This window comes from Aquila chrysaetos, chromosome 10 (genome assembly GCF_900496995.4).
Source record: "Aquila chrysaetos chrysaetos chromosome 10, bAquChr1.4, whole genome shotgun sequence".
In the NCBI taxonomy this organism is placed as follows: Eukaryota; Metazoa; Chordata; class Aves; order Accipitriformes; family Accipitridae; genus Aquila; species Aquila chrysaetos.
The window spans coordinates 5,850,111-5,972,006 of NC_044013.1; the positions used below are offsets into that span (position 1 = coordinate 5,850,111).

Here is a 121,896-nt window from a genome sequence, read left to right on the forward strand (position 1 = left end):
AGTCCAAGTAACTTCCAAGTAACTTAACTTGCATGGGGTTCAGAGGGCACTTGCATAAGAAAAAGCAAAAAAGAATTCACAGCCCAGCAGAAACAGGGACTGACTGACCCATGGTCTTAGTCAAGTCCCCCTGTCTCAGTTTCCCCATTTTGCAAAATGAGACCATTGTAAAGAAGTCTTCTGAAGCATAGTGGAAAGATCTGCATCAGCTAGCAACACAAATACTATCTACCTACTGAGTGCAATTACTAAATTCTGTAAATTGGGGGGGGGTGGAACCTTTCATTTTCTACCAGGCATTAAACTGTGCATTAAAGTGTCTGGTCCACTTTTAACTAATAAAGCAATCCCTCACTAATTCAGATCTTCATCCTGCTGGATTCATAGGATCTCTGTCAATCAGGTGCTTGTACTTCAGAAAGGCAGTGATTTCTGTTCAGGTGTGCATGGGTGGAAAGTAACCATTTAGAAAAGATAGGTCATGTACCGGTGCGATTTAAAATTGAGAACATTTTTGGAAATAAGGGATTATGCATGGCTGTCACTTTTCCTCCAGTTCTGCAAGGTGTGCAGAGGGAATACAGAGACTAGCCATGATCAGAGCTGAGACATGCTGTTCACCTGTGGTTTAATGGGGAGGGAAAAAAAGAACAAAAAAAACCCGCAACAAATTCATCGTTCAACACATGAGAAAACAGAGTAGAAGTTTGCACCATGGAAACACAAAGGACTCTGGCCCAATTCTATTTTCTGTACATATCTGAAGTGGTTTCCAGCACGTGGCCAGCAGCGCACCCCACCACCTGCAGCACACGCACCATCCCACCACACAACACAACCTTTCCAAGAGCGCCCTGCACCTCTCTTCTCACAATCAGTTAAGTTTTCCAGATGGAAATACTGTCCTGCTTGCTCCTCACTCCAACTTATCCCCGAAGAGCCTTGCTTGCACCTCCCTCTGCGGTGATGAGGGCACCTTGGAGCTGACCCACCACTCACATGAGCTATCAAGGGGGATGCTAACTGCTTCGTTCTGGTGATTACTACTTACCAAGTATTAGGAACAGGAAAAAATACCCCAAAGCTGGGCCTAAAACCAGGAATAAGCCCAGCATATATACGTAGCTCTTTTCTGCCATACCTTAGGGACTGTAAAGCACACCGGCAAAATCAGGCCCCGTTCCTGCAGCCCTTACTCACGTGGCAGCAGGACTACTTGTATGAGTTGCCAGCGACTTACACAGCCAAAGAGCTGCAGGATTGGGCCCTTAATTGCTTAAAAATACACTACCCACCAATAGTTACCTAATTTAGCAGAATATATTACCTCTCTGCTTCATAAATCTTAATTAAAGCTGTTAGTTTTCCTATTATATGATCAAGAAACGCCCCATTAAAGTTAAGCAGTTTCTCCAAGTAATTATATACATTATGTGGTGTGAGTGTAAGGATGCATATAGCATTCTACTTCCAGTTATTTTGCATACCCTGAAAAGCACTATCTATTAAATAAAAAACTTGCAGAATTTCATTAATGCACGATTTTTTTAATCTCCCAAAAGTCAAAGCTGTCCCACAGGAGCATATATACTCAGTGTTGGCTCCTTATAATACAATTTAATGCTCACAAACACAACTAAAGTATTTAAGCATTTACAGAGGTTGTCATAAGTGTTTTTCTTATTTTTGATCAAATTCAAGTCTACACTTAATCCAGTTAACTGTAGTTATTTAATTTCAAAACTCAAGAATCCAACCTCAAAAATTTATAACAATATAAATTTAGTTACATTGATATAGGATATGTATGCTACTGGGAAGCCATTTTTCAGTAAGAAGTGTAGAATTGTAAGATCTGAAAGGAGTTATTTTTTAAAGTAAGCATTATTTCAAATAAACCTTGTCAGATTTCAAATAATATTTTCCTATTCGTCTGCAAACTGATTTCATAATTTTTAGTGGTATCTTTCAAGCCAGTGCTAAATGCTACCAAAAACTAAATATTTTAATTATGCTTTCTCTTTTGATGAGAATTTCATGTAAATACAGAGCAAATACTAAACTGAGACACTGCAAATATCTTAAACGCATTATTAACCAAAGCACTTCATTTCCTAGCAACTGGCTAGAGAGAATGAAATTTGGAAAATTATTCTTAGTTCCCCTAAGACACTGAATTTATTGCCTGACCACATTAACAATTAAAAGGTATATGCAAGACGTTAGATGTTAAAGTATAATGGAAGGAGCTTAACATCTGCTCATATAAGGCAAGGAACCAACTTCTGCCCTTCAAAGTAACCTAATCAGGCTTGCAAGAATGTAATATTTTACTTTTAAGCAAAATATTATTCTCCAAAAACTGTAGAGAGTCGATCAGACACATAAAAAGGAGGAAAAAGAAAAGCACAGAAAGCAGCAGCCCCGGCTGATGCTGATAATCTTTGATCCAATACAGTTTCCTATCACCCCTCAGAGCTGACAGTACATTATTAATTGAAACATTGGGGCTGAACTATGTCCTCTTCTGTAGTAATCATAATATAATTATAACCCATAGGCAGAAATACTATTTCCACCTCTGCCCCTGAAAAAGTAATCTACAAACTGGCTTAAAAATGCGTGAAACAAAATAGTACACCACCACTCTATTTACGGTATCGGTACTTGGGGTCCATAAATCATTCATATTCTGAGGAAACAGATACATGAAAATATCAAATATGATTTTTATATAATACATTATGAAAGCATCTTGGATAACTTGATTTCAAACTATCTGGCTAGGTTTCTTTTTGTAATCTTTTTTTTTTCTCCTGTTTTTAATTTTTGCACAGATGTAGCTATATAAATAGCAGTATTTCCTGGAATCCCTGAAACGTCAAACCAAACATATTTTCCAATATTAAATGATTGCATTCCATTATATCATTACCACTTAGAATAGGCTATAAATTCATTGACTGAAGAGTTTAATAGCAATGCCTGATCTTTTATATACCATACTTTCACTAATAGAAAATCGGCCTCTTCTGAAACATTAGCACGTTACCCTTTCTAGTAAAGCATATCAAATCACATTAGTGAAAAAGTTGCCAAGTCAAATGGAAGTTTGGTGCCAGTTTTCTTCTTTTTTTTTTTTTTTCTTTCTTTCTTTCTCTCAAGAGGCAGAGAGAGAGAGCAAGAGAGGGGGGATTAAATTTCTTACTAAACTTGTGGCAGTGAACATAAAATATAATAATACTCCTTTAACATTCCTATCATGATTTTGGTCCTAGCACTTAAACCAGCTGAGGACCGAAGGAGTTAATGCTTTAAAATGTACAATAATTCAGAGAGATAGCTTGCATGATTTGCAACATACGTTTTTTTCTTTGCAAGACAGACTCCGGAGCAGACAGATCAACTTTGCAAAAAGAAGTAGGGTGGGGGAAAAAAAAAAAAAAAAAAAAAAAAAGGTGGGGGGGACTCTACAACCAATCAAACCAAATACCAGAGCAGAGGGCAAAGGGATATGGAAACTGAGAAGATAGACTTCCAAGTCCTTTCCTGAAAGTGCTTGGATTTTGAGGAGAGTCCAACATCGCCTGACAAAAGTGTCTTTGTGCGGCGACACTGGGGAGAAGGGAGGAGAGCTCGGGAAACCTAATGAAAACAGACCAAGCCTTGTACATTAGACCCCATGGAGAACTTTGAATCATACGAGCTGCAGACAAGCACCGAGTATGTAATGCCAAATTAAAGACCACCAAATATAGGGAGCATCAGAGCAGCACCGGGGTAGATGTGCTCACGGTGCAGGGCAGCGCATCTCTTGATGCTTCCCTCCATCCCTCATCCCGTCCCCTGCAGAGAGCTGAGCACCCCGGGGCAGCACAGCGTGCCTCCCCACAGGGACTTGTGGCTCATTTACACACTAAGGAAAATAAACTGCATCTTTTGAAACCTTTTTCTGCAATCTGGTTGACTATTAGCAGTGTTAACATGCTAGCAAAGAGAGTGCCAAAATGCAGATCCCATGGCAACATCCTGGTGTGGCTTTCCAGCAGCATTCCTTCTTTGTATTTTGTGATAGACGGTGTATTTATTCTTGCCTTTGGAGAAAAAAATCCAGCCTCATGCTACTGTTCATGGGACTTGTTAGCAAGGCGTAATCTTTGCAGCTCTCTCCCACCCAAAGCACGTGCCTCGTGATGCAAGCAGCAAGGCAAGAACAAGCCAATGAATAGGAAACTCCTTGTGCCCAACCACCAGGATGCTTCAGCATCAAGGTGTTCGCCGTCCACCTCCCACCCGCTCGTGCTTTCCCACCGGTAACATCGCAGAACAGCCTCTCCATCTTTCAAATCAGGCAGGGCTTGCTTTGCACAGCACCTGGTCCCAAACCTCACTGCCTGCCCTCCCAGGCTCCCCGCAGCACCCTTTCTGTACTATCCACTCATACAAAAAACATCCCGATCCCATTAGTTATTCTTACATTGCCGCCTGCTCCCTCCAGGGAAGAGCTGCTGAGGTCTCCATGGCCCTGCGTGGAGGAGATGGTACAAGACAATCTGCCTGAGCTGTGTTAAACTCATTATAACAGTGTTTAATAACATCACAGTGAATGCGATCCTGCTTTAATGCAAATCAGCAGAAAAAGCTGCAAGTAATTAGAATGAGAGCGGAGGAAGGCCTTGCACATGCTCTCACCTTTGAGAGCCAAGCCTATGCTCCTTGGCTCCTTCCCAGCTTTCCCAACCTCTGCTCCCACAACCCACCAAGGCTGGGTGAGCCCCAGGCAGGGGACAGGCGAGCAGGGGCAGCCATCCCCACCACCCCATGCTGCAACATCGGGACAGGCAGCCACCCATCCTCAATTATTTAGTCCTATGCAAAAATGAGTGAATTTTGCCCTAAAAACATTGGGAAAATCTGTTTTTAAATAACCCAAGTACTTTGCCCATTGCTCCTTTGCCAAAGAAAGCTCCTGGGTGAAGGGGGTGAGTTTTGCTCCCAGCAGTGCTGCTGGAAACTCTTCAGTCCAAAACTGTTTTTTAAAAATTTAATTGTTAAAAATTTGAAAATCTCTCCATTTTAAGAACAATGCAAAACAGGGATACCACCTAGCCCAGCAGTGAGGAAGGGTGAGAACCAGCAGAAAAGAAACCAAAACAGAAGAACCCACCATGCAGGTGGGGTGATCAAGGAGGCCATTTGTCCCCCCCTGTCACTGCTCTGTATTACATGAAATTTGAAAACACTGGGCCAAATTTCTTGACTGGTGTCAGCTGGCACTGCTCCTTAGTGGTTACAAAGCTAAACCTACTTGCGGGAGAGCACAGGATTTCTTTGTTAAATCCAAAAAGTTTGTAGAAAATGTAGAAGTGACTGGTTGGGGGTAAAGGAGAAAAAGGAGGGACAAGAAACAAACCCAAAAGCAACATTTTGGTGTAGCTAGAAAAGACGAGCCACTTTTTAGCTACTAATAACAAACATTAAAAGAAAATCCCTTGTATTTAAAGTAACACTTGAAAAAATGACCACTGTGTTTCCTCAACAGCAACTGAGCCAACTTCTCTCAATCACCTCCAGCATAAAGCAACACCAACCGCGGGGAGGTTGTGCTCATGTAAGCGACCTCCATTGGCCAAACCCAGGCATCTGTACCCAGCGGAAAGCTGGGGCAACCTCCAGCTTTGGTGGGATTGCCCTAGACTTGCACCAGTGTCGCTAGGAGAAACATTTGGCCCAATAATTCCTTAAAAACTCAAGGTGGTTGGTTTTTTTTTTTACCCCCACTGACTGTGAAATCTCAGTGAAGTCAGTGGTGTTGCATAGACTGTAGATCACTACAGGTTTTGGTCCTTTGTTTTCTGCTAGATATTTTCTGTTATTGTATGTTTCTGGCAAAAATTGCCCTTCATTTATGTAATGGCAAGCACACTGGATGCTCTCCCAATCCCTACCTGTGCAGGCTGGACCTACACAATCAGAAAACTCTGGGTTTTCCAAAGTCTTATAAGAATAGACCTTTTTATTACTACTACTACTATTTAAATTCAGTTACTTTCCCTTTCTTTGCCTCTTCCTTCGCTGCCTGTCTACCCTTCCGCCAGAGTGTGTGCTCCTTTCCACTATTCCAAAGTTCATTTTCTCTAACTTGGCCTAATAGTGACCCAGACTACTCCTCCTCACAGCTCAGAACTTCCTCTCTCTCTCTCAAGGTATTTTTTTCTTTCATTCCCCCATCATCACAACCCTCCCAGGCCTTTGTATCACATTGGATCCTTGCAATATGATCCTTTAACTGGGGACAGAAAAGGCTGTTCATCGCTCCTTCTTCCTTTCTCCTCCCAGTTCTCCTTGTTCTCCTGTCATTGCCCATATTTCCGTCCCGCTCTCCCATCTGTGGTGCCACCACATTTAAATGGTTCAATGCACCCACAACAGCCCTGCTCCTCTTCACCTTCAGTATGCAGCTAGTTAGATATATAGATCTATATGCAGTAAGAGGGTTCATATCTATTGATTTCAAGACAATTTAAAGTGTGCCTGCAAGATACTGTATGAAGACAGCCGTACTGGACCATTCTTCATCCCACTAAAGTTGATGGGACTGTTCAAGTCAACATCAGGAGCCAACACAGCCTTTTTTGGATCATAAACCAGAGACTTGCTTTCCCGTTGCCTTGAGTATTGCTTTTCAAGTAATCAAATTTACAATCAGTCTAGCCCCAACAAGCACATTTGATTATTAATAGTTACTATACCTATCGGGCCATCATAATATACTGAGTTTACCCATCAGAAGGGAATTTTTATCATGGATGGCCCTGTTCCAAATTTTACAGGAGGCTACTTTCACTAAAAAGGTAGTTATGGATATGGCAAGGAAACTTCTCTAATGTTATTTGTGCACAGTAATAAAAAAAAAATAATGAAAATAATCTCAATTCCCTACTGAACACTGATAGAGAGACTAGTTTGGAGCCAAAATCAGGCTCACCGTTCTGATGCCTGTGACAGTCTATACAGCTAGCATTTTATAAAGATCATTTTATCACTAGATACATTAACAGCATATCCCTAAAACTTCCCTTCCTACTATCTAGAGTTAAGTTAAAATAAATATTAGAGAGCACTGAATAAGAAAAAAAGACCATAATAATCCCAGACTCTGCAGAAGCCCAGATTTGTCTCAGAATCTAATTAATATTTCAGGGGTATCTGAATCCAGCATTTTGACTTGGGTCCTTTGCTACAATTTATAGGAAGGTTTTTTCCATCCCTAACGTGATGTCCATTCATTCCCACTGGCATTTACTAAAGACTGGACATACCTTGGGGCTAAACAAAGAGCAGAGACGACGGTGCAGGCGAGCTTTGCAGGCGAGCGGTGGGAGAGGGACCTCTTTGCCTGCACACCTAGCACCGCGAGGGCTTTCCGGCATTGTTATTAAATCAATACAAAACACCAACAGAGAGCGTGCATCTCATTTTTTAAAGCCGTATGTTTTCTGAGCTGCTTATTCAATCATTTTAACAATTCCTAAAACCGCGACTCGCACCGCACGTGTCCTTTCGGTGAGAACCATAGGTGATATGATCAAAGTTAGCCTACACCTAATCAGCACGCAAGAAATAATCAAGAATCTTTTTTTTAAGATGTGTTCAATTCAGCAAAGGGCAAAGACTATTAGTCTTTTCCTTATTTACTACAGTTTGGGTGAAATTCACATTATTTCCATTAATATTGTTCCCACCATATCAATTATTATAAGGTGCACTCAATAACGCGCCTACGTTATACCTCGAGCAAAGTATCTTTCAGTGCGGTTTCTCAAGCAAACAAGATTTACATCCTAATGCAAGATACACGGCTCTACCAAACTAATGCCATATGTCTCTTTTTTTCAGTCATTGCCCCAGTGACATAATCCACCGGGTAGATCCGACGTGGAAAAGAATGTTAGAAACTCCACAGAGGAAAACAAGCACCAAACAGAAAGTTGGATGGGATTGATTAAAGCACCACTTTTAAGTGTGTTGAAACAACAAATTTTTCCCTACTGTGGCAAAACAAATCTGTCACAGCAGATTTAGTCATAAATCATCCTATTGATACACGGAGAGGAGGAATCTCACATGGAAAGATTTGGTTATATATTGAACATCCCTAATCCACACCCATCGGGCGACCTAAACCAGCAGCAGTATGCGTGTATATCTCTATAAAATAGCATCTCTGCTTTCCCTTAATACGAAATTCCTGAACACCTGGATGCTCCCATGTCATGAAATAAATGCTTGTAGAATAAAAATTTACAGTCCTCCACATGCATTAAATTTGTTTAAACACTTTTTCAAAGCAAAGGCCTTTTTTTTTTCTTTTTCTTTTTTTTTTTCCTCCTTTTTTAAATGGCGAGCTGTATTTTATAATGGAGCGCCAGCTCTCCGGCGAGCCTCCATTCTTCCAGCCCTGACAGACTGTTTGTCAGCTAAACTCCCCTTGTCATGTATCCCCACCACTGCCAACTCATGCACGGAGACCTTCACTTTTACTGCTACCACTTGCACCCTGCGCAACCTTTGTCATTGATCACTGATCCAACCCAGTGCCCACATGTTCTTCAAGTGCCTACACAAGTAATGAGGTACTTGTGGTGTAAAATTAAACTGTCAACTGTCAGCGATTGATAACCACAGTGAGAGCTGACCTAGAACACCTGCACCCGTGGCCAAGACAGGTGTGACACGTTTGATCGCTGAGCCCTACTAGTCAGTGTGACCCGACAGTGTCCCTCCATGGATTTCGCCCCTGACAGAGACGCCGTATTTCAGCCCCAGGTTTCCAGCGCCGGCACGGGAGCAGCCCCCTCCCCGACCGTCGCAGACCCTCTCCTCCATCTCCTCATTGCGGTGGCTGCAATGCAAGCGATGCCAGATATTGGTGGCGACAGATATTTATGGCCATGGAGCGTCCTTCTACCTCCCCATCTCCTCGTTCCCCCTTCTGATTCCTCTTCACCCCCAGCTTGGCAGCAGCCCCCACATTTATCAGCACTGTCACCCCCTTTATGGAGGTTTTTTGTGAGCTCCCCAGGGCTCAGTCAGGATCTTCGTTCACATATGTGAGTTGATTTAGGAACAACACTGAGTAGCATTTATGGCTATTTTTGTAGCATAAAGCCTTGGGTTCTGCTTCTGCGTTACTCTGCATAGCAGGAGCACAGAGCTGAATGTTGCTTTGGCATCGTTTAAGCAAACTCGGTCTGATGCTGTTGGGAGCACTGCATAGGAAATCTCCTTTCCCCCTTCTCGTCTATTCCATCACTGCCGTGGAGGAACACATCCCTCTTCACCCAGCTGTAATTAGTTTTAGCTGTGGTTACTACACAACATTTAGCCTTCAGTTCCTATTTGAATATTTTTAGTGTTATTGTTGAACTATTGATTTTCACTTTAAGCAAAAAGGGGATTTTAAGGCACACACTGTCTTTTAAAAGCCCCTGAAACACGTCAGAAAATAATGGCAGGAAGGTTTCTCCCCTCCCCTCCAACAGTTGCACTATATTAAGTTCATGTGATGAGAAGATAAAAATCTATTAACTTGCTGCTGACCTTATCGACACAAGGATCTCTGCAGACATTACAGGAACCATATCTCTTCTGACTTTTACATCCAGAACCTCATGCACCAGCGTCCCAAACCAAATATAAAATCTTCATGATGAGTGAAACAGTGACACATACTCCGACTCCGGTCCTGCCGGCTGGCAGGAGACACGGGGTCCTCCGGGGCCCGGGTCCAGCCTCTACTTTCAATTTGACTTCAGGGGCGGTTTTTTCACCATATGCTGCTGGGGGCTCTGAATCAAAACACTTTCCATAGGACCATATGCTATGAGGCAAATGTGCTGGATACAGAAAGGCTTTCTGCTCCCCCATATCACCATGATGTATTGCAAACATAATTAAAGGCGAGTAACGCGGGCGCTCCTGTTTGGGTTAATCATTCCTTTTTGCAACTGATGCTGGTATAAAACAAACCAATTTTCAAATTAGACCAAAAGTCCATCTAAATACATATTGCTTGCACACACTTACACCTCCCACATTTCCACATATGCACCAGGCTCCTCCTCTGTGCAGACAGTAGCTCTGGAAAGGCAAAGGATTTAGGTTTTTTATTTTTATTATTAAATAAGAGCTGGTTTGTGCAGAGCAAGGACTCATGCCTGTCTCCGATGCTTCTCCCATTTCAGCAGTCAGTGAGACAAGGGACCATCACAAGCACCATCGTGCTCCAGGTGCTAGAAGGCAGGGATCAGGCAATCACACAGGGGTCTCCGAAAGGCAGCAAAAGGAGTTGGTGGCAGGCAGTAGGTGCCACTGGGAGGACAGCAGCAGCGTTTGCCAGGAGGCAGTGGATTCCCGTGCAGTTAGAAATAAGTCTGCGCAGGATGCCAGCATGGCTGCACCCCAAACAGCCCACGGTTGGGTTACACCAAATGAAACTGGAGTGTTGTAACACCATCAACCAGCATCCATGTGGTTTGCTAGTGTCACTGACACCTAAATTCCAGGGGAATTTGCTCAGTAGCGTAGTTAAGGGGATTTTGCTTGGACTGGGCCAACTCTCGGGGTAATTCGGATATCAGCTCAGCGGGTGAGGTGTCACGTGCCCCCACCGCACACCAGAGGCAGGGCTCTGCATCAGCAAAGCTCACCATCTCCCAGCCCACAAACATGGCCAACACTCCACCCAGCTGCTCCATGCTTCAATTAAAAGATAAACTCCAATGTCAACAAATCATGCAATAGCCAAATGTTTTCAGAAGGTAGCTGGAGCTCAAACTAGCTGCTCTCGAAGCTCTGCAAACACGTGGATGAGCCTGCAGAGCAGTTTCCCAGTGACCAGTCAGCGTGTGCAGTTACCACCTCCTCACCGGGGAGATTTTGGTGCCAAACACAGGAGAGTTTCTGGGACGTCCCATGACTCACAGCTCCTGCCCTTACACCCTGCTCCGGCCACCCACCGCAGGAGATGGGAGGCTGGGCTGGAGAGACCTGTGGTCCGACCCGGCACATCTGGTTTTACATTTGGGAACGTGCTCACGTAATTTTCTAGCAGTACCTGGAAAATCCTCAAGTGTGCTATTAATTTGAAAGGCCAGTGTCCCTCCAAAGCTCCTGGCATGCCAAGGCAAACCGCCTGAGGAGCTCCAAGCTGGAGCAGTGCCCGTGCCCCATCCCTCCCCACGGCTCCAACCCCTCGCACACGTTTCACTCCAGAGAGCTCAGAGGAGCTCGTGGTTAGGACGAGGACTGGCCAAACCACATGCTGTATCCCCATTTCAGCCCCCCGTGTTCCTCCAGGATCTCTAGGAAAGTGGTTTCATTCCCGTGCACCCCAGTTTACTCTTATTTTACAAGAGCTAGTAGCAACACCCATCCCACGGAGGTGTTGGGAAGTGAGTTGCAGTGGTTAAACATGCCTAAGCCACATTCATATCGTGAGTAATAAAAATATATTACAAATGCCTAACAATAAAGAAATAACATGGCTCAAGCCACTGCTGGTTGTGGTTGTGGTTTTGCGAAACAAAAAATCCTACTGATGGGGAAAATTGCTGATGATTTGCTTCACAGAAAGAAAAAATAAACAAGTACAATGTAACATGGAACAAAGTTACGGTTTGATCAATGATGCTTTTTATATTAGTAGCCGATGCAGGCTGAAAAATTTGGATGCCAATTCAAATGTTTTCAGGGCTCAGAGATGTAACATAGAGCTCTGCATGCTGAATGCGGTGAACCTGACGGGAGGATTGCAAACAGCTACTGTTCATCATCCAGTCTAGGCACTAACGTCTGATACTGAAACTACAGACTCACTGTACTTGCAAGCAAACCCTAGTATTTCTGTTGCACATACAGCTTTTCCGTTGCTTTACTGCAAACAGGTTCTGCAATTTGTATGCTAGAAGGACAGTAGATATGTTGCTTCTCATCGATGCTCCCTGCAAGACATGCTGAGATCAGAGACTGCAACCCAGCCCAAGGAGAGATCAGTATGTAAAGTATGTCTGGAGCACCACATACAGCTCACTCCAGCATGCGCCATCAAGGAGAAATTAATGATACGTGGAAAGCTCATTCCAGATGATCACAGTGACCAAAACTCTTGGACCTAGAGCCTCTTTTTTTTTTTTTTTCCCGCCTGCATCCAGAGAGAATCCCTCTTGTTTTTATTCTAATCACAGAGCTGACTGGAAAACCAGAACTTCCCCAACCACCCAAGTGGAAGCAAAAGAGCTGATTTCAGAGCAATAAGGACAAAACAGAGTCCAGATTATGCACCTCCTATCCCAGTGTTTTGAAATCAAGAACAGTGCACACCTTCTGGCATCAAAAAGAGATATGTAAAAGTAAAATTAAACAGCTAAACTCTTGGGCATTCCTTGGGACAAAAAAAGTCAGCAAGAAGTGACATCAAAGATAGGTTGTTTACATATTGGGGGACCTGTCTGCCTGTCTCTTCGCATTGATTTTTACGGTACAAAAATATTATTTCAGTGACAAGGATGTAAACCTTATTCAAAACAGGATTTAAACCATATCCTGCGAGTGAGGCATCTCTTCAGATAGCCTGCCTGCACTTACAGCATACCGAAGGCATGCTGATTTTCGTCTGCGGTGTTTGTTAAGAGGGTCACAATATCAGGAAGCAGGAGAAGGCTCATCAAAGCCTCGTTGCTCGCCTTCACCGCTCATCAGCTAGACAGTACCTTGTTTTTTAAAGCAGAGCGGAAATGCATCTCCAGTGACCCATTGTTAGAAACTTCCTTTTGTCTTTAAGTTTGCTGGAAGGAGTATGGGGGCCCCTTTTAACTCTTTTCCAATAGGTAATTTCCCTTAATTAGGGCTCTCATTACAAGTGAGAATTTATCAGATGTGATTAAAGAAGCATCTTGTCTCTTTCCTATCGCCTCAAAAGGGGCATATTTTGATCTCCCAGCATGTCTTGCAAACACAGATAAGCACAGGCACCGAGCTGAGAGATCACAGCAGAAATTTGGCCTGCCCAGAAAGTTCATGTTTGGATCTCGGCATCCTCAGAGCTTCCCTCTGAATTGCAGGGTGTCAAAGCTGCCACCGCCGGGGAGCGGTGGGGCTCCGGGGGCAGGCAGGAAGCCAGGCAGATGCAACCGCAGAGCTGAGCTCCAGGGCTTCAGGCAAGCCACAGTTCCTTAAAAACCCCGTGTGCACTGCGCAAATCACCTTCCTGAGTGTCCCTGGACTTTCTTCCTTCAGAGCATCCATTTCAAACAGACCGTGCCCTCAATATGAAAGGGCAACTCCTACCCATGACTGTGGGAGTTTCATGAAAAAAAGTGAATATAGCCCTTTTGGAACACCTCTAAATGCATTTCCCCATGCTGCAAGCACAAGAGATCCAATACAGAGCTTGCTGAACCAAAATCCTGCACTCACATAATGAATCTGTTCTACAGGTGCAGCCCTCTCTGCCATCAATACCCTAAACATTGGCCCTGCTCCTGATGCCTTCTCCTCTGTGTCCGAGCTTGCTTCAACAAGAGGGAAAAATCTCCCATTGACTTCAAAGGCAGCTGGATTGGGCCGGTATGTTAAAAATGCACTTGTGCTCTCAATAATATTGTTTATTTTTAATAAGCATGAGTGATAAACTCATTGGTAAGTGTACTATTTTATAGAGTAACTATAGAGATGCAAGTCATTTTTTATTACTGTGAACCAGCCAAAAACACCGAAACTCAGATTATAATAGCAAGAATATTAATTTGCACCCAAAAAAAAAATGCTTTCCCACCTGCAAATTATAGTATGCACTTACTCTCATTAATGATCTAGTATTTACACTCACATTGACCACAGAATGAGCATTAATCTGACAATAAAGAATCAATGAGGAATTTTCCAAACATGAAAAACATTCATAATCTGTGAATCACCTACAATCCAAGGTGTCACAAACATTCATCTCCCTATGTGTCACTCGCAAACATCTGTCCCCTCTTCCCCTCATACAAACACACATTCCATTCAACCACAGATACAATCAGGCTTTAATTTTATTTTTCTCACATAATGTTAATCAAGAGCTAAAAAGATAATTTCCTTCTACCACAAAGCAATTCCACTGTGGTGGAACAAACTGTTATCTTAAGTTTCACAGAGCAATTGTTCAATAATTCCTGTTTGTGGCTCTTTTCCAAATCCTTGAGAATAGCTCAGGCTGCCAGCCCTTCTTAAAAAAAAAAAAAAAAAAAAAAGAAAAAAGAAAAAAAGGAAAAAAAAAAAATCACAACAGAAGCCAAAAAGCACTTGCTGTCACTCAGGGGTTCAGTGGTGGCAGGCTCGGCCATTTCTCAGAAGAAACTCCAGTCCTGAGACTCCAACACACAGAAATGCACTGTCTGTTTGAAGACAATTGCCTGGAAAGATATAAGCTCCCAGACTGTAAATTTGTCGCAGCACTGGCCCTCCGAGATGGTGTTATCTTGGCTTGGTGGATTCAGTGAATTGGAAGCTCCAGGAGGAAAAAAAAATAAGGATACTTGGCGTTTCTGCAGTTTTCTACATGCAAAGTGCAGAATGAGCTTTAAACGATTAATGTTTGTCAAAGAAGAATGGGAGGTTGTTTTGTTGCATGAAAGGAAACTGATAACGTGGATTTCTTCAGTGAAAGTAATAAAATGTTCTGTTTCTATGGAAAAAAATTAGAAATAATAACAACAGAAAGCACCCTGCATTTCAAAATCACTATTAATTTTAGCCTGTGAGCTCACTGAGGAAGGGACAGTCATTTACTACAGCTTGTACAATGAGCAGCACAACAGGGCGCTGCCCTGCCCGTCGGTGGGAGTTACCATCAGACAAATATTAGAGCAATATTAATCGTCACAAGTGAAAGTGCAACATTAAGCTGCCATTTCAAAATCTCTGGGTCCGAGCTGAGTGAAGGAATAGGGCAGGGAGGGAGGTCCAGGGGCTCAGACCAGCCAGTACCGGGCACCACACGCACAGACCTGAGCTGCAGTCCGACCTCCTCCAAAGCATCCCAGTGTAACCCTACGGCATCCTGGCCGGGATTTCCCAAGGGGTTTGGCCGTGGCTTGCAGGAGGCAGTGCCTGCTTGCTCAGGGTAGACCCAGCTGCTGAGTAAGTCTGGTGTTACCACCACCACACTTACATCATGTTCAACGCCAATGCTAAAAGGGGGGGGGGGGGGGCAACAAGGTGTTTTTTATTCCAGAACATAGGTGTCTGCAGAGATAATCTGTGCAAGTGGATTAACCATAATTTTTTGCTTCATTTAAATGTTTCTTTACATTGCTTGCACTTTGGTGTAAATGCATGTATCCCAGTGAAGCTCTTCTCACTCTACAGCAGAATAAAATTGAAGAATAGAGCCCAGGCCCTCTTCTCCAGCCAAAAAAAAAAAAAAAAAAAAAAAAAAATAAAAAAAAAGCACCACCCTCTGGTTAGAGTAACACAGCAGGCTTTTCAGGGCTGGAATACATTATTTTACCCAGTCTCTAAAATTTTTGGACTCAGAGCACAACAGAGAACAACCTGACCATTCTGGAAAGATGCTCTCCAGGCAGAAGAGGGAAAATAAACAGATATAAATAACCACTTGCTGCAGAAGAGCTTGGCTGTATCCGTACCTGCACGCTGCACAAAGGCAGTAAGTTTTAGACAAGGTACAGCTAAGGTGAAAACACTGCTGTGGAGATAAGCAGGACAAGACATGGTTTCCCACCAGCCCAGTGTGCTGGGGCTATCCCATGCCCCTCTCCCCCACCAAAAAAAGCCCAAACATATTACCATGCGAAGATCGGCTTCACATTAGCCTTTTGACCTATTTGAGCTCACAAATCAGATCAGATGTATAGAACTGCCCCAACAGCGAGCATCAGCAGGAGCCCACTGCCACATGGTTAAAACCCCATGGAAGGCAAATCAGCTCGGCTTCCCTGCTGGGGGTGGACCAGGCTTCAGCCTGCATAGCTCACCATCTCTGCCATGGGACAAGAGGCTTCTCCTGTTGCCTGTCTGCTCAGGATGAAGCTCAAGAAAAGCAAAATCAATAAGGACAGGAAGAGGGGAGAAAACAGATCACAGAATATCTGCCAATACACAAATCATGGATTGTGTTTTGGACAATTCTGTGCTCAGCCATGGAGGTACCACTCTGAAGTAATTATCATGAATGAAGATATTTGTTAATTCATGTTCTCTCCCACAGCTTGCCAGGCAAGCAGTGTTTGTAAGACCAGGTTCTTTCCACAAATCCTCATGCATAAATCCCACTGAGATCAGCTGGGCTCCTGCACAAGCCTCCCAGACCATAACATGGACAGGAGACCACACTTCCCTTTCATCCTAAATCCAGGTCCCCACGTTCAGTAGTTTACCTATTACACCCCAACAAGCCCTCCTGAGTTAATGTCTCTGAGCTTACAGGGCCCTTCCCTTTAAGTTCCTTCTGACTCAGAGAAGCGGACAGGAGAACAGCCACCCTGGGCTAAAACACACATACACGCACATGACTTAACACCCTGATCCTCCAGGATAAGCTATGAGCCTGTAAATCACCACACTTCCAGAAAACAATAGCTACCTCTTGTTTAAATAAAACTGCACCTGCTATATTAACATACCACCAAACAATTGCTTTGTTTTTCACTAGGCATCCAGGCTGAAGCCATGCTGCTTCCTGACCCATATAGTGGAAGACTTATTCTTAGAAGGGTATAGGGGTTTCATGCCGCACAGCAGCATTTTGCAGTGATCACCTTCCTTCCTTCTTTTGTACTGGGGCGGTACATGGTTTTGTTTAGCTTTCAACAGGTTTATTTCCATCACAGCCCTCCAAGACCTTGCAGCCCTTCTTTGGCAAGTGTTCCCTCATTCTGTTTCCCATCTTGGGCTATTGCAAGCTCTGAACTGCTATTTGGGCCATTTCGAATCATTTTTCAGAAGTTCCTTCTCCCATTTGAGTTTGGGCAAAGCAGGCGCCAGCTGAAAATTTCTTTGCCAAATGTTCAATCATCGCTAAATCATTTTGCTCTCCCCCCAGCAGGTTAATTATGATGCCCATTTCAAGTTTATTTCTCTCTACTCGATGCTTGTTTATTGATTGCACTGGGACTCTTTTCTAATGGAGTTATTTTACTCAAATAAGGTGCTCAGCGATGATTGAAAAATGGACTGCTTCAGGAGGTTGGGTCACTGATGTAGGGAGCAGTAAGAGTTTTGTAGGAGAAGTGTGCAGTGGATACAAGAGCCAACTTCACCAAGAAATACAGTGTCTCCCCCAAAGAGCATGGATCGGTCATTGCTAAGCCAAAAAAATGTTTTATTCCTGAATCTGAGCCCAAAACAAACCCAAATCCAGCCCGGCCAGCACATTTCTGCTTAGATGTGCATCTTCTGTCCTGCAAGCTACCGTGCTCAAAACAAGCACCCTGCCTCCGCTCACCACCTCCGCCCGCAGCCAGGAGTGCTTCCTTGCAACCGGCTTTCCAGGAACGCGGTGCCCGCTCCTCCTCGCATCCTCTTCCTGGACGCCTGCCCCACGCCACGCTTCCTGCTCGTCCCACGCGGCTCTCGGCCGGATCCGGCACCTCCTGGTTCATGCAATCATTTCCATTCTCAGCTGCCTGAAGCCAATGAACTTTGTGGGGAGCTGTGCTCCATGGCCCCATTCAACAGTAACATCAAGGCTTCAGCCATTTAAAACTGCAGCTGAACTTATAAAAAAAAAAAACCAAACATCTGGATGCAGACCATCCTGAACAATTATTTTAGCAATTGTAAGAATATTTGTCCTGCTCCTGCAGGCACTACTAGTAGGTTACTCCTCTTCCTTTTAACCTAATTATGGCACTGCAGCCTGAGCAACAGGTGACTTTTTTTTAGTGCAGCAGCTCAGAATTAAAGAGAATGTTATCAAACTGCATTTCAAGGCACTATTCAGAGTTGCTGGTGAATCCTGGAAGCCAGGTTGCAAAGATGGTCAGTGTCAGTCAATTAATTGACTGACACTGACCATCAGGGCAAGTGGGATTTCCTCTTACACAAACCAGCAAACATACAAGCCCACACCAGCATCCTACCACATTAGTCTTTTATAAGAGCAACAATATCTGCACTCCTCATCTACAAAGTCTCCATCCAGTCCACTTTCATTATTGTTCCCTCCCAATCAATATATTAAATTACTTTTAAAAAGCTTCCACATGCAAGACGTGACATTTCTCAAAGTCCCTTATAGAGGAAGAAATTACCCTGAAAGCGAGGTTAACCTCCTGGTCTCTCTATCAGCAAGATGTGTAACCATATACCAGGGGAAACAGATGCCAGCTCTTCTGAAGACCTGCCTTGGCCAGCACCTGCCCTGCCACATCCTTCACCTCTGATGTGCCCCCATCGACAATTCTGCCCAATGTCTTGGCCAACACCTCCAGCAGCACCAGGTGATTTGGCTGCCTCCAGCCCAGAGAGCCCAAAGTGGGGTACAAAGCACCTGCTGTGCCTCGTGCCAGATCCAGCACCAAGACGACCGGTGAGAATCACCAGTGCCAGCAGAGCTGCACCTCTGCAAGCCTCATCAGTGCTGCAAGTCTTAGTGGTGACCACAGCTACCCACGTGGGTGCTGCCACCCTACCACAAGAGAAGCCCCATGTGGGACGGCCAGGTGCTGAGAAGCCTTTGCAGGCCAGCAGCAGCTTGGGGTCAGCAGAAACCAGTACGTCTTACAATGAAGGGAAGCTGAGCCAAGCTCTGGACCAGCCCCTCCCTGACACAAGGGCATTTGAAACGTGGATCAAGAACAAAGCTCTCCGTTAATAACAGCTTGTTTTGTGCAGTGAAAAATGTGCAATATTGGGTTCACAAGCTGAATTCCAAACTGCTTGGCCATTTTCCCTTCAGCTTCCCAAATTTATTGAAGTGCGAGAGCTTGGCTGTCTTTATAGTGTTTGAGTGACTGGCACATCACTCAGTTGTGGAGACTCGCATCCCTCATCACTGCTGTGTCCGAGGGCAGAGTCAGCTCTTGCGTTCGCACGCACTGGTCAAGTTCAACATCCACTTGTGCATCCGCCGGACAGCTAATTTCCACAGAGCCCTCACCAGCCTCCCTTTATTTTGCTGTGCTGGGTGCTTCCTTCCTATCTTGCTCCTTCCAAAAGCCAGACAGCTCCATCACCAACCCTCCCAAACACAGCGACTGATCCTACACGCATCTCTGGAATACAGATGTGGGGGAAGCCACCGCTCTCGGCATCTCCCAGACTCACAGCAGTCAGAGGCACAGGGGGAGGCCATTCCCATCACCATTGGAGGTGAGAGAGATACCTTCATCCTCATGACAGACAGCTGTCTGCTGACTGTACATACGTGCAACGTCTGCCAAGCAGAGGGACCAGCTTGTGTCCCAAAGGGGTAAAGAGAAAAGCAAAGGTGGGTCATTCAGCCTTGGAGCAAAGCCCAGGTGAAGCACCACTCCGCTCCCCACACAGATCTTTGGCCCCTACACCCTTCTCCTGCTCTAGCCACCAGAGAGCACTTCTTCCCTTCCCTTTTATCAGTCAGGCTCACAGATTGAATGTTATCAATTGACAGCTTTAAAGCTAAGGAATTGTATAAATTAAATACGGTCTGCAGCAAATATACTGAGGAGCTAGAATTTATATACACACTAGATATGGGAGCTCTTAGTTATTACCCACTTAAGGCTATGGCACTGATGAATGGTAAGGCCACCCTATCCCTGAAGGCACTTTTCATTACCCACAGTATAGGAATATTGAGAGAGTGTGTGTATGTATCCAGCACGACTGCTCATTTCCATAGTTCTCCATCAGGTTTGCATTCAGTTTATAAAATAAAAAATTACTCTGGGGACATATTTCACTCATTCCAGAACCCTTTCTCTCTCCTTCTCCCCCCCAGCCCATATCCTGGCTGCCTCTCTACTCCTCCCAGCCCTGATATGGTAACAATGCCTTTAAATCTGATGGAATTTATTAAATGAAACAACTTAATTACTATCAATATATAATGTTGTGTACTTCAGCCTCAACCGAGACGTCTGATCCCATTCTGCTCCTGACCTTTAATGGCCATCAAATCAAAGTAATTTTGGTCAGCTCAGTACAGCTCTGACACATGCCCAGGTCAGGAAGATGAAGGGACACTAATCTACCATGTTACCCTGCCCATTGTTTAATACCTTTTTCAACAGAATTTAATAACTGGAGAAATGCCAGTTTTCTGTCTAGTTTGGGTTAAAACCTCTTTCGTTGAAAATAAATAATTATGGAACATTCTGAATAGCCTAGGGTTTACATAATTGGTGCCTCTTAGACAGAGCAATATACTTGCCTTTGAAGTTTGCAAGGAGAGGAATTTAGGAATTCAAATCAACGGCAGTGCTCCTGAGTGCGCTCCGCTCTCCACCTTGGAGGGGCCAGTGCCAAAGGAGGCTTAATTAAGGGAAGTGAAAACCACTTTCGATTCACCAAGGTAACACAACAAGTGCATTGCTTCCTCTGAATTGAGGGGAAAATAGCAGGAATGCTTCCACTCAACAGCAGCTATTCTGCAGGCAGGGACACAAGTCCTTCGGGGAGGGAGAAAAAAAAAAAACCTGTCATAAAATAACCAGTAACACAGCACCCCATGCATAAGGACAACAGGAGTGTTTAGGTTCAAGCATACTATTTATACATATTGTTTTCCTAGTGCTAAACAAAACAAGTTTTCCCATGCGAAAGCAAGGGACACTGCCAGGAGAGCTAGACACCCTGTCTGGATCGGACAAATAGCTTGACTTATTGACAGGGCAGCTAGATGCAGCAATATTTTATAGTGGGTTCACTTTGCTAATGCACTTGCACCAGGCCACTTTCAAAGCAACCCCACACTTCAGAAAAAACTAACTGCAGCACAAAAATGTCACGTGAAGGCAGATACCGGTGACTCTCTGGAAAACCCTAGCTGCATCAAATGCAAGGGCAGGAAACTAGGGAATCATTCAGGGATTGCCAGGTTTCAGATCAGCCCTGCCTTTGCGTTTGTGAAAGAGGGAGGCTACAAATCATATCTGCCTGGCTTTTGAAAACACCAGTCACGGAAGCTGAGCAGAAAACACAGAAGGATGTTTTTGTTAATTACCCGTTTCTCCAATACCCATTCTTTACCTTAAGTCATTAGTCATGTAACATAGCAGGCAGGTAACAAAAACCAGCAACCGAGATTTATAGGGCATCTCTCAACCTGAGGGTCCCGCAGCAGCTTACAGGGTTGGGATTACATCATGCCAGAGCTCTTCAAAGGCCGAAGGGCCAAAACCGCCCTCGGTACAGGCTCCATCACACCGCAGGTGCTGCTACAGGTCACAAAGAGCTTTGCAGATCCATGGAGACAGGCTCCATCTGTCCCAGCTCCCATCCGAGGCTAGCAGAAGTGGGATGCAATGGGAACCGTACGGCTCAGCATCCCTGTGCTGCCCGTGCAAGGGAAACGGGGAGGAACTCCATCAGCTCTGGGGGAGTTATTCGGGTGTAACTTAGAGCAGGATTTGTAATCAATCCTCACCCAGACACTTACTTGAGAAGGAATTCAGGGTTTGGCTGTACGTACACCAGAATCACTTCACAACCACTGAATACATTTATGGTGTAATTGAATCCTTTAGTGATTTTTCTTAAAGGGAAACCTTATCCATTTAGGGTCGATTCTGCATCATTAAAGTTAATGGGAGTTTTGCCACTTACTTCAGTGACAGTAGAGCTGAGGAGGGGTCGGGGCAGGGCAGATCACTCTACGCAATGCATCAGCAGCATCTCTGGCTGTCAACCTCTGAGAGTCATGAAAGGAGTATTTTTCTTTTATTTTCTAGAAAAGTTTAAGAGTAAATGGGACAAATACTGAGCCTTGATCAGAGGTCTGTGACCAAGCTCTGCTCTCATCCAGGCTGAAGTAAAACCACAGGGAAGCTGCTGAAATCAATGGGGAGCTAGTCTCAGCCTCTGCAGCGGTCCGTGCTGGACACAGAGGGGTTTTAACACTGCTGTTAGGTGCTTCCCCCACACTGGCTTTGCAAGAAAATAGTATCTACTCTCCAGACGCACAAAGCTGAAGTGCAAAATATTCTTTTGATTCAGAAGTAAGCACACAAAAGCATTTTTCCTCATAAACTGCTATGCAAACCTTTTCCCTTTTCCCAGCCAGACGTTCTCTGCATCTGATCCCACATCTGGTTGCCCTAAGTGGAAAACACTGGTGAGTTTAAATGGCGTGAGTCAACTCCCATAACCAAGAAGGGCACAGCCTAGACCACCAAATCACAGCTTATGAGTCTTTCCTAGAGCATTCCGAGATAAAAGATCTTGGTTTTATTCAAACAGAGCCAAACCCTGCTGATACCTAATTTTGCTTCTATTACCTCATTAATAACCTACAGACATTCGCAGCTTACACTTCTTTCTGTCTGCATTGTGGTTGTCATACACAGGCACAAGGGTTATTTCTTGTTGTATTTGTTTTGGGTTTAATTCCCAATTCTAGTCTATGCCTCTGCCACCTTTGCAGGGCTGGGCTCAATTAACCCTTTTGTGTTCTCTTTGCAACGAGCTGCAGCAGTCGACAGGCAATACACAATCTTTTAACTAGTATTAACGTATTCATGTGAAAATATTCATTGACAGCTTTATGTAGCGTGGCAATCACTAGAAGTGGGATTTAAAGTACAAAAGTGGCATTTAGTAGTTAAGTGTAAAGGCACTTTCACATGTCACTTAATTGTAAACATGTTTAACGTCTATTTGCAGCTAAAAACAAACTTATATCTTTAACAAATATTTTTCATATTGGTCAGACTGGCAAAACTGAAAATCAGTTAAAGTAATTTAACCATGTCAGGTAACCTCTTTAAAAAAATGTTTTAAATGAGGGATAAAACTGTTTACAAGTTTTTAACTGTAAAATATTTCTTTTCTTCTTGTATCTTGCCAATATCAATAAAGAAACAACATGTATAAATATATATAAACAGACACTTGGCATAAGAACACATTTCATGAAATATGAGTAATAGAGCAGGAAAATTCAAAGTATATTTCTTTTTTACTGTATTGAATGGACAGGTTACCTTAAAGAATACATTCTGTGCAGATGGATGAAAATACAAAGTGCATGCAGGATACGTAGGATATGAACAGGGTGTTCATTTCCAGGTAGAAATACAAACATTTTGGTTCATTTCAGATCTCACTTACGCTGCACTATTTGGTGTAATTTCATTGACTCCCATGTATTTGGACTTCAGTCCAGCAAAGCACTTAAACACATGCTTAGCTTTAAGCGCACAATAGTCCCCTTGAAGTCAAATTAAGCACATATTTACGTGCTTTGCTGGATCGGGGCCATACTACAGATTTACACAGATGTAAGTGAGCTCAGATGAGCTCAAGCCACAATGTTTGTGTCCAGATTCAAATCCAATTGGCAAATGCTTTCAAAAGCCGGAGGTATTTGGATTAGGGGTTTTGGTCCAAGCCAATCTGTAACTTTAGTACCTGAACCCGCATTTCTTGTGCGCCCAAGACTCCCATCGGCATTAGTGGAAGCTTTGGAGGCACAAGAAGTACAAGAGCAAGACCTCTGGGACTAAAGAGCCAATTTACTTAAACCCAAATTATAACATTTTTTAACCTTTAGATTAAACCAAACTCCCACCAGAGTTCAGGCCTCACTCCATTACATTTCTCACCCAGCATTTGGATTTTTTGTTTATCATATTACTATTGCTTTTGGCTAGCATTTGCTTTATTATATAACATTAGCCTAGGAAAAACTAATGGGCACCATCAAATAGCTGTTAACATAAAGCACTTATAAACAAGTGCCATTAGTGAACTAGCAGAGAGCACAGGAACTCATTTACATTACATCTGTTAGTGTTGGATAAACACAGATTTACAATTTTAAATGGCAAATGATGCCTCAGCTTGGTCAGAAATTAATTTCCAGGTTTCTCACAGACTTCACCAGTCCAGCAAATGGACGCCACATGCTGAACCCCCAGCTACAGGTAAGCCAGCTAAGAGGTGCTAGAGACAAAGTGACACACACATTCACCCATGTGCATGCACCAGCCTTTAACATCACCTGCAGCATCAGACATGCAAGCCCCTTCCACAGTCACATGGGGAAAAAAAAAAAAGTCATCTTCAAATCATCAAGAACAGAAGTTATCACCTACCACTCTGCGGCTCCAGCGTGCTCAACATGGATCAACAGGTTCCTGCTTCTGGTATTGCTCAGACCAGAGGTGGCTGCTGGCTCTGCAAAGCCTGTGGTTCCCATAAATGTGGGAAACACTAGCACCGACATGGGAAATCCCCCCGGCCCAGCACCGAGAGCAGCACAAGAAGCTGGGGAGCCCTTTCAGCAATTCGTGCCTTCTCCAGAGGATGCTCCTCAACAGCAACAGCCTGCAATGCACACCTCACCCCCTCTGTGGTCAGCAAAGCCTCTGTGGGACAGCACAGCCAGTCTCTGCTGGTTTTATCAGACACTCTTATAGGATTAGCACATCTTTTCTTGCTTATTAACCAAAACCAGAGCAAGATGGTGCTATTTGATCACCTCCACTGCTGCAAATACAGCAGGCAAAGATCTCGCCATGCACAGCACGCTGTGAGCTTTCAAGAGACACTATCTCAGCATCCTCAAAGCCATCTCCCTTCTCACACACTACTGGCTGGGGCAGCACAAAACTAAAGAAACACACTGGCTTCTGCCGCTGACTGATGGCAATCTAAACCTGCAGCCAGAAATGAATGATTTTTTTCTTTTTTTTTTTAATGTATTTCTGTACATTGAGGGAAGTACACAAAATATGGCAGAATCATGGAAGAGGAAACAATGGAGGCACTGGCACTCAAAGCTGTAGCAGAAAGTAAAACAAGACATAGCATCCAATACCTATTCCCATAGCATTTTAGCTGTGGATAGGGAGATTGTCCTGGGAAAAGTGGTTCATCATTCCCCCAAGCTAATCTCCAACATCATCTGAAAAGTACGCGGGAGGAAGAAAAAGTCTTCCTCCTATTGCTTTCGGATTTTATAACCAACACTGAAAAAAAATCAGTGCCAGTAGACACAACACTAAGCAAAAACTCTGCAGAAAAAAAGAAAATTAGGTGTTTCTCAAGAAAACATCAGATTGTTTCTTTTAGCCACTGCCCAAATTCCAGGAGGAATAACACTTTGTTGATACCAATTCTGGGATGACCCCTTGAGACTGCTGTTATAGCATGTAATTACACCAAGGAGATGGAGACACCCCCAGCTTCAACTGCAGGCAGTACTAGGGGAAACTGAGGCAGCTTCACATTGTGCCAAAGCCCAAAAGGCAAATCACCCCCCCAGCCTCAACCCACCACCAGCTGAGCAGTACCTGAGATGATAGCTCCACAAACACACAATCCCACCCAGAGCAAGTTATAAAACACCAGCAACATTTTCCATGGTGTCCTACAGGATGGACAGCAAAATACTTGGCAGGGAGAAACATGTCTTCTGCCCAGCACAGAGCCAACCTTCAACATTCATTAATTAGCTTGCAAACAAGCCTGAAATAGAGGGTCCAATTTCACCATGATGTGGCACAGCTGAGCAGGTCCCTCCCTGCTGCATGGAGGTGAAGCTCAGGAGAGGCAGGATGCACCCTTGCAATCTCTCTTTTTCCTTTGTACTGAGTGATCTTCACTCCTGTATCTTCCACCACCCTTACATCCCATCGTATCTCAGGCCATCTGGCACATAAGGTGCACGAACATACCAGGCGAGCCTCTGAAAACCTGAGAAATCCTGATGCAACCACAGGAAGAAATCAGCTGGGCAGCCTGCATACTTGAAAGGCTGCAGAGGACATCAGGTGGTGCACAGTCCCAGCTCGTTAGTGCATAATTATAAAAGCAGATGTCCTGCTCTTCCACAGTGCTTTTTTTTTTTTTTTTGCCTTTTTTTTTTTTTTTTAATAGATTATACACAGTTAAAAAAAAACCCACAACTTAGTTAACAGCCTTTCCTCACTTGAATGCTCAGGAAGCCAGTAACGATATAACTTAAGTCTAATCTTTTGCTTCTCTTCAGCTGGTGTTGCACATCTCAACAGAGTTTTTTTAAAGACTTTATATAATTTTTTAAAAGCCACCAAGATCAGTGTAGCTGTAATACTGGAAAGATATCCTAAAGACTGATAATGGCACTGAGGGCTAGAAAACACAAGAGTGACTGATGGGTGGTCTTGATAATTCTTTATATCAGGAAGTGGAATGAGAGATGGATAGATAAAATAATGTTGTTATATAGCCATGGAAACAAGCCTATAAAGATATTCCCAGAAATTAAAGCCCAGGCTGTCTCACCATGATCCTATGCTCTGAAACAAATGACACTCAGGGAAGAACGCAATCCCCAGGAACGTCCAGAAATCCAAAAGGGAGAGAAAAATCCTTATTTTAAAGAACTCTAAGTATTTTCTGCTTCTAAGCATTAGAGGCTAGAGAAGACCTTGACAGAGTGAAGATTGCCCTGTATCTGCTTTCTCCCCACCCTGGATGGATCCCAGGGCGAACAGCCAGCAGAGCTGCATCGAGTCCATCCCCTGCCAAAGCAGGTTCTGCTCTCACACCAGTTTTACACCAGTTTAGCTCCGTGTGCTTTGGGGCTGTTACTTGAGCATGCTAAGAGGAAAAAACCCTCCGAGCCAATGCTATCTGTGTGGTTCCTGTGGCTGACAGGAGGTATGGCTGGGCAGGCCACATCTGATCGGCCAGGGAAAGGTCTGTCTGCTTCTGCTTCTCTGATAGTCGGGGGAAAGGTATCTTGGAGAAGAGAGGGATAAGAAGCTCCAAGAGCGAGACAGTTTGGCTGAAAACCCCACCAGTAAAACATACTTTTTCTTGCTAGCCTCCTGCAGAATATGTCTTCAAGCTATTGGCAGATTTGAAAGCACAGAAAATATCTTTTGCTAAAATATTTTCTGTATCGAGATGATCCAGAAAATTTCTGAAATTAAGTACCTTCTTCCAACTGAAAGTGTATTTGCCAGGTACTTCTATTAAGTCAGTCCAGTGTCAAAATACAGCAGCAGAGGTTAATATTTGGATGTAGCTGTTTTTCTAGCCATTTGTATCACTTTTATTTCCTTTCCTTTTTGTTCTTTCCTTAACCTCTTTTTTACTGCTGTTAAATTCCTTGCTTTCATTTTTGCAGAAGTTCAGCCTTCCAGCCCGCTCTCCGATGCTGTTAGACATCAGCTCAGGCTCAGACTTATTACTTCTGATATGTCACTCCGCAGGCAGGGAGCCTAAAGCAACACTGTTCCCTCCAGCCCTCGCAAGCTTCAGCTGGATCTTCACCGACCCACAGAGTACAGCTATTTCTGCAGAGAAGGAACTCGGAGGAAATATGTGGACCTGAAGAGTAAGCCCAGCACCTTAGTTCACATTGAGCCTCTGAAACAGGAGACGAAGCAGGAGGTCAGGATGCACAGAGGTGATTTAGCTATGTTAGCTTGCTGAGCTCATGCATGTATAGATATAGATATATAAAACTGGTATAGCACTGGGGAGAGGAAACCATGGAGAACAGCATATTTAGGGCCTATTTAGTGTTTGAAAAACACTGATCATCTCTTAAATCAGATGTCTTCAATTACTTTAATATTCCTGCACAGAAAGGTGCCAGCAGAGTTGATTTGTTTGCCTCCTTTTGCTCAGGGGTCTGACAGCAACGTGTCAGGCATGTCCCATCTCCCGGTTGTCTCCCCACCACCACCCCTGCCTACTGTCTGGTCACTTCCATCTCATTTCCAGTGCTACCTTTGCTGCTGACAGCGAGAGATAGCCCTTTCCTTCCAGTGAAATACAGAAGGCTGGCAGAAGGAGTTTGATGGTTACTGGCTGCCCTATGCACGAGGCGCATAAACAAAGTGGGTAAAAAGACATCAAATATTTTCTCATTCTCTCTGCTCTGTGGCACCAGGAGGAGCAACCTTTTGAAAAGGAAATACAGCCATCGGAATGAATACTCCTTTTTTCTCTAGTTTCTTCTCCTTTTTTTTCCTTTCCCACAGTGGTCTCTGCATTCCTTTTTCTCATTCAAGCTACATAAATAGTACTGAGCACTGATGAGGTCTAAATTCTGTTTAAAACCCCAGAAAGGGCTTTTAGGGTTATATCTGAGTCCTCAGACCAGTTATAACTGGAAGAAGAAATGTCTGTGATTTAGTGTCTAATAAACAAACCGCCAAGGTCAAGATGGCATCTTCTCCCATACCCATAATCACTTCCCTCAACATTTTGAGTTGTTGCATGTATCAGCAGTACTCCTTCTAATGCCCAGCCACATTTAATTTTCCTTCTATAAATGACTTCCCAAAGAGAAGTGGGTGTGAATTATTACATTGTAAAATAGATTTTTAAAAGATGAACCATGCCGAGTGTAAAATAACTATTCGTGTGAGGAGGAAACATAGCAGAGGTTTACCTTGTAAATCCCATCGAAGGAATTCTGGATCTAGATTTACACACAGACATATTTTGGCCAAAAGGCTGAGGGACAAGTGATTTTAATAGCCTCTGTTTTGGAAGATGAGCCTTGAGATCGTGATGATCACCTTGTGTGTAAAAATCAGGGCTCTCAAACATATTTCAAATTAGAAATGCTTCACCCCCCAAAAAGTAAGTGTGTGTTGCTCACCCCTGGACCTGGGTCAAACTATTTGGTTGGCTTTAAAAGGACTATTCCTTCCAAAGGCTACCCAGCCATGCTGTGCTCAATGTACAGCTTTTCACAGCAGAGCTGAGTGCTGCTGTCATGTCCTGCCCAGCGGTCTGATCCAAAAATCAAACATTTTGGGAACCAGGAGTGCGTGGCACAGCTTCCCACGGCAGGTCCGCATGCTGTGCACAAAGCCGTAGCACCTTGGCTTCTAACATTTCTCCCTATTTACAAAATATTATATCTAAAACTGTTGCACTGGTAACAAAATTGCAATCAGAAGTTAGGAAATTGCTTAATAAAGCCCATTTTACTGTCTAACTTCAAGGAAAGCCATAAAATTATCAGTCCTCTCTTTCCTCAATATATTTTCTTTGCAGTTTGTGATGCTCCATGGGGTATTTCTCTATGGGAACTCCATGACGGTTTGGCTCCAAATTATCCAAACATAAAAGTGAGCTTATGAAGCCTCACTCAGAGGTTGTGTGGACCCTTTTTATTGGCACAGACTTAAAAAAGAACCTTAATAAACCTTATAGGCTTGGGGGACTTTTTGGTTGCTGACACTTGCCAGCCACACTGCTTGCATCCCTCTTGCAGCACCCGAGTGGAAAGCAGGCTGGAACCACAACCCGGGGATTTTATGGGGCTGGATTATCTGCCGGTATTGCCCTCTTCCTTCCCAGTGTATCTCAGAGCTATTTTCTTTGAAAGCAAGTGGGTGATGCTGCAAGGATACTCAAAGCTTAATGCGGCTTGATCACCCAAGGTTACGGACATAGCCAAAAATAATAGGGTCGTCTAAAATGGAGCCAGGGGGGCCATTTGCTGGCAGAGGGAGAGGTCTGATGGGATTAAAGCTGAAGCACATCAATCCATGTGCAAGCGGAAAGCCTAGCACTCCGCAGTCCCGATTCTGTGGATTTTCCTCAAAGCATCCATTTCTCCTCGGGATTTTATTACTGCCTCCAACGATGCTGTAATTGCATACGTAGGGCAGCAGGCCCGAAGTTTAATCTGCATTTCTTAGGGCCTAAACTCTGTGCAGGCTGCCTGTGTTTGCACAGAGCTCAGCACAACAGGCATCCAGTCCTGGCTGGGTTCTGCGGTCGCTGCTTTAATTCAAGTCATAATAAATAATAATGTCAGGTTGGAAATAAATCTTCTGGGTTTGGTCCATGGCTGATCCTTCAGCATGGTCCGTGCATGCGTGGTGAAAGCACCAGGTGGGAAGGTTTGCTGCATCCCATCCTAGGTCTAACTCTGTGCCATCCCTTCTGGCTCAGTCTCGGTTCGGTTTTCACTTGGGGCATTGGTTCAGTACAGATAATTTCACCTTTTCTCTCATTCTGAGCCAGGTCACTGATGTTAAAGACAACGCATGGTTTTATTCCCTCAGATCTCTCTGATCTGCATCGTCTGGAGTGACCTAGTGCAACATTTCTTCATTTCTCAGTTACCTTGGCTTTATCTGGTATCTTCCATCGCACCATGTACCACAAACTCCTGGATAGTAATTATTCAGGCAGAGCATAAATACTTAATAGCACTTAACACGGGCAGTCAGTGACTACTGAGATATTGCTTACTATATGAACTGAAACAGTGAGGACAAATATATAATACTGTTTACCTTTTACAATTAACAAGTCTTCATTATTGCTGTGAATTATCATTATCATTATACAGTAACAATAAAACAGCAAAAGTATAAAGCAGTGTTGTTAACTCAGATACAGCTGATATCCTTTTGCTTTTCAATGTTGTGTATTCTTAGACCAATACTCCATGCCAGTCCCTGCAGCCAAAAATACATCAAGAGCCTAAAAAAAGTAAAATAGAAACATCACTTCAGAATTCTTTCAAACAACATGTTTCCTTTCCTCCCTTTATACGGAGCCACAAAGAGAATGGGAAAGATTAAAACTCACAAAAAGCATTGCTTAATTCCTCACCAAGGTGCAAGTAAATAAAATGTGCCACGGTAAGTTCAAATCGCAAAGAGTTTTCAAGAGGGAGAGGTTAATCATTTCTGTCAAATGTTGGAAATGTTAAATGATTTTTAAACCAAAAATATAAGCACCACCAGTGACTCAAGCCATGTTTTAGACATGTTTGGGGTGATTTTTTTCCAGCGATCAGTGCTTGTCTCTCACATACCTTCTGTTTTTCTGAGGTGAAATTGGGAGGCATGAAACAGAGCGCTTACTAGAGGCACCAGGTACTTTCAGCAGCAGAGCTATTTGTTTAGAAGGTACAAATTCAGGCTACTTGGACAACCACAGTCCTTGGGATGCAGAGCCCGGCAGCACAAGCCAGGGGTGCTGGATCCCTTCCGCACCCCCCAAGCGCCCGCCGCAGTCCCCAGCGGTCCTCGACCCATGGCAGAGATGGAGAACACAAGGAATGGATGGGGCACGGTGGGAAACAAGTATGCGAAGTCACCACAGTCCCCCTCATCAGCGGCGTTCATATTTCATCGTAATGGCTAAAATGACTCTTAAATGAGGCCAGATTATAGGGGCAACCTAATTCACTTACACTGATGTAAATCCAGGTATCTGTTACAACATTGCATGTTGGGGCTCACCACAGAACAAAAGTTGCTGATAAACCCCCCCTGAGGACAAAGGGAAGCAGATTCCTCCCGGCCAGACCCGATCCAAAGCCCGTTGAAGTCGGTACAAGCTCCTTCAGCTCCAGTGGGTTTGGGATAAGGCCCGCGGCAAGCTCTGAGCCAGCTCTGCTGCCAAAATGCAAAATCCTTTTCCATTGGCTTTGCCAGTTTGGTGTTAATACATGTGTGAAGGAGCTTGGGGAGGGGGGGAGGCTTTTGAGGGTTTTTTTTTTTTAAACTGAGGAATGATTTCACCCTTGCCAGCATGTGGACTTTGTGCAAAAGAACAGGAGAGGGGGCAGGAGATGTTTTTCTGAAGCCATCAGGTCCCTATCACAGCATGTCAGCGGAGGGTGGATGTGTCCATCACAGGGACCCCTAGGTCCCTTGGGCGAGGTAAGTCCCCGCTCTCTGCTGCAGAAGGGCAAATGTGGAGTCACGGGTGGGTGTGAGTACAGAGCCCCGCTCGACAAACCTGGCTGAAATTAGAGGAGGCTTGATAAAACGTGGAATGCGGGAGGCAAAACATCCGTCAGACACAGGTGAGCCCCCCTTCCCAGTATAACAGAACCTGCTGGGAGCTGGTATCATTTTAATCCCATTTTCCCTAGTAAACAATGTTGCCCTGAACCATCCTCCAGTTTTCTCTACCATTCAGCTCTTCCCCCACTGCCAAGTTTTTTTATTGCATACGTCCCATACAAGATGCTGTTGCCCCTTTGGCTCTCCAGGGGAAGGGCTGTGTCTTCCTATGGCTTTCGGACCGTGTAGCCCAGCCGGTCTCAGAATTAGACTGGGGCCTTTGCAGGCTACCGCAGTATAAACAGTTTCAGTAGGGCACATGTTATACAGTAAGATCATCCGAAACCAAACATTTTCCCACTGCACACAATAAGCATCCATAATAAATTGCATTATACAAAATATATTTATGGCTAATTTTTTAATTTAAACCACCTGGGAAATTTTTGTTAGATTGGTTGATAGGAAGGTCTCAGTATTCTGGTAATCTAATGATATCTAATAGACAAAATAGTATGATGTTACAACAGTCTCAAAGCTTTCATTTTCTGTAGCCCTCTCAGAGATCAAACTGGCAGAACTCATATTTTTTGAAATTTTATACATAATTGGTGATGCAATTGCCAAAAATAACCTATTCATAGAAGTCTTGCTCTTCTGGTTTCTAACTTACTGTAATCACGAAACAGAGCAGCGCACTGCTTTGCAATGGAATATGGGTTTGGGTCAGGGAGCAAGGGCTACGGTTGTGTGGCAGTTTCCATTCTGCAGATTATTTTACAGGCAATTTAAATTTAGTTTAAACAGGGCTAAAAAGTAGTGCACCCATTCAGACATATGAGCAATTCTTCAGAAAAGGAATAAAGCTGTAACTTGGGTATATCTCTTTTCTGAACAAAAATTTTGCTCCAATATAAGATTTTCTAAACAAAAGCTGTTGGTGCCGAAGGGGACAAAGTGTTTCTATTGCATAAATTAAGCCCAGACCTGCAATCCTTCCACCATAAAACCCTCATGCTCATCACAGATCAGCCAAGATTTCCAAAAAGGCTCGAGATCATCCCAGATCTTGTTGAGCCAGCCTCTCTCTAGTCAATACAAATCTCAGCTCGAACCGTGCTGTGTATCTGCAATGAGCGCTGGCCGCTTGGTAGTTGCTGGACTCGTTTTAAAGTGCAGCCCATACCTTTAGCTACTTCCTTGCCTCCTGTTGTTCCTGGGACTTGGAGGCCATGTGGTACATTTCAGCCTTAACTTTGAATTTCCTTTATTTTGTAGATCAAACTTTCACATTCCCTTAAGGTAGTGGGGTTTTATGTTGTTGCATATATCCTAGTTTAAAAGATAATGCTTCACTGAAACAGGCCACAATATTAAACCCTGAAATAAAATGAATTGTATTTCACTTCCCAACTCCTATTGCTGGATTAGCTCACATTTTTTTCCCTTTGTTACATATTTAGCACCAAGTACAATATTCATTGCAGGCTAGCTTCCCTCCTCCCACACGGCTCTGTGGCTGCCTTTTCTTCCAGCAGCACTGGAGAAGGCAATACCTCGCTATAGCCTGGAAATGCAAACAAAAGGGAGGGAACATAAAGTCAATGATCAGGCAGGGTTACTTTATACCCTGAGCATTTTAATTTTTTTTATTTAAAAATGGCAATGCAAAGAGACAGAGTCCTGCGGATAACAACATCCACTTCTCCTTAGCTTCTCCATCCCCTTCCCCACCTTGCTCTTTCTTAGCTGAGTTTATCTGCCAGAAAACACCTCCCTCCAGCAGCAAAGGGGCGTGGAGGTGCTTTCTGATGCTTAGTGGTCCATATCATGATCTATACTGGTCTTGTCTGGTTCCTGGTCTGGGTGTTAAGAACTGCAGCAGTAACTAATTGCACATTAACATGGCAGGAGCCCACTGGAAAGCTGTTACAAAGCAGTAATCAAACCTCTGTGACCCCAGACCCCCCTCTCTGTATCCTAACCCCAGCGTGTACACCCTGTTCCTCCTCATCATCTTTGCAAAACCCATCTTTGCCTTTGCCCTTAAACGCAAGGACAGGTCACCCCTGAGTCCAGCACGGCTCCAGGGACGCCTGCGATACAGGTAAGCAGTGGTAAGGATGGCAAAGGCTTTGAGCCAGACATGGGTTCTGCATTGTCTGAGTTGAACCCAGGATTTTTAATGGCCATTTAGTTTTTAAGTGCATTCCTGTGATCCCAGCCTTGAGCTTATGTCTTCTATGAAATGGCACTGCTTTAACTAGGTGCATAGATTATAAAACCAGGAAGAGTGGTCTGGTCTGGTCTGCCCCTCTGTATAACACAGGCTACAGGAATTCCCTAAATTAATTCCTGTTTGGATTAGCTCATATCTTTTTAGAAAAACAGCCAACCTTAATTAAGACAAAGGAATTCCAGTGATGTTGAAACCCACCCAGCTCTCAGTAAATTGTTTTACTGGTTAAATACCTTCACTACTTAAAATATAAACTGTATTTCTAATCTGAATTTGTCCAGCTCTAGCTCTGTCTACTGGATAATATGACACTTGTATCTGCTAGTTCGAAAACCATATGGGATTAAACCTCTTTCTGCTCTTCATAAGCCACTCCTTGCCTAACTAAACTGAGACAATGTAAAACTGATTGTATTAAATTATGGCAAAAGAGCACTGAGTTTCTCCAAAACTGACAGCAAACCTAGTTAAATTTTAAATAAATTAATATCGTAAATTCTTGGTCAGAAACCTAAGTATCCGAACAACCCCTTCCAAAGTTAAAGTACATCTGTTTAGAAAGTGGTTTACTGCAAAGCAAGGCAATTTCTGTGGACAAGGCTTCATTAGCTGAGATTTATAAAACTCCATCTGCTTCCCCACTGCCCTTTCCTCATCCACCCTGGGCTGGAGCAACCACCGATGCTTTCCTTTATCCTCCCACACCACGTACCTGTCCTGGCAGAAAATTCATTCCACTTTCTTCTTCAGCAACTTAGACAGCTTTATCGGGGAGCTGTGCTCCCCAGGACAGCCAGAAATACCTTCTCTGTCCAGGCACCTTTACTTACATGTGAAGTCAATCAATATTTTACAACAAATACTCCCACCACAGAAGTACACAATTAGTGCCTTTGGGAAGCATCCCAGGGAAAGCCATACAGGCTCCTGTATATCAACTCTGTCCATGTTCCCTATACACACCCACAATGTTTCAGAGCCTGTGTGGATGTACAGACATAGGTGCACAGCCTGCAAGTACCCCAGGAGCCTACGCATACCACAAACCCTCTCTAAACCAGTACATGCATTAATCGCAATTGCAGATATCAAATGTATTTACCTGCTTTTCTCTCTGTATGTGCACATACATATATATAGGTATTTTATACATATATACACACACATATATATATCTCCATGGCACAAACAGAAAGGTATGTTATGAACGCACATGTATGCACACGTATACAGTAAGCACAGACACATAGACACTTAGGTGCACTTAAATAACTGAGTGAATAGGTGAATATGAACACTAATAGCCATTTATGGCAACAACAATGAAAGCTGTCCCTGGAGCCTGCCTATGGTACAGCAGCCAAAATGATTGAGTATGTACAGGACACTGCTGCAGCTATGGCACTCACATGGGCCTCCTTTTAGAAATGATTAATATTTAACCGACTTGGTGAACCTGGCTTTGGTTTTAGTTATGATTAGATAGCAGGGTGCACAGAGCCACTAAGGACGTCGTGGGATGTCCGAGCAACTTCCACTCACGCTTCACAAGAAGACAGACAGAAAGTGAGAAGGGGAGAGAGGGAGAGATATGAGGCACTAAAAAAAAAACCCTGTGCTCAGCTCCATTTGTGTTTGTTTGGAAAGAAAAGGGGGAAAAGCAGCCTGAGAGGCTGGTGTAATAAGATGCTGTAGCTTTCATGAAAGAGGTGAAATAATTTTAAACACAGACACACAATGAGTTTATTTATTTAGAAAGTTGTTAAATAGAGTCTGGGAATTCAAATATTCAATGTTGACATTGTACAGAGCTGGCAGGGAGCCAGCCCCGGCTCTCCGGAGGGACCCAATGGCCACGGCGCCCAGGCCCTCGCCCCTCCCAGCCCACTAACTAGGTAAAAGCCATTAGTTATACCCACAAGCAATATCTGAATCCGAGTCAAATAATGTTGCCTCAGCCAGCCAACTTCAAAGGCGTGTAAGTGTGTTTGGCTTTTTAGTGCTGGAACTGCAGCAATATGTCACACTTTTGAAAGAGTTTTGTAAACAGTTCCTTCCCCTTTGTAGAAACATTTCTTAAGTTTCTTGTACCCCATGTAAACAGCGTTAATTAACAAGGGTTACATTTTTCATTTACAAGCAGGGCTGTATTAATAACGAGCTCGCCTTTCGGACCATCCTTTTCCTTTGTGTCCTTTCTCTGCCCTGCACTGCAGCCGGCCCAGTGTGGCCGGGGAGCAGCCGGGAGGCACCGCAGAGCTCGGCCATGGGCTCAGCTCCGGGCGGCATCGACTACCGCAGCACCACAAATTTGGTCCCAAATTCAGTGGTGACTCTTGGCCCTGGGTAAGAGACGGTGGGAGAGAGAGAAAGGGAGAAAGAAAGAGAGAAAGAGAGAGAGCGAAGAAGAGGAAGAAGAAAGAGTGGAAAGAAAGAAAAGGGAAGAAAGAGAAGAAAAGGAAGAAAAGGAAGAGAGGAAGGAAAAGAAAAGGAGGAGAGAAAAGAAAAGAAAAGAAAAGAAAAGAAAAGAAAAGAAAAGAAAAGAAAAGAAAAGAAAAGAAAAGAAGAAAGATGGAAGGAAGAAGGACAGACAGAAAGAAAAGAAAGAAAAGAATAAAGAGGAAGAAAGAGCGAGGGGGAGAGAGAGAACAGGAGAAAGAAAGAAAGAGAACGAGAAAAAGAGAGAAGGAAAGAGAAAGAAAGAGAAAGAAAAAGAAAGCGAGAAAGAGAGAAAGAGAGAGAAAGGAAGAGAGGAAGGAAGGAAGGAAGAGAGGAAGGCAGGAAGGAAGGGAGGAAGGAAAAAAGAAAAGGCAGAAAGAGGGAGCGAAAAGCCGCACGCACGCTCTCCACCCTGACAAGGGTTAATGAAGTGCCTGCTGAAAATGTGCCCGGCACATAATGGGACCGTCTCGCCCGTCCCCGCAGCCTCCCCTGCCCGCACCCGCCGCGCAGAAGCTATCCGGGGCTGCCGCCGGGCCGGGCCGGGCCGGGCCGTGCCCAGGGCCGGCGCTCGGTGCCCCGGTGCCGGGGCGGTGGCGGGTGCCCCGGGCGGTGCGGAGCCGCCGGCAGCAGCAGCGGCGGGACCGGGCCGGGCCGGGCCGGGTGCGTGTGCGCGGGTGCCGCCGGCCGCCCGCGCTGCCTCCCCCCGGCAGGGCTGGGCCGGGGGGGGGGGGATTGACACAAAGCGCCAGCGGCAGTAAAGGCGGACTAAGGCAGAGGTAATGGTAAAGCGACGGCAAATAAACAGCCTCGCTGAAAGGGCCGGGAGCCTGGACATGGCAAACATTTCCCTGCTCGAAAACAAATTCCCGGACAGAGTCTTAAACAGGCAAATAAACTTGCCAGCTCTGTTTTTCAATCAAGCCTTTTAAGTACTAGACTGAGGCAAATTACAGGCGCAGGAAAACCTGCTGAAACTTAGGAAAGTGTTATTTTACTATCTCAGATGGTTAGAGGGATCTGGATCTACCTTGGCTGCACTAAATTGCCTGTAAAAAAGTGGTGATAAAGTGTAAAAGTAACAAGTGCCTCCTTATTCACGTGTGTTCGCCTAATCTGATCACCTTCTGTCTCTTTATGAGGCTACTGGGTGGCTGGGGGCTACCCCGGACCGGCTGCAGGGCTGCGGCAGCCCGGGCTGGGGCAGGGGGTTATTCGGGGATACGGTTTCTCCAGGCGGGCACAAACCCACCCGAGTGGAAAAGCAGCTGCCCCGGGGGCCGGGGGCCTGTCCCGGCGTTGCGCGGAGTGGGGATGCCCGCGCAGGTGCAGCGCGGCCGCGGGCGGCCGGGCCCGCACACTCCCCCCCCGGTTCCCGCACCCCGCACCCCCCTCCTCACCAGCTGCCTCCCAAAAGCGTGGCGGGGAGAAAGACCTCAGGGTGTCTTTTCCCTTATTTGTACAGCTGGACATTTAAAAAATTCACTAGCTATTCCCCGCGTGGCTCTTCTTCTTGCTTCTGAATTTTTTTTTTCTTTTTACTTTTTTATTGGGGGGGGGGGGCGAAGCCTCAAAATTATTTTTTAGCGATTTTTCACCGAGGTTAACAAAATGCGCGCTTCGGGTATTCTCCCTTAATTAAGAGGGAAAAGCCTTCCTGGGTACGAGCGACACTCATGCAATCGGGGCGATTTGTCTTTCACGCACGAAGCAGTAAAAGTGAAATAATAAAAGACGGGCGCTTGATCCCGATCTATACCCTTTTCCGTGTAAGAGGGTGAAGGCTACAAAATATTTTCTATTCTCAACCCAGCCAGAAAGAACTGAAAAGCTAAAAACTTTTCCTCTCGAACGACTAAATTACAGAGGTCGCCTCCAACCCTCCTTCCACTTGTCATGAAACCGAGACGCTCTTCGGGGGGGGGGAAGAAACAGCTTTTCGAAACACACACACACACACACACCAAAAAATAAAAGCCCAGCGTTTTAAATATGATTTCCTTTATGAGGGGATTGTAACCGAAGGATTATTTAATGCAACGCATCTGTCGGGGGAGAGAGGTGGGTGAAAGTGTTGCTGCTGCTGCAGCGAAAGCCAAGACTCGCAGCCCGGAGCAGAAACTTTGCAGACGATCGGATCTCGCCCACGGAGCAGGAGCAGGAGCAGCCCTGCATCGCTGCGCAGCGAGAAAAGCAAGGGAAAGGCAAAGAAACTTGACGGATTTGGTCGGGGACGTGAGATTTTTTTCCATAATTAGCTCCAAAGTAGGGATGGCAACCTGGAGATTTAACAATATATTTGTTTTCAAATTGTGGCGGCTGGATTATCCACTTTCAAATCACCTAATCAAATGCAGGTTGCTGCTGTTATTGTTAAGGTTCACAGAAAAGCTGATGATGATCCGGAGAGATCTTTCGCTTCCCCTTTTCCACGCTCCTCTATTTTTTTTTTTCCCCTTCACAAATAAAGAGTAAATAAGCATCTGCTTTTTACGTCACGCAACTTATGCAACATTTCATCTGACTTTTTTTTTTTTTCGCCTGCCCTTTTTTTTTTTTTTTTTCACTCGGGAATGTGAGTTGCCATCGCTATGGATATCAAATGAAACTTGCCCAGATGTGTCAGAGAAAATAAAGTCATCAACTGCTTTAAAAATAGGACGCGAAAGCTGGCGAAGTTTTGTTGTTGATTCCCTCTTTTTTTTAAAAAAAAAAAAAAAAAGAAAAAAAAGAAAGCCCCAACACTGCAGCAGCTAAAAGCAAAGATCCCTATCATAAAGGAGAAACAGATGGGGTGAGAGTAAGACAAATAATTAAATAAGTCGGGCTTTGCGTGTGGACGGCCGAGCCCTCGCCTCGCGGAACAGAGACCTTCGGGCGGCCAAACTGTATAAAAAGTGCTGGAAAAGCGCCTGAAATTACAACATTTACATCAACTTTTAGCGGGTGACTCCAGCAGGCTGGGAGCCGCTCCGCGCTGCCCTGCCTACCCCCCTACGCCCCCCCCCCCCCCCCGCGGGGTATCCCGACCACGCGGGGCGGCTCCCGCCGCCCCACCCGCACCGCGCTGCGCTCCGCGGCCCCACGCACGCCCCGCTCCCACGCGCGATTTGGTGGGATGGGGGGGGGGTGTTTTTTGCGAGCGGGGCAGGGCCGGGGAGGGGGGTAGTAGGGGTGGGGGGTGTCCCCGGTAGCTCCGCACCGGCTACCTGCGCCCGGGGCTCGCCGCCTCCCCCGCAGAGCTGCCGCTGCCCCTCCGTGCACACGCACACACACACACACTTACACTCACACACACACCCCCGCGGCCCCCAGCCCTGCCGACAGCCGACAGCGCCCACTATAGGGCCTGGAGCCTCTCGCACCCCCCCCGCCTTCCCCGACCCCCCCCCCCCAACCTCCAGCCCCCGGCAGCAGCAGCAACTTCCAGCGCTCGCCACTGAACTTTTACTCAACTCCTTGCCCACCTCCCGCCGGCCGCCCGTAGCCCCCCAAACCGACTCCGGTCGCCGCACCACCCCCCCACCCCACGCACCCCCGGTCCCCGCGGCCGCCCCCCGAGCCGAGCCGAGCCGGGCTGAGCTGAGCCGGGCCGGGTGGCGGGAGAAGGAGGGTTTTTTCGGGGGGGGGGGGGGAGAGATGCTGCAGGTTGCCTGCGAGCTCCGCGCCGCATCAGACACGTCTATGCAACATGGCAGAGAGGGAGGGTGAAAAGCCAAGAGAAAGGGGTATTGCACCTACTTGCGGCCAGCTTCCTCGCCCTGCCTTTGGATCGCATGCTGCCAGTCCCGCGGCCGATGCTGGCGTGGGGTTGGGGTGGGGGGGGGCGCTTTTTTTTTTTTTTTCCTCCCGGAGCTTTTCCTCCTTTTTCGCTCCCCCTCTCCCTCTCTCCTCTCTCCCTCTCCCGCACACACACTCTCCCTTTCTCTCAATCCCGGCTCGCTATCTCTCCAGCATTGTCAGTTTGGACACCTTCGCACATGCGCACGGGCGGCTCCCCCCCGCTCTTCAACATTTCAGCGCCGCCAAAAAAAAGTTTGCAGCGATCCATCACCGCCGGTGGGGACCCTGACAGCCGGCACCGGGGCCGGGACGGGCCGGGACGAGGCGGGCAGCCGCCGCGGCCGCCGCCGGGCTGCGCGACCGCGGCCGCGGAGCAGCCGCTCCGCTGCCTGCGCAGGCGGGAGGGGTTATAGCGGGGGAGATCCGCGCTCCCGCCGGGGCAGGAGCCGGGGGGGTGGAAGAAATGACACCTTTTTTCTGCCTTTTTCTGTTTTGTTTTTTTTTTTTTTATATGGGATATTAATGGTGTTCTGGAGTCTTTGCAACATTTAAATAGTTTATTCTCACCCGACCGCAATTATCGTAGATCTCTGCGTATATATAGACAGAGAGATATAATTTGATTATATGTTTTATTATGTATGCGTACCATTAAATTGCACACTTTCCCAGCGCGCACACTTTTGCCCACCTTGAACTCGGCTCAGCCACCACCAGTTGGGCAGAAAAAAGCGCTTTTAAAACAGTAACACCGACCGCTCTAATCTGTTTTAATTACAGGGTTTGCCAATCAAAGAGGGAGAGAGCAGAAATTGGGAACTCCTTTAGGGGATGGCTGTGTCCGAGGTATGAATCAATCCAAACTACATATAGATTTTTCTCTGGTACAACCTCCTTGCATTAAACAGTTTTGTTCAATACCTTCCATGCGCTATTTATGTTCCCATTAATATCTGTTGCAAATCCTGCCAGACACCATAAAAGAAAATTACAATCTTTCAGACTCGGGGCTGCGCCAGTACATACACGCTGCTCAACTTTTTGTTTTAATAAAATCCTCAGCATCGCCCCTTCCCCCTTCAACCCCCCCCCCTCCCTCCGCCCCGGCTGCCGGTGCTGCGGATCGGGGCCGCCCGCGGAGCCCCCCCGCCGGCCCGCCCCCCCCGCACCCCACCGGTGACAACCCCTCTCGCCCGGGCCGTGGGGCGGGGGCACCGCGTATCCCACGCTGCTCCCCCAAACGCCCGGCAGACAGGCGCAAGCACTTGAACCCGCTCTGCGGAGCCGTCCTTGATCCCCGTCGCTATTTTTAATTTGCAAATTGGATTTTTTTTTTTTTCAGGGCCACGCAGCTGCTCTGTGCCCACCCCCTCCACCCACCCACCCTGCAGCCGGGCAGGGGTGCACCTAACCACCCCCCCCCCGAGCAGGAGGGGCAGCAGTGGCAGAAGGGCAGGGCGCTGCGCGGCCGCGCACCCGCACCGGGCTCAGGCTCCCCTGGCCACAGACCCCCCCGCACCCCTCGGGGTGCCCAGCCCGGGCTGTCCCGGGCGGAGCTGGGCCCCTCCGCCCCGGCGGAGGCAGGGCCGGAGCTGCCGGGGAGCGGCCCCCCGGCTGCTCGGCGGATGCGCGGGGAATGCGCGGGAGATGCGCGGGGCCGCCCTCGGGGGGACGGGCACTGCCCAACCCCAGACCTCGCTCGCAGGCAGCGCCCTTTCCTTGCGGGGCTGCCCCAGGGTGTCCTCAAATCATCCCCCCGCACCGACCGGCGGCGCCGGTTCACTTGGAGAACTGCAAACGCCCGGGAACTTTGCAAAACCCCCCCCCCCCCCCCCCCCCCCCCCCCCCAGTTTAACCGGAGACCCCGGCAAAGCCGCCGCCCGGGCAGAGGTGCGCGTCCTTCCCCCTGCCCGGGGAACCCCCTCCCACCCGTGCGGCCGAGCCCGGCGCCGCGGGGATCACGCGTGGGAGCCCCGTGGCCGGGCCGGGCGCGCAGATGCGGGTTTCCCGGGCGGGCAGCCCTGACCCCGGCCGCGCCCGCCTGTCACCGCCACCTGCCCGCCGTCCCAGCGGCCCCGGGAGCCCGGCAGGTGCCGCGCCGCCCGCCCGGGGCACCCGGCCTCCGTCCCGGGCCGCCTCCCGGCCGCCCCCCGCCGCCCGCCCGCCCGCCCAGCGGCCCCCGGCATCGCCCGCCGCAGCCCCGGCAGGTTGGCCCCCCTCCCCGAAAGGTCCCGGCCAGCCCTCCGGGAAATCCGTTTCGTTCGTGCGGGGAGGCTCCTCTGCGCCGTCAGCCTCCGCTCCCTCCCGGGTGGGCAAGCGGCGGGCGGCGGGGCTGCGGGGCTCTTTTTCAGCAGATCCACCGCCAGAAAGAAATATTGAAATTTGTTGGGGGGGTTGTTTGGTTTTGTTTTGTTGTTTCTCTGGATGGAGGGGTGGAATTAAATCTATTTCTAATAAAGGCTGGGAGACCGAACGCACCCCCTCACACGCAGGTTTCAGTGCATTCCCCGTAACAGGAAATTTTCTCTTCCTTAAATTATAATTGAACAAGCCCCGCAGCCTACTTGGAGAAAAGTTGGAATTCTTCATCGAGGTATTTGTTGTGCCATTGTCTTTGTGCAGTGAACTTTACATCGTGTTATTCAATCTCAATCTATATTCTCCTAGCTACCAGTAAGATTAATTTAATCATTGTAATGCAATTATTAATACTGTTTACCCAACGCTTGATTTCAGGTTTGCTGTTAAGAAATTAAGCTTCTTGCTGGGTGACCGAAAAGCTATGCAGGGATTTCCAGTCCACATCGAAATGAAACAGTCCTCTTTATTTAGTCTCAGAACTCCAGCTTTCAGCCACGGGCTCAATTAGCCAAAATGGAAACAATTTTCATTCATTGCAATAACTCACTGTTCTGCTGATCACTTTCAAAATATACACTTTATTATTATATGCTGACCTCGGTGCCGCGAAGTGGCAAGGCTAGAAAGAGGCAGAGGGATCTCTCCAGCCCCCTTGGGCTGTAATTATTAGAAATTAATTGGGTTCAGGACCCTGGGTAGCATGGGTAAATTAATAGCTTGTCTGGTTGTTTAAATCCGAATTCTCAGTCCACAGGAGAGCAGGGGAGGGAGGCTCTGCCTCCCCAAACCCGCCCCGGGAGAGCGCGGCGAGGGCTGGGGCAGCGCGGACCCGCCGGCTGATTTCCCTCCTTCTTTTCACCAACGCATTGTTTTCGGGGAGCAGTTTAGGGGTTAAAAATCAAAAATAAAGATCCTGTATACTTGGAGCTGTCGTGCGGGAGTAAAAGTGAAAAGGGAGCCTTAGGCAAAAGGAAATTACTGCAAGCCCGCGTGACCTTTCCGAGAGGTAATCAATCAAGTGATCAACAGGGATATTTATCATTGCTAGATGGGGCTACTTTACAAATGCACAGAAGGGGGGGGGGGGGGAGAATACACAGACACACACAAAAGTTTGGATAAACCCGATAAGTCTGAAGACAAATACGGAGACTTTAATCACTGGGAAGATTGCACATTTTCTTTTTCTGAGCTCTCAGAAGGAAAGGCAAGGAGAAAACCACTCCAAAGTTTCCCAGTAGAAAATGCCTCCTGTACTAGGTGGTCACATGGAAGCTGTCCACTTTGCTTTGCAGTCCTGGGAAAGGCTGGGAACGACAGATGTGATTAAAAAAAAAAAAAAAAAAAGCACCAAATACAAGGGAAAATAATAGAGAGAGATTGAGGCTTTGATAACCGAGCTCGGTGTTTGTTTGTATGTAATGTGTTTCTATTTGCTGGCTCGGAACTCGGAGGCTGCGGAGCCCAGTCCTGCCTGCCTCTAGTCCCCGAAACGGTTAACTCCGAAAACAAAACAAAACAAAACAAAACAAAAAAAACACCCCATGCCCCCTACTATATGAAATCAGCGATCTGGTTCAATTAAACTTGCTCTCCGTAGCATAAAGCATCCACCACAATACAGGCAATGAAAACCAACAATAAAAGCCCATGCATTTTCTGCACAGTTTCCTTCTCCCTTGTAAAACATGCCGTCGTGTAAGCACCAGACATTTAATTTTGCTTCCTATAACTTACCGGATTCCTTAACAAACCTACTATGACCACTTTTTTTTTTTTTTTCCCCCTTTTCTTTTTTCCCTCTTTTGCACGGTGCTTCACGCACACGCCTGTACAAAGCCTCCCTGTTTGCGCCCAGTGCTGGTGCCTTTAAGCGACTTGGGGCGGGGGAGCGGGGAGCAAACCCCGGCGCCCCCGCCGCCCCCCGGCAACGCTCCTCGACCCGTCTTTGGGGAGAAATCCGCGGCTAACGACTGCGCGCCCGCGGAGCCCGGCGCTGCGCTGCTAGCTGCGCGCAGGAACAGCCGCGGTGCCCTGCGGAGCTGCGCGGTTGCCGCCGCCGCTGCTGGGGCTCGCCCCGGCTCCTGCGCGCCGCTGCGCGCCCCTGCGCCGCGCTGCGCGGCGCCCCGCGGTCTGCGGCGCCCCCTGGCGGCCGCGGCGCGGCACTGCAGGGTGCTGGCACCGGCGGCCGGGCGCGGCGGGCCGGATCCGGGTGAGAGCGCGGGTGACCACCCCGCGCTGACAACTGTCAGGAGCAAGGAAGAAAATAAGCCGACAGCGGGTTTTAATGGGACGCAGGTTTACAGTCTGGTATAGACGCCTGCCAGGAAGCGAAGCTTGCTCTGAATTTCCAACAGGCCTGGAATTATCCTGTCCCTGGTAAAAGTGCCACAGAAAACACTGGGGTTGGGAAGAATGAAATGCATTCATAGGTCGAGAGACAAGTACAGAATACCGGTAAGCCGTGCAAAATACTCCCCTAGAAATATTTCCCCATGAAAATGGTACAGGACGCCAGCTATGAAGTAGATCTTGTTTCTGCCTGTAGGAAGGACTTGGATTTCCACAACATTGAGACTGAAAGAAAAACAGAGGAAAATTAACAGGCTAGGAGCTAGATTGAAAGACTGGTGTGGAGGTCAGCGTGGTAAACGGGGACACCAGAGAACTGAGTCTCATTTTCTACTTCATCGCAGATTTGCTGGGTTAGTTTGCATTGGCCCCTTAGTCTCAGTGTTCCTCCATCCCTCACCTGAAATGGAGAGAAGCTTCACCGAACCCAAGAGCTGGAGGTCTCTGTGTTAAGGTGCCCCAGCAGGGTTGGCTTCACTCTGCCCCCAGTCCCACTAGAAGGTGGCAACGCAGGACCATCCCCAAACATGCAACAGGGCTCACGTATTAACTGACCGCAAGCAAAAAACTCATTTACCAGTGTACCGAAGAGAGGTGCAATCAATATCCTCAGCCCAAGCTCTTTTCCAAGACTTAAAGCACTTTCTGGCCAAAAAAGTCATATCCTCATATCCTCAAGAGGTTACCCCCAGTGCGTCTTGCTCTTAAAGCAGCATCAGTGGAGCCGTAATTGGAAAAATTAAAGAGGAGGAGGGGGAAAGTAATTACAGGCCACTAGAGAAAAACAAACATGTTCTGAATGTAGACAAAACATTGAACAGAGGGGAATTAATAGTACTACAAATCAAAAGGGAAAAATGTCAGCAGAGATCAGCAGAAAGTGAACATCCTATTAAAAGCAAAAATAGAAATAATCAAAATCATGGAGAAACACAGAAGGGGGAAGGAATTTGAAAAGCAACCTGAAATAAAAATAAAGGAATGGAGTAAATGTTACTCGGTACTCAGCAATAGTTAAAGCTGATGTATGAAGGTTTGAAAAAACTGAAGCCCCAATGCACAGGTGGGTCAGCAGGTGAGAGAAAACCTCAGCTGATTAGACACAAGACTTTTGTGACTTATACCAACTGGGCCAGGCTGGGTCCCATTACACAAAGTGAACTGGGCAAGGCTAGCAAATCCCTGCAGAAGATGAAAGGGGGTTTTCTGGTATCTCCCATGACCTTCCCCTTCCTCCCTGGCCTCCCCCAGTGGCTTCCCAGAAGGAAGGAGCTGGGGACTGGTGAGATCTGGGCTTTGAGGAGCTGTTGTCCCCTTCAGGCAACACAATGGGGATGGTGCAACAAGAAATGCTCAGCTCTCACATGTCAGTCAAACACTCCCGTGAAGGACATTTTCTTTTGCTGAAGCCACATTCTGAAACAGGCCTGTCCAATGCCATGAAGGCTGGGGAAGCTTTGGTTATTAAGCTGTTTAAAGAAGATAATATGACAAAATATAAGGGGGGAAAATGTAATGGGGTGATTGCAGAAAGGCTTCCAGCTAGTAATGCTGAAATAAATGCAATTTTGAAATAAAAAATGAAATAATCTGTTTGTGTCATGAGAGCAGTATCATGACCAAGGACTCTCATCACAAACATGGAGTTTCCGTTTGTTGGTGCCTTATCTGCTTTCATTCACAGTGTTACTACCAGGCAAAGAGTGGGCTTCTTTCTGCTTGTCTTCAAAGGAACCACAAAGGCAGGTTAACACATCAGCCTTTATAAAATCCACAAACCCATTTTTCCCTTTAAAGCATAAGGAACACATTCATATTTCACTCCCATTTCTCTCCAGTACAAAAGCACAGGGTCGGAATTAATGAGTAAAGTATTTGTGTGACGTTTTATATTGTATTGGCATTTATATAGTGCTTTTCACAGGCTTCATGTCAAAACCCTTTACAGGGCAATAAATCATATACCTTTCCTGATGAAATTGTATGTAGGCAATTGGGCACCTATCCTGCCCTCAGCAATGTCCCACGTGCAAGACACGGGAAGTGTGATGAAACCTGCAGAAGTGGGTCTGAAAAAAATGGATGTAGGTCAAACCTTCCCCCCTTAATATCCTGCAACATGTTAAAAAGTCTTTAGAGCCCACTTGAACAGCCACAGGAAAGACCTAACCTTAACATGACAAAGCTGCTATTACAGTCTGCATTACTCAACATGCAAATTGAATTGTGAGTCTTACACTTAACCCCAGGTTTTTTTCCTCTGAATTTAAACAAGATGTCCATTTACTTGGAAAATAAGGGGTTTTTTTCAATTGAGTTCATTTCTAAAAATAGTGTTCATTCACAAGACTGAACCCGAATACCAAATTTTGGGTCCTAGACTTTCTGTTAGCATTCACAAATATCTCTCCTTACAAGAAATTTGCAATGTGACAATGCATCTCTGCCCTGCCAGCATTTGCTTACTTATTTGCAGTTTTTCAGATAACGAAGAGTAATGAAGTTCTGAGAACTGTATGGCCGATTAGACTGACTCTTTTATGCGTTTATTTGCATTCCTGCCCTGTTTCCAAAGCCAGTCTGGGGTAAGAAAAAATGGAAAGTCATTTGAAGTCTTTTTGGGGAGAGAGGGCTGGGGTTGGTAAGCAGGAGCCAGAGCTCTGCTCCATTGTCCGTCCACGAGAATCACAGCACTTTGCCCAGTTGAGAGCTTTTTAGGTTCCATGGGTGTCAAAGGAAGCTTTGCAGAGCGTCCCTCCTGGCACACCATACCCCCTACCGCTTAAATGCAATCGCCCCGAGATTGCACGAAGACAATGGCTGAGAAGCAAATGGAAAATCTTTGCAGTAGCTCAACACCGTTTTAAAACCACTTTTCCACCTCCCCTATCTGTAACACATGAAAACCGATAACATTCTGCACATACTGGCTGATAGTTGAAATGCGTTAGAAACCAACTTAGTTATGATTTATTAGCCGGAAGAGCTGTTAGAATAATTTCTAAGTGTGAAAGAATACAAAAAAATACTGTTCTCCACCAAACAGACATTTAGATTACTTAATCTAAAACCAAAGTAATTCAGAAGTAAAACAAAAGTAAACAGGTAAAAACACATCGCCTGGTTCCATTAACTGCCATGGGCTACGTTAGAAGTGGAGGGTTCTTGCATCTTTCCGGAGGTGATTAATGTCCTGTGAGATCTGAGCATTAGCTGTGCAGATGCACTGCCATGTAACAAACTAACGCTGCCTTTGCTTTCTTCTGAGTATTGTATCACAAACTCTTAGCTAACAAGAACTCAAACTCACACACTGTTGTTGTGCTCTGATGGCAACATAGCGTCATTTTCTCTCTCGTTCCCGTCTCAGTATACAACTTATTTAGTAGTTTAAAGAATGATCTGCAAATAATACACATGCATAGACTTCACTGAGATGGATGGCAATGATAATTAAAATGGTCTTTTCAGTGGGAGACACTATCAGCATCAATAGTTAAAGCAGAATTTTAAGAGTAACCAACACATTAGAGCCTGTAAATTCTATTCTTTCTGGCAGTAATACATTCAAAGATTAAATTAGACTAAATGTTTGTTACAACAAACGGATTTATGTTAGCATTCAGGATTATGCTCCCAGTCAATGTTTATTATGCTTTTGGTCATATTTATTCTAAAGGTCTCATTTTCCTACTTCCACAATTTTTTGATCAGTTTTGTTTAAACTGGAAGCCTTTTACTTTTCACTTTAAAAATTACTGTTTTTTCTTGAAACTTCTAGCAGGTTATGGTATCTGGAATGACTACTAAGAAAAAGGAAACAAGCTAAAATAAATTACTATCTAATCTAACCCATCTGACTATTTCTAAGGTACCTATTATTGTGGTATCAAAGTACTGGATCTCTGATAACATGTGATCTTTGATCTTAAATTGGACCTCCGATAACATTTTTAATTAAACATCTTATTTGATGCCTGCTGTAGCTAAGATGCAAATAGCATCACATAAAGAACAGAAGTTATGAGAGCAGGGAACAGAAAATGATGTCTAGTTATGGCCTGTTTATTGTACCAAAACAAAGAACCCCATCATCTAGTCCCTGCTGAATTAAAATGATCAGGTTCCAAGTTCAAAGACTGAGTAAAAACTACCTAGAAATGAAAAATGCTTTCAATTTATTAAAAGTGAAATAAACAGTTTGTCAGAAGCAAATCTGAGGTACTCACAAAAATAATTCAGAAAAACTGTGATCTTTTTGCCTTCCTTTGCCCTCCAGTGCCCAGCAAATATTCCATTCTGTTGCAATCCTTCACTGGGAATTTTGTTTAAGACTTCCATACTGGCTGAGACAAACCATGTTTGTTCTCTTTGAAAGGTGTTTTCAAAATACTTTTTGCATAGGACTCATTAGTACTAAAGCATGAATGCACTGACAAACTTCATACAACTGTATTCATAGTTGATTTGATAGCTATTTCTAAGAGACGTTAAGACGGAAGATATCATTAGAGCACTGCTATTTCCATTTGTTGAGGCTTATATGAAAGCACACATCGACCAACACATTATATCAATACAAGGCATATACAGACAGCACTTACAGCTGACAGAAGTTGAGTGTATTCAATTCCTTTCACATCAGATAGGAATTACTCCCTTGTATGTTATATGCTGCTACTTCTGCTTAGGACATAAGTACAGATACCATTGCTCAGACCTTTCCGCTAGATATGGAATCCCAAAAGATTTCAATCACACTTAAGCCCAACATATAGTGAAGCCCCACTGTTCTTGATGAGAGTCGTCAAGTGCAGTGTCATGATACTTTGACTACCAAGTAGTCCTTTTTCAAAACGTCTTTGGAAAATTTTCTAAAATATTCCCATTTACTTTTCCATATTGTTTCTTTCATTCTACACTCATCACCATAATATGAGCACACTCTAATAGCACACTAAACAGCTGTTCAACCCTTTTTTTCCCCAGCATCTTCCCAGAGGGGGATGCGTATACTGTGTAGTGATTTGTAAGATTTAAATTTTTCACTTTGATACAACCCCAGTAAAGATATCACCATGAGTTCTTCTGCAGCCTAGAGGAGCAGCCTCTTGGTATCTGCTGCCTGGAAGAAGGCAGAGTATAAACAGTAGTCATCTCACACTTATCTGAGGTGAAAATTCAGCCCTTTCCTTACAACTGCCACACAGATAAAGACAAAAAAACTGTAGCCACAACTACAGCAAGCAGTAAAAAACAATAGACGTCAGGTTCCAGAAAGAACAACAGATGAAATTTCCATTTGTTTATTTCACAATGTAGTTGGCATTTCTAACTGCAGTAACCAAAGAAGCCCATAAAGGTGAAGAGCCAAGTCCATTTGTGGCTTCCCTTAGACGGAGCAGCAGGGGCAGCGTTCATGAAGGGATCAGTTACAGCAGAGCCATCAGAGCATTGCCTGCCAGTCCCTAGAGATGCTGCAACCCAGCGCCAGCTCAGAACCCCAGGAGACCTTCCCTGATAATATAGCAATGCTCTATCCACATCTCATGTTTGAGCAAGAGCAGCCAGTGTCTGCAGTAAGAGAATCTGGCTGAAAAATCGATGACAAAACCCTGTAGAAGAGGTAGGAGAGCAAAGATCTCATTTTTCTCCTTCCTCACATTTCCTAAGGTAACTGTGGTTTAGCCTTTTGGTTGTCATTTTTCAGGAAAGTCCTTAAGCCTAGTTCACAGCAGTCCTTACGGCTGAGAGCTCATTCATCAAGAGCAAAATCTCAGATGCAAAGTTCATGACGGAGTGCTGAGGTGCAAAGTTGAAAAATAATTTTTCCCATCTCAGAAATCATTTCAAAATTTCAGAAGCATTCCCAATTGCAACAAGATTAACTTAGAAGTGGGATTTGTTTGTTGTTTAGTTTTTTTGTTTGTTTGTTTTTACAAAGGCACAGGAAAAGAGGACTCTAACATCATAACCCAGAACTAGGCATCTCCTGGAATGTGAAGACTTTGGGGGTTAAATCCTTCTTCCCAGACAGGCAGATCAGGGTTAGAGCACACTCCCTCTAGATTCTAGCCTGAAAACAAACTTTTTATTACAGAAGTTTCACTGAAACTGGCATGTTCCCACAAAATGTTTCAGTGGTGAGAAATAAAGAGTTCCCGAGTGTAAAGCACTGCCAAAAAATTCCCGGTTGTTTCTAGCCAGTGAGCAAGCAAATGTGTTATTTTGCCATCAGTGGAGAAGGATCTCTGTGTCCCAGTGGTGCAGTAAGGTCATGCTTCAGCTTATCCCCAGCAACTTGTTTGTGCATCCACACTGCTAGGTACCTAAAATAATGTAGGGTCATTTTCAAATGCATTTGAGCAGTTTGTATTGTAAATGCTTGTATAAAAGCAATGAGCATGGCTGATGAACACAGACAGAAAGCTACCGTGACCTCTTTTCTATCCTTTTACAGCAATCTCTATTCCCTGCATATGCACATACACACCCATTCACGATGTGTGAAGAGATTTTGGAAATAAATCCTTCACAAATATTTACTCTTCAAACCTATATGCTTTTAAGAGAGGTGGGATCCAGCTTTCACCTGTGGCACTTAGCACTTGCCTCTTGTTCACATGTTGGGAAAGGCCGGAAAAGAGAAGCTGTTATGCTGCCTGAAATTGAGTGCAAGGTGGTAACTCCCTGATTTGTCACAACTCAGTCTTTCTGGAGGCGAAATCCTGAAAAGGAGCTGGCTAACATAGCACAACTGCAGTCATGAATCTCATGGAAGTTTTGGTGGACACCAAAGCAAAGGATAATGTGAGGCCCCCTATCAGCTGAGCGCAGCTGGATGTTTTGGAGAGGGTGCACTTTTCTTAACCAAACTTAGAGGAGTGGCTGCTTCAGAAGCCAGCAGTGCTGAGTCAGCACTTCCACAGACCACTCTTGTCTTTATCACTTGTGAATACTGGATGCAGTTAAGCATTTCATATTAACATCCCCATGCTAAGTTTACACATAGTACTCCTTATTATACTCAATCCATAATAATGGCAATGCTTTGCAGTTAGAATGCTAGTCAACCCACGCTAACTCCATCTTTTTCCAAATTCCTTTGCTATCCCCAAACAGGCAACACAACACCTGCTATTATCCCCAAAAAAGCAAGTACTACCAGAGAGGAAAAGCATCTCTACGTTACAGGCAAATGAACACATCTATTGGCTGCTCTCAAAGAAAATCCAGCTGAGTAAAAGAAATCCTGCTTTCTCTCTGAAGATGACCTTGTGTGCTCAAAACAAACTTGAAAGAACTCAAATACTTGATATAATTTTTAATTAATTCTATCTAGACACACAGCAGTCTGAGAAGCTGTAGTGTTATATATATAACCTCCTTATGTTTCACTATTTACATTGTGTTACTCTCTGGCTATTTCCCAACCTTATTCATTCACCCTAGAGATCAATTTATGCACCAAAATAAAGTATGATCTTATCTTTGCACTGCACAGAAAACCGAAACAAAATTTCTCACGGGAGGCAGGGGTTAAGACACTGGACTGGGTGTCAGAGAAGTGGTGTTCTATTCTTGGCTCTACCACTCACTTGCTGTGGGAGCTTGTAGAGCAAGATATAGAGCAGGAATGGAGACGCTAGCCAATAAATTCCTCCTCTGTAACTTTTCCTCTTTCATTATGCATGAGAGCGAGTTTTTCCAGTGTTCAAGCATACATCTGAAAGCTGGGGAAACGCGACTCAACCAAAATACAGAACCACCAGAGAAAGAAAATGAGTGGAAAACATCAGTTACAAAATTTTCTTGGGTGCCTCTGAAGTACTGAAACAGAATCTCTGCTCACATGGTGAAGATAAAGGACCAAATTCAGCCCCAGTTTCAGTAGGCATACCTCCAACTATTGCACTGGACCTGCACGAGGGCTGACTTTGGCCCGCTGTACTACTACTCCTTGATCCATTTTCTATTTCAGGCAAGTTTTCTGAGACAGCAAACAATAAAGACTCGGGCCGGGGGGGGAGAGGTTTTGTTTTGTTTTTAAAAAAATAGGAACCTACGCTTTGGGTTTTAAATAAGCAATCTGAGTTTTAAAAAGTAAAAATAGAATTTATTAGAGCAACTTTTGAATCAAAAGCCATAGTGAAGACTACATCCTGATCTGGAGTAGCTAACAAACTGCCTAAATTAAGAATGGCAAACCCTCAGTTAACTGCTACTGGAAGCAGTATTTCCATGCCCTTGAACAGGAACAGACCAGACAGTACTTCTTGTTTTAGGTAATAGCTGTGATCTAATGCACAAAGTTGCAACATTTCTTATCAGTTTGGGAGAACTGAAGAAAAAGTAAGCATGTAGGTCCTCATTTAGGCATGGTTGGGGCTAGGCTGTTGTACTGCTGTGGCGGCTAATGGTTGAAGAGCTAGATTTTTGCAACTACGGTGTTCTGTGTGTAAGATACATTGTCATGAAACTGATTTATCTTGGCTTTATTTATTTTTAATCATTTTACCACCTACTCAGAGACTCTGCACCACATTCTGCTTTGAGCCATGTTCTAGATGTTCGGTGCAGACTCAACTCATTTGCTGACAGCTTTACAGCCAGGTCTTGGACCCTTTAGGCTCACAGAAACAGAATACTAATCTAGTTGTAGAATACTGTTCAATACTAACTTTTTTCTAACTTTTGTATATGATATATGGGAATAGTATATACCTTGTTTTAAAATTTTAAGAGTTGTATGAAATCAAAGACTGCCCAATAACTTCACAGAAGCAGCTGCTGTACGGTGTCAGTTCTCAAACACCGGTAACCCTGGTTCTACTACATGACAAAATACACTATCTTGGCCAAGACAGAAAAAAAAATTCTTATTCTGACAATCCCTTAAAATGCCAACTTTTCAGAAACTTTTGGACTGAAAGTCAGCCCTGCTAGGGCTCCTTTAAGGTGACCAAATATAGGATACAACCAGTCATAAGTGATTTATTAAAAATGTTAGCGGTGAACATTGGTCTCCTTACATACAAAGTGTTTGTTCCCTCCTCCTTTTTTCATGTCAAATCTCTAGCATTTATTTTTCAGGGCCTGTAATAAACTGTCCCAGCCATTTGCTCAGGAAGGAGAGCTAGCTTCTTGATATGTGAAAACAATCCTTGCAATTTCATACTTTCTAAATTTTTCTATATTTTAATTGCTGAATTATTAGGTAACTGCAGTCTTTAATCTTTAATTAAAGTACCACGTACACTTGATATATAACAATCATTTCTTAATAAAATACAATTATAAAAAATTCAAGGCAGTCTCAGAGAATGTGCAACTGAAACTATTAATATACCTGGGGGATTATTTCCATGCTTATGTATATTAGGCATTATATAAAACATAGGATTTCTTAGGACATTATCAACAAAGGAGAATTTTTTTTTTAAAACCTGCTTTTTACTGATTGCATTATCGAATTCAATTTTATTAGCTTGAATCTTCTGGGAAGGATATGATTTTAATAATGCATAAAAGGTTTGCCTAGTAGTTGGCTGTTGGCTTTTACTTGATACTTAATGTAATCTGTAATTACTATAGCAGCTCATATGTTGGCTAGTGCGTTAAGGTCACTGGAAAGCTATACTGTGTTGTACTTGGTGTACAAGAACATCCTTCTGGTGATTGATGGCTACACCCTATGGAAATGTTTTAATTTTGTCCTTGAAGCATGCCTTTAAGAAATGCTGTCAATATGTATTCTTCCTTGTCAAGCAGTACATGGTCCTTAGGAATATGTAGACAGCCCAAGATCTGTCTTTCTACCAATGAGCATTCAATAACATCTCCTTTCAATTTCAAATTCAGTTCCCAAGTCTTCAACCAATGAACTTACAAACCTCTTATTTATTAGAAAGGGTGAATTTAAAAGGCCCATTTTACCTTGCACAAGCATTAAGACAGAAAATACTTGAAGCCCTCACTATACTTAAAAAATAAAATAAAAAAAGTGTTGCAGGACTCGGCTTCAAGAAGACAGACTTTCACCTTTTTAAGCATTGCTCCTTCTTGCGATCATTTTTCTTTAAATTGTATTCCTGAACTATCTGAAACACTTGGCCAGAACTTACAGTTGAGAAATACACTTAAAACATGATTTGAACTGGCTTATATTACAAGACTAAACTGTACTTTAAAGAAGTTTAACATTACCATGCTGTAGCCAACCCCTGTGACACAGCAGGCTTGCAAGCCAGCAAGTCACCTGCGGCTTCATGTGTCATCTGCTTCAGTGGTACTACCAAGATAAACTTGAAAATAGAAGCAAAGTGCTGGAAATATTCCAGAACTGCAGTATCCCCGAGCTCATTGAACTCGGACTTTATACTCACAAGATTTCCATGAAGTAGATTGACAAGCAAAACAATGGTTAGTATTAATCACAGAATCAGCAATTTAACTATTAGTCCACATGTGTTTATGATCCTCACTGGATGTAAACCAACTTTTTGTCCTGGTGATACAAGTTTGCTACATTAAAAATGGCATTCCCGAGGGAAAAATCAGTATGGAAAGTCCTCTGACTGCGGAATGAAAAATCAACTTGGTAGAAAAATGGGTAACTTGGAAAAGCGGATTAATGGGTAATTTTTTTCTGTACTTCACAAGAATTTCTGTACTAGGTAACATGACCTTTACATTCTATAAGTTTATTTCAGACAGATTGTTCACCAAAAGGTTCATGTGCTTTCACAAGGAAAATCAGGAGCAAGACTCCACTTGTCATTTACCAGTATTTGCCATGTGTTTTCATAGTTTCAGATTCATGGTTGCTGCTCCCTCTGAAAGCAATTAGAACACTGATTTACAAGCCATAGGAATAGAAATTTGTAAAATACTTCATCAGTAATATTTGGTGTAAAAAAACACCAAATAAAGAATGATTATCTTCACCTCCAATAAAACAAACAAACAAAAGGCTCCCTGAGATGGGTTGTAAAGATTTTTTTTCAGTCTAGATCTTCATGTTTTAGCTTGTTGGTTGTCTGTTTTCTCAGTGAAATTATTTCATTTCATGTTCATTAAATGACCTGCCATTCTGTGTAGATGGGTGTCTTCATCTCCAGTTCCAGCCAAGAGTGACTATGTTTTTTCTGTATCTCCTAGCTCTCGTTGACAATGATGTAGATTCTTCTCGGGACCAGATGCATTTAAGCTGTAGACAAGAGTCAGGAGGATTTTTTATAATACCAATTCATCTTAGCTCTTACTGCAAGTTTAAACCTGCTGCAAGATCAACACAGATGGAAACTAAACATTGTCATTCATGTCTAATGAAAGAATAGGGAGCTTTTAAATATTGCTCTCTGTAACTGCTAAATGACTAGTAAGTACAGACAAATAAACCTCTGCCTTTGAACAAGTCTTGTGATTGTCTCCACTGAAAATTAATTTTGTACTCATCAGCTGCATTGCATCGTTCTTGTCATCAGAAAAAAAAAACCCCAAACAAACACAAGAAACTGAGTAACAAAACACCTAATATTTCTATATCCTGCATGACCAAGTCTGTGGATATACTTTTTTGCTATAAATAAAACCAATTTAAAATCAACATTAATACAGAAGAAAACTGCTATTCAACACATCAGTGAGAATCCCCGTTACCTGTAAGGCCACTACTGTAATCCCTGATAATTTCTTGGGAGCAGAATCAAAGAACTACAGCATGCAAATTCAATAAAAAAATCCAGCCAGAATAAATAGAGAAAACATGAAAACAGTGATTTTCTGGCACTCTGTTTGAAAGGAAGAGTTAAATTAATACATGAAAAGATCCTATCAGCCCTGACTTGTCTGAGTTATTAATTGAACACCTTCTTGGAAACATGTAGATAAAGACGTGTACCTTAGAGAATACAAGATAAGAGTGAAAGGAAAGGGAGAGAAATTAGCAGTTTTGCCAGTTCACTCCCTTAATTGTCAGGCTAAGGTTGTTCAAAGCCGCCTGGAGGAGCGTAATATAAAATGGTAACTAAAGTGCAGGCTGATGATGCAGAAGATAAAAACTTCAGGATTATACTTAAACATACTTATCTTTAGACACAGAAGAGGCTGTAAAGCCAGCTGAACGATATAAAGCTGTTCTAAAACAAGACAAATGTATACTCCATGTGTTATAAGCAGTTCAAGCTGCTTCCTGTGATGAAAAACATGGACTGTACGGTAGACATACTACAGCTAAGTACAATAGATCCCATGATACAGTTGTTTAAAGGAATATTAGAGTGATGAAAGAAGTGATGGAATTCTGCTCTTTAGGAGGCTCAGAGGCTGAACCAGAGAGAAAAGGTTTAAGCGTGCAGACTTGGTAAATTTTCCTGATCCTGAAAGTTTGTGACCTAGAAGACAGTTTTATGCACGAAGAGCCTGGCCTCTCAGGAAACAATACAGCTCTATGGGTCTATTGCCCCGGGCAAAAGGAGAAAGGATAGTACTGCTTAGCACTTCTCATCCATAGCCGCAAAAAGAGGTCAGTATCGTTGTCACCATTTTATAGATGAAGCATCTAAGAAGCTCAGAAGGGCACATCTGGAGTCAGAAGCAGTCTTGGGACCAAACCCCCTTCTTCACTTTGTTTCAGTCAGTTTCTATCCTTTCTGCCTTACTTTGTCCCCCCCACAGAGCACAGTGAAGCGTCCAACTGTACAATTCAGATAATACCAATACAGTAATAAGAAACAACCTTATTAAAATACTAATTGCAGCACTAAAATGTTTTCTATGAAATTATCATAGCTGCCAATATTCCATCATTAATGTACAAAAGTCTGATTATCTTTTCAATAAAAACAGAGAAATGCTAGCCTTTAAACTCGTTATCGTTGCAAAACAGAATGCTGTGATAACGCATGAGAACTTTGGTTTGCAGCTGTAAAATTCCCAAAAGTCTTGTGACTCGGTTATAACTTTGTTATAGATTATTACCTTCCTCACACACATACCTCCCACGTTTGCTTTTGGGAAACAAAGTATATATTCCACAAAAGCAAACAGTAAATTTATTTAAATAAATGAGAAATGGGGAGGGCAATTTATCCTACAACATATTGCTGTACACTGGAAAGGCTAACATTTGCACAGCTAGTTTCAAATTATACAATGCATTTTTAGAGGCAAAAGTAAAATCAAAGATCTCTGACACTATTTTCAATGGGGTCAAGGTGTCAAACTAATTTGTCAAGGTGAATCCTAAAGTTTATAGATGGGAAATTAAATTCTTTAATTTGTGTAAAGATATGTATTAATTAGTTTCTCAGCCAAACAAACTGAAAATTACTACCCTTTTGAGTGAGCTTGAAAAGGAGCTAGTGTTAACCAGCATTTCTTAATCACTTGAGTTTATCTAGAACGTACATTGAAAAATGCATTTTTAAATACCATTTTACATAGGAACGACAATTCATTATAGTACCTTCCTGTGAAGCTTAAATAGTATCTTTCAAAATTCTTGCTTTGAAGTGGATTCTATAAAAAATTTATTTAAATTGCAAAGGTTTCTATTTAATGGCAGTTTACCTGTACTTGAAAAAAGAAAATGTTGTTACATATAGTTTCACTTAAATTCCTACCCAGGAATGATCCTCCTTGCACATTAAATTCTGTAATGCACTGAGTTCTACTCTCATGTTTTACAAATGAATGGCTATTGCCATCTACTGTTGGAAAAAATATGATGAACAGCAAGAGCACATCCAGCAGACCTTCATAGCACAGATAAGATGTAGAAAACAAAGACTTCACAAGCCACAGGGGAACAGCTTACCCTATTGAATTCTTTGAACTACAACATTCAACTAGACAAAGAGTGGTAGAAAAAAGCCTCTTCTATTCCCAAACCATTATCATTTTTAGGTCTGATATAAGTAGGAACTATACATGAATCCAGACATTGACAACTGTTCTTTTTGTGCGGATTTGAGGGTTTGTAAGACTCCCCCAATGACTGCAGCTAGAGTTGAATACACACAAATTAAAAGATTAACTGATAAAGCTTAATTTTAAGATACTATTAGGCCCAAGTTACAATCATGCCTCTGCAAACTGAAAACTATAAATGCAGAAGGTAAAAGCCATCCCCCAGGTCTCTGTGCAAAGGCCATGCAATACAGAACTCTTGCTTGAAGACGGACCAGATCTGACCCATCATGCAGGTCAAAGTCCCCGAGCATGGGACAAAGATCCAGAGCTGTTCTCCCAGGCTCTCGTGTCAGAGGTTTAGCATTGCCTGGGGATGTTTTTTCCAAACTTCTTTTGGATAAAACAACTTCCCTGCTTGGGTGTGTTAAGCTGAATACAGAGAACTGGGCAAAGAAATGCACAGAAAGTTATTATATGCTTAAACTATCTTTAGTCTGTATTTTTAGCGTTTACAAAGACTTGATTGCATGACTTCATTTTACCATTAAATTACTTATTTAAAAATGATTGAGATGTATGCTTCTTCCATTCCCTTTGCTGATAAATATCCTTAGATACGACATCCAACCACGTTTTGAAAGTACCCCTTGTTGAGGCAATCTACAAACAGAATTAGGGTAGGGTTCTATTAATGTTTGCCAGACCTGTCGGACGTTAAACAGCCTTTGAATTAAACCATTCTTTACTCTTTGATAATTATTATTTCTCCTTAAGACGCTTTTTGTTGTCTCATAAGCAAGGTCAACTTGAACTGTTTTGTCAGACTCAATATCTTGGTTCAACGTTAACTCTACTTGCACTGTTCTTACAAAGCCTCCATGCACTGTCACCTCTGCAAACAACTTTTGGAAGTATTTAGCAGAATTTTCAGTAAGTGAAAAAACTCCAGCTTTTCTGTTGGTCATTTCAAGTACACAGCAAAGCGTACTTTAAATTTACACACAGAGTCATACCAACATGTGAATCTATACTAATTTAAGTTTGTTCATCTTTGCAGGTAAATCCCCTGAACTGATGTAAATCTTCCTTGTTGTGCACTGGCACATCACATACAACCCAAACAATCATGACTGTTTTTAAATTAATGCAAGAAAGCTAAAACGCAAACTGGAAATGGCTTGATGAAGATAAAATACTGCTGCTTTCATATACAGCAAGTTCTTCCCAGAGTGGAAAAGTGTTCTTGTTGAGATCGGGAAGGGTAACGACATTGAGAGGTGACTGAAGGCAGAGTACAAGATAGAGCCAGGAGTGGAAGGCAGCTCGAGACCCCTGCATGCCACACACTGCTACAGGCAGAATAACCCACAGCTGAGATCTCATACTTCAAAATGTGCACTTGAAAATGTAGTAATGGGGGAGGTATGCTCACACTCCCCCCCCAGGGTCCCCAAACCTGTCAGTTCTTGAAACACCCTCAGAACAGGGCTATTTGCACAAGCATGGTAATATTACACCTCCTGCTATCCCGTCAATTCTAGGGGATCTCCCAAGGGTTTTCATCTACATTGTGCTGATTTTTTTCTAGGTTCTCCAAAGAAAGGGAGTGATTTCCCACAGGGACAGAAAACTCTAGGGTGTTTTGAAATAGCGCACTAGGAAGATAACGATGCAAAAGGAAGGCAACCCCATACACATATTAGTAGAGTGCAGTGAGGCCATTTCGTACTGCTAGGGTAATCGACAGTGCTTTATCACCTTTGGCCAAAGCACTTTCCATGTACCCAACCTGACATGACAAATGTTGTAGGACTGATCTCAAACAGTGAAAACACCCACCCTAAGCAGATGCGAGCAAGATGTCCTTCAAAGTTCATCACCTAAACATTTGTTACAGAACCTCCTGACGAGTTGGTGTTAATTTCCAAGCATCTGGCACTTGATAACAAGTCACACAGGACGCTCAACCCTAATTCCCAAACCATCTAAATGGCAGCCCAGAGTATGAACCTCAGTAACATGCTTTCATAAATTTACTGATCACAAGTGCTCCTCTTCTCCCAAATGCCATCACCTCCCTCTGTATCACTTTGCGTCACAGCTAGCATCGATGATAAATTTCTCAGTGACCACAAGCTTCAAACGAACGATTAGATTTTTAAAAACAAACAAATCTGGAGATACTAACAAGAGCACTTACGCTCTGCAGGGAAGAAAATCCACTTAATGCCAAGTGATTCAAGCATGGCACTGAGGTGGACCTGCTCCCCCGAGCTGCTGACTCTCGCAGGTAACTACTACTCACTGCCAGTTGAGTGCTGCTTAGAGGAGAGCCATCGAACATGATTTCTTTGACACACCGTGGCGGCTGCCACTTGCAAATGGTTTTAAGCTCTTCAAGAGAGAAATTGCCGACAGCTTCTGTTGTGATTCTTAAAAAGCCACAGTAGCACCTTTTTGGGACTGTTTTGCTGGGGCGGGGAAGGCAGCTGCAGGCTGTTCAGAAACAGTAGCAAGCTGTAGCAACAACAGCTACGTTTGTTGTAGTGTCCACAACAATACCATATTGCACGAAGTTTTCCTTGCTACCATAAATAAATAGAAACAAAAGTAGACGAAGTTTGCAGTTTCTAAACATTTTTTCTCTGACACATGGCTCTGCAGAGCATACACTTTCTCATGCGTACAGAAACTTGGCAGTTTAAGTTTGTCACATCTTTCAGAAGTGACAGCGAAAAAGAAAATCTTTGTAAATGCCACAAAACCAGATATTTTTAGGAAACAAGACTTTTCTCGGGGAAACAGGACACTTGTAAGACAAGGAGAGTTTCGTTTGAAAAAATAATGTACCAAGCATGTGAAATATCTTGGCTTTGCCTGTTTTGTTGGAAGTCTGAAATGAAGTATTTGATGCCAAGTGAAAGCTGTTGCTCAGAAACAAGATAAAACAATGAAAACACATAAGTTACTTTGAAACAAGAAAGAATATTACCGGTGCCAGAGCCAGTGCTAGTTTTAGCTAGGTCAGGTTTATTAAGCACCATTCAGATTCCACTACCAGAAAGGACCTATACGTCTTCAAGTGTGCAATGTCAGACTCTCCCACTTCCACTTATTCTGGCAACAGAAGGTTTTCTTCAAACAGAAACAAACAAAGTACCCAAATTCATCCCCATGATCTGTGCAAAGAAAAAAAAGAAGGCCACAAGATGGCACTGGTCAAACGCTCAGGGAATTACTGAAGGGTTGGTAAAATGTGAGCACTGAGTCATGCCTAAGCCCAGTTTCTAGGGCCATGTCTGTTCCCCAGCGATGCGAGACCTGTGGTGGGGCAGCGGTGCACACTTGGCTTCCATCGCACACGGCACGCACACGTGCCTGCATTTCTGGTAAATTTTCTGTAAGCGGTTGATACTGGCTATAGAAGGATGGAAAAGGTTTGGCCTATGGTAAGACCTACCAGCAGAGGTAACCGAACAGCCCGTTTCGACGATGGCGAGCGGCACAGGATGGGCTCTCTGCACTACTCCTTCAGGGAGACGGTGCTGCTGCTTGGCGTGCGACAGGTAGGCTTGCTGCACGGTGGAGCCAAAGCCTCCACGCAGAGAGGCACGGCTGGGGACAAGCCCCGACACTTTCCCCCTCACAATCCACCTCAGCGAAATATTTGTCGCCAGCTCCCCATACTCGGAGGCTCGCGTGTTTTTGCAAATTGAGCTCCGTGCTTCTACAAGTCGATGAGTAAAATTCAACGTTTCTTAAAGTCGGTGAGTAAAATTCAACGTTTCTAAGTTTCCATCACCGCAGGGCTCTCCCAGATAAAGATCACAGCAGCGAGCCCAGCCCTCCCATCGCCCGTCCTCTGGCGGGGAGGGCATACACAACAAATCTCGGCAGGGACTGAGATTTTGGGGCCTCCGGCCGTCTCGGCTTACCCCCCCCCCGCCTTCTGGGGGGGGGTTCCCGCTCCCCCGGCCGTTCCCAGCCGCGGCGGCGCAGACCCCGGCCCGCCTCACAGCGCTGAGGCGGCGGGGTGTGTGTGTGAGGGGAAGGAAGGGGGGGGGGGGGGGGGAGATGAAAGGGGAGCAGCCCCAACGGTCGGGCGCGAGGGGGGTCGCGCGCTGCCTGCCCCCCCCACCACCACCACCACCACGACTGGCGGGAAGCCGCCGCGCGTGTCGGAGCGGCGCCGGCCGCGCGCCCCACGGCTGAGGGAAGCGCGGCGGTTGACCCGGGGGCACCGCTCCCGTTTTGCTCTGCTGGGGCCCCCCCGGCGCGGGGGTAGAGGGGGAGCGGGTGGGTGGGAGAGGAGGAGGAGGAGGAGGGGGGGGGGGGTCGCCCCTTCGCTCCCGGCCGCCGCCGAGGCTGACAGAGACGAGCTCTTCGCGGCGGCAGTGGCGGGAGCCGGCCGACCGCGGCCTCTGCGGGAAGAGGGTGGTGGGATAGCGGCGGCGGGAACCTCCGCGGCGGGCCCCCGGCTGCGGGGCGGGGGACGGGGCACAGGGACCCCAGGGCGGGCCGGGGTGAGGAGACCCCTCGCTGACGTTTTTTTTTTTTTTTGGTGGCGGACCCCCTTCCCCCCCCCGCTCCCTCTCACCACCCCCTACCCCTACCCAGGCTACTCCCCTCGTCCGCTGAAAGTCAGCGAGTAAAACAGCGGACGGGCGCGGGGGAGCGCGGCAGCAGCCATTAGGGTTAGTCACACCAGGGCCTCCCCACCCGCCACGCGACGCGGGGGCGCCCCCGCGGGGCTTTTTAAAAGCCTCCGCCGCCACGCCCGCCGCGCCTCCATTGGTCGGAAGGGCACCCCCCTCCTCCGCCACCATTGGCTGCGGCGGGGAGAGGGGGAGGGAGGGAGAGAGTGGCGGGAGTTTGGAACGCTCGGGCCATTCGTCCCCCCGCCGCACCACGTGCTCCCGGGCGCGCGCCTGGCCGTGCCCTCCCCTCTCCTCTCCGCCCCCCCTCCCGCCCCTTCCCTGGGGCCGGGGCCTGGACGTGGGGCCTGGGCCTGGAGCCGGGCCTGGGGCTTGGAGGTCGGATTTGGGGACCGGCGCCTGGGGCTTAGGGCCGGCACTTCGGGCCTGGGGGCCCAATTTAGGGCCCGGGCCCGCGTTCCGGCCCTGCCCGCCTCAGTCGAGGACCCCCCCGGGTGAGGGACCGGGCCCAGAAACTTCTCCCCCCCCCCGCCGTTCCCCCGAAGCAGGGCTGCGCCAGCCCCCTGTGCTCTCCTGGAAGAGGGTATTTATCGCTTCCATGATGTCTCTCTGCGCAAGGCATATTCTCCCCGCGCGATACCCGCTCCCTGGAGCGCTCGCCTCGGACGCCGGCTGTCTCGCCTGTGCTGCATCACGTTCCTCAGCATGGTTTTTTGTGCGTTTGCTTTTTGACCCTGAGACTTCTGCGGAAAAGCAAGGCGTTTCAAGGCTGCGCAGTTTTGCAGGTACAACGGAGTATGAAGCAATGGCGTAGAGCTCTCAGTCTTTCTAACTTTAGTCGTACATATACTGTACAGCATTGTTCTGGTAGAGAACCTCTTTAAAAACATATTTTACACCTATTCAGAAAGACGCGTTCCTGGACTTAGAAGGAAGTAACTCTGCCAGACGTTATGATTTTTATTGGACTTTCAAAAGGCAAGCTACAGACACAGACTTCCTCCTAGACGCTAGCTTCCAAGCCGCGGGAATCTCAGGTTCTTTTCCATGAAGTGTCAAGTAAAATCTGTTATAAAATCACGTGTATTTTAGAAACATTTTCTGTGCACCATGTTAGGCTCAGCCCCCCTGTACTCTGTCACGGTAATCTGCATCGGCTGGAAGGCGCTCAGGGAAGCGAGGAGCCTTCTCTCCAAACTGAAAACTTCCTATTAGGAGGAGGACTGACTTTCACCTTAACACGACCTGGGACCATGCAGATGATCTCCTTGTTTAAGCATTCAGCTTAATTCCAGCGAAGAGGCTGAAACCACCAGAAAGGACTGGAGCGGAAGTAAGTCCTTATGCCAACATCCTGATGATGAGTCATTCATGATAGAATTGGAGCACAGCTTGTCAATCCCTGGTGACTCTATGCCAACATTAGGAAGATGAAAGAGGGTTTCAGGACGACAAAACCTTTGATTCTGAACCATAATTTCATGGCCACCAGGAAGGTGGTAAATTTTTTTCCACCTCACTAGGATTCTTAGTCATCTCTTCCTCGAGGCTTAGGCACATGTACAAGCAGCTCCTCAGCTGTGGTGACTTGTGAAGTGCTGCTTTCTTTCAGAATCCATGTTAGGTGCCCTGTAAGATCACAGCTGTTCAGGTCAAGCTGGAGAATACCATGGGGCAAGCAGTAGCCTTCAAAGATTGGAACACTGTGGGTGACACCGTAACCAGAGTCCATCACACAGCCTGTGCTGAGACCTGAAACACAGAGTGTGAGCACAGCCTGGACAGACACGGAGAGCTAGTACCTCAGCATGCTCAGGGAAGAGCTCTGCCGTTTTTTCTCTGTTAACCAGTGGGTTCAGCAGTGCCTCAGTCAGAATCACTGTCTGCTCACTACTTTTCATCTTCAGGTCATTGTCATAGACATTCTTCCCCACAGCCTCCCTATCTCCCCAGGATGTGACAATCCCGTGCTCTTTTGGGTACCTACAGGAGTCAGACAAAATACAGTGGCACTGGATGAGTACTTTTCCACCCCGGTCACCATGGCAACACCAGCATCTCCCCTTGGTGAAGGTAGTCTGTTTGGGGATGTCCCAGGTAAAGGACATTAGGAAAAAGCACTTCATATACTTTTAAGTTATGTGTGTTGTTTTGAAAAAATACTGGAAAGATACTTGGCCCTTTCACGGGCCAGGCAAATAAATTCAGCAGCTGTGAGAGCTGAGACAGTTCAGCTCCTCAGAGAAGGTTATAACACGTTACCTAAACAGGACCTTCCTTCTTGTCCTGGTTTCAGCCGGGATAGAGCTAATTTGCTAATTTTCTTTCTAGTAGCTGATATAGTGTTATGTTTTGGGTTCAGTATGAGAAGAATGCTGATAACATGCTGATGTTTTCAGTTGTTGCTGAGGAGTGTTTAGACTAAAGTCAAGGATTTTTCAGCTTCTCATGCCCAGCCAGCAGGAAGGCTGGAGGGGCACAAGGAGCTGGGATGGGGCACAGCCAGGGCAGCTGACCCAAACTGGCCAACGGGGTATTCCATACCATGTGACATCACATCCAGTATATAAACTGGGGGGAGTGGGGCTGGGGGAGATCGCTGCTCAGGAACTAACTGGGCATTGGTCGGGGAGTGGTGACCAATTGCTCTGTGCATCACTTGATTTGTATATTCCAATTATTTTATTATTATTATTGTCATTTTATTTTTATTGTTGTTATCATTATTATCATTATCATCATTATTATTATTTTCTTCCTTTCTGTCCTGTTAAACTGCCTTTATCTCAACCCACGAGTTTTACTTTTTTCCCCGGTTCTCTCCCCCATCCCACGGAGGGGGGGGGCAGAGAGTAAGTGAGCAGCTGCGGGTGCTTACTTGCCGGCCGGGGTTAAACCACGACACTTCTTTAACTGTGGTTGTCAAGCTATGACTGAAAATATTATTATATCAATAATAATACATATTCATTAGTTAAATTGTATTTTGTGTTTTATTAGTTTATTTACAATGATTAAAATTTAATTCTTGGGGACTGCTGAAGACCTTGCAGGAACAAAATGGGTGTTATGAATATTGGGGCAATACGCGATTGGGCAGAGGTGTGGCTGCAACGTCAACCTTTTCACAGTGGGTGCTACAGTTGCACAAAACAGATCTTGTGATCGTGGTGTGCCAGTAAGAACACAAGTGTATTCCCACAAGTGTTTTTCCACGTGGACCTGAGAGATGTTGCAAGCATGAAAAGAGCTAGTAAGGATGCTTGTTTTTCCCAAATGCTCTTTTGTGGCACCTCTTATACACACATCCTTGCAGCTGTTACAAACCTCTGCATGATGACAGCAGTAGTGTTAAGAAATCTTGCAGCTGCCACTGCCAAAATCAACAGAATATTGTCGCTGCTTGCTTCCAACGTTCTTCTGTTTCCCCTTTCCCTTCCCCGTCACTGCTTTCTTCTGGAGCCTTTCCTATTTCATTGCTCTTGGCTTTTCTTACTCCTCCCCCCACTGGCTGGGATTTGGCTTGCATTTCCCTTTGCAAAGGATGGCAAAGCTAAGGTCCCTTCTACAGCTCCTTCCAGGATCAGGTATTTCAGTGCCTGGTGCACTAGAAAATCCAGGCGGATTAGTCACTTCCCCATTTCCAAGCTCCAGCTGTAGCAAGAGGCCTGCAGAGGAGACACTGCCTGATGTAACGCACTCTCTGTTCAGCTCCAGGCTTGCCTGCCTGCTCTCGCCAGCTGCTTTATTATGGTCCTGCCCTGCAAGGCTAGCAGTGCCAAACAACTCCCTTCCTCCTCTTTGGCTGGGGCTGTCTCATTCCGATTTCTGATAAACACGGCCTGAAACTGCCCTGCTTTTTTCCTGCAGGAACCGCAGTGCTTTACATCTCCCCTTGGCAGCCCTGCCCAACTTGTCCTGCTCAGCCCGCCTGTATTTGCTGGCACCAGTGGGCAAACACCTCTGTCGTGCCCCGCTCCTCTCATTTCCCTGGGCTTTTCAGCTCCTTTTGTTGGCGTCTTTCTCCTTGTCCGCGCTTCGTTCCCAACAAAGTAGTCCTTCCAGCCTCTGTGTAACCACAGCAGGAGGTAGATTTGGCATTGTAAGCCGTGCCGGTTCAGAATGACGCTTCGATATGCAATGCTAACCGAAGGTTTGGCTTTTTATTTACAGATACGTTGAAAATCGATTAGAGTAATCGAGGGAAGACCACGATCTTGAAGTTTCTCGTTCACGCCAACGCTGTTATTCCCGGTGCGCGCGGCGGAAGGGCAGCAGTGACATCCCTGGGGCGGTGTGGAGCTGCCAGCGCGGCCGGGCCGTGCTTCGGTGGGGATGCAGGCCCGTGGGTGAGCCCGGTTTTTGGGCACCCGTGGGACACAGGGCTGAGGCAAGAAGGGTCGTCGCCGGGGTCCAGGCGGGGCGGGACGCCATTAGTGACGCCGCTGGGAAGCCCCGGCAGGCGGCGTTTCCGTAGTGTAGTGGTTATCACGTTCGCCTAACACGCGAAAGGTCCCCGGTTCGAAACCGGGCGGAAACACCAGCCGGGGTTGGCTTTTTTCTTCCTCACGTGTCATTCTGCTCCCGAAACTAATCACAACCGATCCCTGTCGGGCGGCAAACCGGCAGCAGCGCATCGCTAAACCTTTAAAAACACCTTTACCTGCCTTTTTTTTTTTTTTTTTTTTTTTCAGTTGGAAGCACAAGCACGGCGAGACGCCTCGGCGCTGCTGCATCAACAGTAACAACGACATTAAGCCCATTTGTTTTACCAATCCAGGGATGCAGGCCGAGGATCTACACCAGGGGAGCCGACCCGCGGGTAAGGCAGCGCAGCCACCGTCTCCCCGCCGCCGCGGACTCCGGGCTCGGGGACCGGCCGGCAGCGCTCCGCCGCCCCGGGAGCGACTACATCTCCCGGCATGCACAGCGCCTCGCCACGCTGACGGCGGGGCCCGCCGCGCCGCGCTGCATCATGGGAGTTGTAGTCCTCGCCTCCCCGACCCTCCCGGGAAGCCGTTCGCAGCCTCAGCCCTGCCCGCTCCCCTCAGCGGGACGGGTCGCGGCCCCGCTCCCGTTTCCCGCTTTGTCGCCGGTGCCACCGGTGCCCCTCAGCCCCCCCCCCCAATCCCCCGCAGCGGCCCTCGGGAGCGGGACACCGGAAGTCGCATCCCGGAAGCGGCGCGCGCGGCGTCATCGGAACATGGCGGCCTGAGGCGAAGGCCCCCACACACACTTTCCCTTCCCCTCCGCAGGTGCGTGGGGCTCCGCCGCCGCTTATTCCTGCCGGCCCGGCGACGGTCCCCGGGGGTACGGACGGCGCCCGGTTAGCCGTGCCCGGACGCGGGGGACACGGGGGTGGGTGGCGGGGCCCGGCCGCTGCGGGGGCCGCTGCGGGCTCCGGCCCGTCCAGCGGCGAGGCCGGGCCGAGGGTGAAGGCGGGGGGGGGGGCGGATTGTGGCTCGCCGGCACCCTCGACCCCTTGGCGTCGAGGCGGCCCTTCCACCCCCCTGGGCCCCGGTGACAGCTCCGGGGTCTGCCCGTCCCCGGTCGGGGAGCGGGGCTGTGTCCCGGGAAGCGGCTGCCCCCGCCGTCCGAGCGCGGTTTGGTGCGAGCCTCGGGTGGTTCGCTTCTGCTCAGTGCTCCTCGGAGCCCAGTTTTGAGATGCCAGCTCGTCAGCTTAGTCAGGGTAATCCTCTGATCTGGGTGGGGGAGCGTACAGGGCACTGCCCTCTCCCCCTCGTTCTGGCTCTGAAATTAGCAGCTCCCCAAGTTAAGAAGGATCCGCCTGTCTCGCTGTACCTCGTCCGAAAGCGCTGCCACACAAACCGCCCCGCCGTGATCGTGAGCGGATTCGAAAACTGACTCGTTTGTAATCATTAACTTACTCTGTTAAGGGTAAAACAAAGTTAACTCTTGCATGTCAATGAATTTTTTTTTTTGCTTTCCCAGGTCAGAACAAAGAGGCTGCAGCTCGTTATCAAAATGCAGTATTCCCATCACTGTGAGCACCTTTTAGAGAGACTGAACAAGCAGCGAGAAGCCGGCTTTCTTTGTGACTGCACTGTTGTTATCGGGGAATTCCAGTTCAAAGCACACAGAAATGTGCTTGCCTCTTTCAGCGAGTACTTCGGTGCATTTTACAGAGATGCGTCCGACAATAATGTTGTTTTGGATCAGACTCAAGTGAAAGCTGATGGATTCCAAAAACTCCTGGAATTTATTTATACGGGAAACTTAAACCTTGACAGGTAACATACGCTATTAAAGGGGTAAAGAGACTAGGGAAATAAAGTTTGTGTTAAGGCAGTACCGGATTTTTTGTTCTTTGTAGTAAGTTCTGGAGGAACAAATAGTAGTGGATATGATGCATATTAACAAGTTGAAGATCATCTGTTTGTATGTTTGAAAATACCACGTGACATGCGAGTGCCAAAACAGAGGTGTGTTGTCTGATATTTCACTGATTGATAGTTTTAGTCTCCTGGCCTTTCTGTCTGGATAGGGAGGGATTAAAGATCTTGCGTGATTACCAGCAGAGGGAAGGATAAGTGTATTCTTTCTGAAGTTGGATTATGAGAGTCTGTTTTTGCAGAGAACACACAAACTGTGTATGACGTAGAGACTAAAGTCTGAGGAATGGGTGAAGATAGGCACAATTTTTAAAAAATCATGTTTGTCAGAATTTGCATGATCTGTTACTTAAAATCTTAAATTACAGTGCCCAAAAGGAGTCAGAGAAAAAGCATTTCCCCCCCTTACTGCATGGATTTTGTGGCCATTGTGTTGCCTCACATACAGTGAGGATTCTTTGCAGTGCTTTTCTCTCGGCGAAAGAAAAAGATTATCCCTCATGAGGGAAGTGTGACTGCTTAGAAGTATGTAGTCCAGGATTTTTACTCCTTTCTCAATGACTGGTGTCAAATGCAGGTTTAAAAAAACTTTTGTTTCTGCTGAAGTCTGAAAGCTTGTACTCGATAATTTAAGTACACAGATGCAAGGTGGTGGTTTGTTTGGGTTTTTTTAAATTAGCTACAAGCATTAACAGCAATAGAGCAGCATATGCAGCTACGTGGTGAAGTTAGTGATTGATGCTTTGCAAATTATGTGTGAGCAGAAGTGTGCAGCATTCTTTATGTCTGTCTGGGACAGCAGCAGGAGAGTTTCTGAATCCATTCTGAGCAGTTGAGATCTCTGAAGGAAGAGGAAGGTGAAATTACCGTTCTCGCCCAGGGAGAACTATTTGACTAAAGGTGACATCTGCAGGTCTGCCCATGTGCAGCCGTCATCTTGTACTGTATCCCTTTAGGTGATTGCTGCAACTGTCTGCAAATTCTGTTGTCTTCTGTGCACGAGTGACACCAGGAGGGTGTACTTTGAACTCGGTGCTAGTATAATACAAGATACTAAAACAGTTGTATTCATCTACAGAGAGTAATTGTGGCTAGTTACTTGTTTAACTACATTTACTGTGTAATAGATTGTTAGAATGATGTTGTTTACCATTAATCTCTCTTGACAGTGCTGTAAATCCATAAATGCATTGATGGTACACGTTGCCACCTTTTCCAGATCAATTTTTTCTACACCATCAAGGCCTGCATTGCAGGAACTGCAAAATAGAGCACAGTAGTTTAAATGAGGACTTCCGTGGTGTTAATGTTGTCTGTGCGCAGCTGATACAGAATTAAGACTGTTTGCAAATCGTTTTATAAAACAAGATTAATACCTGCCTCACAGAAGTGCCGAGGTGAATGCGCCACTTGTGAATTACTTAAGGCTTTTGCCAGAAGGATTATAGAATGGTAATCTATGCATTTTATTCTCCAGTACTGTGATTTCTGAGCGTTTTGGACCAACAACCCCATGTCTAGCCTCACCACCTTACAATTGGACTTTTACCTTAAAATTCTACAAAAAGCATGTAACTGAAAATAAAATTCTCAGTTCTGTGGATCCACAGACCCCACTAGACATGGGCCGTCGGTTCGGGAGTAGTTGTCAGACTGGTGGTGTCTTGGGGCACTACAGCACTAAGAGATTAGATCTTGCTGTACGTGTTCACAAAGTTACATTTTCTGACAGTGTCACTTTTCTGTAGCTGCGCTGTCTGTATTTGATACGGTTGGTACAGAACAAATGTTTGCTTTGCACAGAATATCCTTACCCAAGTCTTGTTTTCTTGCAGCTGGAATGTTAAAGAAATTCACCAGGCTGCTGACTATCTCAAAGTAGAAGAAGTGGTCACTAAGTGCAAAATCAAGATGGAAGACTTTGCGTTTATTGCTAATCCCTCTTCTACAGAGACATCTAGTATCACTGGAAACGTTGAAATGAATCAGCAGACTTGCCTTCTGACCCTCCGAGATTACAATAATCGGGAGAAGGCAGACGCTGCTTCTGCAGAGTTGGTTCAGCCACAGGCAAAGAAAGCAGCTTTAGAAAAGAAATCTCCTCAAACCAAAAAGCGAAAGAAGAATTTCAGCTCCCCCAAAAGCATACAGAATAAATCCGTACAATATCAGAATGATGTGACCGAGAACACATCCATTGAAATGTTTCTAGATGCAAATAAGCTGGCCACCCAGATCACAGAACAGGCTGCCCAAGGCAGTGATAACTCGGAACTACAGCTGGCATCTGTGGTGGAAAGCGAAACATTGGCAGCGCAGGATATCCTAGTTCAGACGATGGCAGCAAAACAGAAACGGGGAAAGCCTCAGCAAAGCTGTGCACTGAAGGAGCACTGTATGTCTAACATAGCCAGTGAAAAGAACACTTACCAGCTGGAGAGTTCGGGAGAAGAACTTGACCAGAAGTACTCCAAAGCTAAGCCGGTGTGTAACACCTGCGGGAAAGTCTTCTCAGAAGCCAGCAGCCTCCGTCGACACATGAGAATACACAAAGGAGTGAAACCGTATGTGTGTCAGCTTTGTGGGAAGGCATTCACCCAGTGCAATCAGTTGAAAACACATGTAAGAACTCACACAGGTAAGCTGCTGGCCTTGTCTTCATGGACTGTGGAGACCTGGAATCACAGCCTGTGAATGCAGGACTAAAAAGATCTCTGCGTTCTGACTTCTTCCTCTAGAAATTCTGTCTGCTGCTGGTACGCGTACGGGGATAGTACCTGTATCCTGGTAGCATGAAATGTTTCAGCATTTTTCAGTACAAAATCATAGTTTCTACCTTAAATAGCTAGAGAGGACTTTATTAGTCTGAGCATCTTGATTTCTGGAAAGACTCAGAAGAGCTAGCTACCCTTTAACTCTGCAGAGTGATAGAGTGCCAAAAACTATTGCCAGTAGAGCACGAAAAACTCGCTGTACTTGATACCAGAATTTCTGTTGCTTTTTTTGAAACTTCAAATCCTAATATATGTTTGATAACAAAAGCGGGAAAAAGTGCGGTCTTGCGACAAGTCGTTAACTTCTCCCATAGGGCCTTCAAAAAAGGCAGGGGAGGTGGCTGAATTACTACAGCATTTGGGATTTTATTTAGCAAAATGTGCAGTTGAAATGTGTGATGGTCTTATGATCTCTGCATTTGATAACATTACCAGAAGTTTGTGTTGTGTCAAGAGCTACTGAACAAAACATCAAAGAGAAATCAATTGTGAACACTTAAACGTTAAGACAACATGTCTGACTTAAAAAGATTATGAACAGCAAATTGTTGGGGCCTGGGAAGACATATGGGAGAAGTACCGGGCTTGTCTTTTCATACGTTCTTCCCTAGAGATGGAAGACTTGGTGCCGGGTTAGTTCATTCTTCAGGCTGATCTGGCATAGCTGTTCTTCTGCTGTTGCCTTTGCTGCTGTACTTAGCGCAGTGAGCAGCAGAGGGGCCTGGTTTATGTAGTTTTCTTCCTTTTGTGGCTGGCATTCAGAATGCTGAAGTAAGAGTCAATCGGATAAAAAGTTGTTTACTTTTGCTCTTTTTCCCCTTTGGAAATCTCTGAGCATTGGCCAGCAGTGGAGCTCTTTCCAGGAAGCTGTGAAGTAGGAGATGTTGAGGTACAGCTGCAGAACACCTTGCTCTTTCTGTAACCGAGGGGGAGAATTTCCAATATTGTCAGCCAGTGACTAACCAAAGATTCATATGTGAAATGGAGCTTGTGAGCAGTATTCAGGGACAGTTTGCTGGTAGGAGCGTCGGCTGCGCTTTCTACTTTTGAGGGTGTTGTACTGGGAATTTTTGCATGAGTAGGTAGGGAATTTCATGGTGTTGGTTGCTAGATGGATGGCAGGTTAGATGTCTAATGCTTTTATTTTTGAAGTTTTTTTGTACACAGTATACTTAAGAATTGTTGAGTTCTTGGTCTGGTTGTGCACTGCCATGGAAATGCAGACAGGCTCTTTTATACTGTCACCTAAGACTGCGGAGCTGCACCATCTATTACATGACCACAATTGACCACTAAGAGAACATGAATAGTCAGAAAAGTACCTGTAGCATTCTACAGCAGATGCTAATGAGAAATTAGTGAGCACTAGACTGTACGTTGAAGACCTGTTGCTGTTTGACAGGCAAGAAAAAGCAGATGATTTACTGGTCGTTCATCTTAAATGTTCAGAATCATGAATAGACAAAACCAGCTAAAAGTCTGAAAATGTAGTAGCATTCTTAAAATAGTATGGGGAGAATGGCACTGTTAAAAGTATTGTTACCTTTGTTTCCCAAAAGGTAGTGTGTTAAAAAATAGTCTGTTAACCGCTGTATTCCTGGCATGTTCCACTTCAGCGGACTGATTACGGGATGTTCCAAGATGTTATCTGTAAGAAGTATTAGAACGGACACCTGAGCTTTGGTCAGGTAATGGATTGGAAACCTTTCTTAGGTAAATGCAGAGAGCACAAGGGTTTTATTTTTCACTAGGGGAGAAGCCATACAAATGTGAGCTATGCGACAAAGGCTTTGCTCAGAAGTGCCAGTTAGTGTTCCACAGTCGGATGCATCACGGAGAAGAGAAACCATACAAATGTGATGTCTGCAACCTGCAGTTCGCAACTTCAAGCAATCTGAAGATTCATGCCAGGTAGGCAAAAGTGACATCCTGCAAATGCTTATCCATGTGTTTATTAAAACAGAATAATTTACTCCAGTGTGAGCAAGAGTTCCACATTCACAAAATTTGGTCATTTCTACTCCTTTTCTCGTGGGTCTTCTCTCACACTGTGTAACAGAGTAATTACATCTGTGGACTTGCTCGTGAGGGAAGCGATTTGTGATTTATGAATGTTGCAGCCTACGCGCTGGTGTCCTTAGGGCAACGATGTGGGTTTTGTTTTAAACTGCTTGTAGCACCAAAGAGGAGAGAGTTCCTTGCTGGGAAGTGAAACAGAACAGTTCTCACTGTTCACTGCTATCTGCATGGGGCTTTTTTAATTTTTGGCAGGAGCAGGAATTACATTCTCTTGTTAGGAATCATCATTTTATCTTTCAGTACACTGTAACGCAAAGCATGGCAAGTTCTCATGGTGCATGTTACACGTGCAGGGCCTGTAGTTCAGTTCAGCTGCCACTGAAATCACGGATGTGCTGATTCCCAGAGTCAACAGACAGTGAATTTCACTCCGTTGAGAAACTGCTAACTCAAAACCAAACTCACAGTTGTTATCTTTTTTTTTTTTTTTTTTTTTTCAGTTCACAGAACATTAGCACAAGGGACTTTGGGGATACAGTTCTAATTGAGGAAAGTTACTTAATCGTGTGTGTTGCTTTCCTTTCTGCCGGGAGATCGCTGATGTCTGTGTCTGTTCACAGGAAGCACAGCGGCGAGAAGCCCTACGTGTGTGATCGGTGCGGTCAGCGGTTTGCTCAGGCCAGCACGCTCACCTACCATGTGCGTCGCCACACGGGAGAGAAACCTTACGTGTGTGACAGTTGTGGAAAAGCCTTTGCCGTCTCCAGTTCTCTCATCACCCATTCCCGAAAACATACAGGTAAGGTGGGGCAGAGCACTGCGGTACCGGAACAGGCCTGGCAAGGGAGGACTGGCTGCCTGCAGAGGGGTTGGAGATGGGTAATGACCCGGAAATCTGTAGATTGGGAGTTAGTTACCTCTGGAGTAGTCGTCCAGCTTCTTTCTCATGTTTTTTCCCTTTGACTCCAGTTTAGGGAGCTCTTTCTCCCACTGGACATCACCTCTGTTTCATTTTGATTTGTTCTTTATGTGTATTCTGGTTTATATACTGAAATAACAAACTCCTTGTGTTTCCTTTAGGAGAGAAGCCATATATCTGTGGCATTTGTGAAAAGAGTTTTATTTCCTCTGGAGAGCTCAATAAACATTTTCGGTCCCATACAGGTCAGTTTCCAGACAGGCTGCTTCCTGCACTATAAATAATATTCTACCTTTACCCTTTTGCCTTTAAAATAAACTGTGTTGTGCTGTACTTGAAAGTAGCAGAGTTTCTTAATTTATGTATCTCTGTGTTAACATAATTTAAAGAAAATATTTGTGAATTTTTAGTTGCCTTTTTCAGACTAGTATCTGTGTAACAGTGTAGGTGGTGATGTATGATCATGGCTTTACTTCTAACGTTTGGGGGTTTTTGCTTTGTTTTAATCGATTATTCTGGAAACTATTTTATTCTGAATACAGACACAGAGACAAAATAACAGACTTACAAAGTTGTATTTTAAAATACAACATTGAAATCCATTATCCTACGTCTCTAACTGTGTTTTCTTTGAATTTCAAGATTGTTCTAACTGCCAGACAAATTTTTTTCAGGTGAAAGACCATTTATCTGTGAAATGTGTGGAAATTCTTACACAGATATAAAAAATCTTAAGAAGCACAAAACAAAAGTTCACACAGGTGAGTTCCTTGTGCAAAGAAAGGTTAAGAAGCTACATCAACTCTTTTGTCTTCAATGCTGAATAACATTTTTCTTGCTCATCTGTGCCTAAAATTAGAAAATAAAAGATTTTTGGATAGTAGCTCTCTTTAGAGCCAAAAACATCTGCTTTAGAGGTACCCAAACCTTTTAAAGCATAAAGTACACACTTTAAAGTAGATTCAAGACAAATTTTCAAGCATTTGCATTGCTGTAGCAAACACATGTTGAGCCACATAGAAGTGGATTGCTGCTGACAAGAATTTCTGTACGTGAATATTTACTTTCTTCTCCTAGTAACTTGTGAGAGCTTCCCCCATGAAGGCGTAGTCTGAGTTGTAGGAGATTTTTTACGTCTTTTGAATATGCTGAAGGAGTACGTCTGTACGGGGGTAGTAACTGAGGTGAACAAGGCATACTGGTTACAAGAATTACTTTGCATCTTGAAGGCACAAGTATTTTTAATGTGACAGTGAAAGGTTTTTTTTATATATGCAGTCAATGTTAATCCAAGTCTGAGCTGGATTAGCAAACACACGAGATCAGACAGCTGGCAAAATGTTCCCAGCTGCGAATACTGCTTTAAAAAGACTTTTCAAATACATTCAGTTCCTATTCTAGATACCAGATTTTGATTAGGAAGAAATTTGACATATATTACTTGCCTATGGTACAAAGCAGAGAGATGTTCAGATAGCCAGCCTCTTTCAACGCAGGCTCCATGCACCTCATTACCTGTCCGTCCTTAAGTGTATTAACCATAATTCCCTCGCCTCTGTCATACGGAAAAAGGAATAATAGGTGTCTGTGTACGTCTGGATTGGGAGGGAGAGGATGAGAAAACATGAGTCATATGCAGAGGCACCTTTCAATGTCAGAAGCCTGAGAAGCCCCGTTTAGGAAGGCCCCAGTGCAGCAGAAAGCCAGTGGAAGCAAGGGTGAGGCGAGAGCAGCAGCGAGTGTGGAGAGAGTGTGAGCTGGGAGAGAGAGCTGCCAAGGCAGGTCCGCTCTCGTGGAGAGGCAGAAGGCAGACAGGAGTGCTTCACCACTGAAATAACAGGCGTCGGAGCACGCTTTGATAGAGGAAGGGTCAAATATCTGATGTGGCTTAATCAGAAAGCCGTCCAAGAGCAGTGGCAGACTGCATTCAAACAGGAAGGCGGTGAGGAATCCGTTAACAGTGATTTCAGTTAAGAATAGCAAATCATTTCTCAAGTGACTGGATAAAAACTGTAATGGGTCTGGCTGGTATGGAGTTAAATGTTTCCTTCTGAAGAAAGTTATGGATAAGTGGTATATTGTACATTGCTATCTCAGATAAAAGAAGATGCTTGGATGTGGCTGTGATTCTTAGATTTTCAGGGGTGGAAAATCTCAAGGAAACCTTCATAATTACATTTTTTCCAAAGTTCCTTTGTTCACTGTCATGTTAAGGATTTGTTATCTTCTGTACCATGCCAAGTAGAGATCAAGTTGGAATGCATCATCTGTCTAGTTGTCATGCTACAAGCAGCAGAGGATGTGATTCTCAGTGCTTACGTTGTATTTACAGCTCATTTTGGCTTCGCGGCACATTGAAGCCACTGACAGCCCAGCTGCCCAGGCAGTCTTTGACACACCAAGTGTTTGTTCTGACAGTCATTTGAAAGGGAATTTGAAGAATTTGCGCAGGAGCTTTGAATGTTTCTTTCTTTTTTTTCCCCCCAGGATCTGAAACTCCCCCTGATTCTAATGCACTTGATAATTCTTTCAATGAACAAGAATCCATTCAGAGTCAGAAAAGTCCTTTATCGGAGTCCATAGATGTGAAACCCTCTGAGATGTCTTTAGCACTTCCTCTTCCCATTGGGACTGAAGACCATCAGATGCTGCTTCCCGTGACGGGTAGTCAGTCTCCTTCATCAGAAACATTACTAAGATCTGCTGTGACTGGATATTCAGAACCTCAGTTTATTTTCTTGCAGCAGTTATACTGACAGTGCGGTACACAGCCATCAAGGTAATTTGGTAGTGAACTTGCATACGTTTGGTAAGATGAACATAATCAAGCAAGCAGTCACACTTTTTGAATTGGACTTCTTTTTTTTTTCCTCTGTGTAAAGACACTTGTGAGGCATTTCCATTGTGCAGTGCTGTCTTTTGGTTTTTGTTGAATTGTGCTAATCTACAATCAAATTTCTATTTGCAATTAACACTGATTTCCAGGAGACCATTCCTCTCCAGCAACACCTGCCTTAAGAATTCTTTGTTAAATATGTTAATGTATTTTGGAGATCTCCTCCCATGCTCCTTCCAATCTGATGTGTCACATTGTCATCTGAGAGCAGACATTTTAAGCCATATTTGATAGTTTAATATTAACCCAGATGTGTAAGGGGAAAAACGTAATTTGAATGTACTAACAAGCTTGTACTCCTGCATTCCAGGGTGATACAATGGTACATGATGGAAGGTAGGCCAGTGCTCTGGTGAGGTGCTTGCAAAGAATTACTGCTGTCTGCCAGAAGTAGCCATCTTCAGTTTAATTCTGACCAGAGGGAAAGAAAGTTTTGTGTATATTTTCTGGGCAAGGCAAGTAAAGGAGGGTTAATTTTTTTCTGTAGCATGGTAGGTCAGAGGGTTCTAATGGCATAGATACTACCGGATATTCTTTCCAACAAATCACTTTTTTTGTTGTTTTTTTGTTTGTTTGTTTTAAGTGAATCCAGCATTGTTGTATCTTGCCCCAGATTTATTTTTCACGTCCCTAAAATGCCCTGGTTTTGGCACAAACAGCAACATTTGCTCAAAAGGAGAGCTGGAACATGCATGTTGTAGATGAGATGAAAAGATGCATTGACTTAATTGTGAGGCATGAATCATAGCTTCGTAATCCTTTTACAGTAGTGCTGCTTCCTGTGCTAGACAGTAGGTACAAAAGAGGAAGTAAATCCTGCCCTTCACTGTGAAAACAGTAAGTGAGCGCTATGTGAGGGGACATTAAGGAAGAATACAACAGAGCAGATTGATATTCTTACAGGGAAGGTTTTGTTAGAGTACGACTGATTTGTTTTAATTAAAGTATTTATGTATTGCTTTACCTCTCATGTCACTTGTCCACAGTCACTGCACAAAACTGGTATCTAGCAAGACCTGGGTAAAGGTAGGTTTTATTACTAGCAATGTACATTTTTAAAAAGCAACATTTTTAGTGTCTTGGTAGGGTCATTAGTTAAAGACTAGTTGACAATAGGAGTACTTTTATACTCCATTTTGCCAGTTTGTGCCATTAACATAATGTAAGCATTATTTAATTAATCATCAAATAGTAAGGAAACAGTCATAATACTGTACCAACAATGCATTTAAAGATATTATTTGTTGGTTATTTACTTGGTGCTAGCATTTTATTTCCACTGATGCCTTGTGTCCAGACACTGATAAATAGAAGAGCATAGGAGATACCTCTTAACTGATTCTGTTCTACATGGAGTAATAATTAATCTGCACCTTAATTAAACAGACTTGTGAAAAATTTCTCGGAGGATTTCATTTAAATATTCTGCAAATGGTCCCTTGACTCCTGAGTGTGACTACAGATTTTTTTTTTTTTGTTAAATTTCTCTTCCTACTTGTTTGTAATTGTAAAGTAATAGACTTTTTGCTTCTTTGTGTTAATCATCTTAGTATGTGGCACGTTTAAAACTCTGCTTCTTGATCATATTTTATGCTTTAATATATGGCAGATTTGCAGATAAAGTCTACTGTGGACAGCAAGGACTACAACCGTGTTCACCAGGAACATTCTTAACGCAGGCATCTCTAACTCTGTCCGCTGGAGCTAATTACTGCCATATCTGCCTGACCTTCGTTTTCTTTGCTTACCTGTACTACCACATTTATGAAGAGCTGATGTCCTTCATAATGCTGGCAAAGGACAATGGATTAACTTCTCTGATTTTTTTTGTTTCTGTTTGTTTGGCATTTCCCCTTTTCCTCCCCCCTTTTCTTTTTTAGCTTCTGTTGTTGATGTAGCACCTGAAGGATTCCTTAGCCTTGCCATTTAAGACTGAAGAACGACAAAGACCAGGATCTTGACTCTGTAAAAAAAGCAAACGCTGTGTAGCTTGTCCTAAGGTTCCTCTTTACTTTCTCTCTCTGAAAATAGAGCAGAAGTCTTGGGATAGACATAGGCTTAGTCATGGATACTGAAAAAGAACAATACCGTACAACCGATAAGTTTCATATTTAAACAGCTTTGGAAGATGAACTGATGATATGCTGCTGTTATCTGAGGAAAAGTATCTGAAGATTAACATATCCAAGATAAATGACCACAAGAGAGAACTAGCTCTGGAGAAAAAAAAATTTTTAAAAATTACATTCCTACATAGAAAATGCATTCCATAACAATGTTTGTTTGGACTGGTTTTATATTTCTAAAATTATAGCTTATTACTATTACTGAAATTCTTAGATTTCAGACTTTTTTAAAAAATACAGTGCTTAGATTTATACAGGATTTGTTTAGATACTTATAACAGTAACACTTGCTTTATTAGTCATTTAGTTTTCTTTATAGACAAGAAGATAATCATTATTTTTTACAAGACAACAATTTTAACCTTTCTTAATAGAATACACAGGCTTGTAGTTTTGTCTTGGAGCAATAATTTAGTGACCTGCACTCTTGAGTCCCCATCTGAGAGTCTTGATTTTTATCCTCATCTTTCATGAAGATATCTCAGCTGCTGAGGTATGATCTCTATGAACTGTATTCATTTACTAGAATATAGATTTTAAATATATATATATATATAAAAAAAAAAGTTTGTAGGTGTGTTCAGGCTGGGTGCTGTAGGACCTGAAGAAGCAGGTCCGTACTGTACCTTTTGCCAATAGATGCATGGAAATCAGCTGCACATCTAATTCCTCGGCTTAAGGATTCTGAGTTCATTTTGGAGGTACAAGGTTTATAACAGTATTGATAACTTCTGTAAGGGATTAATAAGGGAAAGCATGGAATCTTTTTAGGCAGACAACTTCTTGAGACCTACCTGCAGAAGGAAGGAGGGAATTTTAATAATTCCATTAACAGTAATGTAGAGAAAATGACATGATTTGTCACACCGTTGGCACTGAAGTCAGTGGAAGTTTTGCCTGAATAGGTTAGCTGTATCTCTGAATTGGCTGTTCAGAAATTCTTACGTGAGAATAGCTCCTTGTATGACACTAGCTTCCAAATTTTTGCCTATATGTGGGCACAAAGCATGACAACTTTTCTGAAATCATGCGTTCCAAAAAAAGTATGGACAAGGCCCATGGTAAGGGTTTCAGGGCTGTGATCTTGGAGAGGCTATTGATAAGCCTTGCAGAATTAAGTTCAGATAAGGACTAATAACTGATTTTTTTGGTTAAATTATTTTTAAAGTATCTTTTCATGTATATACAATTTTTCCTCTGTTATTTGTATATACCTCAACTCTCAATTTTATAATCCCCTGGGAAGGGAGGGAGTTGTACATATTTAGCCTGAAGTGTTTTATGTTAGACTTTAATAAACTTGTTTTGTAATTTTCCCTCACCTTGTGTCTCCTGTTTATAACTGTAAGGGGTAGCAACAAAAGAAGGAGGGAAGCAGTCTAACATAACCACCATCAAAGCACCCTGTCAGAACGATGCGCAGTAGCCCTTGGCGCAGCATAATAACACAGCAAGGATCACTACATTTTCTTTTTGGCAGTAAACACACCTGATTTTTCTTATAGAAGATATCTTGGGTCTGCTCAAACTAAATTAAACAAAAACTTTAAATACAATCTAGTATAATGACTCTTAGGTTAATTTTTTTCTACTTGTTTTGAGGTGTTGGGGGTGTGTTTGGGGGTTTTGTTGGTTTTTTACAGAGTGCTTTGAAGATGTATATTTTATGCTAAAGTAGATATTCAGTGAATTTCTTTGTCGGAATTTGTATCTTAATTTATTTTTACGAGATTGTTTAGTTTTGCAGAAGGCGGTATGGTGGCTAGAGCACACAGTAGGACTTAGGGAACCTGCACTGTGCCACTAGTCTGCTGGATCAGTCATTTTCCTTCCCTTTAAACTGGGGCAAAAATGCTGCCTTTCAGCAAGGTACTGCAAGTTCTGGAAGCTGAAACAATGGTTTACAGAGCAGGATTATGCTTGCTTCAGCTACTAGAATAACTTAGTCAGAAGAACATGGCAAAAAATTCTAGCCTGTGTAAATTCTCTCACTCCAGAGAACACAAGATACACCTTAAGAATCTCAAGGTTTCGTTTTCAGAGAAAGGAAAGCAATAAATGTCTCTGGCGTAAGACTCTTTAAGCAATACAAGTTTTTGCACAAATAATTATTTTAGTTTGCAGGAAGCTGTTTATACAAAATTCAGTAGGAATTACTCTGCAGACCTGTCTTACAATGGAATATCAAAGTAAACTAAAACAAGAGCTATTTTTATGGATATTGTCAATAATGCAGAGTGCTCTTATGGGCTGAGCATCTTGCTGTTAAGGGTTCAGACGGAGTACAAATATTTCAAAAACATATGCTAGCATTTTTGAAAGTAGATGCCATTTATCCTGTTACATTTTGTGTATGATATTGTTGCCATCTTACCACATCTACTAAAAATAAAATACAGCTGTTGGTAGAGCTGGGACTGAGTTGGTAGATTTTAGTCCCTGTTACCACAGCAGATTAACAAATGTCATTCATACAAGTAAATTAAGATGCAATTTGGGCAATGAAATTAGCCTGAACTTCATACACAGGACAAGGGAAAGAAAGATGTATGGAAAAAGTACACCTCGATCTGAATCCTGTAGCAGTCTTTCTGGCAAGAAATTCTATCCTCAGTGTCAGTACTGAGAGTACTCGCTTTAGAATATCACAGTATAACCTGCAATGCTCCAGAGCAGCAACGCTCAGAAAAATACCAACTTTGATAATACAGGCTTATCTAATTATTGAGAAACGTCAGAATTTTCATAGCATGCAGATTCTTAAACAATCACGTTCAGTGTATCCTCAACTTTTGTTCTCGTTGCTCTGTTCTTCCTGTTTAACAATAGTTAAAACAAGCTCCTCTGTAGCATAGGGTTTTCATAGTGTGATGTGTGGACTTTGTGCTTAACAAGATGACTAGAGGTTAAGATGGCCCTGTGCAGGTAAGTAGAACAAACATACCTGCTCTGTGGGCTTGCCTCTTAACTCCTCTAATGATACCAAGTGCTTTTTGGAGCAAGAGAGCCTGACTAATTTGTGTTGGGGGGGGCGGTGTGTGAAAAAAACCAAACAACAAAACCCTCCAGGTACAACAGCTATCAGTAGCACCTTGGTCATTTCAGCATGGTAAGGGGTATCCATACCTCTCCCTGTTCCTACACTACCACTGTGATAATACAGATCAGAACATCAGCAGTTACATCACTGCTGCTTAGGTATTATTGTTGAAATTACTTTATCTTTTTCTCCTCATACTTCAATCTCGTAGGTCTTTTGCCTGCATGCACATACATTCACAGGTTATTCTGTTACTTTATACTAATTTTCAACAGGCACATTTAGACATGGAGAAGAATGGACTAGTGAAAGTCTTTGAGCAAACCTCTGCTGTCCTATTTGGTGACTTTTTCTATTTAGGAGCATAGATCTAGTCACTTCTACAGGTATGAGCGGAGTGGGTGGAAAAAAGAAACAAGCTGAGTGATTCCCAAACTTCTACGAAGTCTGTATCCAAGCTATTAAACTATGTTTAACTACCATTACATGCATATGTTGTCTTATTCATGTGTAGGAGTTGCCACGTGGCTGTAATGATAGAAATCTTTTTAAACAGTTCTCAAGAGACAGGAAGAAATAATGACACCAAGTTTGGTGGTGGTTTTCAGTTGTACTACACGAAATATATACCTGCGGCAAGTTAATCAAAATACCGTTTATATCCCAGTAAACTAGGTTCACTAGCTTTAAAGTTCCAGCATTATAGTGGCTTAATGCTTAAGGTCACTTAACTTGGTTCAAAAAAAGGTCACTCTTGGAAAAAGGTCAAGAGCATGCAGTTACTAAGTAAAAGGAGAGAGTATGTAGAGCACAGCAGCAACAAATGGATTTACCCAAACCTCTCAGCTTCAGCAGGAATCTTGTTCTACAGCATATCTGATTTGCTCTCAAGCAAAGCTGCTGCCCAGCGGCAGTCCTGGGTGTAGGTTTTTGTCAGTTTGATCTGGCTGGCTGTACTCCAGCCTGCGCAGATGCAATACAAATACCTGTGGGCTCTCCCTGCTATGTGGAAACCTGAGTGCAGAGACCACAACAGCCCAGGAAGGGCAACGGCAGCTTTTCCTCTGCAGCAGCCCTGTGGAGGAGGACCCCGTGGTCATGATACTCCATCCATAGGCCCTGGTGCTGCTCTGATCCAGCCCCAGCATCTTTTTTTAAATAAGAAACACTTGATAAAAATCCTGATTTGAGAAGGTCTCCTAAATAGAGCAGAGTAGTTCAGCTGCTAGGAGTTCAGTTCATGCATTTGCACTGCTGCACTCTGAAGTCTTTGCATGCCTCTGGTCAGTGACTGTTTTACTCCCCATTACTGTGAAGAATACCTAGTGTCAGTCTTAGTGCACTATGCTGTGGTGAAAATGTTTTCCTCTGAGCATGTCATTTCACTAAATTTATCTATCACCTAGGAACCCTGGAACTACAGCTCATCACGGTAAGGCAAAGGAGATAGCGTGCAATAGAAATGACTGCAGCAAAATTAATGCATTTTCATATTAATAGGCTCTTAATCGATTGGGCATTATTTAACAACAAATTTTAAGGTCATTGGTTCAATATTTTATCTCTAATGCCATTTCAGGCAGTTTTAGATTCCTTCTAGACTAAAGACCCTGAAGAAACAGCATGCAGCAAGTCTGATCCTGATATAATCTATTTTACTAGAAACCAGGTAGGAAAAGCTCAAGCATATGGAGTGCATAAAGCTGCTACCTCACTCACAAGTATTCTGAAACCGCAGCAATAGCCAGCCTGGCATTAGCATCTTTGTTTGTCACCTCCCCACAGCTTGGTGTCCAGTAGTAATGCTTCTGAAGGCCATGGGAGAGCTCTGCAAGGTGAACGTGCCCATCCACTTCATATGGTTCCACGTCTGTACAATTAGGTTTCAGGCGGCCCATCTGAATTAATTCTGAAAATGCCTGAAATGAATAAAACCAAGAATAGTGTAATATTCCACTTCGACTGCTGTGAAGGCTCTAGAAGATAACACACAATAGGAGAGTACATTTCAGTATCCTGACGTCCAGTGAGTTTCTTTACAGCACCACCATATTATAACTAAAAAAAACCAACACATAGTCAATCAGGTATCTTGTTCACTAATTGCTGTAGTCTTCCCAGTGACAGAACAAACAAACAAACCCCGACCCCCTTAAAAGAGTTCAGAAGCAAACACTTACCATACAGGTGACTTCATCAAATTTGTTCCCCCAGATATAAATATAGGAAAGTTCCATGTTTGTTTTCATTGCATCTGAAAGAGCTACAAGTCCTTTGCCACTTATATTGTTGCTTACTACTGACAACCTAATAAACAGAGAAAATAGTTATGCAAATGTGTGCCAAACCACAGAATTGCCATCTCAGTTAAAACTAAGAGTTTAACTGATTTAATTTATATTGTATCACTATATATTATTATATATCATATATGTATATTGAAATTTTATATTTGTTGTTAATAATTATTTATTTGTATCAAGGCCAGTCCTACTATAAAATCTTTTTCAGGTTGCTAAAGGCAGTTTGGACCACAGACTTGCACTATTTCTCAAGGCAGTTCCATGACTCATGCAGCCAGGTTGTTCACTATTTAGTTCTTCAGTGTCAGTGACTTACTGCATGGTGGCCAGGTGTCATCTCTAGTCTGCTTTGAAGCCCAAGCCTTGGCATTTATCCAGGCTAAGCTTTGATCTTTGTGGAGTGGCAGTTATTTTTATATTAGTGAACCTGGAAGGCTTTCAGAGGCACCTAGCAGCCGCCACCTCCTCAGTCTGCTACTTAAAACTAGTGGCTTCAGGTAACACCTTTGATCAGCTTTTACATCCTGCCGGCGCGTGGTTTAATGCGGGCTACAAAATACACCCTGATGGAGAGATTACAGCTCTTCTGGGTTCACCCAGAAGCTAACTTAAACAGCGGATTTTCTTAAGTGTTGAAGATCAGAATCAACAAATATAGTGCCTTATCCCTGCATGGAATCTGATTATCTAAAAATTCTGAAGATGTACAGCTCTTGCTTGTTTTCGTTTGTGCACCACAGGGACCTGTGCTTTAAAGATGCAGAAAGAACTAAGAAGATCTAATTGCCTTCCCCCCACACACTCCCCTTAGAAGGACTGTAAAAGCTGTGAGTCACATGTAACATGAACCACTACAAAACTGATCTAAGCTTCAATCACAAAAAACCCTGAAATAGAAGGACAAGTGTATGTCAGGCCACACAGCAATAGATACGAGATGAAAAAAAGGAAGTACAAGGAAAAGGGGATAAAATGAGTTATGAGTACGCCTGGCAGTGCGGAAAGGTGAACACGAGGCATTAGCATGTGGGACTGAATGGCATGTCCTGGCCTAGTGTTTTACTCCCTTTTGCTCATGTGAAGCCACATGGGAGTTCATTTCCCCCCAGAAGGAAAAATGGACCAAAAAGTTTGGAACTTCCTGACTTTTCTATTTTGATCAACATCAAAGCACACAGTTTTGATGTCAGTTCAGCCACTGCAAAGTCCAAGTTTCTTATACTCTGAGTTGTTACACCTGCAGTCTATGGGGAAGTTGTGTAAATACTAACGCCTGAAGAGTCCTGTTGTACAAGGTCAAGGCTTCACTCAGGTAGAACGCTCCATCATCTTCTATTCGGTTTGCATTGAGATCTAGGATTTCCAGGGTTTGGTTCTGTTTTAGTAGTTCTCCCAGAAATTTTACACCATCACAGGTTATTTTATTACTGAAAAAGAGAGATGCACGCTTTTTTTAAAAAAAAGATGCTAAGAAAATGAGTTTCTAATGTTAATCAGGGCTGTGTCACGTAACTCTTACCAGCTAAGATCAAGGTATCTCAGGCTGGAGTTTTCATACAATGCCTCACACAGTCGCTCTACACCAAAGTTTTTCATTTCATGCTTGCCCAAGTGTAGTTCCACAAGAGAAGAGTTATTTTTCAACATCAGAGCTACATGAACTGTGGGCTCTTCCTAAAAACATACACTCAGTTTTATTAAGCTGTACTTTAAGGTAAGGTATCATCTTGCTTCGGTAAAGGGGAGATGCACAACTAACAACAAGATTTGGGCATCAGTAGTGTTCTATTTTGTATATTACAGCTTTGTATTAAAAATAACCAGAAAACCATATATTATGATAATGCTGAAAAAAAAAAAAAAACAGACGTATTTGCAGATTTACAGTACTATATACATCCCTGCAAATATCAGAAGCATCAGTGTTTGAATCATTATGTCTAATCAGTTTTCCTCCCAGTCATCATTGCTCTTAAAAAACTGAATGTTTGAGTCAGTCTTCGCTAACATTAAGAGAATTTTGCCATGATGTTAATCTATTATTTCTTAAAAAGAAACAGGATTGCTAGGGGAAAATATGTCTTGTCACTGTAAGACAAAGTAAGTTAATTTTGAAGTTGTCACATTTAGTTAAGAAAATACCCGAGTGAATTCGAGAGTCAAAAATAAGGCAACAACCCAGCGGCCTCAGAAAGTGATAGGTAGGAACGATGGCTAATAGAATGTCCCACAGATACAGACCAGGCCCTTAGTGGCCTATATTTTCAATAACAGTAGTTTAAATTGACTTCTGAAACCAAGTTTAGGCAGATCAAGCCCTGTCTTAGTAGAAAAGAAAGAACTAAAATGTGTTTCAACTGTTAAATACACCTTTGAGAATTTAGGAAGATCTGGCCTTCGTGACAGTTTAATTTTGTTATCCTGCCATCAGGAAAACACGGTACCTATCGCAGACACCTGACAACTGCTGCCAGTCTGGTGAAGGCTCCGCTGCAACCAGCTTGGTGGCCAAGACTTGCGCAGGACCAGCCATGCACAGAAGCTGCATGTCTGCAAGGAGAAGCCCCACAGCTCTGTGCACCTGTACAGATCCAGGGGCCTGTGGTGCTGGCCCAGCAAACGCTGCCTTCCAGATTCTCTTTTCAGTGCTCGATTGTTTTGGAAGGTTTGTGTCTTTGTTTTGGCTCACAAATGCGTCATAGGTTTTAAACTGATGAGGTTCATTCACTTGTTAAATTCATGCTTCAAGTTCACATAGTGAAACGACAAAACCACACAGCACCGTGAGTATGGCATATTGTTGAAGTGTGCCTTTCTTCTTTAGGCTGCGGCTCTGGCAATTGCCCATGTATCGCACTGCTCAGATAAACAGCAGTCTTTTGTTCTTCCCCTCATTTCCTGCTAAACAGCATTTACCCCTCAGTTTGCTGAATAATACATGAAACTCTCCATGCTGTAACAGCAGAAGGAATACTTGGTTCACCAATACCAAGCCAGCTCCATTAGCCCTTTATTTAACAAATGCATATCTACCAAGACAGAAATTTTTTAAAAATTAACCTTCTAGTTAAACAGGGGCAGCCTGTGACTGCACAAAACTTGGCACAGAAAAAGAATATTTCTGCAACCATTTACTTCACTTTGTAAGGAAACCCAGAGACCCGTGTAGTTCAGATGTCCATAATATTTACATCAGTACTGACTTGACTTCTGTCTTTGACTGAGCTGACATTACAGTCTACTTACATACCTCTTGGCTGTATAGTAAAGGACGATTTAGGTTTATTGCTTTGACTGATTTGTTCTCAGTCAGGGCTGTTGCTATTGCTATTAGACACTGCGTACCCTGGAAATGAAAATAAACTCTTTAGAGAAACCTGTTCAATGTATAGATCAAGCTACTAAATTACCATGACTTCTTAGAATTGTCAGAAGATCAAAAACATCAAATGAGGTCAGATTGGAAATACTATTATTTCTGCCTCCATGTACTCTGGAGACATGCAAGTGCAGTAAGCAAGTGCTTACAAACACAGTGTATTTTCTGATAATACCAATGCCAACTCCCTGTGGAATAATAGAGTGGAATTTGACCAAGAAGCACAAATGACCAGGAAAATTGGCAACTCAGTAAATAAAAAGCAACAATAATGCATCTCAAAGATACTTGTCCATTTAATTGATCCTGTATTTTGGTTTTCCTGATTTATGAATTAAAATCAGCTTATGTGTGTTCTCTAACGTCTTTGGTAAAAGTCTTAGGTAGCATTTATCCACTAGGTAAATTCATACTAAATGCGAACTAATGTGGTACAGAGTAGTGAGAGTCTAGAATACAGGCCAGTTCACATTTTTGCATTTCCTTCTTGTTTGCTCACTAATTTATATTTACGTTATTTTCCAATTAGGCTGGTCTACACCCAAAGCTATTTCATTTTAAATCAGTTTTCTGACAACTCCCTACCAAGCATAAGTATATTAAGCATTCAAATAGATCCTACGCTGGCTGCACTTTCCTTGTTTATATTTTTATAACACCCTTCACAATTTCTGAGAAGTTTTCAGCCCTCCAGTTTAGGAGCAAATTCTGTAATTCCAGGAAACAAATATAATAAAATTTTCATCGGACCCCAGCTCTCTCCCTGCCTCCAGGTGACAGTCATAACTGTTAGGTTACAGTCAGACTTACTCCTTCTGCCCAACATACACTTCATTATCTCCCAAAAAGATGAACACCCTTAACAGGGAGGCTAAGAGTGGCCCATCTTAAATTTTACTCCGAGCTCGGTTAGAGCATTCTCCTGGAGGGCAAGATACAGGACCAAATTCTCCCAGGCAGGGAGAAGATCCACTTCCACCTTCCAGCCCCGCTGATGTGATCATACAAGGACACACCATCAGCCAGGCGCTGGGACCTTGCACCAGAGGGAGGTTCACAGCTCCAATTGCTACCTCCTGCTGTACCCCACGGGTTTTTAAAAGCCATCCACAGGCTTTTACTGGCTGGAGCAGGAAGCACCCTGCATAGTGCATTGACCCATTTCCACACGCCCGACTTTCCCTGTCCGCTGTGTAAGAAGGCTCAGTGCCCAACTCTAGGAGATGGCAAGTTATCCAAGATCAAATTGGGTGCCTTTCTACTCAATTCAGCATTCTTGTGCCTATGTCCTTTATGGATCAAGCTCTGACAGGAGGAACAGAGCTATGGGACTAGGTGACTTTCAGGCATTATAGCACTGCACACTTCAGAAGGAAAAGAACCTCCAGGGAGTAAGAAGCCCTTTCTTCAACATGAATCACACAGGACTTAGCATAACAAAAATGAAGAGCAGAAACAAACCTTGGAAAATGTGAAAGCCAAGCACCTGAATTCCCAGGGACATAATGGCTCTAATATAATCAGTTATGACTTCAAAAGGTGTTTTATGCAACGTACCTTTCCAAGTACGCATTGCAATATTATATATTGTGTTACCTCCAGCTATAACAAAATGTAAAATCAATGACAATAGACGGCATTTTCCCTCAATTAAGCACTACAGGACCTTTGTAATACCCTTGAAAGACCTATGTCATTGCTGATAATTTTACTGAGTTACTCACCATATCAGTGTCTCCAAGATCCAGCTTCTCTAAGGTTGAATTAATTTGTAGCATTGAAGCAAAGAACATCCCACCTTTGTTTCCTATTTTGTTTCCAGTCATTCTCAAATACACAAGAGTTTCATTCCTCTAGACAAAATAATAATAATAATAATAATAAAATGAATTCCTTTCAAATGGCCTGAAAAACAACGCTGTCCTTTTTCCTGTGAATCCTGCTGGTTGTCTACACAAAGACAAAACATCCCTCCGGAAGATTTGTGTCTAAGTGATAACACTGACTAAGCAGCTGGCTCAGGCTCCCTTTAGTGGAATCAAGTGCATGAGAGTCTGGAAGCAAAACTCAAGTATTTGAAAACTTTTGTTTTTCCCAGGTTCACGAATTTCACTCTCATGAAAATAATCCAGGTAGATATTTATGCCTAAATTGGCAACTGAAATGCAAATTATATCAAAACTGATTTAAATCTGGTAAGCGTATTTTAAACAAGAATATAATTTGCTTTATTTTTCACAGTCTTTTAAATCACATGACCAGTCAAAGCTCAGTGAAGCCAGTCACCATTGGAAGGACTACTTGGTGCAGAGTGAAACCAGTGTGTAAGTCTTTGCTGGACTGGAGACTTCACTGGCAATATAAAGTTCTGATCAGAGGTCTAGAAAAGTCAGCATCTTTCCCCTCACCCTCCACAGAATTTCAACGGATATGAAATAACTATTCACTGTTAAAGCCCTAAATGCAATGCAGAGTAGTTTTGTGGTTTTAATTCCTCAGTACCACCATAATCACTCATTATCAGAGATTATGATTAAGTGATTACAAAAGTAGTTCTGTGAGCAGCAGAACTAATGTAGCCTGATTTCACAGAGCTTTTTTGTCTTCCACGTGCCCCAGTACCCGTTCCTCTGCTGCAGCACCTCGCTACAGCATCTCCTTCCCTCTGCCTCACTCAATAACACACCCCATTTACCCCCAGATCCCCCCATGCCTGGCCCAGCAGCGGGAGCCCACGCAGCCAAAGGGCTGGTGGTCAGGTCCTGCCACCCGCCCGCTCAGCAAACGCTGCCACGGAACTGCACAAATAGCTTTGGGGGTTGCTTGCAAGCCCAGTGTTGTACTATCTACTGTACAAGCTTAGCGTTTTGGAGGCCTCTCAAATTGAGTTGAAATCAGTTCAGAGTTCAAAGACTACGAAGGAGGAAGAAAGAGCTCACGTGAGTCTCATTTCACAAACACAATGATTCTTACACACAAGCCTCATTTCATTGGGAAACCACATTAAAAATAACAAACGTGTTTTTATGCTGCTGCTGTAAGGCAAAGTTTTGAAAACATGTCTCAGACATCTTGAATCAAGACAAATATTGACATCAAGGTACAGGCAAATTTAATACAATTTAAAAAAAAAAAGAGGAAAAAACTGATGGCATTATATATCCTATAGCATAGCATTTTTCACACAGAAAAATCCAGCTGTGATAGTTGTGATAATTAAGTGTTAATGGCAGCACAGAGAAACCTTCTCTTGTGTGAAATCTGATTTCTGAAGTCTGCCTTGGGAAAGCAAGCAATCCCTGTGATACAGAAAAATGCTGAACGGACTGAAGACAGAGGGCCCTTTCAGCCAGCTCTGATGTTGGCAGGACAGCTAGTACTGTTCGTCAAAAGCAAAAATATCAAACTAGATGCCATTGTCTAAATCTCCCAGACAAATACTCACATGGAGTGCTCTTGCTATCAGCTCTGCTCCGCTTGTGCCAATGTCATTAAACATCAGGTTAAGGTACCGCAGAGTGCAGTTTTCCTTAGGAACGAACAAAGCAGAAAGCAATGAGACTTTTTTCCAGAGCATGCCTGCATTTTTCAAAAAGATGCATCATACACATACTGACAACCTCTGTCCTTTCCTGCATTTCAGGCAGCCCCTGATTTGGAGAAGTAGTAAAAGAATGCCAAACTATGTCAGATAATGAGGGAAAGACAGAAAAACATGTAGCATGTAGGTCCTCATAGGGCTTACAGAAACCACCCAGGAACCCACGTGCTCAGCACGACCAAACGAGGCAGGTGGTCAAGCTCAGATGCAGATCTTCAGGCATTTTGTGAACTTAATGGCACTCCCTGAGCATTAGGAACACAGGCACTGAGTGGCAACTCACCATTTTCTGCCTGTATTCCAGTGCTTACAATGATAAAAAGGCAGTATTAAAGTTTCCCATGTTTAGGCCTACCAAAAGGCAAACAGAGATAATAAAGTATCTAAAACAAAGGCATTGGCACACTTGACAATACCATTACCCCCTTTGTTGAATTGAACTGTAAGCCTAAAAGCCCCACAGTTTATTCCACCGTTCTTTCTTCAGGAGATCCTAACCTAATGTCCAATGGTTTTCTACTAGAAATTAAAAATCTCCCCAGAGAATACAATCTGAGATTCTAGTACAATGGATTTGGACGTGAAAGTAAAAATTAATGGAATTTTGCCAAACCAATGCAGTCTTGTCTCCAATACACTACATATAAATATTATCACAGCCAAATAAATTACAAGTTGTTGAAAGATAAACATCACTTTGGCACCTGGAGGAACGTTGCCATGTTCTTTGCTCCAGCATCAGTCAATACATTATACCTAAGATCCAAACCTGAAAAAGATGAAGAATGTGACAAATGCGTATCTACAATTAATTGATCTCTAAACAAAAAGAAATAAAGATGAACTGAGGCTGAAACCAAGACTGCTTATGTTTTCTCATATTAGCACAGCATTATCAAACATACATAAAAAAAAATTTACCTGTGACGAACACAGTACTGCGTAAGACAGAGGCAAGAACTTGAAGATCATCATCTGTAACTCTCTGCACAGGCACTAGACGATTATTTCCAGCTATTTTTAATGTGATCCCTTTTGTCCCTCTGCTGTAACATAAAAACGTAAGCACATGGGGAAAAGTAAAAAGACACAGAAAAATGAATTCTCTCTCCAGATAAGGAGTGTATCCATGCTTGCCCTCACTGATGCATTTGCATGCAGTTAGCTGTTGCCACTACCTTTGGTAACACCATGACAGATGATGTGATTCAAGCTGTACCTCAGCACTGTCCTTTTTGATATCTGAAGACAGTGCACAGCCACAAGACCACGCTTAGCACACATGCACAGAAAGCAGGAAGAAGCAAGGTAAGGGAAAGGCAGGTGGAAGTAAAGACTATCCTGGAGGTTACCTCATCATCTCCTTTTTACTTGTTCTCTTTCCTTTATTTACTCTACCCTGCCCTCAGGATCAAAACCTAACACAAACCATTTCCCTACGCTGTATCTTCTCACGTTTTCTCTCCAAAGGACAGTTAACTTTGACCCCAGGAGCATCCATGAGAGGAAGCCTTACCTAGCCACAGAATGAGAGAGAGTTTGAGTGGTTAATACCTCGGCAGGATTCAGAGACAGTTCAGGGAAGCATTACCAGCTGGAAGCTAACTGGATGCAGCTGAGGCTTTTTAAACAGGAGGGAGACAAAAGGAAGGGAGTTAGGAAGACTAGACACGGGGTTTGGCTTCTCTAAGGGACACAAAGGCACCATCCTGTACGTTTTTCACTTTTTTTGATTTCACTGCTTGTAAAGCTGCCCAGAAGGGAAATATAGCACAAACTTCTGCCAAGATGATGTCAAGATGAGTCAAACCAGAACTTCAGCAGTCAATGCTAAATATGATTTGTGTTTAAGCCTGAAACTGCATGAACTTTCTCATCATTTAATTCCTTGTCCTGCTGTCGTGTTTAAGGCTTTCAGAAGCATCTGAAACATACTGTTTGTTATTTCCTTACCTTTTATCATTTTCATCGGCTTCTTGAAGTACGTGAGCAATGAAGGGGTTTTCAGGCTGGCCCACGTTTTGACAGGCCCGCACATAGTGCTGGCGAAGATCTGGACGAACTGCCATGACCTGCTGGAAAACAAAACAAAGTGTTACCGCATCGTTATGGCAGCCTAGCAACATCACCATGGACCCAAGCACTGCTGTGCCAGGTTCTGCATAACAATAAAAACGGGCTTGGTCTGAAAAGGGTTACAGCTCTTGGTATGCAACACAAGAATAAGAGATAGATACAGGCAGACAGGAAAAGCGCAAGGAAAAATAACCGTGGATTTGTGGACGTGCTTCTGATCCGCCATCGCATAGGATCTGAGCTAACAGAGAATTAATATTCACGCAGGCGAGTCCTTTTTTCCCCTGTAAAGCAGCTGGGCCCCCGTCCTCCGCAGACCTACCTGAGCAATCGACGCCCGCACCCTCCGTCCCGTGGCGTGGCCGGGCTGCGCTCCAAGGTTAACAGCGTTCCGTGGCCGAGAGCATCCCGGGCCCTTCCCCAAGAAGGAGCTGGCAATGGCAGCCGGGCGCTGGCAGGAGACCCCACGGCCGCCTCGCTCCGTGGGATGGCTCGCCCCCGGAGTATTTACTTAGCGGTCTGCCCACGGTCTCCGAGGAGCCTTTGCAAATATTTCCGTGGTTACGCGGATTAGCAGTTACTTCAAAGGTGGCCGTGCCGGTCGTTCCCACCAAATAAATCCTTCTAGCCACCTCGCTGCTGCCCCTGTACGCGGGAGGGGGTGGGCTGAGGTCGCACGGCTCTCCTGTCCCACAGCACGTGGGGCTCACACCCCGGTACCGGACTCCGAGCCAATAAAAAAAATAAAATACTCTCATGCAACATCTGAATTAGTCTGGGAAGCCCAGCACGGGTCTCTCCCCACGGTGGTCGCTCAGTTCCTCCTCCTTGTCCTGGCAGCACATGGAAACCACCCATCTCTGGAAACGTGATGTCCTCCCAGGGTGGTTGCAGCAGCAGAGAAAAGGGCATCGGGCGGGAGACGACTGACAGCTGCCTCTCGACCTCCACTTTCTTATCATTCCTTAAATGCCAGCTGAAAGGTTTCTTCCATCCAGACATCGCAGGCCAGTCAGGTAGTCACCCCTTCCCACCTCTCGGTCTTTCGCTATCAGCAACAGTACAACTTCGAGGGTTATCAGATTCACCGGCATGTCTCCGGCTCATCTTCTGGTTACAGAAGAAGCTGCCACCTTTTTACAACAGGACACTTCCAGTTTTACAGTGAGCATAGCTGAAGACAAACCTCAGCCAGTGTTTGTGAACATAGGCCTTCAAGGCTCAAGGAGGTTGCTTCGTCCAGCTCCCCTGACTTCACGTGGTCGCCCTCCGAATTTGGCTGTTGGGGCACCTCAGGATGCACTGGCATTCAAACCTATGGTCCTGCTGTATTTACTGCAGGATTCGACCTCAGTGAACCCAAGCAGCTTTTTGCAGGGGTACAACTGAGACTAGAACCTGTCCCTAAATGCTGAATTCTGCCAGTATTTGTTAAGCACAGGAAGGTCTTTGAGAACTGTCGATTTTTAATTATTTTTCTCTTCTGAAATTACAGATAAGGAGCAGAGGTGGCCGAGTCTCAGCAGAGCCAGGAGGCCAGCACAAGGGGCACTCATTGCCCCAAAGTTGACTCTGCTGGTTTTGAGGATGACCATGTTGAGACTGCACAAGATATACCAGTGAAAGAAGTGCCAGAGAATGAAGCTTTCTCCCACACGCGTCCCAGACAGGATATTTTTCAGGATATTGATTTAGCCAACAAGCAACTGTGAAACATCTTGCCAGAGGTCTCAAGTCTAGAATATCTGGAAGAGCTGCACATGGAAAAGAACCTGATTGTAAGCATCCCAAGACATCAATCACCTGAGGCACATGAAGATCCTCTACTTGGATCAGAATTACATGCAGGACATATGTGAAGAACTGGGGGAGCTGAAATGTCTTCTAAGCTTAAATCTAAGTAACAATCCCCTCTCCTGTAATTTGCTGCCAGTTATCAGCAAGTTGCAGCCCCTTTGTCAGCTCAGTCTATAAAACAAACTTGCACGAAATCCCAGTGCAGGTCTGTGAATATCTGCATCGTGTTGAACTGCTTGGCCTTTCTGACAATTATTTCAAGTGTTTGCCTAAAGAAATAGTGAACCTGACAAAAACTCAAGGAAATTTACCTCCAGAAAAATAGATTTGAAAGTTTTCCCAAGGAGCTTTGTCATACTGCTAATTTAGAAATAATAGATCTGGAACAAAATCTGATCAGTCTCATCCCAGAAGACAGAGGCTTTTTGACAAACTTAGTTAAGCTATTTTTAGCTTTTAATAACTTATCCTCCATTCCTCCTACACTGCAACACTGCCAGAAGCTGCCTGTGCTGGATCTGTCTCAATCTCCTGCACAAGCTTCCCCCAGGTTTGAAGAATCTCACTGAAATGAGAGTACTCAGACTGTCTGCTAACAGCCTGGAGAAGTTCCCAAACCAGATCCGCTGCTGGCCGTCCCTTTCCCGTGTTTATCTGAGGAACACCAGACTGCACACAGTACCCAGGTCCTTCATCATATTAACCAGTGTCAGGATACTAGATCTGAGTGAAAATTGCTTTGATGATATTCCTAAAGGAATATGCACTATGAAAAATCTGGAAGTATTGGCCCTGGATGACAGTCAGATACAGAAGGTATTTGTTCCTTTGTTTTAATTTTTATTTTATTGATACCTCCTTTTTGCAAAATCTAAGTTCTTCATTAAAACTGAGTGCCACCTTTCCCTACAACAGTGAGAAGGCATGTTCCACTTCGTATGCACCTGAGCCTAGGTAACTCATTATCACCGATACCTGAGTATTCAGGCAGGGAGACAATAGCAAGAACATGGAAACACTGACCTTTGTGTTGAATCGTAAAGACAACATACTGACTGGACGGATTGCTTCAGTCTTTTTGTGTCTTTTTTTTCTGTGTACTCTGGAAAATAAGAGCTGCATTTGCATAGAATCAATACATCACAAACTGAAACAGAACAGAGGGCAATTTAAAAATGGATGTCATTGTTAATGCCTTTAACACCATTAATATTTGCTGTTCATTTGATAATGAACAATTATGTACCCTAAAGCTGTGTTGTTATAAGCGTAATGGTATTCATGGGCATACTCATTTTAGGGCTCAGAATACACATTCCTTTTTATATAACGCAACTCTTCCAAGGAGATTTTCACTTGTGCAATTTTCTTCTTGAAGGTTACTTATACAGAAGTAGTAATTTATGCAAAAGAATCCCTTTCAGATTTCATTCATTTAAATTACTCTCCCCTGCACTGTGCATACAAAGGAAATGAAGCAGCAGACTAACGTTTCTGCTAAGAAATAAAATTAACCCCATAAGAAATCTTTCCAGCAGAGGAAACAACATGGATTTTTTTGCCAAAATTTCCACCATACTGTGAGGTATAATGTTATATTAATGAGCAGAATATTCTGTGTTCATCCATCAACAGTAAAGCGGCTCCACAGCATTTTCTTGGAGATTTTTCCCTAATAACAAAATCCCAAAGATTACTGTTTAATTGACATAATGTATCTTTTTAATGACTGTGTCTAGATACCTGCAGAGGTGAAAGAACTGACAAATTTGAAATGCCTTAGCCTGTCTGAAAACCAATTCAGTATCTTTCCAAAGCAAATCTTTCTCCTGGAATCATTAGAGAAATTATAGCTGGGACAAAATAAAGGAATTAAATTCACAAGTCTGCCAGAAGACATCAGCAAATTGCAGGTAGGAGCACTAGAAGGGAGAAGGTCTTGGTCTGCTACGGCATGGCACTTCTGTGGACTTCAGCTGCTCCCAAATACAGGACTGAAGGCTCTCCTAATCTCTTTAGGTACATGGTACAGCATCAGGCCAGGGCTGTCAGAATAGGAATAATATCAAAACTCAGTGCTTGAAACACATTTTCTCTCTTTGTGTTTAGTAGTCATCCCAATGGTATCTCAGGTTATAAACCTTGCTTCTGCACTTACTGATATTCTCTATACATTGATTATATATCAAGCTAAGGAAAAAGTCCTTTAATTATTAAAACTTCCACACACATCTTTTTCCAGAATCTGAAGGAACTGCATACAGACAATAATTGTCTGGAGTACCTGCCCACAGCCATCGGCTCATTGACCCACTTGAAAATATTTGACTGTCATAACAATCTCTTTAAACAGCTCCCAGACTCTGTATGCCAAATACAAGCTGAAATACAGTCTTTGTGTTTGTGGCCTTAAGGATGCAAGTACCAGTAAGCATTTTAGAAGAGGGAGGGAGAGAGAGAAGGAAAGGAAGGAATACAGTGCATCATTCAGGGCTCTTCCTGTAATTGTAAGGGAACCAAATAGGATAAAAGTTAGGAACTGGGAGGGTGAGGGAAGTACTGTACCCAAGCCAAGCAGACAGGAGGTCCTCATCCACAACCTACCTCAACCTCAGGGTCTGGGGAAAAAGATGTTTCCCAGAGCTCAGCTCAAAGCAGACCCCCTGATGTGAGAAGACCCACTGGGTCAGCACCAGTGACTCCAGAGCAGTGGCGTGGATCTGGCTCTCCAGGGGTGCTCCCCAGCCCAGTCTTTCCATCTTCCCTAGTTCTCCGTTGCATCTCTGTGTGGCTAAGTTCAGTAGCACTGTTGGAGGACCAATTGGCAGGCCTTTTGAGAGCTGAATTTAGCCACCTGGCTGCCAGGTGAATAGTCTTCACCTGCTGAAGCAAATGCTTTGCTAGGAGAGCCTGAGTTCCATCCTTCTATATATGTGAGCAGATACTTTGAATTTTAAATGCACTGGTGAGATGTTCAATACACACATTCATTACATGCACAGACTGAATTGTTTGTGCCTCATCGATGTGCTGTTTACGGGGAGCACGCAGGAATGCTCCACATCATTCCTGTTCCTTGTGCTGCAGCTGTTTGCTTTTGTGTGTTCAGGTTAGCAAAAACTGCTCATTCAGAACAATCACCTGTCCCGGCTGACTGAGGATTTGGACAGTCTTCAGCAGCTGGAGCTGGTCCTTGTGGATTCAACCCCCTGATTGAAGTGTGCTGTCAGGGGATATCTGCCATCTGGGAATACTTACAGGAAAAAGGCATAAAAAGGCCATGAACTTAAAGGTAGGGGTGTTAAGAAAGCCACCACAATATACATACAAAGCTGTGTTTTTAGTAACAGATACTTTGCAGAACAACTTACAGGACACTCTATGCAACATCAAAAACCGTCTTAAACCACTGTTTGCATCAGCTATGGCAGAGCAATACTTCTATGACTGATCAAGTTAAGGTAGGATATAGGGGCCAGGTCACAATCAGCAGGCACAGAACAGCCCTCACAACTGGCAAGGGAGCTTTCCTTAGTTCCTTGTCCAGTGGAAGGGAAATGGTTAGTGTGTCTAAAAACAAGGCAGATCCTCTAAGTCAAGGCATTGCTTAAAGATGAAACTAACTGCACGTGGCATCTTCACTCTTGCTGACTGTATTTTGACTGTAGAGAGTTGAAGATCCATTGGGCAAACACATTGAAAAAAACCACATTTTTCGTGTCTTGTTTTTTGTTGTTGTTGTTGTTTTTTTCAAAAGAACATCAGTCTGTATCACCAGTAGGCCATGGAATTAATTTGCTCAGAAAAAAAAACAGGGAAAGAAGGAAGGAAAGGCAAATTCTCAGTCTTTGATTCTTCTGAACCTAAATTATTCCCCTGTTTCTGTAATGTCTGTAATTTCTTCATGAACTACTGTGTTTCTCCCAAACTGTTCTTCTGAACTAAAAGGTGACATTTAAAGATGTGTAGACATAATCATTTACTACTCTAATCAAAGGGTCTGGAGGACTACAATGTTAGTCTCCTCCCTGGTAAGAAATTCCTCTTGGAAAAAAAAATAGCACAGAGTAAAAGAAAAGTCAGGTGGCTGGCAGTCTATCTTAGCTGAACACAATGTAGCCTAATACAGAATAAAAGTTTTTTTTGGAGACCGCGATGCGCCTGGCTTTTTGCATCAAGAATATACACTAGTAACACTGTTCCACGTGACTGTTTGCTTTTAGCCTATTCCTCCAGGTAACCAGATTGTTCTTCTCTCTTTTTCAGATCCAAGTGTTGTAGCATGGGTCGATGAATCAGAAGGGGATTGGACCTTTCTTGACACTTAAGAATCTAACGAAAAAAAAGAAAGAAGGAAAAGGAAAGGGAAAAGAGAAGCCTGTAAAAGCCTCAAAAGCAAAAAAAGTGATGTTTGGGCAGAAAAATGCACAGGGCTCTTTTCATTTACAAGAAGGTCAAATGTGAGCAGAGATAAGCGATTAGGAGAGAAGCAGTATTAAAGCATTCGAATCAGTGAGTGTTACAATGAAAATAGATGATTTTTTGAGGTTTGTTTTTGTGTTTTTGTCAACATTGACTCCAGCTGAATCAGGCAGATTCTGAAATATTCTTGAGATGTCTCATTCTGAATGCATGTTATCTGAAAGCATTAAGGCAGCTGATCAACTGCAAATTAGTCTAATCTGTAGGAATCTGGTGCAATGAAGTGTTCTTTGTTCTGAATCCCAAAGTATTTTACATGCAATTCTTAGAAATCTGTTTTCCAGTCAGTGAGGTAGAGCCATATCTAGAGTGAAACAATATTTGTGGCCCCACTTACTAGCAGTTATTTAATGAGTTTTACGTTCAGAAATGATCAGTACCTCGTTTGGAAATATGGAGGAGGATTCCAGGCAGTCAGAACACATGCACTTCTACCAGAACCTGTATTACCATCCTGTCTTACAGAGGTGTAAAAAGCTGTTTTGAAAGTATCATCTCCACACTTTTGCAAAACTGTTCACTGATGTTTTGACAATCTGTAGTTATAGTATTTTGAATGACTGCAAGCTGTCAAATCCTTAGTGTTATAGCTCATCTCTGAAATAGCTTGGTGACTGTAAAACAGACGTCTGTGTACAACAGGCTTATCTGAAAGCAGGGAGTCTGCAGAATGCAATATTCTGCAATGATTGTGGGTCCTGGCATGTCACAACACCTTTGTTATTCAAAAGAACCATGACAAACACTCCTTACGATAATTCTAGCATGCCAAATTTATATGCAACCATGTCCTTCCACAGCACTTTACAGAAAGCTGTTTGTCCTAGACAGCTGATGTCCTTGTCTAGTTTTTATTCTGTATTGCTCAGTTACTCCTTAAACTCCTCCAGAGTTTTATCTGCAGCACACATAAAGCACAGAGCTGGACTGCGACCGGCCACTGTGCAGATTCAAAGGGCACGAGTGGGTGGGAGCAAACCCTTTTATTTAGTTTAATTGGCTGGTCGGAGCTGCAGTCCTGCTCTCCCTCCCCTTGCCTGAGTTGCCTCGGAGAAGGTGGTGGCATCCTGAAGGAGGTGGTGAAGGCAGGGTCACTGAGACCCAGCTCTTCCTAGAGCTCCACCTCCAGGTAGTGTTCTCTGAATGCTGCGGCTACATCTGCACGCAGGGTATGGATCTTATTTCTGTTTGGCTCTTGAATCGATTGATACTGAAACCTCATTAATATGCTTGTTGGCAGGAGAGAGCTGGGAGTGCAGAAAAGTGGGATGGCTTGGGTTTGATTTTTCCATTTTAATAGGTGATTGATGCTGTTTTGGTTGTTTGGAGGTGTCTTACGAAATTTTTTCACCCTAAGTGAAGGCAAAGAGGAACAGAGAGAAGGATGATTCAGAGACTACCAAGGAGGAAATCATTGGAAGAGAGAGATCTCCGGGAAGACAGGACATTTAATAGAAGTGATTTAATAAAAGCTTTTTAGTGGCACAATAGGTATGACAGAATCATGAGAGGGCAAAGGACTCAGAAGGGGATCATGAACAGCAAGTGGAGAGGTTTCTAGCAGTAAGTCCATACTGTGCTCTGGAGCTGAGAATGAGGAGCCCAACTATGACAAAACAAGAAACCCCAACACTGAAGTCCAGTTCAGTCAGTAAGATTACAACAGACACCTGACATTAAACACTGACCAGCTGCTGTACTGAATTAGAGAGAGAGGTTCAAGTGGGAAAGGAGTGATTCAGAGAGATTCTCACAGAACAGATAAAGAATCAATTTCCCAGTTGGACCAAAGGCAGATCTGAGGAGGAAAGTCACAGGAAGGTGAGTGATTAAGAGAAGAGATTGGTGTGCTGCTGTTAAACAGAGATGATGGTACTTCCACATTAGAGTAACTCTCCTGGCTTAAGTCACTACTTGAAAGTCTCTCTTGTTAGCCTTGTATGAAACAGGGGCTCTTTGCTTCACTTCGGAGGTTGAGGATCTCTGTAGAAGATAACTAATCCCACACTGCAGCAATTCCCTGCTACCTCTGATCAAGACACTCCAGTTCACCTCACATTTCTCAGAGCTGGGGGAACCAAGTGCACTTTTCAAGTGGAACTGAAACTGGAACCAGGAAGTCCATGGAGACCTCACATGAAGTCATGGATTAAATGATCAAGGGGTATCAGCACAGCACGGTCAGCTGCTGGTTATAACCCTGACCAGCCAGAAGTTGATGTTGGAAGGGTCACCCAGACTGAAACCTAAATATTGATCTGCATCTGCACGGGAGAACTTGCTGAGAGGGGCCCTAGCAAGTTAGGAAATTGCCACTGAATGATCCTGTTGTACCTCTCCTCCAGGAGATTGCTGCAGCACGTAGATATACTCAGAGCTAATTGAGCAGTACTTTATCCCTCAAGCTGCCTCAGGATTTCTCTAAGACTCCTCACTCAGTGGGCAGATCTAATATCTTTACTTCCTAAAATACCTTACCAATGAATAATCCCACTGCAGTCTTTGAGCTCACGTGTGGGTTAACAAGCTCCATGACACGAGTGACTATGCCAGAATTTCGCTCTGTGTAAGCAAATACAATAAAATGCCAAATAAGAAATTATCAACTAAAAAAAGGAGGAGCCACTTACACATCCCAAGTTGGTGCTTTTTCTAACAAGTCTTGGGCACAAAGCAGCGTGCTGTGCTCTTAGCTAGAAGCTGCCCTGTGGCTTTGAATAATAGACTTTGCTTATTTCCCTCATCTTTAAGGTAAGGATAAGAACACCGCCCATGTCACAAGGTGTTGTGAAGGTTAATGGATTAATCCTGAATGCAGGAAGCATGAAGGCACTGCAGGGACTCCCACTGGCTTTCATATGCTTTAGATCAGACTCTTAGATCTGGAAGTTTGGTTTTGTGCTGCATGTCATAAAAGAGTCTGTACAGAAAGTGCAGTCTGGGTAAGGCCGAAACAGCTCAGGATGAGAAGGAGCATCCCTGAAGTATCCTGAAGTCTTTGTATAGCCTTATCCAGAATGCCTATGGATTGCTCTGTGTCCAAAATCCTTGCTAAGGTAGCAGGACATACCTCTGATTTAATCTACCACAGCATTTCCCTTGCCCCTGAGACCTGCCAAGATATCAATCAACTGTTTCTTACCTTGATTGTATGCTGATTCTGTACACAGCACTTATCTACACTATGAGATGGCATCAACGGCCAGAGCAGAGGCAGAACAGCCCCTTCCCTATTCTCCTTCCTGGACTAACATATAATCCTGAGCTGTTGGGATGCTTTGCAAATCTCACAATTATGTAGATTTAATGCATTCACAAAGAGGCAAAAGTCTGGGGAGAGAAGAAACTAAAATTTAAAACATAGAGGTTTCAAGTATTTTCACATTGGAGGCATCTTCCTTATATACAGGAGGCCACATTCACACTGCCCACCCACCTGCATTAGCACACACCCCGGCCACTTTCCTCCATTGGCAAACCTACAATGTGTCCATGTGAAATCATCATTGCTCTTTTGACAGTAGTCATTGGAGTATTCACAACACAAAGATTAAGCATATATAGTAGCGTAAGCATGGCCCAGAGAATCTGGAAGAATATGTTATTAAATGGAATGATCTATGCATGCAGAAGGTTAAATAACAGTTTTCTGTAATTGTGGAACTATTTCAAGAGCTCTCATGAGACGAGATTACTAAAAACTGGGCAGTCTTCTAAGTCAGAGACACGTAATACTTGGTTCATGTGCTGCTTGTGAAAGGCCTTCCAGAAACCTTCAACCTCCATCAACAGTCAAAACGAATGTTTCTTTTGTTGTCTTGATTAAAGCTTTCCAGTCGTTTTCGCTGTGATTCTGAAAGGACCCATCTTTGCATCCCCAGCTCTGTCAAGGCAGGCAGCTTTGTCAGGGCTGCTAACAACTCGCTGAACCACGTCCCACAGTCACGGCAGGACAATGGGCGAAGACTGACATCCAGCTCTGAGAGTTCTTTGAATACTGCTAAGCCTTGACAGAAAATGACCCACCCTTCATCAGAGATGCTGTTGTTATAACTCAAATCCAGCTTCCGTAATCTGGCTAGATGGCCATCCTCCGTCAGTAACGCTGCAAGAAACAACAGACACAAACACAACTAATACATCCCGGCAATTGCTTTAAAAGCTTATAAGTAAGAAGAGTACCATATTATTTAAGGGTTTTCAGCAGTCAAACAGCAAGATTCAACTCCTCAGCAACATAAAATCACTTGCGGTTGATCTCAGAAAGATTGTTTTATCACAGCTGAAGGAGTGTACAACATTTTAAACACAGGCAATTCAAAAGGAACAGGAGTAATGGGTTAAAACTGTATGGCAACCTGAAAACCTTTGAGTCAGTTGGAAGGAGGTTATAAGTGCCAATTAAAATAGGCAGAGAGGCTTTACACAGACATTTAGAAAGAGGAAAGCAAAACTAGATGAGGTTGCATGATTACAACAGCCACCTCTCACTGTGGGAGTGTAATGGGCCTAATATACCCTAAAGGGAACTGGGATCCTTAATGTATGATTGGCAAAGGAGACACCCATCAAGTGTGAAGTTTGTAAAGTCAAAAATACTCAGGCTTCATCTCACCAGCCTTCAGATTACAGGGCCTTAATAGCTGTCACACAGCTATTGCCAATCTCAGACACTCAAAACCCGTGAGTCAGGCCCACAGAATCACAAGGATGATTACAAAATAAACAGGTTTGTAAAAGGATCCTAGAATTTATTCCCTCATCAGGTTCCCATCTTCCAGTATTCCTCAGCAGCTGCTAAGAGGTGGGTGGAAATATTTCTGTTTTAGTTCTCCCACAATAGTTTGACTCCAGAAACACACCTAATGGACTGACAGCTGGTAGTGCCTGTATTACTGGCTGTCAGCACGTACATTTTCTATAAATTACTGAACCCCAAACCAGCAACTGAGCAAAATAAAACTTCTTACAGGCAGCTTTAAATATCTGATATAAAAAACAGATGCAAAACCTGTGTTTTCTAAGGGCTGCCTTTTTGTATTAATAGATAAAACTGCTAAAAGATTCTTTGCATTTTAGCCTTTTCAGTTTTTGCACTGTGCATGTACAGGACACGCAGTCTTCAGCAAAATTAAAACCCTTTCTGGAAAAAATACTGCTGTATTTTCCATCTTTTCATTTGATTTATGCAAAAACGTGCTCAGCCCATTGAACAAGTCCCTTCTGAATTGTGGTCTAAATGCCCTGGCTCTTTGACTGCTAGTAAATACCATGTTATACGTACTTAGAAGTGCCAAATCTTCAGCCACCAAGTTACAGCTGCTCAGTCTTAACACTTGAATCTCCGTTGCAAGCTTTAGTGCTCCCAAAAGCAGCTTTAGGTTCCCACCAACGCACTTATTCCAAGAAAGGTCTAATATCTCCAGTTCAGGAAGGTGAAGGGCAGCCTCAGCTGAAAAGATTAAGACCAGCAACTTCTGCTTACTAAGAGAAAACAACATGGCCTCAATAGACACCTCACCGGCAATTCACCTGTAAATAGGCTCCTAACAGGCTGCCTGCTTGTGCTTAGAATGACTTACTTTATCCTAATAAGTCAGACAAAAAATATCTCCTGTGCTCTTTAAAGAATACAAGAAGGGCCTGCCTACAGAATCTTTAAGGATACTGCGGAGGGGTTTCTTGTCTTTCTGTTCACGTTATTGGCTTAACCTTGTCCCACTGAAGTCAATTTAATTTAACAGCTTGTTTTTAAGCCATTTAATATCAATTCAAAGACAGCAATTTTTTGCTGTGAACTCACCACACAAGGTGAAATGCTCTGTACCTTTTGACAACACTGATTTCCATGATGTCACTCTTACATAATTGTAATGATATAAATATAGTACTCTTCCTGCAGGGACCTCAGACCAGTTTAGCTTGCTACTGTTTCTGCTGAAGGCAGTCAAGTTTCAATGCCACTAGTAAACAGTACAAAATATATTATAAATGCACAATACACAGTAACTAACAGATCCCTCTGTACTTAGATTTCATGTGCCATATGGAACACCTATCAAAGGGACAGTGTAGCCACTAATCCACTGAGATGTGCAATAAGTAGGCAAAAGAGGCTGAATTTACATATCCTCTGTTAGATTGGACTTTTCTTCATGGCTGTGCAATATCTTTTCCACTACTGCAGTCATTGCCTCAGTTCCTCCATTGCCCCATGCTTAACTCTATCCCAGAAAGTTTCTGCTGAACTTTCACCTGCAGTGAGGTGAAAAACCTTCAGTCAAAACTTTACCCCACTAAACTGCAAATGCAGTGTCATAACCAAATGATAATTACAGCATAATATGAAATCATGTTTTCCTTTCTCTTCCAAAATTAGGCAGTATATGAAAGCTCACTATCAGACAAAGGACTAAAAGGACTTCATCCAGTCAGGTATAATGGGGAAGGACATACAATGGCCTTCCCTTGCAATCAGGTCCCATGAAGCACTGGTTTCATCACAGGCTTTTTCACTCGGGACCTGTGGTATAATATAACCATGATCTTTGGAGTTCAGCCAAAGGAGAATGAAGTGCTTTGTCCCACAAGGATACACAGAGAATAGACATACTTTAAAAAAACATTCCTACCTAGTGATGAAAACGACTCTTCACCTAAACCACAATTGCTGATGACCACAGATTTCAGCTTTGGTAAAAACCTTAGCCTGCCCAGAAGAGGATCAGATGAGACTCCTACACTTTTATTTGAGGATAAATTCAGCTCTTGAAGACTGGAGAGCAAAGGTATCACCTGGGCTATGAAAACATGAAATATTTATTAGACAGTCACCAGCCAGAACAAATATGTAGTTGTATATTTGCTTGACATCATTTCTTTTCTTTATAAATCAATCCAAAAGTCAAGGCCAGGTTTTGACACTCAAATTTATGGTGAGTAATGTTTTAGTCCATAAATAGCCTTGCCATTTTCAGTAGGAATGTTTAAGAAATTAGGTATTACATACTGTGTGGAAGGTTGTCAGAAGACGGCATCCTGCTGCAATTTTCTAGGTGAAGTAGGGAATTTAACATTAAATGAGATGGGGGTTACTTCCAAATGTCTTCACTGCTAACTGAAACTCCTTTATATTCATGTTACTATTCTCTATTAGTCAATAAATTAAAAATAAATCAGGATTGCTATTAATAATAGTTACTATTTCCCAATGCTTCAGCAGCAGCTTTTCAAATAACCTTCTTTATCATGGAAAATAAGATGTGGGCAATATAGGCTTTGAGTCATGGGATTTTTTGTTGTTGTTGTTGTTGTTCTAAAGAGTAAAAACCAGTGTCAAAAAGTTGTTATAATGCACACAGAAAAATAAACTGTCTTACTGATTGAATGGGAAATGTCTTTCTTTTCCTAATACTATTTATGATTTGGATCAATTCAGCATGGAGACTGTAGTCTTCAGCTTTTCCATAAAGCATACAGCAGCAGCAATGCAAGATCTCCTAACATCACTCTCTACTCGACATACAGTTCACTAAGCAAGTTTTAGGCAGTTACATTTACGTGCACATACACACCTTGGATCCATGACAATTTATACCAGTGGGGGAACTGTCGCGGGATATTTCCAAAATTACTGATTATCAAAAAAGCAGTGCTTGATGGCAGTTCCTACATTCCCATCACGGGTCTGAACCATGGCAGATTCAGGTCCTTAGTTCCACGTGGGATCAAACACTATGAGATTACCTTTGATTCAGCAAAAATAACATTCCATATTGATCAAGAAAGCTATCCTCCACAATGCACTTCCAGAACTGCCTAACGAAAAACGTACTGAGATCTGCTAGACTAGGTTAGGCAGAATCTCTTACGCCTTTGAGATATTTTCAGAAGTCAAAACCTAGATTCTTAATGGATTTCATCAACATGTCCTTACACAAAACGGTCACGTCCTCTTCTGTTACACAGCACTGGTGGAGATCAAGGACTTCGAGGTTTTTCAAGCTGGCCAAATGAGCTGTTGAGTCTTTAAAGCCACCACCAATCTCTTTGTTACATGATATGTCTAATTTTCTTAGCTCTGCAAGGTGCTGTAAAGCAGTGTCTGAAATGGAAAAGGGAGCATGCTGGTCACCGGCTGCTACAATAGCGCAGGTCACAGCTTTAGCATTTATTTACTTTAACATCAAAGTTTGCACAAGGTATTGCAGGCAAAGCTCTTACACTAAGCTTCAGCATATAATCACAGTGGACATACAGTAATATCACAAAGCTTCCCCACCCATGCAACTCCATTCTTCTCTGAAAGAGCAGGTGAAGGTGAGGCCAGGTCATCCCCCAGATCCATTCACTCCTCAGCCTTTTGCTGAAATTACTAGATGTGGTAGTTAGTGCCAGTTGTTTTATTTTATGGATAAAACCTCCACTAGGGAGAGACACAGATAATAAGCCCATTTCATATGGCTTCACTGGACACTCATTAAGTGATAATGGTGAATTTGGGTTTCCTTCTGAGAGTAGGATTAGCTTGTTAGAAGTTAGCTAGCCTGTCTGTGCCCTTGTCTATGTTCTGTCTGGGGAGAGAAGAAGCATGTCCAGAGAGCCACTAATCTACCCTAAGATGTGTCTCAGATAAATGGTGTGGAGGGTGACTGTCCCTACTGAGTTTCACATGCTTGAGCTCAGGGAAGATAAATGCTACTCCTGCTGAAAGTCTCTGTAGTCTTTTATCAATCCTCAAACAGCAAATAATGATTGGCCATTAATACTGCCAAACCATTAGCAAAATCCCACCTCATTGCCCTTCTTAAATGGTTTTCAGATGTACAATTTATTCAGAATGAAAGTGTTTCTGAACATAAAGTCTAACCTAAGCCCTGGAGGCTGTCTTGCTTTAATCCACACATGTGCAAGTTTAACTCTTTCAAGCCTGGCACATTTTTCAGATCCTGAGCAATAACCTTCATGCTGCAGCCGATGTGTTTGTTGATAGAGAGATCTAATACTTCGAGGTTTGGGATCACATTTAGAATTTCAGCTGGGAAAAAAAGAAAAGAAAACCAGAATTGGTAATTGTCTGGCATACATACAGATGAACCCTATTAAAATACAGCACCATGACAAACAGGAAGAGATAGGCTGGGTTTGCCTATATGTGTGGTTTAGACTTACTAAGTTCCTGTTCTACTTTAAAAATATATCAAAACAAAGATTGGATAGGCATCAAGAAAATCAGTCAAAAATCTGTGTGAAAATAAAGGTGAAAAAATACAAGGACAGTTAGAAAAACACAGGGGAATAAAAAGCAGGAATACAAAGAGTAAGAAAAATTTCTAATGAAAAGATCTAGGACTGTATGTTGCATGTGGGCCATGTCCTGCAGCGGAGATGAGAGCACAGGGGCTTCTCTTTAGGGGGAAAATATCTTTTAAAACACAGAGTCAGATCAAAAGACCACACAGGATTAAGCTATGGTGAGAAGAAAGAGGGGAGGGGTGATCAGTGGTTGCCAACCCAGCCTAAATTCCCATCCCTCAGGCCTTCTTTCCCATCCCATAACTAACTACAAATTTGGCTGCTTACTTTTAAGCAATCAATGTTGGAAATTCTGGCACACATGACTTGATCAGGGTCTCAAAGGATCCAGCAACCCTGGACCACTGAGGCAGCCAGACTATGGTTTAGATCTAGCTATTCTTCTTCTCAGCCCTACCTCACATGATTAGAGAGGACAACTTTCTTCTTTGGAAGAATGTGCATTAAATCCCAACACTGTGTGGTAAATACTGTTACAATGCAGAGCCTGAAATAAAATAACTTTCCACTAACATTGAGCTCAATACAGACATCATTTAAGTCAAACAAGCCAGTCTCCGTCCAGCTAGATGAATACACATACCAAGGGATTCTCCATCCTTTGCTGTCAGGTTACAGTCTGTAATTTTCAGAAGTTTTAACTTGCACCCTTTCTGGATTTTTTTTGTCAGGAGTGATAGTTTTCCACCTATGTTACTGTTCCATGATAAATCCAGTTCTTCCAGTTGAGAAACAATTTCAAATGCCTCTCCTGTAACAGAAGTCTAAGATGATTCATTCTAGGTATCAATTTCAGTGCAAGACAAAAATAGACGTTTGGAATATATTAAAGAAGAAGGTTAGCCACTTAGTTCTCAAATTATTATATTTTGAATGGCTTTCCAGGAAAATTGGTGGATGCCATGAATTGTTGCTACTGCAGCAATGTTGTATAAATTCTCAGCTTGTCTAAGGAGCAATACAGATCACAAGTCATTGTCACAGTACACACAGACCTGAAATTTATTCAGGTTCCCAAATCCTCATCAGACTGTTTGGCTGTCATTGTAGACCTGTGCCAGGACCCAGAAAGCCTAGACTATAGGGAAATCAATACAAGTGTCAAGTCTGAATTTACTGTCCTGTACAGTTATGCTCTATTTTAGTTGTCAAACTTCCAACGTCCTCTGTACTGTGTCCGCAGGTCATTTTGGAGGGGATGAAAAACGTCCTCTCACAACTATTTCTGAAGCGTAAAAGTTTCATTTCTGACAGGAATTTCTGACTCACTTCATAAGGAATCACGATGAGCATTGTTTTGACCCAAACTAACTTTCCCATTATTTCAAGGCAGACAGCACTGGTTTTGATTACATTCAGAAAAATTAGCCTTTTCCAGGCTTGACGCACCTGCCAATGTGAACTGTGTTAGTGCTTCTTTGTAATACTAGCATCCCACTGCAAAATCCAGCTTCCTAACTTCCTTTGTAGAGGAGGGAGGCAGATGTATATTTGCATAAACTCATTCCCAAGAAAGATAAATTAATCAGACCATATTCAAATGCAATTTCAAAGTGTCTTACACAAATTTTTGATCTAAAGTCTTGTCATCAACCTAATAATTGAGAATTGTATTTTAATAATAAAAACACTTCATGTCTGTGTGTTTTCATAATTAATTCTTCGCAAAAGATTTATAATAGAAAAATAATTATTTCTGTTGTTGTAAGTGAATATCCAGGTTTGAGAGAAAAGGACAGGTCTTAATTTTTATTTTTGCATTTATTTTAAATTATTGCCTGAGTCTTGAATACTGAGCAATGCTCTACAGTTGAGAAGTGGTTTTGCCTCTGCAGCATAGCCTGTTTCTGTTTGACATGGGGACTAGCATTCCAGACACATTTTCCACCCAGAAGATAAATAAAGGACTATAACTCCAGGAATGGTTTCCTACCACCTCTCACAGTCACAGCTCTGAGCAACCACATAGGAAAGGTTGATATTATGGTTATATTTGAGGCATTGATTTCTAAGCAGAATGCACTGAGTCCACAAGTGGCCACATTTCCACAGATAGATGTAGCCATAGTCAAACAGGCAGTATCGGCCTAAATACACATGCTATTTTCAAAATCGCAGGCAAAATCAATGCAAACTGACTGTTGATATTGCACATGTCAAGGGCATCACATTTTGACTGGAAATTCAAGTCCTATGATCAGTTTTGTGTCTGTCTCAGCAGAGGCTAAGCCAGAAGATGGAAGGAAACAGCACAGAAGAACCAGGCAGAATAAATCAATTGGAAATATAACTAATAAAATTCAAGAGAAAAAAAAGTACGAGAAAAGGGGTTGGAAAAGAATGAAATAAAGTTGAAAAAATATGATAGAAAATGAAACACAGATTTTACCCTCATCAGAAACGGATCAATTACTTTCACCAGCTTTTGTAGAGATGCGTTTTTCCTCCTACCATATATGTCATTTTATTTCTGAACCTTTCCTGGAAAAAGCCTGGATATGAATGACATAAACCCCAGCTTTATAACTCAGACCAGTTTTTAGAACTTGCAAAATAAGCAGTAGTTTTTATAATTCCTAGTTCATTGAGTTTGCCCTTCTTTTAGATACATATCACAGACTGACCCCAGAGTAAGCTCCAGGCCCAGAGGTAAGTGACGCAGTATCAGAACCTGAGTGCATAACATCACTTTTGAATCTCATGCTTTGCAGAAAGCAGGGTTGCAGGCACTCCAAGCAAAGAAGCAAGCAGAGGAATAAGCTTCTCTCAGACTTGCAAAACCAAGTCATAAAGCTCCAAGGCAGCACTTCCAGTTTTAAGTCTCTTCCAAAAGAACATCCCTTTTTTTGTGATAAGCACTCATCTGTCCTGCAGCATGAAGACCTAAGCTGACCCTATGACAACTGACTCTGTTTCAGTTCTTCTGTCTACCATTAGATATTAAAGCTAGCTAAAAAAATACTTATCAAAATTGAAAACATGGTTTCCTGCAAATAGGACTGAATTCTGTTCCCTTCTGAATGTGAAAGCTTCATACCCTGAGGAACAAACTTGGCAGAGCTACTCAAATGTATAAGGTCACTCATCAGCCCAAGCTCTTTCTACTGTTTCATAGCAGGAGTTCACGCTGCCCAGCATGGAAGCAGCAGGAGTAGGATGTAGGAAGAGATGAGATGGATTACATTAGACCCAAGCTGTCTGGAAGTAAATGTAAATGAAATCCTGTACCTAAGGAGGTGACATCCTCAGCTGTCAGCCTGCAGTTGTTAAGTCGAAGGACTCTTAGCAGGTTCACATGATGAAGATGAACAGTGAGAGCTTTCAAAGTCCCACCAACACAGCCATTCCAGGACAGGCTGATCTCTTCCAGCTCTGGGAGAAACGGCAATAAAGAAGCTGTAAAAAAAAAAAAAAAAAAAAGAAAAAGCGTATTCTGTTTGCATGTTATTTGCACACATTGGGTGTCAATACATCTTAATACAGAGATGTTTTCTACAACCAATACAGCATTATAAAGCCATGACAATTTGTACCTCAGTTTTCTTATCTGTAATTTGAGAGTAAGGACATTAATCTGCTTCACAGACCTGTATGATTTTTATATTCATATATATATATATATCACATAATTTACATAATTTATTAACTATCATTTCTCAGGGACCTGGGACCACCAGATGAAATGTTAAATAAAGCCAGGCCTCTATAAAAAAAAGGGAAAGGAAAAGAGGAGAGTGAATAACTGAATAGGCAAATAAGTATTAAATAAATGTATGAAGTGACTAGTTGAACAAAATGTGTATTTACCCAGCTCTGTTACATCTGCTGCACTTAACGCACAATTATTTAGATCCAGATTCTTGCTGTTGGGTTTCTTTCCCAGTTTCTGCATGAACTGGTTAAATCTCTGCTCACCAGATGGTGACTCTGCTCCAGAAATGAGATGTGAAAGTCCATCTGAGTAACAAAGAAATAGGGCCCTGGTTACCGCTGCTACTAACACAGTGTGTAAACCCTGTCTGTGGCTGTTGGGTGAAGACTTAGGAAATGTACTAAATCTGTCAGTAAACCAGACTCTATTTTTGATCAATGTGGACCAATAACCTGAGTGATAAGATCACTATAGATCTAATGCAGAGTGAGAAAAGAATCTCCTGTTGCACATCTCCACACTACCTTATGCCGGTGACTTGGGATGTTTGCACCACCAGTTCAAGGACATTAAATTCATGCAAAACTCTGAACTGCAGCAGTTATTCTGGATGCACAAGTCGTATAACCACCTCTGTGTGCCTGCGCTGTAGCTGCACTGCTGCAATACAGCCTGTACTCGATCAGTCAGCACCGAGTGGCCCCGGGATTGTGTGATGAACCTGCTACTTCCTTCATGACAGCCTGTGTTCATTTCCATACATTGTCTGTGTAACGCAGATCCTGCTTTTCTTGGCTGTGCAAAGCAACCCCCACTTACGTTCTTCTTCCATGAAGTTTGTACAGCAAGGAAAATTGCATTTACATTCATTGTTAAACCCTTTAACAAATCAGTAATTTCATCTAATAGGTGGAAAAAAGCAGCCAAAAATTACACAGAATAGCAATCCCACTCTCAGGAGCTGTCCTCTCATTGTTTCCCCAAACCTACCCAAAACTCTTAGGACAAAATGATGGGGTTCTAAGCCTCACCTCCCCGCTCCTTTTTAGAAACAGCCTCATTTTCTATGGTGCGGATGTAAAGAGTATTCTTGTGTGTGCAAAATAACATACATGATGAATTTCCATTCCCTTCCCCTCCCCCTCACCAGTGTCAAGTGGTAGGAAACATCTGCTCTTGTTGTCTTCAGATTGCTTTAGCAGCAGGGCAGACAGAGACCAATCTTAAATACAACAAGCAAAGCTACTGCTCAAAGCTTGGCTTTGAAACCAAATAAGCTCTGCAACTAATGAGCTGACTCTAGCACTGACCTCTCACATTGGAGATCAAGAGAGAGGTCACCCAAAAGCTTTATCCCTCCTCAGCAATATGGATCTCACTCCTTGCTTGGCACCTCTCAAATTAGAGAGCACATCCTTGATAATGTTCCAATCAGAAGCAAATCCTGGCTAAAGGATAAAGTGTAGGCAGCAAAATACAGGACTTTGGCTAGCAAGAAAAGCAACTGATTTTCTACGAAATTAAAATATATACACATGCACATGTATTTCACTATTGTAGCAGCATTACCTTCTACAGAGAGATCTTGCTTCTCACTCTCATCATCAGCTCCAGAGTTGTTTATTTCTGTTTCTTCAATTTCCCCCCTGTCCTTGCCTTCAGATTTCCCAAAGTCAAAGCCCCTGAAGAATTTTTTGATGGCTGAAGGCTGCTCTTTTCTTTTTCCAGGAGAGGATCTCTTCCCTTGGAACTGTTTTATTACAAAGTCAAATGGGGAACTCTTCGGGATGTCCTCTTCTTGCTTATCCTGGCTGCTCTGAATGTCATCTTTCAGGGAATCAGCAAACATAGAATTAGTTTTACTAACATTTACTCTTGCTTACCTTCTTTCATAATGGCAGATGCACTGAGAATTTCCTACCATTCCCTCCGTGCTAATATCAGAAAAGCACTGTTTAGTAGACCACACTCTGAACTCATTTCTCCTCCTTCAAAAGGAACTGGTAATGCTCAGTATTAGCACAGCAGACTCAGTGGTCCCAATTCTCAATGGTACAAGTATCACTCTCTGCTGCCTTGTTAATGCAGACTGCCCTTAAGGCCACCCCACCTGGCCACCAAGCGCTGAAGGGCTAACCTGCTGCTTCCCCTACCATTTAATCCCCGGGTTCAGTTCACAGTCTTGTGGCCACATTACAGAAGCAAGGCTGAGGTGTCCCCGTTCTGAGGGGATGCCAGGTTAAGTTTGACACCAAAGTGATTCTTCATGCCAAAGGCCAGTCCAGCAGTCAGGAAGGTGAGAGGAGGAAGTGTGCAACAAGGAGTGCAAGGACATCCTTGCCTGAACAATGTCACACACTCCCAAGCTCAGGGTGGAACATGGAGATGAAACCCCATTAACCTTACAGCAAAGCTGAAGTGATAGTGCAGAAAACAACGAGATATTGTAGCTACGAACACTGGGAGTGTGCCACTGCTGGAAGAAAACAAGCCCCCCAGATAGCTTGTTTGGAACAGTTCAGTAGTGTAGCGACCTCAGTTTCAGTGACTAATTCACAGGTAAATTAAAGTTTGACTTTATAATTTATAGACACTCTTTCCTTATTTCTGTTTTTACTACACAAGCTATAGCATCATCCGGTGATTCTGAAGCTGCTTTGTTTTTCTCTAAATATTAATTTAATGCTCGCTCTTTAGTTTTAATGCTAGCCTTCGCCCGCACACACATGCTTTTAATGGAGCAGTCATAAAAACTAAGCAGGCATTCATTGACTTTTGCTTTGCGAGGACTATGTAGAAAAGATATGTCTCAAGTCCTGCTGTGTGCCGTTGACTGCACACAGTCAGGAATGTGCACAGGGGAATGACTTGTGCTCGGACCTCGATCCTGTAATACACCAGAGCTCATGAACGGATTTCTGTGCTCACACAGATTCCTCCTTCCCCAGTACAGACCCGCACACAGAATTCATTTCACAATTTGTTGTTATCCATAGAGTACATGAACTCAATCATTTTAATAATCATCAGTTATACAGAATATCACTGGCATCAGCTTTCTGAAAAAGAGAAACATGTGAAGAAGTATCAGGAACCCTATGACTTGCATAGATAGTTTTCATGTTATAGCAAGAGTTGGGTCAGGGGGAAAATGTCAAAATAAAGCAAATGTAGTTTTTATATACACATACTTTTCTTTGTGTGTGTGTATATATATATATAAAAATGTGGGTATATATACTGATGTATATAAATGTATGTATATTTTCTTACTGTGTTGGAAGTTATCTGTCATGATACCAGTGTTCAAGGGCAGACCGCTTATAATTACAAAAAGCTGATGCATTGTGTAAAGTCTTGCTCTTAATAGCCTGTCACAGCTGTATTTCTTCTAAGTACAAAAACTATACAAAACAATGTACATAGCTCTACATGCACATTTACTGAGCTGTAAAGCAATGCTGGTTACTCTGGCTGTGTTTTCACGCTGTAGAGTGGCATTATTTTAAACAAAGAAACGTACCTGTCTTTTCCATTGGTACACCTGAGGATCTCTTTCACGTTCTACAGTACTTTCAGGGCTTGCAGGAGAAGTGAGCCATGACATGCAAACAAAACCTCACTTCTTTCCCTAATAGGACTTTCCATGTAGTTTTCTTTCAAGAGTTTCTGTCTTCATCAGTTTGATAGCAGCTCTGCACAAGTGGTTTGTGGGCTCTTTCCCGATGCCTCTATTCCTCTGTAGTGTCTCCCAGTGTCAGCCTGCTGTCCCTGGCCTCTCTTTTCGGGGAGGGGGTTGAGAAGTCCATTTAAATGCTCTGATCATGTCCCAGCTCTGATCACTCACGAGGCAGAAATCAGGAAGTGACCGCACAGACTTCGATACTGCAGGCTAACCACTGCATGTCCCTGAAACAGCTGCTGTTAGAAGAGGCTGAGTCACCTCATAGATCAGGTTTCAAGACTACCTGAAGAAAAGCTCTTTGTTTTCCCACCCCTTTTGTCCATACTGGTCAGAAATACTGCTGGAGGCTGAGCAAAGCCGTGCTGTCAGCAGGATGTTGCATAGTTCAGGTAGAAAAAGGAACACAGCGGACTAGTGCACCCCTGTTCACTTTGGGGCAACAGGAGATGTGAGACGGCATACTGCATCATCCCACACAATCTGCTTGTAGGCAACAGTGTGATACAACATTACGATGCAATACATACATCAAACTTCACTATACCTTTTTTGTCTGTCTGTCTGTCCTGGAATCTGATTTCCATGATGGCAAATGTTACAATTTCTAGCTTAAACATACTCATGGCCATTTATGCTGAATCTCTTGAGCTTTGATGATTCTTTTTAATCTATGAGGTCTTCACTTTTGTAGGCTAAACCAACCAAACTCTTCTCGTCTCCCCTCAAGTGGAGACTCCATTTCCCTTATCGCTTCCTGCTCATCTTTGTCTGCACCTGTTGCAATATAATTTATACTTCCTTACGTACAAGGGACCATTCAGCGGTATGTATACACTAAAGACATATGCAGACTGGAGTGCTTTTGGTGGGGAATGATAAAGCTGGTCAACAAAACTAAAGATTTATTTGAAAGCAGCTGAGCAGACACCAGCTGTGAGGACAGGCTTGACTCAGTGTGTCAACGTACAAATGATTCAGACAGGGTGGAATGAGGCACGAGCTGCTGCTAGGAGCCAACAGGATAAGATTAAGAGAAAAAAAAACTTAAAGTGAACATCAGTAAAATCTTCCTGCCCATGAGAAGTACCATGCTGGGAAACATTTACAGTAGGAGAAAATGCACAAAAACACTGTGATGAACCATCTTTCCCTGCAGGAATGGAGGGCACATTTCTATTCCCAAAAAGAAAGAATCTCCAAGTTGGTTTTAGGGCTTTCTTACACCGGCAGTGGCTGTCATGTCCCAATTTCTGAAACTAGCATCTCACTACAGACCTGTATCCACTGGGAAAGATCACCTCCCTGAGTGCTAATTCCCTTCACATGTTCAGGCATCTCAGCTACGCAGTCTATCGAAAATCCCAAGCTTTTCTGTTGGTAAGGAACTCATTGAATTTGACAGCTCTTTTCCACTTGTGCTTAACAACGGAGTGGCCAGGGATGAAACGGAGACAAAGCAACCCATGTTTGTGACATGGGCTCTGCTGGCCCTAAACACTCGATGCCCACTGCAGTTCAATGAGAACATGGAATGGGAATATCTGATAATCTCCACTCCCTGGAACTGGGAATATCCTTAAGTATGAAGCACCAATTACAATGGTTAGGCTGGGCTAACTTGAATGTTCTGACATCAGTATGTTAGGTGATATGTTGCCCATTCAGAAATTCTTTCACCACTTTAGGTTGTTGAATGATAGTGGAAATACCTCATGGCAGCATGACAGCATCCCTGTAATCTGGTGAGAAGGCAAATGTAGTTTTGCAGTGACCTAGTTTCCTCTTCCTAGAAAGCAAATCTTTAACTTTTTTTACAGCAGCTATGAAGGAAGAGGGGACAGCAGGGTTATCCCAAAACAAAGCAGGATAACTAGAGCGAGGTGGGCTGAAAACACGAGCATTATTACTTTGCAATCAGCCCAGGCTGTGCTGTGAAGACGCAATATGTCATGACGGCCAGGCCCAGCCATGCTGCCGTTAGCTGCTAGACTGGGCCTTGCTGTGTCGGTTGCTGTCTCCTCCATGGCATACTTCTGAACACGTGTCCTGCTCCTGCCTTGCGGACTTGTGCGTCTGCTTCTTGCAGTACGTCATGGACAGCACAGGCCAGGCTTAGCTTTTGGAGTTTAAAAATAATAAATGCCTTCCCCTCTCTATCCAGTTAAATGGTTTGTGACCATCTGCCGAGTGCTCAGTGTCACACTTGTTTATATCTACTCTTCCTTCTGTGTAGACCTGGGGCAAGGTTAGGAACAGAACCAATTTTGGAACAAAATAGTTAAAGTGGCATCCCACACAGCATCCACTGGTGAGAGATTAATGTGGATTTTTGTACTTTGCCTCATTGTGACTCCTTAATCCCGCATATATTCCAAAGAAATAATGCCATTAGAGGATTAGTGCCACAAGTTCATTTGAAAAAAAGGATTTGCAAACACTGAAATCCTATATTCTATGTACTTAATCACTGAGTATCATTTTGGGGATTTCCTCTCCCTTTAGTAGTGTCTCTTTCAATGAAACCCAAGCAAAGTAGCAACTCTGTTTTGGACGGCCCTTATTAAAGGAAAACAAAACCTCAAGCATCTGGTTAAAATAATACAGAATCTAAACACACTGGACTAAACCCATCCTTGCTGTCGCACAATCATTGCAGTTATACCAGGGAGGCACTTGGCCCATTATTTATACAGAATGTAATGATTGGGGATATCTATCTGCTAGGGATTTTTAATATTCTGAGTCCTGTAGCATGTAGTAACACAGTGACCCTTGCTTGCTTCTAAGGCAGTTCCCTTTCCCACCTTTGTTCACACGCAGTGAAGCCACTGTTCTCCTCTCTGTGGGAGAAGGAGACTGAATCACTGCCATGTTATTTTTTCTCCCTTTCCTTAGCATGCATCTCTGCTGCTCCATTTCCCCTTTCTGCATGACTGTCCCTGCCTGCAGCAGCCTCCATGAGCTTCTCTTGCTTGGCTCGATTTGCTGCAGGCTGCCTAGGTGAAGTGGGCTGTTGCATGGGCCAAGAAATTGCTAGGGGTGGAAAAATCCTTATCGCCCCATTGCTGACTACCAGTGCCACGTGACTTTCTCTTGAGCTGTGCTGAGTCAGAATACCTGTGCCAGGAGCTGCTGCCAAACGAGGGCAGGGTAAGAGTGGCCTGCTCCAGTACCAGGTTCACTGCCCTCATCTTTCCCAGCCGTGTACATCAAACCATGCCCCTCACAGACCACTCCATTCTCTCGCTCCTGCTCTGTCCCTTCCCTTCATCCTCTGACTTTCACCAAGTTCTGACCCCTTATAACCGAGGCAGCAAAATTCAGTCTTGCCTACATAGCTGAGAAGCCTTCAGCTGGAACTGATGGTATTTTGCTAGCGCCACAATATCTGTGTCATCTGCTAATTTGATGTTGATTCTCCTTACACCCAGGCAATTCACAGAGCAGCAGGGATCGGCTTTAAGGCCAGACAAAAACCTTCAGAAGAGACTGCACACAGGATGGGCTGGAAGGACCATTCCCCGCGGATGAATGAATAGACGCAGCTGCACTCAACTAGCGGGAAGTGCTCTGCAGAGCCTGGGTTAGGAACCATAGCTTGGGCTTCCAGGTAGAGCTCAGCAGTGTGCTGCCATGTGGATAAACACTTTTCCCATATATTCTTACACTCTCAGAAATATTGTGCAACACTGACACTTCCCTGGAGCAAACTCATTCCAGACTTCCCTACACTGTGATCAGTGTGCATGCCTGAGGA

The 121,896-nt window shown here is 43.8% G+C and overlaps 6 protein-coding genes and 1 non-coding gene across 18 annotated transcripts in view; 3 read left to right on the forward strand and 4 right to left on the reverse strand.

The window, feature by feature from the left end:
* The window catches only part of LOC115347509 (histone-lysine N-methyltransferase MECOM-like), a 154,627-nt gene extending 114,059 nt beyond the window's left edge, over positions 1–40,568 (reverse strand). Inside the window, exon 1 of the mRNA XM_030028981.1 lies at positions 40,399–40,568. Within this exon, the coding sequence (XP_029884841.1) occupies positions 40,399–40,435 (37 nt within the window). The 5' untranslated portion in view covers positions 40,436–40,568. The remainder of the gene's footprint in view (positions 1–40,398) is intronic.
* A 24,116-nt stretch (positions 40,569–64,684) lies between these two features.
* ACTRT3 (actin related protein T3) lies at positions 64,685–65,942 on the reverse strand. The gene is given in 7 exon segments (XM_030029150.2): positions 64,685–64,905; positions 64,908–65,007; positions 65,010–65,056; positions 65,059–65,224; positions 65,226–65,286; positions 65,288–65,512; positions 65,514–65,942. Coding segments are annotated over 7 exon segments (1,029 nt in total). The 5' UTR covers positions 65,849–65,942; the 3' UTR covers positions 64,685–64,810.
* Positions 65,943–68,189: 2,247 nt separating this feature from the next.
* TRNAV-AAC lies at positions 68,190–68,262 on the forward strand. Its single transcript has one exon. It is a non-coding gene; the product is annotated as a tRNA-Val (tRNA).
* Positions 68,263–68,898: 636 nt separating this feature from the next.
* Positions 68,899–83,846, forward strand: MYNN (myoneurin). Of its 7 annotated transcripts, none has more exons than XR_005933348.1 (9): positions 69,570–69,594; positions 69,675–69,973; positions 71,911–72,713; positions 74,601–74,760; positions 75,489–75,667; positions 75,949–76,032; positions 76,462–76,548; positions 78,275–81,510; positions 82,159–83,846. XR_005933348.1 is itself a non-coding variant. In XM_041126656.1 (9 exons), the coding sequence occupies exons 2-8, from the start codon at positions 69,708–69,710 to the stop codon at positions 78,541–78,543; spliced, it is 1,848 nt and encodes a 615-aa protein (XP_040982590.1). In that variant the 5' UTR covers positions 69,570–69,594; positions 69,675–69,707; the 3' UTR covers positions 78,544–78,566; positions 78,994–82,130. The 7 variants fall into 7 exon arrangements, 6 of the variants coding, with proteins under 6 accessions (XP_029883999.1, XP_029884002.1, XP_029884003.1 ...); XM_041126656.1 differs by lacking the exon at positions 82,159–83,846 and having other exon boundaries at positions 78,275–78,566; positions 78,994–82,130; XM_041126657.1 differs by lacking the exon at positions 82,159–83,846 and having other exon boundaries at positions 78,275–78,566; positions 80,564–82,130.
* Positions 83,847–84,423: 577 nt separating this feature from the next.
* LRRC34 (leucine rich repeat containing 34) lies at positions 84,424–95,630 on the reverse strand. Of its 2 annotated transcripts, XM_030028146.1 has the most exons (12): positions 95,531–95,630; positions 95,086–95,204; positions 94,054–94,178; positions 93,837–93,901; positions 92,977–93,060; positions 91,256–91,384; positions 89,403–89,498; positions 87,672–87,826; positions 87,424–87,579; positions 86,030–86,156; positions 85,569–85,768; positions 84,424–84,924 (listed from the first exon to the last, which is right to left on the reverse strand). In XM_030028146.1, the coding sequence occupies exons 2-12, from the start codon at positions 95,199–95,201 to the stop codon at positions 84,852–84,854; spliced, it is 1,326 nt and encodes a 441-aa protein (XP_029884006.1). In that variant the 5' UTR covers positions 95,202–95,204; positions 95,531–95,630; the 3' UTR covers positions 84,424–84,851. The 2 variants fall into 2 exon arrangements, with proteins under 2 accessions (XP_029884006.1, XP_029884007.1); XM_030028147.1 differs by lacking the exons at positions 93,837–93,901; positions 95,086–95,204; positions 95,531–95,630 and having other exon boundaries at positions 94,054–94,212.
* A 670-nt stretch (positions 95,631–96,300) lies between these two features.
* LRRIQ4 (leucine rich repeats and IQ motif containing 4) lies at positions 96,301–101,357 on the forward strand. Its single transcript, XM_041126797.1, is given in 7 exon segments — positions 96,301–96,528; positions 96,936–96,997; positions 96,999–97,172; positions 97,174–97,297; positions 97,299–97,528; positions 97,530–97,821; positions 101,272–101,357. Coding segments are annotated over 7 exon segments (1,125 nt in total). The 3' UTR covers positions 101,287–101,357.
* LRRC31 (leucine rich repeat containing 31) lies at positions 96,929–118,385 on the reverse strand. Of its 5 annotated transcripts, XR_003925555.1 has the most exons (11): positions 116,024–116,303; positions 114,610–114,759; positions 114,031–114,198; positions 111,386–111,553; positions 110,357–110,524; positions 109,424–109,591; positions 108,120–108,287; positions 106,772–106,939; positions 104,924–105,592; positions 98,029–98,107; positions 96,929–96,962 (listed from the first exon to the last, which is right to left on the reverse strand). XR_003925555.1 is itself a non-coding variant. In XM_030029210.2 (10 exons), exons 1-10 carry the CDS (start codon positions 117,988–117,990, stop codon positions 105,273–105,275), a joined length of 1,749 nt encoding a protein of 582 aa, XP_029885070.1. In that variant the 5' UTR covers positions 117,991–118,385; the 3' UTR covers positions 102,266–105,272. The 5 variants fall into 5 exon arrangements, 4 of the variants coding, with proteins under 4 accessions (XP_029885070.1, XP_029885072.1, XP_029885071.1 ...); XM_030029210.2 differs by lacking the exons at positions 96,929–96,962; positions 98,029–98,107 and adding an exon at positions 117,978–118,385 and having other exon boundaries at positions 102,266–105,592; positions 116,024–116,281; XM_030029212.2 differs by lacking the exons at positions 96,929–96,962; positions 98,029–98,107 and adding an exon at positions 115,765–115,847 and having other exon boundaries at positions 102,266–105,592; positions 116,024–116,098.
* Between the last annotated feature and the right edge of the window lie 3,511 nt (positions 118,386–121,896).

Excerpts from the sequence above, each read along its gene's own strand:
- MYNN (XM_030028139.2), top strand. The coding sequence starts at position 69,708 with ATGCAGTATTCCCATCACTGTGAGCACCTTTTAGAGAGACTGAACAAG. Across the intron at positions 69,974-71,910 it reads GGAAACTTAAACCTTGACAG|CTGGAATGTTAAAGAAATTC; the intron begins GTAACATACGCT and ends GTTTTCTTGCAG. Across the intron at positions 75,668-75,948 it reads CCATTCCCGAAAACATACAG|GAGAGAAGCCATATATCTGT; the intron begins GTAAGGTGGGGC and ends TGTTTCCTTTAG.
- LRRC34 (XM_030028146.1), bottom strand. The coding sequence starts at position 95,201 with ATGGCAGTTCGTCCAGATCTTCGCCAGCACTATGTGCGGGCCTGTCAA. Across the intron at positions 94,179-95,085 it reads GCCGATGAAAATGATAAAAG|CAGAGGGACAAAAGGGATCA; the intron begins GTAAGGAAATAA and ends TTTATGTTACAG. Across the intron at positions 89,499-91,255 it reads ATCTTGGAGACACTGATATG|GGTACGCAGTGTCTAATAGC; the intron begins GTGAGTAACTCA and ends TTTCATTTCCAG.
- LRRC31 (XM_030029209.1), bottom strand. The coding sequence starts at position 116,303 with ATGTTTGCTGATTCCCTGAAAGATGACATTCAGAGCAGCCAGGATAAG. Across the intron at positions 111,554-114,030 it reads TGAGGATGTCACCTCCTTAG|GAGAGGCATTTGAAATTGTT; the intron begins GTACAGGATTTC and ends CTTCTGTTACAG. Across the intron at positions 106,940-108,119 it reads AGAGTCGTTTTCATCACTAG|CTGAGGCTGCCCTTCACCTT; the intron begins GTAGGAATGTTT and ends TAATCTTTTCAG.